General features: G+C 49.9%; 2 protein-coding genes, 1 long non-coding RNA gene and 1 other non-coding gene across 10 annotated transcripts; 3 read left to right on the forward strand and 1 right to left on the reverse strand.

Annotated features, from left to right (window-relative positions):
• Positions 1 to 4,462: 4,462 nt before the first annotated feature.
• KLHL36 (kelch like family member 36) lies at positions 4,463 to 17,111 on the reverse strand. Of its 6 annotated transcripts, none has more exons than XM_004280085.3 (5): positions 16,971 to 17,111; positions 14,421 to 14,499; positions 8,917 to 9,990; positions 7,215 to 7,372; positions 4,463 to 5,173 (listed from the first exon to the last, which is right to left on the reverse strand). In XM_004280085.3, the coding sequence occupies exons 2-5, from the start codon at positions 14,481 to 14,483 to the stop codon at positions 4,618 to 4,620; spliced, it is 1,851 nt and encodes a 616-aa protein (XP_004280133.1). In that variant the 5' UTR covers positions 14,484 to 14,499; positions 16,971 to 17,111; the 3' UTR covers positions 4,463 to 4,617. The 6 variants fall into 6 exon arrangements, with proteins under 6 accessions (XP_004280133.1, XP_033262244.1, XP_049560007.1 ...); XM_033406353.2 differs by having other exon boundaries at positions 14,421 to 14,564; positions 16,971 to 17,095; XM_049704050.1 differs by lacking the exon at positions 16,971 to 17,111 and adding an exon at positions 11,469 to 11,584 and having other exon boundaries at positions 14,421 to 16,492.
• Positions 17,112 to 17,216: 105 nt separating this feature from the next.
• Positions 17,217 to 47,252, forward strand: LOC117196709 (uncharacterized). Its single transcript, XR_004477026.2, has 4 exons — positions 17,217 to 17,490; positions 21,300 to 21,351; positions 21,718 to 21,850; positions 44,873 to 47,252. It is a non-coding gene; the product is annotated as an uncharacterized LOC117196709 (long non-coding RNA).
• LOC117196736 (U6 spliceosomal RNA) lies at positions 17,727 to 17,833 on the forward strand. Its single transcript, XR_004477067.1, has one exon. It is a non-coding gene; the product is annotated as a U6 spliceosomal RNA (small nuclear RNA).
• A 496-nt stretch (positions 47,253 to 47,748) lies between the features above and the next one.
• Positions 47,749 to 91,576, forward strand: COTL1 (coactosin like F-actin binding protein 1). Of its 2 annotated transcripts, XM_004280087.3 has the most exons (4): positions 47,749 to 47,995; positions 48,257 to 48,339; positions 75,294 to 75,451; positions 90,341 to 91,576. In XM_004280087.3, exons 1-4 carry the CDS (start codon positions 47,919 to 47,921, stop codon positions 90,449 to 90,451), a joined length of 429 nt encoding a protein of 142 aa, XP_004280135.1. In that variant the 5' UTR covers positions 47,749 to 47,918; the 3' UTR covers positions 90,452 to 91,576. The 2 variants fall into 2 exon arrangements, with proteins under 2 accessions (XP_004280135.1, XP_049560054.1); XM_049704097.1 differs by lacking the exon at positions 75,294 to 75,451 and having other exon boundaries at positions 47,753 to 47,995.
• Positions 91,577 to 109,259: the final 17,683 nt, after the last annotated feature.

Here is a 109,259-nt window from a genome sequence, read left to right on the forward strand (position 1 = left end):
TTTCGGTAACTTGAGTAGCCAGAACATACCCAGTGAATTATCAATACTTAATCATCAAAGATCTTACTCATTTTGCAAGGGGGCTGGTACTGATGATGGATTTCAGTTGGTCCAAAGGACTTTTCCTTCCGTCGCAAGCAAACCTGTAAGGACGGCTCAAGTAACTCTGAAAAGTGGAGTTCCTTTTCTCAAAGAAAACTGACACGGGAGGGTTCTTCTCCTCCGCCCCCCTCTACCACCAAAATTTGTACATTCATTCAACTCTTTTAACTAAGGCAACCAAAAGACAATTTCTTGAGACCCCCAAACACCCTGCGAAGCCACAAATTCTACCCATGTAAAAAGGGAAAAAAAAAAAAAGAAATGAACGACCTCCAAAACTAAGGGCAGTCACTCTGCAAAGTGCAGGATGGTTCACTGTTAACAGCTTTTGTGGATTTCATGTTAAAATGTCTCTTTAAAAGGAGGCGTGGACGGGAGTGAATCAAGACCCAGCCATGCCCTGGGTTGAGGAACGACCTGTACTGGACAGGTGATACATGGATCAGCCCTCAGGTATCTTTTCAACTCTGCGCACTGCTGAGGTAGGACCTTTGGAAGAAATGCACAACATCTCAGGGCGTGAAGAGTGTCCTCATCATAGAGCACTGCCCTTCTGCTCAGTTGGGGGGCCCAAGACAGTCACACTCCCGGGCCACGTGTGCCCTTACACAATTCAAGAGTTTGTACCAGATCGCAGCCACGGAGGAGAGTCACAGCCACAGGAGGTGGGCGAGACCCTGGCGCTGACCTGGGGACGCCTGCTGTCTAGCGCAAGCTCGAGGGGTGGGGGGAGGTGGAGAACCCCGGCAGGCAACTACAAAAGGTTATTAGCAAATGGTATCAAAAAGTATCAAAACATTTCAAAAAACTTTAAAAACTGCCAGGCTTGGCGGACACACAGGGCAGGCTCTCTAAGCACCCGGAGGGCTGCCCTACATTTCAGAGGTTTATCCTGGAGACGGGGACTCCGCCCCCTTTCCCGCTGAAGATGCTCAGAATCTCCAGAGAGACAGCAAGGATGTCCACGCCACACGGAACTGCCCCTCCAGGTCTGGGACCAGTGGTCTGAGATTCTGGCCAAAAGTTCCGAGAGCCAAAAGCTAAGTGGCTGGCAGAGCCACGTGCCACGGGGGACCAGGGTAAGAGGCGGAGGCTGCTACGTCTACAAGGGGGTTGGGGTGGCAGGGTGCCGTCCTTTCCCTTCCCCCACGGCTGCAAATCACCCAAAGGTCACTCCTGGCTTAGGGGCCAGGCACTTTGAGCCACAGGTGAACTCACCTGAACTCAGAGTGGGACCTGGGAGGGACTCCACCTCCCTTTGGCATTTGGGTTCCCATCCCAAATCGAACACCCTTTACGGTTGGCTTCTGGGGTTCCTATCATTCAGGTCGACTTATATCATTCAGGGTCAAGGGGAGGGGCGTTCAGAATATAAATACACACATGAGGTTTTCTGCTCAGATCAAGATCTAGAAGGAGTCCTACCTGGTACTCTAGATTTCTAAAGCAGCAGGATGTTGAAAATACGAATTGAGCCACACACGCAAGCAGGTGCTGAGCTAATCTCCGTGTATTTTAAACAGCAGAGAGACCACTGTAAGGAACGAGGATTCTTCAGCTTTTCTACTCTGCTTAAGCAAACAGGGTTCCAATTTGGGTGAGGATCAAACTCAAAAGCTACCACTAATATGAAGTTAAAACTCTAATTCTTTAAAAGAAAAAAATCAGAACCTCAATAAAAGCCCACCAGGCTCATTCTGAAAGATCAAAGTAAGATTATCCAAGCATCGTCAAAGTTCTAGCAGAACAGCTCGGAGCGCTGAGTCTGATAAAATCATGGCAAAAGTTGCGGTTTCTGTCTCAACGTGGCAGCCAGGAGAACCCAAGCCTGCATCACCATGGTTTGAAATCACACTATCGTGATTTTGCTGTTCTAATGCCCACCTGCATAAGTACGTCCCCAAGCTCTGCCCACCTGGGTTATAAACCATTTTCTTCCGATCTTAGCTGCACCGCACGGCACGGTGATGTCCATCTTAAAACCACAGACAGCAGAGACCTGCCACAGTCCCACCACTGTGCTCTCCCTCATCCAGGCAGGCGCAGCTCACGGGTCAGGACCCTCCGCTCCACGGACGCCAGTGAGCTCGAAAGCCTTTGTTAGCGCAGTGGAGCCACTGCCAATGATCTGAAGTTGGTCTCCAAAAGGAAACTTCCTCGTCAACCCTACCTTTCAAGGAACACTCACCGCCTCAATCGTATTAGATTCCAAGGCATGTAAATCACAAACATCCTTCACAGTGGCAAGGGAGACATCACAGAATAGTCGGTGCAGGACATGGTATGTTAACCTGCAAGGCACAAGAAAGTCAGAGTAGAGGCCAGCACTGCACCCTTATCCTGGGACACGTCCTGGAAGTCAAAAACACAATGGCTGGCTTAGGCTAAAAATTCGTGCCTGTCCGCTTCCTAAGGTCAAGGCCTTCCCCGCTCCCCAAAGCACGCACGGCCTTTCCATGTGCTCAGCCCGACCTGCCCCTGGATTCTGACTGAACGACCACCTCTCTGCTCATGACCTGGGCTGAAGTGGGGAGAACAGACCACAGGTTCTGTGCCTTCTAAAGGGTCTTCAAATAATGAAACCTTTCCTGGAACAGGAAGGGGGTAAGCTTATCCCAAAATTGGCAGTAGTTCTGCAAAACATGTTTCGAGGAGGGCTGGACTAGGTTTGAGGTAAAAGAAGGGTTTCGGGCTCAATGAAGTTTGGAAATGCTGGGTTGATGGAGGGTTAGCAGTTAATGCAGGACTCCTCAGAGCCTTTAATACACCTAAATGTTGTTTTAAAGAGCTCCAGGAAGATGGACAGTTTTTTGGTTTGACTGTTTGTATGCCTTGCAGAACCTCTCAAGAGTCTGGAAGCCTTTAGCGACTTCCATAGGCAGGGAACCAGCTAAATATGCAGACAGGTCGCCCGTCTCACGAGAGGGGGCAATCGTTCGGGTACCGAAGCTTTCAACTCCCAAGTGGCTCTCAGCTCTCCCGGTTACTAGAGAGAGAGGCCGATCAAAATCACAGTAAACCTTTGAGAGAAAGGAAAGGAAGTGTAGTGGAGACAAAAAAGGGAAAAAGAAGTTAACTGAGATTCTCATTCTAACAGCAGTGTTAACGATACATCTGGAAGTGTTCTCGTCTCTGCAGTCAGATCTGCGCCTCAGCATAGATCACTAAGGCCTCCTTTGTCTCGTGATTAAAACCCACCCCATGCCCGTCGTCCTGGTGTGGCACAGCGGCTTGGGCACGAGTCTCAAACTCTCCTTAAACGGCACACGCTACTGTTGTGAGTTCCGGTAACTGCAGGAACTGGGCCGGGCCGGTCACGCATCTCACGAGGAGGTGCGGAATCCACTTTCACAGCTTATATAGACTGAGAGAGCTGAACCCCTGGGAGGAGACCTGCCCATTGTCTCATCTGTCACTTAATGAAGGGGGAAACAGCTCAGGACTTGTTAAAGAAGTTGGCGCCCAGCACACAACTACTCGGCAGCGGACGGCCGCGACCAGGATCCGGCGCCGGCGTCGAGGGAGATGCTCGGACAAACTTCCCTCGTTGGGGATCCACGGGCCCTCACTCACTCGCGTGGAGCTTCCCGTGGCTTCTCAGAGCTGGAGTCACAGAAAACAATGGCACATTCTGCGGGCTCCCTTTTTCTTTCCTGAGTGATAAATGGAGATCTGTGGGGCTCAGTACATCGTAATGTGAGAAACAGCGGGTTCCAGAAAAAAGAAACGGTAAAAAGACGAGAGCACAAATCACAGAATAAGGCGCCCTTTTTACCGTTCTTCCTTGATTACCGATCCCCTTTTAGAATTCGGGAAGACCACCAACCAGGAGAAACAGGATTATTTAGAAGCAGCAGTCATCTGAGCAAGGAATCCCAGTGGGGAGGCCTCCCTGGTGAGAAGTCCCACGGCTCGCCTGACTGCCGGCAAGCTGGTGGCTCTCGGTCACGCAGGCACCCTCTATGGGTCTCTGTGCTCCACCTGGCATGTCGCCCTTGCCAATGATTTCCGAACATGGCCGACGCTCTGTAGTCCCAGGGACCGGCTAAAGGAGTTTCTAGGCTCCCCTACACCACTCCTGGTAGTTTCACACTCGATAATTCTGAGGCGGGACTCAGGAACCTGTTTTCTTCAAAGCTCAGCCAGGTTTGGGGAGGCGTGGACTAGGGAATCTGTAATGTCCCACCGCAGCCCTTCGTTTCGATAGGAAAATTTCTGCGTCACCCCTGCCCTGGCTGCTCTCTGGGGGACCGTCGGGGGGGTCACCCATGGGGGTTCGCAACGTGGGAAGCAGCCCTGCACAGACACAGGGGTCGCTCCTGCCTGGGCCCCGCTTTAATTATTCAAGCAAGATAATATGTCAAGTCATACAGAATATTTAATCGGTTACTGTGATATCATAGAAATACCAAGAATCATAAAAGTAAAAAAAGCTGCTAAGTCGTTGATAATGGTTCCGGGATTCTACCAAGTGGCTGCTGGTCTCCAGACGCGCCGTAGGCGGCGGCGGCGGCGTCACTGGCCGCGGTCCTGCGGCCTCTTGCCCTTGCCCTTCTTCTTCTTGTCCTCCAGCCGTGGCTTCAGGGCACACACGCAGGCGGACACGCCGGCGATGGCCTTGGGCAGGTCGGTGCCCTTGCTCCACTTGTCCTTCTCGCGGTCGTAGACCTGCACCGTCTTGGAGAAGGCCGTGTTCTCCCAGCTGTAGCCGCCCAGGATGTAGATGCGGCCCTCCCACACGGCCACCCCCGACTCGCTATTGGCGTGCAGCAGTGGTGCCACGCGGGTCCACTGGTTGCACTGCGGGCTGTAGGCCTCCACGCCCAGCACGTCGAAGCGCTCCATGGACTCGAGGCTGTCGTCGCTGCCGCCGATGGAGTAGATGCTGTCCCCCAGGCTGCACATGCTGTGCCAGCCACGCGCCGTGGTCATGGGCCGCCGTTCTTCCCACACGTCTGTCCGGTGGTCGTAGCACAGCAGGTTCTTGCGGTAGGGGCCGATCTGGTAGTCGTGGCCCCCTGAGATGTACACGAAGTCTTTGTAGATGGTGCCCGCGTGGCCATACGTGAACCTGTGGAGAGACAGATGGATGGACGGACCGACAGAGACAGAGCGGGAGCTCAGTGCTGCACAGGCTGGGCCTCTGTGAGCCGGGGACCCGGTCTTCTCCTCGGCAAAGTGGGGACAAGCTGCCCTCTGAGGGGTGGTGAGGATGGGAGGGGGTGACAGATGGAGCAGGGCAGGTGACACACGGGCAGCTCTGTCCTCTCTCTGCCCATCTGAGAAGTGGGCATCATCACAAGACCGCATCTGTCTCATTAGGGCTAGAAACGCTACGCCACTGAGGCACACGTGTGGCCCTTGTCCCATCACACATCAAGCAGGGCCTGAAACAAAGTGCAGCTCCAATTACACGACCGTCTGGAAAAGTCAGCCCTACAGGGACAGTAAGTATCAGTGGCTGCCAGCGGTTCAGGGGAAGCAGGGAGGGATTAAAAGATGGAGCTCGAGGGATTCTCCGGGCACTGGGACTATGCCGTACGACACTGTAATCACGGATACACATCATCATACACGTGTCAAAACCCGCGGAATGCACAACGCAGAGAGGGAGCCTGATGTAAACTAGAGAGCTTAGCTAATGTATCAACTTTGCTGCATTAGCTGGAAACAATGTACCAGTCACTGCAACGGGGGAAGCTGGGTGCGCTTGGCAACCTCTGTACTTTCTGCTCAATTTTCTCTACACCTAAAATCGCTCTAAAAAATGAGATCTATATAAAGGCAAAGAAGAAACTACCAACAGCAAAACAAAGTGCACACAAAGGTGGAACAAAAAGGGAATGGCGTCACGACATTCAGGACGGTGATTCCTTAGCCGGAGGCGGGAAGCAAGCGGATGGGAGAAGAGCACACGGGGCAAATGGGTCCCAGGCAGGTGGGCTACCGTTCAACGTCTTCGACTCTTGGGTTGGGCTGTGGGTTTGTGGAGGTCTCATTATACAAGTAAGTCAATGAATGAAAAAAGGTATGAGTAAACACACGGAACAAATGTGGGGCATGCATGCCCTAATGACAGCAGCATCATGGATTATGTTTATTCCAACTCTGGACATCGATGGTCCACTTAGAAAAAATAACGATAGGGTTGTTGTCGTACTTAAGGTACACAAACAACCCCGGCTGGCCTAGAGAAAGTGACAGAGGCAGATACTCTTATGTAATTAAGTCTCCCTTCTCCATCTGTAAAGTGGGGTGGTACACAAGACCTGAACCTGGGAGAACACAGGTCTTGGTTTGCCTAGGACAGGGTCAGGAGTTATACGGTTGAGCTCTCCGTTCACGGGCATTCGGGTTTGGGTAATCCATGACATGGGTTATTACCCACCCCACTGGATCACTGTGGATATCAAGGGACTCATCACATCAAGCACATGGCCCAGGCTGGCACGTGGTGATCATCAGCTACTATCATGATTGTCCAATCACCTTATCCACAGGTGTCCAGGTGTTACTTCATCGGCTTCTTGGAACCTTTACCTGAAGGTGGTAGTTACTGTGGGGTGGGGGGGAGGGGCGGGGACTGGAGGAGCCGTGCAGCTTCTACTGTAGGGAGCTGCTCAGATAAATGGCAGCACCTCTGCTAAGCCCGTGACAGTAACAAAGGCAGTGAGTGGACACCCTGACAGGGTGGTACTTACATCACATCCCCTTTACAGATGAGGAAAAAGAGAGAGTGTGGGGTGAAGACACTTGCTGGAGTCAGATGGACGGTAGAGAACCCTCACCCTCTGTACTCCTCCTGCCCAAAGTCAGAGGGATTTGCAGTAAATCTCTCACTCTCTGAACTCAGCACTCATTTCCCCGAAACTCAGGAAGTGAAGAGATTCAGAAACAGAGGGATGTTTGTCTCAGTGGCAGAGCTGACACTTGCACTCCGACGGCCCAGAACAGGCACCCTGACAACCATGCCCTCTGCTCCCCACGCTGTTTTTACAAGCCAGGAGATTCTTCCTGGAATTGGAAGGCCAAAGTATCCAGAAAGGGAGGTGGGCTCAACTGTAACCCCAAAGCCTCCACGTCTGTAGGGTCTGCCACAAAACCCCAATCACCTTGGCAAGCCGGCCACATAGGACCAGGAGTCGGTCTTGGGACTGTAGGTTTCTACCGACGAGAGAGCTCCATTCTCATTCCGGCCGCCGACGGCCACCAGCATGTCTTCGATGGAGGCCAAGTAGAAATCCACGCGGCGCTGGTTCATGGAGGCCACCTGCGGAGGCGAGACACCTGTACCTTCCCTTCCCCAAACTCGGGTCAGCGTCAACATCCAGCACCGCACCCCCAAACATGCTCCACGAAAGGCACAGCCCCGGAAGGCGAGGTGGTGGCCACGTGAGCCTGGGGAAGGGAGCCAAACCTGAAGAAAGGGGGGCTCTGTAGGCGGGATTTCTCAGGGCCCCCAGGACCCTCGAGACCTCGTGAATCCCCAAGAGAGGGACGGAGAATTCACTTTCCCAAACCTGTCTGGCCACGTGGCCGACCTTGTGGACTGGAATTCTGCAGCACACACAGGTCAGAACTGCTGATGTAGTGGTTTCCTGAAATAAAAGTTCATCTTTCCCCTCACCCCCCCACAATCAGATATTTTAAAACTTAATGCTGATTCTCATCTGTGTTGATGGGCATAAGGTGGTGCTCCACAGAAAATTAGCAATGGAAGACCCAAGTCTTTCTCTTTCTTTTCTTAATCATCCAAGCAGAACACACGAATGAACATGGTCCTGCAGGAGCCCATGTCAGGCTGCGACCGTGATGAAGGTTTGGAGGACGGGCTTCAAAGCTGCAAGCCTCCTTCAACTGCAAGTGCAAGACTTACACTTTGGTTTTAGAGTTTTGAGAATAAAATCAAAAGGTCACCCAAGTCCCTTCGGAGCCTTGAGCTCAGAAAAGCACCGAGTTAAGTAAGAAGACTGAGGTGTGAGTATAAAGATTGAGACAGACTTTCATGGGTGGCCATCTGGTTCTTGGGAGGAAAGGAGCACATGTGCCAATCAACGTGAGCTACAACCACCGACCCTGGAAGGTCAGCATCCCCCCTCCCGTTTCCAGAGGGAGAAGCTGAAATTTGGAGCGGGCAAGGAACCGGTCTGAAACCCCCAGCTACGATTTAGCCAAGTTGGGGCGTGAAGCTGGGTCTGACATCAAGACCCAGGCCTGTCCCGGAATCAGCTGGCACACCTGCCGAAGGGCCACGACTCCCAGCAGGTGTGAGCCTTCGTGGCCCCCTTGACCAGCTCCAAACCTGCCCCAAAGAGGAACTCAGCGGAGACTCTGAGACACGGGGAGGTTGTCAGAACTCTGGGTCAATCTTCCAGACCCGTGTCATCCAATATGGTAGCCACTGGCCTCCTGTGGCCATTTACACTCAGATGTAAATTAGTGATAATGAAATACAATGGAAAACTCAGTTCTTCAGTCCCACGGGCCACGTTTCAAGCGCTCAACTGCCACACGCAGCTGGTGGCTACCGTATCGGATGGCGCAGATGAAGAACGGTTCTGTCGGTGAAGAAAGTTCTACTGCACGGCAATGCTCTGGACACCGACCGTCCCTGCAGAAGGTGGCTGGTCAGCCCTCACCGCCCCCAACCGGGGGGTGGGGGGAATGATGTGGCTTGTCACTTTATCGTCACACCTCGTTCAGAAGCAGGGTGGTGGTCAAGGCCCGAGAGAAGGGGGTGGGGGGCAGTCAAGGCTAAGGTTAAGGAGATCAAAAGTCCTCAAGAGTAAAGAAATAATCTGGCTTTAATCTCACCTTGATCCACTGTTTACAGCGGGGGTCATACCTATAAAGAAGATTGGATGCCGCATCCCCTCCGTTGTCCCGCGAGAAGCTGCCGCCAGCGATGAAGATGAACCCCCCCAGCACGGCGACGCAGTGGTGGCTCCGCCGGGCCGGCAGGGGCGTCTCCTTGACCCACTGCTCGCTCTGGGCGTCCAGGTAGCAGGTGTCGTCGCTGAGCTCCAGACACCGCTCGGAGACCTCGCCGCCCACAAACAGCAGGCACTCCTGGGTGGTGCGGAGGGCCGTGCGCTTGGTCTGCATGACCGGCTGGGCCGCCAGGCTGTTGTGGTAGCGCACGGCCTCCTCGATGAAGCCCTCGCAGTTGGCCTCGCGGGGCAGCAGTGAGCACACGGCCGGCTTGACGCGGTGCAGCAGGTCGTTCTTGGGGATGAGCGGGAAGTGGATGTTCTCCAGCACCTGGTAGGCGTGGGCCTCGCGCTCGGGCCGCTGCGTCAGCCACTGCAGGGCCGCCTGCAGCAGGTCGTGCTCGCACTCCCGCTGCACCTGGCTGCTGCCCAGGTAGGCGCACAGCTTCTGCACGGAGACGTTCTGCAGGAAGTCGGGCGTGAAGGACAGCGTGCCGAAGCGGCTGAGGATGAAGCCGTCAAGGAAGGCGTCCAGCCGCCTGAGGCTGTAGATGGAGGCCAGCTTCTGCAGGTACAGGTAATTGTCCTCGCTCACCTCCTGCTCCAGGTACTCGCAGCAGAAGTCCACCACCGTCCAGATCTGCAGCAGGTGGGCTGTCTCCAGGACGTAGTCGATGTTGCCACCGTCCAGCACCAGCTCCCCGCCGTACAGGAAGTCCACCACGGCCTTGAGCCCGACGTAGGAGGCGCCGATCAGCTCCACCTCCTTCTGGAAGGCCTCGCGCATGCCGAGGGTGAACATGGAGTTGAAGTAGTCGCTGCACACTGCCAGCAGGTTGCGGTGGGCTGGCACGCGCTGCTCGTCGGCCACCAGGACCACGTCGCAGAAGAGGCCGCGCAGGCGCTGCTCGTTCAGCCGCTGCAGCACCGTGCTTGAGTGGTCGGCCCAGCGGTACGCCTGCGGTGGCGGTGGAGAGCGCGCGTCAGGAGGGGAGGGGGCCGTCAACCCGCCCCCACACCGCAGCGGCCCAGCTAGCGCTACGCGACCAGCACTGACATACAGTGGAATGAGAGAACAGGCAACAAGGTGTCAGAGCACCTCGCAGAAAGTCAGGGTGTTTCCCTGTACGTGTGCATATGTGTTTGTATATTTCCTCCCTTCTTTACAAATAAAAATTTTAACTCAATCTTTCTTTTTCCCTTTGTTTCGTTTTCCCTCTCTCCTTCTTTGTAAACAGGATTCCCCAAAGCTTCCTTCCTTCCCTGTCTCTCTTTCCTCCTTAGTGTGTGTGGGTCACGGCACACGGGGTCGGAAACGCTGTCCTATCGGGAGGTGCAGCTGCCTGGGGCGTGCCCTCTCAAGGCGGACAGGAGCCGGTGGAACCCCAGTGCCACTGCTCTGCAGCTGTGTGGCCCGGGGGAGTCCCGAGCAGCCTCTGAGCCTCGGCTCCTGCTCTCCCCAGGTTTGGTGCGGGGGAGGGGTCATGAGCCAGAACATAGCGCAGAGCTGGCCCGGGGACAGCGGGAGCAAAGTCAGCAGCTGTGACCGTCAGTTCCCACGGAGTCGCGGTGCCGACAGCTATGCTACAGAGACCAGTGCAGGGAGCTAGAGGGTCCCAGAGACTGCAATATATCCAGACTAACGTGCTCTGGGGAATCTTACTTTCAGAGACACGGCTTCAACAGTCATTGCCAGAAAATGTATGTAAACTGCAGGAACGCTGTCTTTTCCCAGGAGCTGTATGTGCCGCAGACCGCACTGTGCACTCGCCTGCACACTCTCATTTGAGCATCCCAGGAACCCTCCAACGGAACGTCAGTTGTAACCCCCTTATTCCAGAGGAGGAAAAGTGAGCTTCAGAGAGACTAAGGAACTTGCCCAAAGTCCCACAGGGACTGAGGGGCGGGGCTGGGATTTGAACCTAGGTCTGATCCCAGAGCCCAAACCTTTAATCACCACGCTACACTGGAATTAACGAATCTATTAATATGAATAGTTAATAGGAATTAATTCAATAAATTCAGGTAGGTGGACATTGCTTGACTGTTATCTGCCTGCCCTGGGCTTTTGAAGATGCAAAGAAAAATCAGACCCGGACAACGGTTTCTATGCCCTGGAAGGACTAATTAGGGTATTTCACACCGCTTTATTTATTCCCTATAAAAACAACAAAAAAATTCAACATATGGGAAACAGACCATTCAGAAATACCAACTAGGTAGCAGGGCGATTCAGGGAGGACTGCGGAAAGGGGCGGGGCAGGCGTTAAGCCCGAGGGGAAGTGGTGGTGGAAAGGAAGACAGGTGGGTGAGGGTGAGGGCTCAGCAGGTGTGAGCAGCTGGGTGACTGGTGCACTGGTCCTTCTGGGTTACTTCTCAACATGTGTCCTACGGCAGGGGGGTGGTTTTTTCTTCCCTTCCAAATCTGCTCCTTACCGCCTCCGATGCATTAGTAATCGGGGCACTTTATTTCCCGTGGTTCTTCCCCGTCCGGCCAATTCCCACATCAATCGCTCTGTCTGTGCAACAGGCTCGGGCAATGTCCTCACATTCTGAGGGTACCAAACAGACGTTCCCTAAAGCTTCCTTCCCTTCCCAGTTTACAGAGCCAAGCTCTCCTACCTTACATTACAGGATGGTTTCCTGAAGGTCCACATACACAGGTATCTCCCTCTATCCTGGTTATTCAGAGAGAGCCAGGCTGGCCTGGTCTGGGCTTCAACACATATTGGCTTGGGGCCCCTCTTGGGTGCGGACTGAAGGAAGGCAATGAAAAAGGCACTACAGCGGCAAGCTACCGAGTAACAGTGAAGGCTAGTGTCCTAGAGAAGCAAGTGAGGGGCATCAGGTGGGCTGTCAGCCCACCCCGGGCTCCTGGTTGTTTCCAAGCTGGTGAGGGTGCTGGAATTACCCCGCTTAAAAAGGGGCACACACGCCCCCAGGCTACCGCGTGAAAAGGGAAACAGCCCTGGGGAGGGGCGGGGACTGGGGAGAGCCCCAGATGACAGCTACCAGGGGAGCCACCTGCTGCAGCGAGCCAGGGCAGGGGAGACGGCAGCCACTGTTTCCACAGCTGGGTCTCCAGGCTAAATGGGCACGTTTAATTCTTTACCTGGGTCTTGACTACAGCCCATTTCTGGTTATTTAGTACAGCAGCAGAGACCAGAACTAAAAACAGACAAACGTGACTTCCCAACGTTAAACTGGCATCAGTAACTGAGTTGCAACATTTCATGTAATTTAGAAACTCCGACCTGCAACATTCTCCAGTGGTATTAACCCTGTTCATTCCTTTGTTTCCTACTTTAGCACCTTAATCAGGTGAAGAAACTCAGGATCTAACACTGGGCGGAAAGCAGGTATGGGGTATCTTATATTAGAAAAGAGCTCAGGGACTTCCCTGGCGGTCCAGTGGTTAGGACTCCGTGATTCTACCACAGGGGGCACGGGTTCGATCCCCGGTCGGGGAACTAAGATCCTGCAAGCTGCGCGGCATGGCCAAATAAATAAACAAACTAAATAAATAATTAAAAAATAAAAAAGAATTCAGCATCAAAGTGGATCAACACATTTTAGAGCAGATAAATGAACAGCGGCCGCCACACAATGGAAGACTCCACCGCTCCGAGAAGGGCACGATCTACCCGCACGTGCAGCAACCAGGCTGAACCTCAGAGGCAGGGTGACAAGAGTAACGAGCCAGGCACCCAGGGGACCCACCCCGACTCCATGTATATAAGTTCAAGGGCAGGCAAAACTGCAGGGCTGGAAGCTGGGCGAGTGGCTGTCTTGATTGTAGGGGCTGGAAGGGTTTGATAATGTTCTTTAACTGGGTGTGTTCAATGTCTAGAAAATCAAGGGTACATTATGATTTGGGCACTTTTTAAATATAAAGAGTTAGGAACATAAATACAATGAACCAAGGGACAGAGAAGCCTATTCCTAAAAGCTTCAATTCAGAGAGAGACAAGCTCAGAATCTGGCTTGGAGGCACAAAGATTTCTAGTGCTGCCGAGCTTAGAAAGCTACGCTGTCTCTGCAGCCAAGCTCCCAGACAAAGCCCCTTTGAGTCAGCAGCAAGACCCTTCTGGGGTTTCGCAGTAGATAAAGCCGGGCTTTGGCAAGAGTCTTCTCGGTCAACTCAAATGGAAACACGAGAGCATTTCTCAGGAGGACCAACCTCCCCTGAAAATTACACCCCGTTTTTCTTTTTTACATACCTGTCGAACCTCATTCCCCCTTCTTCTCCTCTTATCTATAGGCTGCTCCCAACTCCCTTTATCTAAAATGGTATTTCTTCATCTTTTTTTCAGTCTGCTTTTAAGATATTTTTTTCCTATATAGCTTGCCATGTCATTTAAACACATAATATATAGTCTATATATCTGTGTGTGTATTATATGTATAGCTTTATACTTTAAAAGAGCAAAATTCTTTCCAGACCCCCAAGAACCCATGTCGTCTCCTTGTAAGCAATGTCAGCCCCATGGAGAATGCATGATCTACGGTAAACATGACATTTAATCTTCAAAAAAGGACACTTTAAAAAAATTCCCTGGCGGTCCCGCGGTTAGGACTCTGCACTTTCACTGCCGAGGGCCAGGGTTCAATGCGTGGTCGGGGAACTAAGATCCCACAAGCTGCGGTGCGGCCGAAAAAATAAAGAAAAGGGTGTTATTAATATTCATAAAGAGACAGGTGTAAATTGGGACTGTCTCACCAACTGGTCCCCCAAACCTTATCTACAGCAGCTGTGGGGAAAGGGACCGCTCCAAGTCACCTGAAGAGTTTGCTGAAGGTACAGATTTGCAGGTCCTGCTCTGAGATTTTAATTTAGCACGTCTGGGGCGGGGCCGGGCATATGCACTTCTCATGAGACACCTGTCCCCTCCCCGTCTCCCAGGGTGAGTCTGATGTAGTCCATGTGCCACAGGTAGGTAGCCTCGCCGTGGAGAACCCACCCTCACTGGCTCCTAGGGTCTCAGAAGGTCACGACCGGGGAAGACTCTGGGCCCTTAACATCCAGGTATATAAAGTGTTGCCCCCACTATAAGGTTGTGGACTGGCTTCTCCACGGACACAGTCTTGGATTTTTTGAGCCCCAAGTGGAAACACAAATCCCACGGCGTCCACCCTGTCCTGTAGATGCCAGGTGTTGGATAAACGAGTCAAGTTGTGTTTCTAACATCCCTCGCACCCCCCAACCCCTGCTCTCTCTGATTTTATGATTTTTCCACTCCTTGCCTGTGCCACCTCTAGTCATTGTTAAGGAGATTAACACCAACACCAAGAACAGAAAATCAGTCTGCGCAATAAGAATGAGCTCATCAGAAAAATCTCATGCTTCCTTGGCAATGTGCACAGGCGGTGAGCGACCCATTCACAGACCTTTGAGGATTCGCTGATCTTGGACGGCCGAGACACTCGCGTCTGCCGGCTTCCCTCCATCATAAACAAGATCGCAGCCCTGCGACAAGAACAGGACTTCTGAGCGTGTAGTAATAACTCGAGGTCATTCATGAATTGCAGGCTCTGCTGGCAGGTATCAGTGACAGCAAGAGCGAAACAGTCACATGGAGGAAAGAGGGAGAAAAAACTGTACTACAAAGAACTCCCTTACTCCGAGAGCTGGAAAAATCAGAGGGTTAGAATCAGATAGAACATTTAATAAGTGTTCCTTTTTCACCTCATCACGTCTTTTAGCCCACCTCCTACAAGTACCTACCTTTGGATGCTTGAGCTGAATTAGGCCTTTTCGAGAGATCAAGATTATAATGACAACAGTTATCATTTCAGAACCCAGACTGTGACCCTGGAACCAAGCTGACATGTGCTATCTCATTAAACTCCCACAACTATCTGGCTGGGCTGATGTCACTTAACCCATTTTATCGATGAGGATATTGAGCTCAAGGTCACAAAGCTAGTGAATGGCTGGGAATCAAACCTGAGTCTGTCCGGCTTCAAAACTGGACAGACATGGGCCCTTCACTGGGATGCCTGGTTGAATGTGGCCTAATCTTTAAGAATCTCATACTTTTAAAATTTCATGAAGTTAAGGATATGATGCAGTGATGACTACCAAGTATAAAAGACATTCTAGACACAGGCACTGTCTTACGTGTTTTCTGTGTCTCACTGATTTAACCCCACAACAAGCCCACCAGGACAGCACTATTATTATCCTCAGTTTATAAAGGAAGAAGCTGATGGCAGTGAGGGGAAGTAACTTGCCCAGCGTCACACACAGGAAGAAGGAGACCTAAGGAGGCTTTCCTGCTCTCAATCCCTGGGCTATTTCACTTGACCATTAAAAAAATGCCCACAGGCAGGAAACCTCTGCAGGGGGAGCCCATGCCCCGGCTGGAACATGCAGGATAAACTTGACCAAGCAACTTAACCTCTGTAGACTTCACAGTTTAATCTACGGACTGGGCTGGTGCATCAGGGGATGTTAAGGTTTCTTCCAGCTTTGAAAAGTCAAGCAACCCACTAACAGCACAGAGCCAGGCTTTGGGGGACCTTGGAGGATGGGGGGCACACAGAGGAAGGATTAAGCTAGCAATATGGGCACAAGTCGCATACTGGGACTGAGGGTTTAAGGAGGAATTCTTCCCGCTGCTAGGGGAGTTGAAAAGAGTCAATCTGTTACCTACTGAACACACAGCCTTTGCTAAAAAGGAACAACGTGACAAGGAGTCAGCTCTGTGTCAAGATAATCAGGGACACACAGAGGGGGCTCCAGCGCTCCCACGGAGGATGGGGGGACAAATCCAGGCACAGTGCACCCTGCCAGCTCCCTGGGGGGAAGGAAGGGACAACGAGATTTCTCTCGACAAACTAGCAACTTTGTGACAAAGACCAGCTGTCCCCACCCCTGTCCTTTCTGTCTGCTCCTAGGATGCTGGGGGGCTCAGAGAGGGAAGAGAAGGACACCAGCATCCAACCTGCTGCTCACCCCTGACTTCCTTGTTTCACCTTCACCCTCTGAGACAGGTGCCACCATCGTTTCTGACACCCAGGCTCAGGTGGCCGTGCGGCCCCGCCCAAGGTCACACAGCAGACAGTCTGCACCACCGCAGGCAGCCAGCCAGGGCTCAGGTCTGCCTTTAGTGCTAAGAGCTTTCTTTTCTAGGCCAAGATTTCTAAAGAGAGTATCCCCTTGTGGAGGCTCCCTTTCGTCTGCGGGAAAGTGGTCTGGGGCTCACTGCTACAGGAGTGTGGATATTAGCTGCCTCCTGCGCTTTCTGCAAGCAGGTGAGGGGTCAAGGCCACACGCAGGGACGGTGGCGATCCCCAGTGAGGCGTAAAAGGTCTTTTAGTAAACACGGGAACCGAGGCCGCGTCCGGACGGGAGGGTCCCCACGGAGCCTCCTCTCCCGGCTCCTTCCCCGGGTTTCGACCCTGAACGTGCCCGACCGCAGCGCTCCGGGAAGCAGCGTCGTGGAGGTGGACGCGGACGCCCGCCGGCACCCACCCATCCCGGGTCTCGCCCGCAGGGTCTCCGGGGACGCCTCTGTCGCTCGCTCGGACCCAGCACCCCCTGGCGGAACCGCCGGCACAACGGCCGCCCGGGCGGGCTCGAGCCGGCTGCGAGGAGGCGGAGCTGGGTTGCGCCCGGGGCTGGCGCCCGCGGCGGGACGCGAGGACAGTCACTCACCTGGGCCGCGCGGGCCGGCCGCACAGGCCGCACCTGTCTCACCTGAGGGGGCGGCGGCCCCCTGTCCACCCCCCCCCGGCCCCGCGGCGGCCCCTCCGCTCGCCCCCGGCCCCGCGATCCACCCCCCGAGCACAAAGAGATCCCGGGGGCGGAACTGGGTCGCAGCTCGCGGGGCCGGGGACCCTCCCGAGGCAGGCCCGCCCCCCGCCCCGGCCCCAGCCCCCGGACGGCGCGCGGCTCTCAGCCCGGGCAGGAGCGGGGTGCGCGCGGAGGCCCACCTGGGAGGGCGCGCTACGGGCGCGGCGCGGGGATTCCGAGCGGCGGGGCCGGGCGGGCGGGGCGGCGGGGCCCGGGCGTCGGAGCCCGTGGGCCGGCCGGGTGCGCAGCCATGGCTCCGCCAGGAAGTGCGAGGCCGAGGGCGGAGGCGCGCGCGGCCAATGGCGGCGGCCGGGAGGGGGTGGGCTCTGGCGGCGCGGGGGCGGGGCCTGCCCCAGGCGGGCGGGGCCTGCGCGGGGGGCGCGGGGGGCGCGGGGGGCGCGGCGTCCTCGCCCAGCCTCGCCCAGCTGTCCACCCGGCCGCAGGACTCGCTTCTGGCCCAGACGGGCCACTCACAGTCACGCACCGCGAAATGCCTACTGGGTGTCGCCCGCCGTCTTAGGCGCGGGGACACGGCGTGGAGGGACAGGCATGGTCCCGGGCCTGGGGGACCGGAGTGCTGGGAGGGGCCATCGCGGTGGCACCTTCTCACCCTCACCTCCTTCCAGCCTTAGCTCGGTCGGCCTCTGCGTTCACCCTACGGTGAGTCCTTCGCTGACCCCGTGATTAAAGTCACCATCCCTCTCTCCTAACCCCGTTTCCAGCTTTCCGCTTCACTTAGCTTTTACCACCGTCTAATCTTCTGAATCATTTCCTTGTTCATTTGACTTATTTGTCTCTCTCCCCCACTAGAAACCCTCCAGGGCAGGGTTTACTGTCGGTTTTATTCCAGAACCAGAAAAAATATATGGTATGAGCTGTATCTCAGTAAAGCTGTAGTGCTCGCTTCGGCAGCACATATACTAAAATTGGAACAATACAGAAAATATTAGCATGGCCCCTGCACGAGGATGACACACAAATTCGTGAAGCGTACCATATTTTTGTATGGCTGATTCACTTTGTTATAAAGCAGAAACTAACACACCGTTGTAGAGCAATTATACTCCAATAAAGATGTTAAAAAAATAAAGCTGTTACAAAAGCAAAACCAAACAAAAAAACTTCTCTCTGTCTTCGCTTTTCTATTCCCTGCCTTCTCTGGGAAGGATTGAGAGCGTCTTTTTTTTTTTTTTTTTTTTTTTTAATAAAGAATGCTCTCTTCGTGGTACAGGGAGGTACCTTTTTCTTTAAAAAAAAAAAATTATTTATTTTTGGCTGCATTGGATCTTTGTTGCTGCGCGTGGGCTTTCTCCAGTTGCGGCAAGCGGGGGCTACTCTTCGTTGCGGGGCGTGGGCTTCTCACTCTGGTGGCTTCTCTTGTTGCTGAGCACGGGCTCTAGGCGCATAGGCTTCAGTAGCTGGGGCACACGGGTTCAGTAGTTGTGGCTCGCGGGCTCCAGAGCGCAGGCTCAGTAATTGCGGCGCACGGGCTTAGTTGCTCCGCGGCATGTGGGATCTGCCCAGACCAGGGTTCGAACCCGTGTCCCCTGCATTGAAAGGCGGATTCTTAACCACTGCGCCACCACGGAAGCCCTCAGGTAACTCTTTAAAGCCTTACTTGCCCATCTTTGACCCCTCCTTGAGCAACAAAGCTAATCTCACACCCCAACAAAGCTAATCTCACATCTTGTTCTATGTCTGTATCTTGACGTGCAAATCTCCACTATTACATGAATTCATGTACTTCTTCATTCATTAATTCACTCAGCAGACTTTTAGGGAATTCCTACTATGTGCCAGGCACTGTGGTAGTTGCCAGGGTTAGAAAGAAGATAGTTTCAAGGATTTTAGGGAGGGAGACAAACAAATAAATGAGCAATTACTGTATCCGGGTGTTAGGGATATATTCAGAGTGCTATGGGTGGGATGTATTCTTTTTTATAGCTATACTTAAAGATTCTATATAGAAAGATATGGATAAGGACAGGTAGGTATAAAGGTATATATGGATCTCTCTATGCATACATGGATCTATCTATCTAGAGAGATTTAGCTATAGATTTTTTATTGTATGTATTTATTTATTTTGGCCGTGCCACATGGCATGCAGGATCTTAGTTCCCTGACCAGGGATCTCAGAACCCATGCACCCTGCAGTGGAAGCACGGAGTCCTAACCACTAGACCTTGAGGGAAGTCCCTAGATATTTTAGCAGCCTATAACTTGGCATGGATGTCTGTCTTCCTGGTGATGGGTTCTATATGAATGAGAAGATGTACAAACTGAAGGGACTGCCTGTAGTAAGGGCCTGGGACAGGCTCAGGAATCCCCACGTGACACTGACCTGAAACACGTGCAGGCTTGGCTAAGCTGACTTTGTGCTGTTTTCCTTATTACTACCTGGTGAACCATCCTTTCACTTTTTTTTCCTTTACGTCTCATTTTCTCTCAAATTAGAAAAGTCACGCATGTTTAAGTTAATTTGGAAAATACGGAAAAGTCTGAAAGGAAAAATAAACCACTCACTCCTGCACTGTCCAAACATAATTATTAATACTCTTGTCTCTCCATATTTTCCCCTTATGTAGTTTTTCACAATAATATCACCACTACCACCACAACCCCTGTACAGCTCACATGTGCTACACATTGCTCTGAGCTCCCTGTACATATTCACTCATCTCATCTCCTGGACTCTTTGAGGGAGGTACTGTTTACTTTCTCTGTTTACAGAAGGGGAAACTGAGGCCTGGAAAAGTTAACTCTGTGCCCAAGGTCACAGAACTAGTAAGGAGCAGAGCTGGGCTTGGAACCTCGGCAGTCCTGTGTGTATTTGTTCCCATGCCAGAGACAACCTGGCTTACAAAAGACGAGTTTTTCCCAATATTCAAATTTCAACGATCAGACTTGTTTGGGTTCTGAATTTGGTCAGAAGTGAGCACCGCAGTCTGCAGGCCTAACCTTGTCTTCTGCACCATCCTGCCTTTGTGTCATGATAAAAGTGAGGCACGCTCCATGCAGAGAACTTGGAATACACAGACAAGCACAAATGGGAAAACATTACCCACCGGAGGAGAACAGCTGTCAGTACTTAAGTGTAGATCGGCCCAGTGTTCCCCACGCATCCATGCATGTGACTCCATGTGGCGCAGGCCCTTTGGAAACTGCCCCCCCACACACACTTTTGCAAATATCACGAGCTTTTCACATGTCAATAAGTTCTCTTCTATTGGATTGTGGACTTGACCCTCCCTCATTTTGGGGCACCCAGCTGGCTTCAATATTATAATAACACAGGTGAACATTCTTGCACCCACGCCTGATGGTAAAATGAAGTTGCTGGGTCAGGGGAGCGCCTGTTTGTAAGGCTCTGACCTGCCCGCAAAGGCTGTCTTGGGAAGTACCCCTAGTCAGTGGCTCAGCACCCCATCATTTCTGAGATTCAGCCCCATCAAGTGGAACTGGGGCCAGGTGGTTCCCTGGTTGTTCATAAAGCAATAAAACAGCTTTTTCCTTTCTTCTGCAGTCTCTCCCGCGACCCGTTGTGCAGCTTTTTATTTGCTGTTTCACCCCTTTCTCCTTTGGACACAGGGGTACTTGTGGGACTTGTGCAGACAGACACTCACAGGCACCTAGGGCCATGTGAGCTGGTGGGCAGGGCAGAGGCTGCCCCAAGCCTTCTTGCGGTACCCAGGCCCCTGATGGGTGACAATGATTGCCGGGCAGGGGCAAAGATGCCTGGTGAAGAACTGTCCTGGACTATGTATGAAACAGATAACCAACAAGGACCACAACTACTGAGCCCGCGTGCCACAACTACTGAAGCCTGCATGCCTAGAGCCCGTGCTCTGCAACAAGAGAAGCCACCGCAATGAGAAGCCCGCGCACCGCAATGAAGAGTAGCCCCCGCTCCCTGCAACTAGAGAAAGCCCGTGTGCAGCAACAAAGACCCAACACAGCCAAAAATAAGTAAACAAAATTATATTAAAAAAATAAAAAAGAAACAAATGGTCCTGGGGGGCAGGGTGAGGGGAGATGGAGCCTGTGAACGAGGTTCCAAGTCCCGCAGAACATGCTCCATTGTCCCATTTGGCTTTGCTTACAAAATACAACATCAAAAGATAAAATTATTAAGAATTTCAAGACAACAATCGTAGAGCATTAAACCTCCAGTGCGGGGCCTTTCTGAGTGCGGGGCCCTGTGTGTCTGCTGGCCCTAGATGGAACAGTTGGGACTGTCACCAAAGAACCCTTGAGGCTAATGTTATGTTCATTCTCCAAGCCTCAGCGGAACACCCTAGTACAGACGTGCATCACGTGGACACACAGAATAACAAAAGGAGGGAGGGGGAGGGGGCCGAGGCTGATTGTGGGTAACGCACAGGCCCCATGCTAAACACTCTCTCCACCACCCGTGGAATCCTCTTGGTACCTTGCGGGTCCATGCCACTGTTATTCCCACTTTACAGATGAGGAAACCGAGGCTCTGAACGATTGGCTGGCGCTAGTATCACACAGTTGGTAAGTGCGGGAACCGGGATGAGGAACCCAGGCCATCGTATGCCAGCGCCCAGTTACCCTGTTACCCAGCCTGGAAGGGCTGCAAGCTGCTTTTCTTTCAAATTACCTTCTTGGCTCTGACCTTCCTGTTGCTCAGGAGGTTGTAGCTGGTCCTAAGGGGAGGCAGGGAGAAGTGTCAGCGAGCTGTCAGCTGGGTCCCCGGAACAGCTGGGCCTGGTTGGGGGGGGGCGCTGGAGGGGGGAGGCTGGGGGGGAGGCCCCGTGAGCCCTGCTATTTGCAGCTGCAGCCCTCGCCCTCCAGGGAGGGGAGGGGGAGGGGAGAAGGAGGAGGCGGGGCCAGCTCTCTAAAAACTGTTCTTCTCACCAGAGGTTTGTCCGTGGCCCAGCTTCCCTCCCAAAGCCTGAGTAATGTAGAAAAATCGCAGCCCAGCATAAACGAGTCAGCCTAGGGGCCACCCGGGATCACGCTGGCAAGCGGAATTCTTGGCTCAATCACTCCGGTAGGTTTGTAACTGTTTAGACTGGAGGCTAAGAAGCAACAGACCAGCAAATGGGTAGAGCCACAGTGGGAATGTGGGCCCAGGCCTTGGTCGTCCCTAAAATCTCAGATTAAAAGAGAAAAGACCTCCCCTGAGTTGGTACTTGCTGTTTCCTCCTTCCGTCTCCCCAAGGCTTTTCTCCCCAGCTCTCCCTGGATTTGAGCCCCGGCCTGGCTACTCCCCGGCTGTGTGAACTGGACCGGCTACACCATGCCTCAGTTTCCCATCTCCAAATGGGGAAGCCTTTGTCCCTGTCGTGGTGTTGACGAATGAATACATGATGGATGAGTGAGTGAATGAATGAATGAATAATAATAAACGATTACTACATGCTGGCCACTTCCAACAGTACCCCATGCATAAAGATCCAGAAATTTGAGCTTTTGCTGACGATGCCTGACTGTCTACCAATTAGAGGACTCTTCTTTGGCTGAAGACTTTGTTTCCTGTTAACATAGAAATCATTTGAAAATTGACTCGTTTTTTTCTTTTTTAATGGCCACTCTGCACAGCATGTGGGATCTTAGTTCCCCGACCAGGGATCACCCCCTGGATTGGAAGGGTAGAGTCTTAACCACTGGACCGCCAGGGAAGTCCCCAGAACGGGCTCTTTTCTATTAGCCATTGACACCTTAGCATTCATTCGTCAGCTTCAGGCACGTTCTCAAGATCACGTTATTGTGTTGTGACCAGAGGGAAAGGAAGATACCAGCCCTCAAGAAAGGAAGAGAGGGCTTCCCTGGTGGCGCAGTGGTTGAGAGTCCGCCTGCCGATGCAGGGGACACGGGTTCGTGCCCCGGTCTGGGAGGATCCCACATGCTGTGGAGCTGCTGGGTCCGTGAGCTTCTGCTCTGCAGCGGGAGCTTCTGCTCTATCCGGAGCTTCTGCTCTGCAGTGGGGGAGGCCACAACGGTGAGAGGCCCGCGTACCACAAAAAAAAAAAAAAAAGGAAGAGAGAAGGCAGGACGGGAGGCAGGTACCAGGCACAGAATATACAGGAAGCTCCCTGTATGTCACGGCTTCTCTGGGAGCTGGCTCCGTCTTGGGGCCCGTCTGGTCAGAACTGCTTGTCACTTATCGCTGAGGTCCCTAACTAAGCTGACATTGCCCACAGCCTGACTCTGCCATGGTTCACCAGACCAGGCACATGCTTCCCTGTTTGCCAACTGTGAAAATGAAGCGCTTGGCATTTCAGGGTTGCAAACCTGGCTGAGGTCCAAGGTCAGCAGGTAACCCTGACCGAGCCATGTCTCCTCTGGAATCTTCAAACCTCTCATGTGTAAAACTAGGCACATGGATAAAAGCCTTCCCAGAATTGTGTGGCCAGAGGAGCACAAATGCAATTCCTTGGAGATTCCTTCACTGATTACACCCCTCGCCCTCCCCGATGGAATTACTATTGGAAAAGTCTCGGTGTTATCCTGTTTGACTTGGAGAACCTGGGCCGGGTGTCTAGGGTGGTCAAGCCTTCAAGCTCTAGAGCTGTGCTAGGCAAAATGGTCACCATCAGCCGCATGTGGCCATTTCCATTTCAGTTAGTTAAAATTGCACAGAATTTAAAATTCGCTTTCTCAGTTGCCTGAGCCCCAAGTCACATCCTCACCAGCCACCTGCAGCTAGTGGCGCCCATATGAGACAGCACAGACTATAGAACAATTCCATTGTCTCACAATATTCCAGAGACACTGCCCTAGAGCAGTTCTTGCTAACTGCATGACTTTGAGCAAGTTATCTCTCTGGGCCTCGGTTTCTTTATCTGCAAAATGGGAATTCATCTACTCAACAGCAAATACTTATTGAGTGCTGGCCATGGGTCAGGTACTCTTTTAGGTGCTGGGGATATAGTGCTAAACACAGATAAATAAAATCATGACTCTCATGGAGCTGACATAGAGGAGGGACCAGAGTACTCTTCTCCAAGAGTTGGTATGAAGATTAAATGAAATAGAGCAGGAAAAGCATTTAACATGGTGCCTGGCACATTCTAAGTGCTTAAGAAATGTTAGTCACGATTATTACTAGTAATCTGCCCAGCTCCCTTCTCCCACAGCCCTGCTACTACCTGGGTGGTAAACACATAACAAGTACGCCTCCACTCCCCATCCAGTACCCATGGCAGACATCACTAATCCATCACAGCACTTTCCCCCTGAGCCCAGAGGTACCAATGGGATTCTAGGAACAGCATGGAGCAACACTCTCAGGCACATCCTCTCCAACATCACCTCCAAGTTCTATGAGCTGCATGGCCCCCACAATCCTTAGGTTCTGTCTGTAAAGTTCAAGCTCAGACTCCAGGCACAGGCCTGACCCTTCGTAGGGGAAAGAGCAAGTGCCTGGTCGGTACCTTGTCAGCCAAGCAGCTGGTCCTGCTTTGACCAATTTTCAGTAACTGGCTTCTTGCTTTGCTGTCTCTTGGAGTGGGGTCTGGCCGTGTTCTCACTAGGGCTCCTGGAGTCTTGAGTACCGTTCCTCTCCTTTATTCAAGAAAAATGGATTGTCTCCAGGCCGGACAAATGGTCCTGGCCAAAAAGGGCTGCGTGAAACCCGGCCCCATATCCAAAGTGGGAGAGAGACACGTGAACTTGCAATTGTAATATAGTGAGATAAGGGGGAGGGTGGAGGTTGGCCCTCGGCCATGGGGACCCAGGGCAGGAAGAACACTGGGTCCCTGGGAGTCTGCTCCACAGGAAGGGTTGCATCCTTCTCCATCCTTTGAACTGCCTGTCCTAGCTCCCGCTCTCCCCCACTGCAAGGAGTGACCTGAACAGCCCGACCTGACTCAGCAGCGCTGTCTTCTCTCTGGATCGCCCATCATTTTGGTTCTGCTCGTTGCCTTCACTCAATCATTCAGTATGACATGTGGTAACGACATGTGGTGTGAAGATGTCTCAGTTCAACTCTTGCTTCTACCACTTACCAGCTGTGTGACCTTGGGCAAATTACCCAGCCTCTCTGTGCCCTGCTTTCCTCCTCTGTGAAATGAAGTTTCCAGCAGAGCCTTTCCACCTCCCCCTCCATGGCTTAGCATGATGCCTGCGGTGCGATACTGGCTCACTGCTGCTGTCATTCACATGCACATCTCCAGGTCCCCAGAGATTTTTCTCTTTTACTCTGTTGGCCTGGTCCATTCCAGGAATGAAAATTGTTTTCAAATGCTAAACTTTCCTGGCACCTCTGGGATAAAGCTTTTCTGCTCATGACATATAACTGTGGGGAATGACATTTGAGCTATGTTTGGAAGGGTAAGTTGGACCTCCCAAGCAGATGAGAGAGCAGAGGGCATCCCAGGCAGAGGGAATGGCATGTGCAAAGGCCCAGAGGCATGAAGCAGTGGACAGTCGAGGAAGAACCCGGGCTGGCTGGAACATGGGGTGCTTGCAGGGAAACAGCAGGAAATGGGGTCGACAGGAGGAGACTGGACACCACGAGGACAGATACCCTTTGGCAATGAGCTGGGTGCCTGGCAAGGGTGGATGAAGTAGCTTTATTTTAATTTATTTTTGAAGTACAGTTGATTTACAATGTTGTGTTAATTTCTGCTGTACAGCAAAGTGATTCAGTTATATGTATGTATACATTCTTTTTTATATTCTTTTCCATTACGGTTTGTCACAGGATATTGAATATAGTTCCCTGTGCTCTACAGTAGGACCTTGTTGTTTATCCATTCTATATATAATAGTTTGCATCTGGAAGTAGTGTTATTTTAAATTCCACCAGCACACCATGAACTTCGGGAAGGCGAAGCTCTCGTATCCTAATTCTTTGTTACACTCAGCATATATTGTCTGTGTCAAAAGTTTCAGCAGCCTTGAGGCTCCTATTCCCTGTAACCAGTAATAATACACAAGCAGAGGATGCTGCTGAAGCCTTGCGCAGATCTCACCTGCCCTGGACAGCCTGGAAGTTTTCAGCGCCCCCCCCACCCCGCCCCCGCCCAAGGGCAGCCTGCAGCCAGTGGCTGATCAATAATAGCAAGGTGTCAAGGTCTGGCTCTTGCCTCAAGGTAGAGAGGACAGTTCTGTGGTTCTGTTCATGCTCCAGGGCTCCTCTGGGATCACGCTAAGGCTAGTTTCCCCCCCGAGACCCCCCCTTCGTTGGGCTTTCTCGCTGCGCTGTGCTGCTTCCTTAGCTGCTTCTCCGGCAAACTCTCACTCAATAAACCACTGCATGAGAATCCAGGTCACAGGTTCTGCATCTTAGAAAGCTGACCTAAGGTGCCACAGATGAACAAGTGCACGAAGGGGCAGGGCTATTGGTGACAGCTGCCCTTTTTTTCTTCTCCTCCTCCTGAAACAATAGCCCTTGTCCCCTCCCAATCCTTTTCTCCTTTGTCTGGGTTCCCCCAAAAGCAGACCCTGAGGCTAGAATGCAGGTTCAAGTAGCTAATCTGGAAAGTGCAAGAAACAGTCATGGGGGCGGGGGTAGGGAGACAGGGAAGGGAAGAGGTCCTAACAGTGCAGGTCAAGCTGGAACTTTAGAGGTAACTCTTGGAAATAACAGAAAACACACACCTTAGAGCTTTTCTACACAAGAGGTGGGGCAGATGGGGTATTTGCACATCATTCCTGCTGCATATTGGCTGACAGCTCTTTGTGGGCGTTAATCAGCCTGCGTTCCCAACCTGCTGGGCCAGTGGGCAGAACATTTTCTATGAATCGGGGGCAAAGCCCTCAGACCCAGAGCTGCAAATACTGGTATACCAATGGGGAAGTAAGGCCTGAGGAATATGGATGGAACGCCAGCAGCATCTGCCGTACCTTCCTTTACGGAACTATTCCTCCCCAAAGTTCTTTCCAAAAGCTTCTGTTGAAGATGCCGATCTGAGAACCCCACACAGCCCCACCCACTAGTGTGGGCACGTGATCCATGTCTAGCCAATCATGGTAGCCGATTCCTCGGCTACAGTGATTGGCTCAAGGAGTGGACAGGTCATCCAAGCAGGGCCAATCAGAATCTTTCTCTGGGATTTTTATACAGTTGCTGGGTGAGAGAAGTTCTACTTTCTGTCACTAACTGGGGGGGGTGGGGGTTGTAAACTCAAAGTCCGCATGGAAGTAGCTCATTTGCAATAGAAGCGAATGTGGCCGACACGCAGGGGAACAGAACTGAGAGATGGGAGAGAGAGAGTGAGAGAGAGGATGAAGATGATGACGTTGAATTCCTGGTCCCATTGTACTTATAGATGGTTACTTGTTCCAGTAAATTCCCCATCTTTTTTCCCCCAAAACTATTGGCTTAAGCTGGTGTGGTTTCTGTTTTTCTCACTCACAACATCTGAGTCCTTACTAATGCAGAGTCTTCATGCTTTAATCCCTCAGTCTCAAAAGTGGCAGCATTTCAGGGATGAAGACATATCTGTTGACTGAGAATCTTCGATTATGCGTCTCTGTCCTCGAGGCCAGGCCATTCCCGTGCTGTTAGTTCCGGGAAGGCTGAGCTCAACTGGAAAGTTTCATATTTTTCTTTTCCAAGTTATGTAATACATGTGAATCCAGGAAGCAGGAATTCAGGATGGGGGTTTGGAACAGGGGATCAGAGGTTGTTGGTCCAAGGATGTACCCTCAATTTGCCCAATGCTGGGGTGACTGTGTAGTCAATCCCATGGGACTTCTTGGGGAAATGCACTTCAGAATCGTCCACCCAGGTGATGGAAGGGCACCCATTTGTTTATTGGTTCCTGCACCGCCACTGTCAAGGGTAGCCCATGGGAGTTAACCCCACCGCCAACTTCTGGGTCGTGCAGTGTGAGTCCCTAGAGGGCTTTGTGGTATTTCATGCCATGGTGTCTGTGAAGTCTGGGGATTGAAGACGTAACTTGGTCCTGTGTGTGTCGGGGGGGGGGTCCCCGTCATTTTGCTTTTGCACAAAATCGGCAAGGCTTGGGCAGAACTGCTGGCTGTAGTGAGATGAGTTAGAAGTGGGGAGAGAGGATCTGAAGAGTGAGCGCTTCACCAGTGACAATTTCTCATCTAGCAGATTGAAGACCATAGTCCACACTTACCCCTTACTCTCTTAAATCAGGATGGGGACTGCATAATTGTCTCTGCCACAACCTTGTCTGCCTGTTGACCTTCAATCTCTTGCAAAGTCCCCTTTCTGGTCTAAGTGTCACCGTCTGAGCATCCAGAGATTTGGCAGGCCTGGGTCTGCATATTGGTTCCCTGCCCCTACCCACTCCCTCTGACCACCTTGGTGGGCTGGCACCAATACTGCTCTGGCTGGCATGTCCTCCCCTGCCCCTTCCTCTCGGGTCAGTCTCGGAGAGTTCTTAACATTGTAATGGGAGAAAGAATTCTGATAATGTCAGTTATGTCACCCATTGGCAAACGAGGTGGGCTGGTTATTCTCTATTTGCTTGCTCCCCAGACTCATTCATTCTTTCTTTCATTCATACTTTCTCTCTATCCTGGAAGTCTGACCTTAATGAAGGGCATCACCTAGGCTCCCACCCCTATGACTTCCTGTTGGGGTCAGCCAGTGGGAGGCACCAGCTGGAGACTGGAGTGCAGGAGCAGAGAGATGGGGGCATTTCTTTCCCTGCCCACCCCCTGCTTTGGGCTGAGGCTCTGTCCGTGGCTTCAGTGACCACAGCTCCTGCCCGGCAATCCTGTTAAAGAGAAACTGTTCTGACACTAGCTAAAGACGCAAGATAGACTTTATTCAGGACTACCGCAACAGGGGAGAGAATCCAAGCTCACCTCTGAATATAACAGAGACAGCTAAGGGTTTATAGCAGAGTCAGGGGTCAGTGGATGGAAAATTACTAAGGGGAGCTAGCAAGGGTTGGGAGATTCTTGCTAAACTGACTTAATAGGATTCTTGTTAAAGGCAGGCCAAGGGCTTAGATATCAAAGGTGGGGGACGAGGAATTTGATCAGATATCAAGGGTGAGGGGATTCTCCCTAAACTGACTTATCAGGATACTTTGCTAAAACTGGGCTAGTCAAGCCAAAGATGGGATGGGGCCGTGGTCAGGGCCTTGTTGGGAAGAGGGATCAGAAGAGCATGACTAAAGTTTGGCCAAGGAGGCATCTTTTCAATCCCTCTTCCAGGCTCTAGCCTCCCAGGCCCTAGTAATGCTCTTTCCTGCATTTGTGTCTTCAGGCCCAGGGTGGTGACAGCTCCTTTCTTGCTGGCCCTGGGTACTTCAGTAGGTTCTTCTAACTCGATTCTCTAAATGGTCCCTTATTTATTTTTTAATTTAATTTTAATTTTAATTTTTGTTTGTGCCACGTGGCTTGCGGGATCTTAGTTCCCTGACCAGGGATTGAACTCATGCCATGGGAGTGAAAGCACCGAGTCCTAACTATTGGACTGCCAGGGAACTCTCTATGGTCCTTTATTTAAATTCTCTTCAGAATCCCATCTGATGTGCCTTCTGTTTGCTGTCAGCCCTCTGACTCCAAACACTGGGAACATTTGGCTTTCAATCTATTTATTTGTCATTTTCCAAAATGGCTTGTAGAGTTGTCTGCCTTCTCCCTCATACTGTCATAAGAACCTGAATTTCTGGCCTAAGGGGAAGGGAAATATGAACCCACAGCATTACATGGTAGGGAGCACATGAGGATGTACAACTAGGAGACCCAGCACTTGTACTTACATGTGTGTGGCAATGGACAGATGGCCGAGCCTCAGTCATCCCATCAATAAAATGGTCAGGGGCTTCCCTGGTGGCGCAGTGGTTAAGAATCCGCCCGCCAATGCAGGGGACACGGGTTTGAGCCCTGGTCCAGGAAGATCCCACATGCCGCGGAGCACCTAAGCCCGTGTGCCGCAACTACTGAGCCCACGTGCCACAACTACTGAAGCCCATGCGCCTAGAGCCCGCGCTCCGCAACCAGAGAAGCCACCACAATGGGAAGCCTGTGCACTGCAACAAAGAGTAGCCCCCGCTCACCACAGCTAGAGAAAGCCCGTGCACAGCAATGAAGACCCAACGCAGCCAAAAATAAATAAATAAATAAATTAAAAAGAATAAAATAAAATGGGCACAATAAAGCGACCCTGCCAATCAGCCTGTAGCCAGCAATATGTCTAGTATTGTGAGGTCACGGAAGGAATATTTATTGAATGAAAGAATGAGTGGATGATCGATTAAAATGACCTAATGCAAAACAGGCACCTCTGGGGACTTCCTTGGTGGTCCAGTGGTTGGGAGGCTGGGACTCTGCGCTTCCACTACAGGGGGGCATGGGTTTGATCCCTGGTCGGGGAATTAGGATCCTGCATGCCACACAACACGGCCAAAAAAAAAAAAAAGGCACCTCTAGCTTCTAATGTCTAAGCGAATTTTAATTTTTATACACTTATTTGTTTAAGATGCTCTCTTAACCAACTTCCACTTTATTGACTCACTAGATTAATGTACCTGTCCCATTTCTTCTGTGAAACACACAGGCACATTGAACCCTCCACCTATGTACTTCTCCCCCTACCTTTGGCCTCTGTGCTTAGGTAGAGTCAGTTGTGTTTGCTCCCAAATTTGTGTATAGCAGTTGTGTTTATTATTGTCACTAATTGATTCAATTAAGTGTTACAGAAATTGTGGAAACGTGAGGGTAAACAGAAAGAATATTGTCTCTATGAAAACTGGTAAGAAACTTGGGAAAACTTGAAGCGAGTGACTGAGGAAATTGACATCAAATGAGTTGTAGAAACTGGGACAGAGAAAATGGAAGGAAATTGTGAGCCCCAGGTGGGGGGCGTCGTTGTACACATGGATGGATTTGAAAGCATCTTTAGGTTCTCCAGCTGCCATAAAGAACAGGAAATGGGAAATTGTAGCAGAAGAGTTATAGATGTGGTCCATGTGAGAAGAAAGACCCAGGCTTATAAAAAAGAATGAAATAATGCCATTTGCAGCAACACGGATGGGCCTGGAGATTATCATACTAAATTAAGTCAGACAGAGAAAGACGAATACCATATGATATCACTTATATGTGCCATGTAAAAAAATGAAACAAATGAACTTATTTACAAAACAGAAATAGACCCACAGACATAACAAACTTATGATTCCCAAAGAGGAAAGGGAGAGGAGGGATAAATCAGGGATTTGGGATTAACAGATATACACGACTATATTTAAAATAGGTAAACAACACGGACCTACTATCTGGCACAGGGAACTATATTCAATACCTTATAATAACCTATAATGGAAAATAATCTGAAAAAGAATTAATATAAATGTAACCGGATCACTTTGCTGTATACCGGAAACTAACACAACATTGTAAATCAGCTATACTTCAATTAAAAAAAAAAAAGAAAGAAAGAAATACACAGGCCTGTTTCAGCCAGCCCATGCTCAAAGAAGAATGTGTACGCATGTGTTAGGTCCAATTAAATACTCACGGTATGGATGAATTTAAGGTGATTCCCTGAGACAACTGACTTCTTAGATTCACTGTTAGCTGATTGACCAAAATCCTGATTTTATAGCATAAGAAAGCTCCCTTGTCTTTCTGAAGTTCTCTGCTTTTTTTCCTTTTCTTCCAATTTCTCATTTTCTGTTTTCTCTGCTATTTTTCCTTCCTTTTTCGCTACTAAATGTCCAAGTATGAAACTGGTTTTTAAATTTATTTAATTTTAAAATTAATTTTAAATTTATTATATCTATTGAATTCAATGGCGTATTCTCTGTTAATAAACAATATTTCTTTACCTACTGCAGGCTGCTGTTATGGGCTGCTAAAAGCCAAAGGGATGCTTACTTTAACACATACTGCAGACAACTGTGGCTTTTTATTTGCATATTGTTCACATTAATTTCTTCCTCTCTGTAGGCTTCCTCTGTATAATAGTTTCCCTTTGCCAGCATGAAATAAACACTTCAGAAAAAAACCTTATTGGACCCTGGTAGTATATTTTAAACGCTCTAGGGAAAATTATTGTTGAAAGGAATTCAGTGGTGGATTTTGTTTTGTTTTGGTTTGTTTTAGTGGAACCAAGAACCAAGGTTTTCATATATTATATTTGCTTAAAATCAGGCAGAACTATAAACATGTTCCTGTCTGAGAGGAATTTATAGCCTGTTAAGGAGAAACAAAACAGAGGGTTTTTACAAAGCAAGTTTAAAAGTTTAACTGATGGGACTTCCCTGGTGGCACAGTGGTTAAGAATCCACCCGCTAATGCAGGGGACATGGGTTCGAGCCCTGGTACGGGAAGATCCCACATGCCGCCAAGCAACTAAGACCATATGCTACAACTACGACCATGCGCCACAACTACTGAGCCTGCGCTTTAGAGCCCACGAGCCACAACTACTGAGCCCGCGTGACACAACTACTGAAGCCTGCGTGCCTAGAGCCTGAGCTCCGCAACAAGAGAAGCCACCACAATGAGAAGCCCGTGCACTGCAACAAAGAGTAGACCCCGCTCACTGCAACTAGAGAAAGCCCGCGTGCAGCAACGGAGATCCAACGCAGCCCAAAATAAATACTAAATAAATAAATAAATAAATAAATTCATTAAAAGGAAGAAAAAAAAGACCGTGGATTCAAGTCCCAATCTGGGTTTCACAGTTAAAAAAAAAAAAAAAAAAAAGTTTAACTGATGATGCAAGATCTTCTGTGTTACTGAAACTTCTTTGTCATGTTAAAAGTAGAATCTGGGCTTCCCTGGTGGTGCAGTGGTTGAGAGTCCACCTGCCGATGCAGGGACACCAGTTCGTGCCCCGGTCCGGGAAGATCTCACATGCCGCAGAGCGGCAAGGCCTGTGAACCATGGCTGCTGAACCAAAAAAAAAAAAAAGTAGAATCTAGTTCAGAAAAGCAACAGTCACTAGATCAAGAATTAATGCTCACGGATCTTTTGCTGTGACGGGGGACTCACTACCTCTCAGAGGGCTCCACTGGAAGGAGCTTCTTCTTTTTCCTTTAATCTATATATATATATATATATATATATATTTTTTATATATATGTATATACATATATATTTTTAACGTCTTTATTGGAGTATAGTTGCTCTACAATGTTGTGTTAGTTTCTGCTGTATAACAAAGTGAATCAACTATACATATACATATACATATATCCCCATATCTCCTCCCTCTTGCGTCTCCCACCCTCCCTATCCCACCCCTCTAGGTGGTCACAGAGCACCGAGCTGATCTCTCTGTGCTATGCAGCTGCTTCCCACTAGCTATTTTACATTTGGTAGTGTATATATGTCAGGGCTACTCTCTCACTTCGTCCCAGCTTACCCTTCCCCCTCCCCGTGTCCTCAAGTCCATTCTCTATGCCTGAGTCTTTATTTGTGTCCTGCCTCTAGGTTCATCAGAACCATTTTTTTTTTAAGATTCCACATATATGTGTTAACATATGGTATTTGTTTTTCTCTTTCTGACTTACTTCACTCTGTATGACAGTCTCTAGGTCCATCCACCTCACTACAAATAACTCAATTGCATTTCTTTTTATGGCTGAGTAATATTCCATTGTATATATGTGCCACATCTTCTTTTTTTTAAAATTAATTAATTTATTTTGGGCTGCATTGGTTCTTTGTTGCTATGCACGGGCTTTTCTCTAGTTGTGGCGAGCAGGGGCTACTCTCCATTGTGGTGTGCGGGCTTCTCATTGCGGTGGCTTCTCTTGTTGCGGAGCACAGGTTCTAGGTGCACGGGCTTCAGTTCTGGCACGTGGGCTCAGTAGTTGTGGCTCGCGGGGTCTAGAGCGCAGGCTCAGTAATTGTGTTGCACGGGCTTAGTTGCTCCGCGGCATGTGGAATCTTCCCGGACCAGGGCTTCAACCCGTGTCCCCTGCATTGGCAGGCGGATTCTTAACGAGTGCACCACCAGAAAGCCCATGCCACATCTTCTGTATCCATTCATGTGTGGATGTACACTTAGGTTGCTTTCATGTCCTGGCTATATTAAATAGAGCTGCAATGAACATTGTGGTACATGACTCTTTCTGAATTATGGTTTTCTCAGGGTATATGCCCAATAGTGGCATCTGTTTCTAGGTATTTTTTGATTTCCTCTTTGATTTATTCAGTGATATCTTGGTTATTTAGTAGCGTATTGTTTAGCCTCTATGTATTTGTATTTTCTTACAGTTTTTTTCCTGTAATTGATATCTAGTCTCATAGCATTGTGGTAGGAAAAGATACTTGATACGATTTCAATTTTCTTAAATTTACCAAGGCTTGATTTGTGACCCAAGATATGATCTATCCTGGAGAATATTCCATGAGCACTTGAGAAGAAAGTGTATTCTGTTGTTTTTGGATGGAATGTCCTATAAATATCAATCAAGTCCATCTTGTTTAATATGTCATTTAAAGCTTGTGTTTCCTTATTTATTTTCATTTTGGATGATCTGTAAGTGAGGTGTTAAAGTCCCCTAGTATTATTGTGTTACTGTTGATTTCCCCTTTTATGGCTGTTAGCATTTGCCTTATGTATTGAGGTGCTCCTATGTTGGGTGCATAAATATTTGTAATTGTTACATCTTCTTCTTGGGTTGATCCCTTGATCATTATGTAGTATCCTTCTTTGTCTCTTGTAATAATCTTTATTTTAAAGTCTATTTTGTCCGATATGAGAATTGCTACTCCAGCCTTCTTTTTTTATTATTTATTCATTTATTTTTGGCTGCATTGGGTCTTCATTGCTGGGCGCAGGCTTTCTCTAGTTGCAGTGAGTGGGGGCTACTCTTCGTTGCAGTGCACAGGCTTCTCGTTACGGTGGCTTCTCTTTGTTGCAGAGCACGGGCTCTAGCTGTGCAGGCTTCAGTAGTTGTGTTGCGCAGGCTCAGTAGTTGTGGTGTGCAGGCTTTAGTAGTTGTGGGTCGTGGGCCCTAGAATGCAGGCTCAGTAGTTGTGGTGCTTAGCTGCTCTGTGGCACGTGGGATTTTCCTGGACCAGGGCTCGAACCCGTATCTCCTGCATTGGCAGGTAGATTCTTAACCACTGTGCTACCAGGGAAGTCCCTCCAGCTTTCTTTTGATTTCCATTTGCATGGAATATCTTTTTCCATCCCCTCACTTTCAGTCTGTGTGTGTCTCTAGGTCTGAAGTGGGTCTCTTATAGACAGCATATGTATGGGTCTTGTTTTTATATCCATTCAGCCAGGCTATGTCTTTTGGTTGGAGCATTTAATCCATTTACATGTAAGGTAATTATCGATATGTATGTTCCTCTTACCATTTTATTAATTGTTTTGGGTTTGTTTTTGTAGGCCTTTTCCATCTCTTGTGTTTCCTACCTAGAGAAGTTCCTTTAGCATTTGTTGTAAAGCTGGTTTGGTGGTGCTGAATTCTCTCTCTGTTTTTTTTTTAAATGTTTATTTATTTATTTTTAATTGTACTTTTCTGACCAGGGATGTGGTTTTTCTTAAATTAATTAATTTATTTATTTTTGGCTACGTTGTGTCTATTGTTGCTGTGTGTGGGCTTTCTTTAGTTGCAGCGAGCGGGGTTACTCTTCGTTGTGGTACGCGGGCTTCTCACTGCAGTGGCTTCTCTTGTTGCGAGCACGGGCTCTAGGCACACAGGCTTCAGTAGTTGTGGTACGTGGGCTCAGTTGATGTGGCTCGTGGGCTCTAGAGCTGAGGCTCAGTAGCTGTGGTGGACGGGCTTAGCTGCTCCGTGGCATGTGGGATCTTCCCAGACCAGGGCTTGAACATGTGTCCCCTGCCTTAGCAGGTGGATTCTTAACCCCTGCACCACCAGGGAAGCCCAGTGCTGAATACTCTTAACTTTTGCTTATCTGTAAAAGTTTAATTTCTCCATCGAATCTGAATGAGATCCTTGTTGGGTAGAGTAATCTTGGTTGTAGGTTTTTCCCTTTCATCACTTTAAATATGTCCATCCACTCCCTTCTGGCTTGCAGAGTTTCTGCTGAGAAATCAGCTGTTAACCTTATAGTGATTCCCTTGTATGTTATTTGTTGCTTTTCCCTTGCTGCTTTTAATTTTTTTTTTTTTTTGCAGTACGCGGGCCTCTCACTGTAGTGGCCTCTCCCGTTGTGGAACCCAGGCTCTGGACATGCAGGCTCAGTGGCCATGGCTCACGGGTCCAGCCGCTCTGCGGCATGTGGGATCTTCCTGAACCGGGGCACGAACCCGTATCCCCTGCATCGGCAGGCGAACTCTCAACCACTGCGCCACCAGGGAAGCCCTTAATATTTTTTCTTTGAATTTAATTTTTTGTTAGTTTGATTAATATGTGTCTTGTTGTGCTTTTCATAGGGTTTATCCTGTATGGGACTCTCTGTGCTTCCTAGACTTGGGTGACTATTTCCTTTCCCATGTCAGGGAAGTTTTTGACTATAATCTCTTCAAATATTTTCTCAGACCCTTTCTTTTTTTCTTCTTTTTCTGGGACCCCTATAATTCAAATGTTGGTGCATTTAATGTTGTCCCAGAGGTCTCTGAGACTGTCCTCAATTCTTTTCATTGTTTTTTCTTTTTTAAAAAAAAATTAATTAATTAGTTTATTTTTGGCTGCGTTGGGTCTTTGTTGCTGTGCGCGGGCTTTTTCTAGTGGTGGCGAGTGGGGGCTACTCTTTGTTGCGGTGTGTGGGCTTCTCATTGCAGTGGCTTCTCTCTGTTGCAGAGCATGTGCCCTAGAGCACATGGGCTTCAGTAGTTGTGGCACGCAGGCTCAGTAGTTGTGGCTCATGGGCTCTAGAGCACAGACTCAGCAGTTGTGGCGCACGGGCTTAGTTGCTCCGCGGCACGTAGGATCTTCCCAGATCAGGGCTCGAACTCGTGTCCCCTGCATTGGCAGGCGGATTCTTAACCACTGCGCCACCAGGGAAGCCCCATTTTTTTTTCTTAATTCTACTCCCTGGCTGTTATTTCCACCATTTTATCTTCCAGCTCACTTATCCGTTCTTCTGCCTCAGTTATTCTGTTATTGATTCCTTGTAGAGTATTTTTTTTTTTTTTTTTTTTTTTTGCGGTACGCGGGCCTCTCACCGCTGTGGCCTCTCCCATTGTGGAGCACAGGCTCCGGACGCGCAGGCTCAGCGGCCATGGCCCACGGGACCAGCCGCTCCGCGGCATGTGGGATCCTCCCCAACCGGGGCACAAACCCGTGTCCCCTGCATCGGCAGGCGGACTCTCAACCACTGCGCCACCAGGGAAGCCCCCTTCTAGAGTATTTTTAATTTCAGTAATTGTGTTGTTCATCACTGTTGGTTTGCTCTTTAGTTCTTCAAGGTCCTTGTTAAATGTTTCTTGTATGTTCTCCATTCTGTTTCCGAGATTTTGGATCATCTTTACTACTATTCCTCTGAATTCTTTTTCAGGTACGTTGCCTATTTCGTCTTCATTTATCTGGTCTTGTAGGTGTTTACCTTGCTCCTTCGTCTGTAACATTTTTTATTTTTTTTGATGGGTGGTGCTGTATTCTTGTCTTACTGGTTGTTTGGCCTGAGACGTCCAGCCAGCACTGGAGTTTGCAGGCAGTTGGATAGAGCTGGGTCTTAGTGCTGAGATGAGGACCTCTGGGAGTCCTCACTCTGATTCATATTCCCTGGGGTCTGAGGTTCTCTGTTAGTGCAGCAGTTTGGACTTGGAGCTCCCACCACAGAAGCTCGGGACCGACCTTCAGCCTGGGAACCAAGATCCCACAAGCTTCTTGTGTGGTAAAAAAAAAATAATAATAAATAATAAATAAAAAAAGGAAGAAGGAAAGAAAAAAAGGAGTATTACAATATCAAAGAATAAAAAACAAAATAAAATTAGAAAGATAAAAAATATATTAGGAAAAATAAAACTATAATTGAAAGAACTGGTTGCTGGGGGTTCCTGCCATGCACTTAGGTGTCCATGGTTCCCCACCAGTGCCTGGTAGGTGCCCTAGTTATGAGGAGACGCTAATTCCGTGTCCTCCTAGTACGTCATCTTGACTCCGCCCCCAATCAATATATTTTTAAAAACTGAAGTATAATTGATTTACAATGTTGTGTTAATTGCTATGAAACGGAAAAACAACTTCTTTATATTGACTCCAACTCTTTCTTCCTGTAACTGGTGTCGACTTGCTCCTGGGAGGGTTGTATAAGAAGACTACCATCCGCTGCAAGAGAGACCCCCTCCCAAATGGAGGGGCAGTTCCCCTGCCCTCCATGAAACTGCTCTCCTGCAGGGTAAATTGCATCTGTGGCTTCTCATCCCCACCCTGTGTCAGCTGGGGTCCTCCTTTAAGCATGATTTCCACATCGGAACACAATTCTCAGGGTGTGGTCAGACCAATGAAACAACATGTTCTCCTTCCCTGGTTCTGGGCGTTAGAGCTGCTCCTCCCACCTGCCCTCCTTGGCCCTGAATGGTCGGGTGGATGGTGGTGGCGTGGGGGAAGGGTGTCCCCACTGCAGGCTGGATTTCCCAGCTCCCTGGTCAAAGGCTTCCTGCTGAGTCTGGCAGTGGGAGACCCTCGTGAGAGAGTGGAGGGCAGGAGGGAAGAAAAGGCAAGGGTATTTCTGTCCCTCTCTGGAGCAAATCTGCAGCAGCCATACCTCCTCTGAGCTGCAGCAAACCCTGGGTGACCCCAGCCCCTACTCTAGTGTCCCCTCCTCCCCTCTCTGTCTCTCTGACCCAGAGCTGGTCACCAGTCTCTAGCCTGTGGCTGATTTCTGGGAGTGTGTCACCAACCTGCTCAGCTTCTCAGCTCTCCTGTACCTGCTGCAGCCAATACCCTGCCTTCAATTCTTCCTGCTTACATACTTCCCTCTCTCATTTGCTTGATTATTTATATATATACAGTTTCTGTTTTCCAGTGGACTCTAGTGCTGTGTGTTACTTCTAGTAAGGCAGTTTAAGGTTACATACCACTTGGAAGGGGCAGGGGGCTGGCACTCAAAGTATTAGCTGCTTTTATATCATTTGATATGCATTTTCCACATGTGATCCTCAAATAACTCCTCTGTGGGAGGTACCCACTTAATGGAAGAGGAGACTGAGGCTCAGGAAGGGTAGGCAGAGCCAGGCTTTGGGTGAGCAGTTGCCTGAACCCTTAGCCATTAGACCACACTGCCCCATTCAGAGACTTGGACCCACCCTGCCCTTACTCACGGTAGATAAAATCCCAGGTCATGTTGCCCCTTCCTGTGTCTTCTTGCTGGATTTCTGGAACCCAAGCGGAGTTCTCTCAGTGACTCATGGTTCCTGAGAAAGACCATTCAGGACATAGGGATTACGTTTCCTCAGTCAGTTGCTCAGCATCTTCATTTCCCAAAAGTTCCTGGGGGCCTCTTTTCAGAGATTTGACAGTGAGTGAGCTCAGTGCTGATTTTATAAATATCATTTTCTATAAATATCCATTCCATGTAAGGCACCTGTTTCAGAATGATGACCACCTTGCTGAGAACAGCAAGTTTCAGGGTTATGTTTTATTCCCATCTCTAATTACAGCTGAGGTGGGATTTCTTTCTTTCTGTAGCCCCAAGGAAAGTGTGGAAACCAGGACACTGACCTCAACAATTCTGTAAGGTTTTTTTGCAATGAAAGAAATAAAGCTCATGCAAAAATTATGGTCTTAAAAAGTCAGCACAGGACTTCCCTGGTGGCACAGTGATTAAGAATCCATTTGCTAATGCAGGGAACACGGGTTCAAGCCCTGGTCTGGGAAGATCCCACATGTCGTGGAACAGCTAAGCCCGTGTACCACAGCTACTGAGCCTGTGCTCTAGAGCCCACAAGCCACAACAAATGAAGCCCAGGCACCTACAGTCCGTGCTGTGCAGCAAGAGAAGCCACCACAATGAGAAGCACGCACACCGCAACAAAGAGTCGCCCCTGCTCGCCGCAACTAGAGAAAGCCCGTGCATAGCAACAAAAACCCAATGCAGCCAAAACTAAATAAATAAAATAAATAAATTTATTAAAAAAAAAAAGATCAGCACAGATGTTTCTAGTCTCAGAGCACACATAGCTGAGATACCCCGGGTCAATGTGAGAGTCTCCAAACTTTCTTGCTGGGGAGACTCAGATCCCTGAGGTCACACTGCCTGGGTTCAAACAGTATCTGCAGTGCTCTTGCCCTGTGACCATGGGGAGATGGCGCCACCTCTCGGTGCCTCAGTTCTCTCTCTTATGTTGGGGGGTTAGGGACACGGTCTCCTTGGGCTTATATGAAAATTACCTGAGAAAACAGTCGTAAAGCACTTAACATGGTGCTTGGTACAGAGAACACAACCCACAGAAAGACATTACTATTGATCATACTGCATACTATAGTTACTGTATCATGTATAGGATATATAATTACTATTATTAATAATATATCAATATAGATTATATAACTTGCCCATCTGGCATAGCAGTGGGGCTCAAAAGAGGCAATACCTATGCATGGCTGGGGATCCCACCCACACTTGTCTCTAACCATAATCCATTTTATGGACCAATGACAGATTAAAAAATTTACTGGGCACTGTCTCATGCCCCCTCCCCACTTGCTGCCCCCTTCTGCTCCCCTGCCTAATATCACAGGGATGGGTTCTAGCTTGTCCCATGCTGGTCGCTCCCCCTTTCCTGAAAACCACCTCTTCTGGGCTTCCTCTTCCCTTTCTGGAAAGTTCTTCTCAGTCTACTTCCTGGGCTTCCTTTCCTGTCCATGCTGATGACACTTGGGGCTCCACCATAGACCTTCTACCTAAGCATCCTCCCTGGACCTTCTCAAACACCCCTGGCCTGAGCACCGCCTGTAGACCCATGGTTTCCAGATCTGTAGCCCCACCCAGGCTCTGTCCTGAGTCTCTGTCTTGCAACTCTGCCGGCCGTCTCTACTTTGATGTCCCATGAGCAGTTCAAACGCCACCTGTCCCAAACTGGACTCATCTCCTCCACCCACCCAGATGCTCAGGCCCCAAACCCAGGTGGCTTCCTTCACTCTTTTAAAAAATTCCATTAGGACTTCCCTGGTGGCGCAGTGGTTAAGAATCCACCTGCCAATGCAGGGGACACGGGTTCGAGCCCTGGTCCGGGAAGATCCCCCATACCGCGGAGCAACGAAGCCCGTGCGCCAGAACAACTGAGCCTGCACTCTAGAGCCGGCGAGCCCCAACTACTGAGCCCGTGTGCCACAACTACTGAAGCCCACGCACCTAGAGCCCATGCTCTGCGACAAGAGAAGACACTGCAATGAGAAGCCCGTGCACCGCAACGAAGAGTAGCCCCCGCTCGCCGCAACTAGCGAAAGCCCACGCACAGCAAAGAAGACCCAACACAGCCAAAAATAAATAAATAAAATTTTTAAATTTCATTAAACATTTTAACATTGAGGTATAGTTGCTGTACAATATTGTGTAAGTTTCAGGTGTACAACACAGTGATTCATATCATTAAACATCTTTTTTTTTTTTTTTAATTTTTTTAAAATTTTTTTTAAGTCTTCATTGACTTTTTTTTTTTTTTTTTTTTTTTTTTTGGCGGTACGCGGGCCTCTCACTGCTGTGGCCTCTCCCGCTGCGGAGCACAGGCTCCGGACGCGCAGGCTCAGCGGCCATGGCTCACGCGCCCAGCCGCTCCGCGGCACGTGGGATCTTCCCTAAACATCTTTAAAGTGTGCAGTTCAGTGATTTTTCATATTCACAAAGTTGTGTGACCATTATCACTAATTCCAGAACATTTTCTTCAGCCTCCCAAAGAGACCCCATACTCGTTAGCAGTCACTCCCCATTCTCCCCCTCCCTCCAGCCCCTGACAGCCACTAATCTACTTTCTGTCTCCATAAATGGACTATTCTGGACTTTTCATATCAATGGAATCATATATTTTATGGTCTTTTGTGACTGGCTTCTTTCACTCAGCATAATGGGTTTTTTTTTCATTTTTAATGAAGGTTTTTAATTATTTTAAAAAATTTTCATTGAAATATAGTTGATTTACAATGTTGTGTTAGTTTCAGGTGCACAGCAAAGTGTTTCAGTTATACCTACATCTTTTTTTCCATTCTCCTCTGTTATAGTTATTACAAGATATTGAGTAGAGGTCCCTGTGCTATACAGTAGGTCCTAGTTGGTCAATATACATCCTACTGTATGTGTTTTATCTATAGTAGTGTGTATATTTTAATTCCAAACTCCCAATTTATCCTTCCCTTCCCCCTTCCCTTTTGGTAACCATAAGTTTGTTTGCTATGTCTGTGAGTCTGTTTCTGTTTTGTAAATAAGTTCATTTGTATCATTTTTTTTTAGATTCCACCTATAAGTGATATCATATGGTATTGATATTTGTCTTTCTCTGTCTGACTTACTTCCCTTAGTAATTTCTAGGTCCATCCATGTTGCTGCAAATGGCATTATTTCATTCTTTTTTATGGCTGAGTAATATTCCAGCATACTGTTTTCAAGGTCTGTCTATGTTATAAGAATGAATCAGTACTTCATTCCACTGTATGGATAGACCATGTTTTTGTTTGTCCAATCATCAGTTGAAGGACACTTAGGTTTTCACTTTTGGGCTACTGTGAATAATACTGCTGTGAACATTCACATACAAGTTTTTATGTATACATATCTTTCCATTTTTGTTGGGTATATTCCTATACATGGAATTTCTGGGTCCTATATAATTACATGTTCAACATTTTGAGGACCTGCCAAACTGTCCTCCAAAGCACATACACCATTTTACATTCCCGTCAACAGTATATGAGGGTTGCAATTTCTCCACCTCCTCACTGATACTTGTTATTGTCTTTTTAAATAATTATTTTATTTTATTTTTATTTTTGCCTCGTTGGGTCTTTGTTACTTCATGTGGGCTTCCTCTAGTTGTGGCGAGCGGGGGCTACTCTTTGTTGCCGTGCACGGGCTTCTCACTGTGGTGACTTCTCTTGTTGCGGAGCATGGGCTCTAGGCACGTGGGCTTCAGTAGTTGTGGTATGCAGGCTCAGTAGTTGTGGCTCGTGGGCTCTAGAGCACAGGCTCAGTAGTTGTGGCACACGGGCTTAGTTGCTCCGCGGCATGTGGCATCTTCCCAGGCCAGGGCTTGAACCTGTGTCCTCTGCATTGGCAGGCGGATTCTTCACCACTGCACCACCAGGGAAGCCCCCAACTTCATTCTTTTGTATGTGCTATTCAGTGGTTCCAGCACCATTTGATAAAGGACTACTCTTTCCCCATGAAATTATCTTGGCACCCTTTGCAAAAATCAGTTGGCCATAAATGTATGAACTTACCTCTGGACTCTCAGAAGTGTTCCATTGGTCTACATGTCCACTCTTCTGCAAGTATCACCTTCCTTGACTCTTCTCTCGCCCTCACCCCACATGCACCCATTCAACAACTGTAAATTACCTGCCCACCTGGGACCAGTGCCGTGCTTGGACCTGAGCATACGATGGTGAGTGAGATGGACACCATCCCTGGCCTCACGGACCTGACATTCTTCTGGGAGTGGATAGACAACATAGTTATAAAGAGATGCAGGAGAAAGGTGATTTCAGATAGCTATGGCTGCTAAGGAAAACAAAAGGCTATGTGGTAGAGAGTGGCCAGGGGAGGTCCCAGAGGGGGCTGCTTTATACTGGGATGCTGGGGAATCCTCTCTGAGGAGCAACCTGTGAGGTCTGAATGAGAAGTCAGCCATGCAGAATTTGGGGTAGGTTGTGCCTCCAGAGGGGCAGAATTTGCCTGGAGATGAAACTGATACAAAAAGGACAGCAAGGACTTCCCTGGTAGCACAGTGGTTAAGAATCTGCCTGCCAATGCAGGGGACACCGGTTTGAGCCCTGGTCGCAGAAGATCCCACATGCCGTGGAGCAGCTAAGCCCGAGTGCCACAACTACTGAGCCTGCGCTCTAGAGCCCACAAGCCACAACTACTGAAGCCTGTACGCCTAGAGCCTGTGCTCCGCAACAAACACAAGCCACCGCAATGAGAAGCCCGCGCACCACAACGAAGAGTAGCCCCCACTCGCCGCAACTAGAGAAAGCTTGCACGCAGCAACAAAGACCCAACGCAGCCAAAAATAAATAAATAGATTTATTAAAAGGAGAAAAAGGAGGGCAAAGTAGAAACATGAAGAAAGACAGAGGCCAAGCCCTGATGAAAACATGCCTGATGCGTGAATTCCACTAAGTTTGGGCCTTCCCATCATGGAGTCATTGCTTTCTCTCCACTGTGTAGGCCTATTTGAACTGTAATCCCCTAGCCCTCCTAGACCGTACTCCCCATAAGGGCAGGGAGTGTATTTGTCTAGTTCAAATTTGCATCCAGGCAGCTCTTACATGTGACATTGTTATTATCCAAGTTTAAGAATCGAGAGAATTCACAAAAAGATTCTGATTTTTTTGCTTTTCTTAGACAATTGGAAGGCTTGGTATGGTCATGCTAGGATTCTTACCTGGCAACTGGGGTGGGTCTGAGAACCAGTGGCCCCCTTTAGATGGCAGTTCAGAAGAAGAAACTGACACCCAGAAGACGATGACCTGCAGAAGAAATTTTTTACGGGCTGTATGCTTGGCTCATTTATGTTATGTGCCTTCCCCCTACAGGCAAGTGGGTTTGTGACCCCCCCCTTGGACACATAATAGGTCCACTGTCAGGAATGAATGAATGAATGAATGAGTGAATGAATGAATGAATGTATACACTCCCCCCGTTCTTGACATAGTAGCTAGCATATAATAAGTGCCCAATATTTTGATTTGATTTCTCTTCTAAAGAAACGTGAGTTGAATTAGATTGCTTTTTTTATTGTACGCATCCTGATTTAAAGAAATATTCACACACCGCATTTAGTTCTGGTGTACAGTGTATTTTTGTGCCTTAGCTGGGCACGTGGACCTCAGGGTGCTCAAAATTAGGGTTCGCCTCAAAACCAACCCTGTACACTTTCAGTCCAGTAGAGGGCAATAGCAACTAGGAATAGGAGAGACGCCGGTAAGGCATTTCCCCCCCCCCCAGGATCCCTGAACCATAGAATCAAATCCAGGATGGAAGTCACCTTGTTGTTGTTATTTAATATTCTTAATCAGTAATGTACTCATGTGTTTAAAAATAGAAGAGAAGAGAAGAGAAGAAAACGGTATATGATGAAGTCTCCTTCCCTCCCCTTTTCCCCTCGTGTCTGGCTTCCTACCTCACCTCCATCTCAGGTACAATTGTTGTTTTTCTCGTGTATGCTCTTCCAGAGGTGTTTATGCACATGTAAACAGGTACAAATATCTCTGTAAACCCTCCCCCCACTTTACCCAAAGGTAGCAACACAAAAGTGTGTTTTGAGCATACTGTTCTATACCTTGTTTTGTTTGATCATGCAGTAGATTGTAGAACTATGCATAGCAGTACACAGAGAGAAGGCCCCCCTCCTCTCTCTGTCTTTCCAGCTGCAGACTTCTCCACGGCACATCTTTATCATCATCTATTCAATGGGGGGGCTTCTGCTGCCACAAATAAAGCTCAGTGAATAACCTTGAATATATTTTGCACACACTTGAGTATGTCTATAGCAGTGGCCATTGGCTCCAGCTGCACATGAGAATGACGAAGGGGGCTTTTAAAAATCCCGCCCCCCAAGCCATACCTCAGATCAACTACATCAGAATCCCCGAGCATGGGACCAGGGCACACAGGGAGCCCTGTGTGCTGTTGACATCTAGAGGAAACTGGTTGAGAGCACATAGATTTCTAAATTTGCTAGATATTGACAAATGGCTTCCATGGATGGTTCTACCAACTTGCCCTCTCACTGGCTTGTATGAGAGGGCCTGGGTGTTCACAGCCTCACTAACAAAACATGCTTGTCAAACTTTGCTTTTTGCTAACCTGCTAGTTTTTTTTTTTTTTTTAAGATATCACAGTTTTGCTTTAATTTGCATTTTTCTTATTAGGGCTTGAGATTGAACATCTTCTCATGTGTTTAAGAGCCTTCTGATCTGTCTGGTCATATCCTGTGCCCACTTTCCTTTTCTCTCTCTCTTTTTTTTTTTTGGCCGTGCCACATGCCTTGCAGGATCTTAGTTGCCTGACCAGGGATTGAACCCCAGGCCCCACGCAGTGGAAACAGAGAGTCCTAACCACTGGACGGCCAGGGAATTCCCTCTTTTCTCTTTTTTAGGTTGGTTTCTCTACAGGTCAGCAAGACAAATTCTTTGTGATTTGAGTTGCAAATACTTTCTACTGCCTTGCCTTTTGTTTTGTTTTGTTTTTTCCCATCGAAGAAGACTTTTTACATATTTGAATGTATCCATCTTTTGTTATGGCTTCTGTGGTTTTTTGTTTTGTTTTGTTTTTTCCGTACCACGGGCCCAGCCGCTCCGCAGCATGTGGGATCTTCCCGAACCGGGGCACGACCCGTGTCCCCTGCATCGGCAGGCGGACTCTCAACCACTGCGCCACCAGGGAAGCCCCGCTTCTGTGTTTTGAGTCATAGTTAGAAAGACCTTTCTCATTCCAGTATTATAAAGGAAGCTTCCCACGTTTTCTTCTGGCACTTTGTGGTTTCCTTAATTTACAGGCAAATCTTGATCCTTTTGGTATTTACCCTGATCTGTGGTGTGAGGTATGGATTCATCTTTGTTCTTTCCAATGGCCGATTGTCCCATTACCTTTATCAAGAAGTAAGGTAGGAGCTGCATCAAACTGGAATTTCTTTGTTTTTGTCTTTGTATTTATAGCAACATCAGCTCCCACTTTCCTGTAAATGTGGTCCCATCCACCCCCTCCCCCCATTTACCTGTTCGATGCTTGATCGATTGATTTTTGTTTGTTTGCCATTGAGAATTTTATTACTAATCGGACATTGTTCTGACCTTTGGGGTTTCTATTTAGGATTTATTTTAGTTATTAACCAACAACGATGACCTTTTGTTGAAGGTCTAATATATCTGTTTATAAGTATCGGTTCCGTTAATCATAAAGCAAACCTATGGTGTCAGTACTATTATTATTCCATTGGAGGAAAGTAATCAGAGAGTTTTTCAGGCTTGTCCAAGGGCCCACAGTTAAAAAGAGGCAGGGCTAGATGCAATGCAAGAGCCAGGTCTCTGGGGTCTGGGCTTTTTACTTGCCTTGACCCTGTAACTCATCTTTGTGGAATGATTGCAGGAGGGAATGAATGAGCGAGTCAGTGAGGGCAAAAAGAAGACAGAATGAGTCAGCTCCTGCCCTCGGAGGAACCCAAAGGGGGAGATAAGCTGTGAATGCAAATAACCGGAACACAAAGTAAACAGTGATCCCACCAGCATTTTGGAAGCAGTCCACTTTCTAGTCCCTCCTATTCAAAAATGCTTAATTCTTTCCAATTCCTCCCTACCTAGAAACCAGGGAGCCATACACTGGGGCAGGGGCAGTCTCCTTGGGTTTGATGCATTAAGTCACCCACTTGGAGATCCCCTGTGGAGCCCAGCAGCCTGGTGGGGGGGCAAGGGGGGAGGGGGATAGAGGGAGGGGATAGAGGGGAGGTGAGTATAGGTAGGAGGGAGGGGGGTTACGGAAGTGGGAGGAGCAAGGAGGAGGAGGGGAGGCGAGGGAGAAAATGAGGAGACAGGCTCAAGGAGTGAGGACGGAGAAGGACAAGAGAAGAGAGGGAAAGGAGAAACAGGGCTTGGGGAGGAGGAAATGGGGGGAGGAGCTGGGGGAGTGGGAGAAGGAGGAAAGGGCTGGGGGATAGAGGAGAAGAGGGGGTAGGGAGAAGAGGAGGAGGAGGAAGGAGGAGGCGGGGGGAAAGAAGTCCCCTCCTCCAGCCCCCAGCGCAGAGTTGCGCAACTCACTCGGGCTGGGATTGGTCGCTGTCACGTAAAGACGCCCCGCCCTCGACGCCCTACGACCAATAGCGAGAGGAGGCGGGGCGGGATGCGTCCTGGGAGGCCAATGGCTGGAGGGGGGCGGGGCGGCGCGGCCTAGGTCTGGCGCGCGCTCACGGCGCTTTCGGAGCCAGAGCAGCGCTCGGAGCTCAGAGCTCGCTTTCCCCGGCCGCTGTCGCCGCCGCTGCCCGCCCGCCCGCCCTTGGAGCGTCCCCGCCCCGCTCTGCTCTGGTCCCTGCAGCCGTCCCGGAGCGCGCTTATCTGTCGCTGCGAGCACAGTATCCACGTTGCGGCATCGCGGCGATGGCCACCAAGATCGACAAAGAGGCTTGCCGGACGGCGTACAACCTGGTGCGCGACGACGGCTCGGCCGTCATCTGGTGAGGAACTTTCCTTTGCTCTCCAAGCCCCGCTCCCGAGCTCGCAAGGGGCCTGGTGCACTGAGCCGTCTTCCAGACCGGACGGATGAAGGGTCATCCCGTGCTGTCTTCCCGCAGCCTTAACCCAGGACGGCGTGGAAAGCCAGCGCTGGCTTCTCCCTAGCCAGAGCATCTTTTAGATTGTCCTGCTGGAAGCTCGGCACTGTGCAGCTACCAACGCTGATATGTGTGTGTGTGTTTTTCTCTTCTCCCAATCCAAAGGGTGACTTTTAAATATGACGGCTCCACCATCGTCCCCGGCGAGCAGGGAGAGGAATATCAGGACTTCATCCAACAGTGCACAGGTAGGGAGACGCGCCATCTGGGGGATACTGTCTTCTGGGATACTGTCAGTGCCGGGGAGGGGCGGCAGAGGCCAAACTGGGCGGAGCCTGTGGCCACCCTGGGCGCCTCTGGCACTGTAGGAACCAGATTTGAGCGTTCTGAAGCCTCACAAAGGCTTCTCCCCTCTGGGCATCCAGAGCGATCAGAGGCGACCGCCTGGCTTCCTCTCTCCCAAGGTAGCCTTTTCAGGCACGGCAGCTCCTTTGCCTCCTGCGGGTCGCTAGTTTTCCACCGTCAACTGCCGCTGTTCCAAACTCCTGGCTCCAGCCCTCCCCGCTTTCCCCTTCCACCGGTCAGTGAGCCCCAATAAAAACAATCCTAGCGTTTATTGCAGGAGCTAGAAACGGTCCGCTTCACCACCCCCCTTCTCCCACAATCATTGTCCGTGTGCTGGTGAAATGTTTTTATTTGTAGACTATAGAACCAGATATGAAAGTGTACCCACCGTAGGATCCCATGTATATGAAATGATAGAAAAGGCAAAGCCAATCTGTGGTGTGAGAAGTCAGAAGAATGGGCATATTTGCGGGTAGATAGGCACTGGTGGGGGGCGGGAGGGGCACCCGGAAGGTGGTGTGGGGTCGGGTGGGGTTGAAAATGTATTTTGATCTGTGAGGCGGTTGAACAGGTTTCTACATATGTAAGAAATCTTTCAAGCAGGATCCTTAGGGTTTGTAAACTTTCTGCCCTTCCCTGCGGTGTGTTGAACCATTAGGAGGAAAGAACGCACGCAGGTAGAACCACAACCCCCCATCCCCACCCCATAGAAGCAAAAGGCCCAGCATCGTTGGTAATAGGGCCTTTTAAAGCTGAGATTGGAGAATGGGCTCTTTTCCAGGCTCTGGTCTCTAGCTTGGAAACACATAGATTCAGACACAGGCAGTGCAGCCTGGAGGTTAGGGTGGGGACTCAGTCAGCAAGGTGGGTTGGAATCCCCGCGTGGCCACCCTCTAGCTGTGTGGTTTGGGGCAAGTTACTTTAACTCTCGGGGCCTTGGTTTCCTCTCCTGTAATCTTAGAGGGCTGTTGTGAGAATTGGTGAGTCAGTGCCTGTGCAAACGACATGGTCATTTGTGAAATAAATAAAAAGTACTCATCGTGCCCAGGATCATGCGACGGCCCCCTTCCTTTATTCAAATGGTATTTTGCATTTACTCTAATTAAAAGAATGTTTATGAAGTGTCTGCTATGGGCTGGGTGGTACTGAGCTTTGTTTATTTTTTAAATCTTCTTTCAACTAGAACGTCTTCCTGAGTGCTGCCTCTAGACGTTCACTCACTGCTTTTGGAAAGGATTGTTTAAAATATCAGATGTGTGAAGTACTTTCACAACTCACATCTAATGAGGTGCACGGGGCCTCTTGTGGAGAGCGGGGTGGGGGTGGGGGCTGGGTTCCAATCCTGGCGGAGGAGCCCAGTCTCTGAACCACCTCTATCCTTCCGCCACCACGATGACTGCTTTTACTAGTGGAGTAAGTGCAGACTCCTGGCTTTCACCCCATCTGGTATATTACTGGGAGTTTCAGCAGTATTTTTTGCCTTGCTGTCTCTGAGGCTTTGTCGTAGGCCGGCTTCTTTCCTCCCTTGACAGTAAGGTAGCAGTTTCCTCCTGCCGGCCATCCATCACCCCACCCCCCCATCAGAATGGGGTCTTCCCCTGCCCCCGCCCCCTGCCTCTGAAGCTATTGTTCTCTCCATGGAGTAGGAGAAGGTGACCCCGGGAAGAAAGGGCATCCTGTGAGTAGGTTCCGAACAGATGCTCCTGGCCATGGGGCGAGGCTGTGGTCAGAGAACACTTCCTCCCTCCCTGGAGCTTTGCGGTTTGCTAGTCGGACCCTTCCCCCAATGACAGGAATGGGAGTGGGGAGGGCCTGGTGGGAGAACTAAAAATGCTCTCCCTGCTGCTTGTTGATCTTATGAATGGGCTGTGGGATCTGAAGGCTCCGTCTGCTTTGGCTGGAAGTCCACCTTCCTTCCCCAGCCATCTGTTGGACAAATGTATAGGCGCGTTATGGTTGCCGTGTCTGCTCTTGTTTGTGTTAGAAAAGCTGGTTGCATCCCACTGCCGTGTCCTCATAACCCAGTGACCAAGGATTCAGAACGCTGAGTAGTAACTTTCTATATGCAAGTCACTACGCTGGACGTGCCTTGTCTCTGTTACTTCCATAGATGAGGAAACCAAGACCCAGAGAGGTTAAGTGACTTGCCAGAGATCACACAGCAAGGTCGTGGCAGAGCTGGGACTTGAACCCGGGCAGGCTGGCTCCGAGGTCTGTGCTCTTGGCCCCTTCTTGCTGAGGAAGTGGTTTAGGCTCTCATTTCTAAGCCATGAGGATTCTTCAGTGACACAGCAGGTTCCGGTCAGGGCTTGTGGGGTTGTTTGCAGGTTACAAAAGACACATTTGCCTGTTCGCGTGACGCAGGGAGGCTTCTTGGTGGCCCTCATCCCCAGCCAGGTGTCCTGACAGGCCTGAGGCTCCCGTGCTCTGCAGACAGGCTCCCGCTCTGGTCCAGCCTTCCTATTTCCAAACCTCTCACAAGGTCACAGCGGACCTGGGAGCCTGAAAACGGCACCTGGTCTCCCCTCCGTCTGCACTGTGGGGATGAGGGGGTGGAGGGTCCCCGGGCTCTCTCTCCTCCCTGACAGCCCCTCCTTGGGCATCGTCTGTCTGCAACACCCTCCTTCACCTCTCCTGTGCTCTCTGGCTACTGTCTTCCTTCTCCTGTCCTTCCCCCAGGTTTTCCAGAATGGAATGTGCCCGTGCAGCCTCTCCCTGTCACCTCTCCTCAGCCCCCAGGCTGGCCTGTCCTTGTCTGCAGGAGGTGCTTCCCGAAGGTCGTGGATCTGGAAAGTCGCTGGGCCCTCGGCCTCCTGTTTCTTTCTGCCGGCAGGATTTGGAGTCCTCCGCGCCCCGCACTGGCTCGTCTGGCGCTGGGCTCACCTGGCCCCCTTCCTGCTGCACGAAGTGCTCCATCACCGCCTCTGCGCTTGCTCCTTGCCCCAAACTTCAGTCCGTGTGGAATGGTGGGAGATCTGTCAGGGGCGGTGAGAGATGCCCAGTGCAGTTAGCTTGAGCAAAAAAAAAAAAAAAAAAAAAAAGCAGTGTAGCTTCCACGGTTGGCAAGTCCAGGCCAAGTAGCAGCTGCAGGTAAGGCTGCCCAAACTCAACCTCCCCTCCTGCTGCTGCTAGCTCTGTCTTCCTCCTTTATTGCCCTTCTTGGGGGCAGGAGGGCAGGTTCTCCCTGAGCGGTGATGCAGATGCCCGCTAACCATCCCAGCTTCCGGGCTGCGGGCAAAGCCATCCTGATGGGGACAGACAGACTCTTTGCCACCGATTTCAATGGAAGTCTCCAGACTGACAGACACCGTTTGGCCTGGCTGGGTTCATGTGCCCACTGTGAACCAATCACCGCCATTCTGGCTGGCTAGAGCTGGATCGGTGCCCACCCCCGGAGAGGGGGAGGGGCAGGCCCACCCAAACCAGGAGCCAGGGTGGGGGAGGGTGGTTTCCTAAGGGAAAAGTGGATGGGAGGGCATATTGCTTCCAGAAGAGGGGCAAACCCAAAACAGGTCCATGGCCCGCGCTTACTGCAACAGTCCCTCAGCCCTTGTTCTTTCTTGTCCTACAACCATTCTACCCCACCCCAACCCCCCACTGGGAGTAACTCTTCCTAAAGAAGAGCTCTAATCAAGTTTCTCCTCTGCTCATTAGCCATCTATAGCTCCCATCTGCCCATTGCATTTACAGGCTGCCTGCTTGCCATTCCAGTCCGTTGGTCCCCACCCACCTCTCCTGCCCAATAGCTCCCCACACCCTTCTTTGTGCACCTGTGGCCTGACCCTGTGTAATACTCCCAGCCTGCAGGCCAGTGATTTTGGAGGTTCCCTCCGGGCAGAATTCCTCTCCCCTGTATCTGTCCATCTGGGATTGAGCCAGCAAACCAGTCTAGTGCAATCCCTTCTGTATTTCAACAGCCAGAACCCTTGGGAATCAGAAAAGCTCTAGATTCACATCCCAGCTCTGCCCCTTGCTGTGTGGCCTTGGGCAAGGACATCCCTTTCTCTGTGCCACAGTTTTCTGCTCGGTAAATGCGGGTCCTGATGGTGCCTGCCTCTGATGGTGACTGAGAGGGTTAACTGAAATATCATGTCTAAAAGGGGAGTCCAGCACCTCCCTGGTGTTACTGTTACTTTTTATGGTATTATTTTTATTCTCCTAGTACTTAGGATGACAGTGTGCTTTCTGCTCTGAAGCTATCAGTGCATGCCCCAGCTCAGCACACAGTAGGCACTCAACTCTGGGTTTGCCCATGAGAGGCGCTCAACCCCAGGCAGGCACGCAGTAGGCCCCATGTGGGCGTGCATGAGACCTTTAGCCTGGGCCTGCATGCAGTAGGTGCTCAGTACATGGTAACAGGTGGTTAGCACAGTGGTTAAAGGGCTGGGCTGCTTCAAACAGGCCTGGGTTCAAATACTTGCCAGTCGTGGGATCTGGAGCAGGTGAGTTCATCTGCTCTTTCTTTTGCTATAATGTGCTCAGTAGCAGGATTAAGGAAGCAGGTCCATGGTGCCAAAGATGCAGTAAGTGCTCCCTAAATGGTAATCACTGTGATTGTCACCTCATTGGTGGATTCAATTGTGGTGGAAGTAACGTATGTGGTCTGAGAGCACCAGAGACATGGGAGGGGAAGAGATGATGGGGAGGGAATGGGTACCGAGCTGTGCTGGAGGGTCTTTGGTTGCCCCAACAGAGCCCCGGGCAGTGGGGAGGGGCCAGGGCTCAGCTGGCAAAGGAGAAAGGAGCTGTTTCGCAGATTGACTGGTCACGTGATCTCTCTGATCTCAGCATAAGGGCTTACAGATCATGTGTGTGTGTTGGGGCAATGGCTCGAGTTGTCTATGAAATCATGTCTTCTTTCTGTACCTTACAAGTAATACACATCCTTTGCAGGATACTCGGAAAGCAAGACTAAGCAGAAACAAGAGAATAAAAACCAGATATAGTTCAGATATAGTTTAACGCTCAGAAATTTGTTCGTTCGTTCGTTCGTTCCCTCTTTCCTTCCTCCAGTGTATACGAGCGGCTACTCTGTAGGGTACTGTTCTAGGCACTGAGGATAAATATAGACGCAGAGAAAGCCCCTGTCCTCATGGAGCTGATGTTCTATTGTCATCGCCCAGCCTTTAGAGTAGCTCCAGGGGCTTCCCTGGCGGCGCAGTGGTTGAGAGTCCGCCTGCCGATGCAGGGGACACGGGTTCGTGCCCCGGTCCAGGAGGATCCCACGTGCCGCAGAGCGGCTGGGCCCGTGAGCCATGGCCGCTGGGCCTGCACGTCCGGAGCCTGTGCTCCGCAACGGGAGGGGCCACAGGGGTGAGAGGCCTGTACCGCAAAAAAAAAAAAGCAATGGAGTTTTGGGCTTCCCTGGTGGCGCAGTGGTTAAGAATCCGCCTGCCAATGCAGGGGACACGGGTTCGAGCCCTCGTCCAGGAAGATCCCCCATGCCGCGGAGCAACTAAGCCCGTGCACAACTACTGAGCCTGCATTCTAGAGCCCGCGAGCCACAACTACTGAGCCCACGTGCCACAACTACTGAAGCCCGTGTGCCTAGAGCCCATGCTCCGCAACAAGAGAAGCCACCGCAATGAGAAGCCCGTGCACCGCAAGAAAGAGTAGTCCGTGCTTGCCACAACTAGAGAAAGCCCGCGCACAGCAGCACAACACAGCCAAAAATAAATAAATAAATGTATAAAGCAGCTCCAGAATGTTCTCTCATATAAATGTAGCCTTGTTTAATACATCTTTTATTGATGGACCCCAAAATACTCTGTTGCAAGCAGTTCTATTTTAGAAAGAATCCAGCCGCCTGGGAAGGAATCCAGTTTTCTGTTGGTGCAGATTTTAGAGCCGATCAGTTACAGTTACGAGCATCGATGTTGGAGCCAAGGTGTCTCTCCTTGAGTTGTAGCCTTGCTGCGCTGTGTGACCTTGGTCAAGTCTCCCAGATTCTCTGTTTCCTCTTCTGTAACGTGGGGATAGTAATTGCACATGGTGTACAGGGTTGTTGTGAGGGTAAATTGACATGATACACATCAAGCTTGTAGGGCAATGCCTGGTATAGAGTGGCTGCTCAATAAATGTGGTTACTGTTAATGTAGCGCTTCGGAAGGTGGTCTGTCTGGGTGCAGATGATATTCCCATGATGCTCTGGTGGGTCTGGAGTGTTCAGCTCCAACATCACTCACAGAGAGACGTGGGGTTGCATGTTTTTGTCTGTCCAGCATGCCATCCTCTGGAGGAACTTCTCCCTGTCATTTTATAATAATCCTGCTCAGCCAGTGTAGTTCCAGTGAGGTTGACTCTGCCTCTCCCCACTGAGAGGGCACATGACCCAGATCTGGCCAGTCAGAGTAAGCCATTAACTGTTAACAAGTCTGTTAACTGATTGGTTCAGGGTTGGGCCCAGGTGACTCAAGTCAAACCAATCGGCTCCATCCCTTAGACTTTGGGTCCCTTTATCTTTCTCTGGGATTAAGACCTGTAAGCACGTTGAAGGCTTGGGGCTTGCAGCACCCATTAACCATTTGGAGAGGGAACCTGAAAACTCAGGTATAGAGCCAAAGATGGAGGATGGAGAACAGATGACATGGCTTAAGCTCCTGGATCCAGCCATGCCTGAAGCTCTCTCCTGGCTGTTTGCTTTCATGAGCCAATTAATTTTTTTTTTTTTCCTTAAGGCAGCTTGAGAGGGTTGTTTCTCATTTCCCTCTAAAAGAGTCCTGGTCATAGCACCCAGAGTAGATGGCTGGGACAGGCTAAGAGAGGAGAATCCAGGTTGGGCAAGGAATTCAAAACCTCTCATGTGAGAACTGACTGAGTAAATGGGGCATATTTCACTTGGAGAGACACCGCAGGGGGACAGGAGTGTTGTCTTCAGATGTTTGAGGAGCTGTCTTGTGGAAGGTGTGGACTTCTTCAGTGTTCCTACCCTCACCCCAACCCCATGTGGTAGAGCACCAAACAGTAGAAATTTCAGGGACAGATTTTGGGTTTGCCTGAGGAAGAACTGGCCTCAAGTTAGAATGGGCTGTCACTGGTGGTAGTAAGACCCCCATCATGGGAGATATGTTAGGAGAGGCTGCCTGACCCCTTGGCATAGATATTTAAGAAAGAGGCCCTTCTTGACCATGCATTCTCTTTCTCTCTCACAGCCCCCTTCTCTAGTCTGCTGTGCTCCCAAGAAGAGTGGCAAAATGCATTAGCTGAGGTATAGGTAATGCCACTCTGGGATGGGATCAGCCCCACCAGGGACTGAGTGTGGCAGTGGGATGGTTCCTAGGGAAACGGGGGTGTCTTTATTGTTAAAGAAAAAAACCATTCATTCTAACTCTTGTTAAAGAGCAGTAAGGCAGACTTTGTTCAGGGGACTGTTGGGGTAGGTGTAGGGACCACTACAGGGGAGAGAGATCAGGTCCAACTCTGAATACAACAAGGAAAAGTGGGAATTTATAGTGAAGGAGCAAGGTGGGGATCCGTGGATAGAAAGTTACCAAGAGGAAGGGTCAGGGGTGAGGGGGGATTCTTGCTGAACTGACCTAACGGGATCCTTGCTGAAGGCAGGCCAGTGATCAGACATCACCGGGGGAGGGTGGGGATGAGGAACCCAATTTAGATATCGAGGGTGATCGGATATGGAGGATGGGGGATTCTGGCTCAACTGACTTGGCAGGATCCTTGCTAAAGTCGGATAAGGCAGGGATGAACACAGAAGTCCAGAAGTTGAGACCTAGTTGAAAAAGAGCTCAGAAGAGCCTGGTTACAGTTTAGTCAAGGAGAGAATCTTTGCTGTTACTGCAAGAGGGATGGAACGGGAAAGAGCTGTCCATGGCCTCTGCCTGTGCAGCTGTACAACACACGTACAAGTGGCGGTCTATGTATTTTGCTCTTCTACATGTGGATCTTTTCCCCCTAGCTTCGCTCAAATTTAGAAATTGGTGTGAGAAGGGATGAAGAGAAATTGTCTAGTGAGTCTAAGGCAATATGAGGTCAAAAGGAAGCTGTAAATCTGTGACAGTGCTTTGGACATTGTAAAGTGCTAGATAGTCTGTTCCTCAGTATTCAACAAACATTGATTGAAACATCGCTTCTGTTGCTCCAGAAACAATGTTGGGTGCTGGGTCTTAAGTGGCACCTGAAGGGCTACTGAGACATTACCTCACAGTTTTCTGCAAAGTTCACTCTCCCACTGCCTTCTTGGCCCACACATCCGTTGCTGGGAGGTCCTGAGCTGCATTGTGTCTTCTTTGTGTCATGAGATGCGTGGGCTTTGTGACAGCTCTTCTGGGTGATATTTGTGCTTCCTTTGGAGTTTGTGGGCCCATCTCCCACGGAGAAGTTTGCTACATGTCCCTTTTCCTGGTAAGTAGGGTGTCTGTGGTTCAGCAAAAGTGTTCAATTAGTTGAAATGAATTGAGTTTCTGCTCCTTGAAAATCTTTAGACGTTAATGCAAACTTTTTGAAAGTATTGCTTGTGGATCATATAGATGTTATATCTACGTCCTCATCTCCCATCGTTTTTTCACCTCGTTACATCCTGGCATCCCCCCCATAACCAGAGCTTGGCACCCTGTGCACAGGTCCTCTGTCACCTTCTGGTGGCAAATGTAGTGGCCGTTTCTTTGTCTTTTTTAAAATAAATTTATTTATTTAATTTATTTATTTTTGGCTGGGTTGGGTCTTCGTTGCTGCACGTGGGCTTTCTCTACTTGTGGCGAGCGGGGGCTAACTCTTCGTTGCGGTGCACGGGCTTCTCATTGCAGTGGCTTCTCTTGTTGCGGAGCACGGGCTCTAGGTGTGCGGGCTTCAGTAGTTGTGGCACGTGGGCTCAGTAGCTGTGGCGCACGGGCATAGTTGCTCCGCGGCATGTGGGGTCTTCCTGGACCAGGGCTCGAACCCGTGTGCCCTGCGTTGGTAGGTGGATTCTTAACCACTGCACCACCACCAGGGAAACCCCGTTTCTTTGTCTTTATTCCACTTTCCCTCCTTCCAGCCTTCGTCAGCGACCACTACTCACTGAAAAGATAATTTTCCCATCCTTCTGCTTCTGCCCTGCAAAGCTTGTCTAGTTCTCCTTTTCTGTTTCTCATCTCTTGCTCTCACTTCCTTCTGCTTGTTCTCCTTCCCTTTCGTGCCCCATAAGTGTGGGTGTTTCCTGGGGTCCACCCTTGGCGCTGGCTTTTCCTTCTCCGGGATATTTATTGAGTGCCTGCTCTAGGGAAGCCCTTTGCTGAGTGCTGAGTTGACCCTTTCCTGACCCTGGCGAGCTTGCAGTCCAGGCGGGGGTGGGGATGGGAGGCGGACTTCTCTCTCCCTTTAACAACCTTTTGTAGTTTTTGCCCGTAAGGTCCAAATGCTTAGAGATGACATGGAATGTCCTTTAGGATGGGATGCTCGCCAGCTCACCCCACGCATATGCGCACTCCCAACACATGATTCTGTCCCCATGGAGGCCAAATGCCCCGCACTGTGTGGCGCTTTGCATGTGTTGGCTCATCTATTATAATTTTTCTTATCCATGAGGGGTGTGTATGTAATATGTACAATGGACCAGAGTAGGAGTCAGCCCCATTTTGCTGATAAGGAATCTGATGGTTTCCTTGGAGAGTCAAAAGTCACTTGCTTGGTAGACTCACAGATACAGAGAACAAACTAGTGGTTACCAGTGGGGGGGGGAGGGGCAAGTTAGGGGTAGGGGGAAAAAAGGGTTATTATGGGATTATAGGAAATCATGTGTGCGAAACTTTTGAAAATTGTAAAGCACTAGGGAACTTAAAGAATGTTTCACCCCATACACAAAAATTTTTTTAAAAAGTCACTTGCTTGCTGGAGATGGCACAGTAGGTAGAAAATTTGGACTTTGAACCCAGATCTGTGTCCAAGGCTCCCAGCCTTTCCCCTGCACTGTGCTGCCCTGCCTCCCCTTTCCTTGGGACTTGTGCACAGTCTTCCCTCTTCCGGCCCTGTCCTCGTCCGTTTTGCTTTCCTGGAGGACTTCTATACATCCATCAAGGCCCAGTGTAAATATCCCCTCCACTCAGATGCCCTCATTGCCTTTGTGATGCTCATCACATTCTGCGGTGGTTACATGTGCATCTGTTTCTTCAATTCCATGGCGAGATCCTGGAAAGGGAGACTTTGTCTCTGTGGCGGTGGTATCCTCAGTGGAGCATCTCCACCCCTCATGGTTACCTGGTTCCAATCTCTCTTTTTATTTATTTATTTTTTTAAACATCTTTATTGGAGTATAATTACTTTACAAGGGTGTATTAGTTTCTGCTTTATAACAAAGTGAATCAGTTATACATATACATATATCCCCACGTCTCTTCCCTCTTGCGTCTCCCTCCCTCCCACGCTCCCTATCCCACCCCTCTAGGTGGTCACAAAGCACTGAGCTGATCTCCCTGTGCTATGCGGCTTCTTCCCACTAGCTCTCTGTTTTACATTTGGTAGTGTATATATGTCCATACCACTCTCTCACTTTGTCCCAGCTTCCCCTTCCCCTTCCCTGTGTCCTCAAGTGCATTCTCTAGTAGGTCTGTGTCTTTATTCCAGTCTTGACCCTAGGTTCTTCATGACCTTTTTTTTTTTTTTTTTTTTTTTAGATTTCATATATATGTGTTAGCATATGGTATTTCTTTTTCTTTTTCTGACTTACTTCACTCTGTATGACAGACTCTAGGTCCATCCACCTCACTACAAATAACTCAATTTCGTTTCTTTTTATGGCTGAGTAATATTCCATTGTATATATGTGCCACATCCTCTTTATGCATTCATCAGTCAATGGACACTTACGTTGCTTCCGTGTCCTGACTATTACAAATAGAGCTGCAATGAACATTGTGGTACATGACTTTTTCTGAATTATGGTTTTCTTAGGGTATATGGCCAGTAGTGGGATCGCTGGGTCATATGGTAGTTCTATTTTCAGTTTTTTAAGGAACCTCCATACTGTTCTCCATGGTGGCTGTATCAATTTACATCCCCACCAACAGTGCAAGAGGGTTCCCTTTTCTCCACACCCTCTCCAGCATTTATTGTTTGTAGATTTTTTGATGATGGCCATTCTGACTGGTGTGAGATGATATCCCAATCTCTTTTTCACCAGTGGGTGTGTCACTCCCTTGTGTGGACCCAAGTCGCGGGCTGTAGCACTTCCTAACCCCCCAAGCTATATCCACATGACTGTTCATGTATCTGTTTGCTGTCTGACTCTCCTGCTAGAATCTGAGCTGGGGGGCAGAAGCCTGCTCTGCTTGGTTCTCTGCTGTACCATCAGCACCTGGCATTCTCCCCAGGTGGGTGTTGAATAGATGAATGAACATAGTCCCCTGAGATGTTTGAGAGCTGAGCTCAGCCCTGGACGGCCCGCTGTTCCCTCTGCCAATATAACAGCCCAGTGGCCTGTATGGAATGCCTGCAGGTGCCGAGGCTCTGAAACCCTCACCCGCACTGGCCTCTGGCCCAGCTCCCTGTCCCGGAGCCCGTGCGTGGCTGCATTCCTCACCGACTTAATTTGATGCTTTCGGCTTTTCAGATTCCACTCAGTGGCCTCTGCAGGGGCATGTCCCCAGAGGCCTGTATGTGAAGGCAGGGCTGTTAACCTCAGCATTTTGTGTTTTTTTTTTTTTTTTTCCGGTACACGGGCCTCTCACCGCTGTGGCCTCTCCCGTTGCAGAGCACAGGCTCCAGACATGCAGGCTCAGCGGCCATGGCTCACGGGCCCAGCCGCTCCGCGGCATGTGGAATCTTCCCGGACCGGGGCACGAACCCGTGTCCCCTGCATCGGCAGGCGAACTCTCAACCACTGTGCCACCGGGGAAGCCCAGCATTTTGTGTTTTATTTCATCAGTGTATTTGAAATTAACCTGCCTGACATCCTGTTTAATTCTGGACTTAGTTTCTGGTCATCTGTCTCATTTTTCCTCACGTACTTAATCTTTTTTTATCATCCGTGTATTTGTGTAAGCTTCCTTGCCAATAATAAGTAATAGTAATACTTCAAAAATAATGGTGAACACTGGGCTTTTATTGTGCCAGGAATTGTGCTGAGGTCATTGTATGAGTTTCCTGTGGCTGCTGTAACAGATGGCCACAAACTTAGTGGTTTAAAACAATGTACTTTTCTCATCTTAGAGTTCTGGAGGGCAGAAATCCAAAATCAGCCTCACTGGGCTAACATCAAGGTGTGGGCCGGCTGTGTACCTTCTGGAGGCTTGAAAGGAGAACTGATTTCCTGGCCTCTTCCAGCTTCTAGAGACGCCTGCATCCCTTGGCTCGTGGCCCCTTCCTCCACCTTCAAGGCCGGCAATGGCTGGTTGAGTCCTTCTCACGATGCCATCTCTCTGATTCTTCTGCCTCCCTCTCTTCCCTATTTGAGGACCCTTGTGATGACTTTGGGCCCACTTGGATCATCCGGGATAATCTCCCCATGCCGAGATCCTTAATTTAATCACACCCACCAAGTCCCCTTTGCCGTGTCAAGTCACAGAGTCACAGGTTCTGGAGATTAGGCTGTGGACTAGGGGCCATTGTTTTGCCAGCCAGAGTCATCCAATCGTGATTTCATTTCATCGACACCGTGACCCCATGTTGTAGGCCCTGTTGTCATTCCCATTTCATAGACAGGAAAACTGAGGCTCAGAGCCATAAAGTCATTGGCCCGGGGTTGCACAGAGGCGGAGCTGTGTTCCTCACCCAGTGCCTGTGCTCCTGGCCACCATTCCTGACACCCTGCAGCACTTGCAGCTGAAATTCTTTTGAGACAAGGAGGGAAGACCAAGGACGAGCTCTTTTCTTTTTTTTCCTCTTCCCCTCCCCCAGTTTTATTGAGAAATAATTGGCATGCGCCACTGTATAAGTTTAAGGGGTACGGCATGATGGTTTGCTTTACATATATCATGAAATGATGACCGTAATAGGTTAACATCCACCGTCTGATATAGATACAATAAAAAGAAAAGAAAAAAGATTTGTTTTTCTCCTGTAATAGGAACTCTTAGGAGCTATCCTCTTAACAATTTTCCACAAGCTTTTTTCTTGAATGCCAAGGGCAGACCCGAGGCCTGTGTCTCTGGCTGGTGGTACATTTCTAAGAACATGCAGCTCAGAGGTACTTTTTCTGCCTTTATTCAAGTGAAGAACCTGTGATGGTCTCTGGGGAGCAACACTCCGTAATTCAAACACCTCCATTCTTCCCAGGGAAGAATTGTCACTCTGCTACGTTTTTGTTTTTTTTTTTTTTTTCCAGTACGCGGGCCTCTCACTGTTGTGGCCTCTCCCGTTGCGGAGCACAGGCTCCGGACGCGCAGGCCCAGCGGCCATGGCTCATGGGCCCAGCCGCTCCGCGGCACGCGGGATCCTCCCGGACCGGGGCACGAACCTGTGTCCCCTGCATCGGCAGGCGGACTCTCAGCCACTGCGCCACCAGGGAAGCCCTCTGCTACTTTTGACCGAAGGGATGGCCCTTGGAGGTCATCTGATGTGACCCGGAAGTAGTGTTCTTCCTCTTTTTTGGCTATAATTCTACCCTGGCTCTAGAATGGAGTATACACTGTTCATGGTTTGCAAATAAAGGAAGCTGCTGCCTTGGGCAGGCCGCAGGCCCCCCTCTGGGTCAGAAGCTGGGGCTTCTGAGGAGGAGTGAGAAGAGCCAGGCTCTGTGCAGCCCCTGTGTGAGCTCCCTGCCCAACCAAGGAGGGATCCTGTGTTCACTCCAGCGAACTCTTGCAGCCCTGAGCTGGGATACCTTTTGCCCTGTTTTTTTGTGTTTGTGTTTGTTTTGTTTTGGTTTTAATTTTATTGAAGTATAGTTGATTTACATGACTTGCTCTGTTCTTTTTTTTTTTTTTGGCTGCGTTGGGTCTTTGTTGCTGAGCGCGGGCTTTCTCTAGTTGCGGCGAGCGGGGGCTACTCTTTGTTGCGGTGCGCGGGCTTATTGCAGCGGCTCCCCTTGTTGCGGAGCATGGGCTCTAGGTGCGCAGGCTTCAGTAGTTGTGGCATGAGGGCTCAGTAGTTGTGGCTTGCGGGCTCTAGAGCGCAGGCTTGGTAGTTGTGGCGCACGGGCTTAGTTGCTCCGCGGCATGTGGGATCTTCCCGGACCGGGGCTCGAACCCGCGTCCCGTGCATTGGCAGGCAGATTCTTAACCACTGTGCCACCAGGGAAGTCCCACTTGCTCTATTCTTGATTTGCCAAAACCTACTGCCGTGTGTTCGATTTGGGGAAAGTAACTTACTCTCTTCTTTGCCGCTTTGTAACTACTCATTATCCAACAAACGTACACTGCGGACCTACTATGTGCCAGGCACTCTTGGTACTGGGGGATTGGGGGATCCGGATCACAGAGCTTACATTCAATGGGAATGCAGGGGTAGCTAATAGATAAGCTAGCAAATCTGATCTTTTCAGAACGAGATGAGTGCTAAGAAAATGAAACGAAGCAATGGGCCAGAGACGGATTGTGGGGAGGCCACTGTTAGCCAGGGTGGTCAGGGGAGGCCTAAAGAGGAGGTGACGCTAAGGCAAGACCTGAATGAATGGGAGCCGGGCATGCGGGTATCTGGGTGAGGAATGAGCCCAGCAAAAGGGGAGGCCCTCAAACCATACGTCCAATAATGGTCTAGCTTCCAGAATATATAAAGAACTCTTACAACTCAACAATACCAAGACCAATAACCCAAGTAAAAAATGGGCAAGGGATTTAAAAAAATTTTTTTTTAATTTATTTATTTTTGGCTGCGTTGGGTCTTTGTTGCTGTGCGCGGGCTTTCTCTGGTTGTGGCGAGCGGGGGCTGCTCTTCATTGTGGTGCGCGAGCTTCTCATTGCGGTGGTTTCTCTTGTTGCAGAGCACCAGCTAGAGATGCGTGGGCTTCAGTAGTTGTGGCTTGCGGGCTCTAGAGCGCAGTGCCAGTAGTTGTGGCGCACGGGCTTAGTTGCTCCACGGCATGTGGGATCTTTCCGGACCAGGGCTTGAACCCCTGTCCCCTGCATTGGCAGGTGGATTCTTAACCACTCTGCCACCAGGGAAGCCCTAGGCAAGGGATTTGAAGCGACATTTCTCCAAAGGAGACATACACACGGCCAGTAAATACATGAAAAGGTGCTCAGCATCATTGTCATTAGGGAAATGCAAACCAACCCACAGTGCAGCATCACTTCACACGCACAAGGAGACTATGATAAAAGGTGCTGAGAGGACGTTGCGACTCAGGACCCTCATGCACTGCTGGTGGGAAGGGAAACGGGTGCAGCCCCCATGGGAAACAGTTTAGCAGTTCCTGAAAGGTTAAGCCTGGCTATTTCATGCCTTAGTACCTGCCCGACAGAGATGAAAACACACAAAAATTTGTACATGAATGTTCACAGCAGGATTATTCACAGTCCCCAAAGTGGAAACCACCCAAATGTCCATCAGCTGATGAACGGATAGACAAAAAGTGGTCCATCCATCAGTGGAATATCACTCGGTCATAAAAACAAACGAAGTACTAATTCATGCCATCACATGGGTGAACCTTGAAAACATGACGCTGAGTGACACATTATTGCTGAGAAGTCAGACTTGAGAAAGGCCACATGTTGTGTGATTCCATTTATTTCAAGTTTCCAGAAGAAGCAAATCCGTGGAGATAGAAAGCAGATTATTGGTTGCCAGGCGTGGCGACGGGGGACGACGAGTGACTATTCATGGGCACGGGGTCGCCTTTTGAGGTGATGAAAATGTTCTAAAATAGACAGTGGTGATGGTTGCACAACCTGTGGATGTACCCAAAACCAATTAATTGTACACTTGAAAGGGGTGAATTTTATGGTATGTAACTATCTCAGTTTTTAAAACGTAAAGAAGAAAGGAGGTGGGGCTTCCCTGGTGGTCCAGTGGGTCAGACTCTGCACTCCCGATGCAGGGGGCCCGTGTTCCATCCCTGATCGGGGAACTAGAGCCCGCATGCTTGCCGCAACTAAGAGTCCACATGCCGCAATGAAAGATCCCACGTGCCACAACTAAGACCCGGTGCAGAATAAATAGATAAATAATTTTTTGGGGGGAAAAAGAAAACAAGAAACGGGGTGAGGGGGATGACAGAAATCCAGCAGGGTGGTGGCCTTGCGTGTGCAGGACTGATTTTGCCTGAACAGCGTGCATTTTATTCCCATGTCTTTTGTCCTACGACTTTGCAGAATTTCGCCTTGGGTCTTCCTATCGTTCCTTCCCACGTCCACATTTGTGGTTCTGCCTGCCACTTTTCCCTCCATGTCAGACCTGCTTTTCCCCACGGCCCCTTTCCAAACCCACGCGCCCAGGACACACTCAGCCCCGCCCCTCGTGCTCACGTGAACTTGATCGTCTCCCGGCTCTCATTTCCCGCTGCCTCCGTGTGCTCTGAAATAGTTAGCCACATTCTTATCATCACCGCTGTCTGGCGTTTTTAGTGCCGCTGCCTCTGTGCCAGGTTCAGTTCTGAGCCCTTCCATAATTCTGATGAGGATTGACAGCCAGACACAGCACCGGACCCACGGCTGGGTTTTCATCTTCCAGTTCGGCGCCTGGCACCAAACTGGTGCCCAGAAGTTGTTTCATTGCCTGCAACTGTTGCATCAGACATGGGTACTTAAGGGAAAGCGGAAGGTCTGTCTTGGATGTTCACGTGCGTTAGTAGCTAAGAGAATCAATAAAAGAGTGAGTTGACACAGCTGTAAATGTGTGGGCAGACTCCAGGGCTGCGAGTGTCAACAGCTACGGGGATGAAAACCACCTGTGTGTCTGTCCCCACCACTCGGGGGCTCTGAGGCAGGGACAGAGAAACCCCCCACCCCCCCACCTAGCTCAGAACATTGGGGATCAGAGAGGGGATGCCAGGGAGCCCTGGTCACACAGCAGAGAGAGGCAGAGTGGGGACTTGAACCTGGGTTTCCTGGATCTCTGAGCTGCTGAGGGTTGGCGTTTGCTTTGCACCTCTGAGGCCCCATGCTTGGTGATGTGAGCAGGGAAGGGAGAGGAGAACCCCCACGTTATGCAGGCATTGCTAATCCTACCATCACCATGTTCTTGGGCTGCCCTTCCCATGTGCTTTTAATTACAAGGCACATTTGTCCAGACCAGGCAATTGCTACCTGTCTGTCCACATCTGATTATTTCTGCTAGTCTCTTCATTAGAATCTACACCTTTAAAATCCAGGGAGGGGATTGGTTTTATTCTTATAAGATAGCATCTCCCAGTGAAGTGACGCAGCTGAGGATTGGGGACCAACGTGCTTCTGAGCTGCTAAAAAATATGGGCAGAGGCTCCTCATTTACTCGAGAAATGTTTATTGAGCATGGACGGTGTGTCAGGCACCGTTGTGGGCACTGGAGATGTCACAGGGAACAGGATTCCTGTCCTCCTGGTGGAGGGATGAGCAGACTGCAGGAGCCCTCAGGGATGTCACTCTGAGCCTTTAAACTCTTGTTTTACACACAGTAATAATAAGCTAATTATATGCCCTTCTAGCCTGTGGCAAGTCAGAGATAGAGAGAGGGACTGGTAGAGGAAGGCATTTTGAACTTGCCCGCAGAAGCTGGTGCTTTTGTCTGTGGAGTTCTGTCAGAATCTATCCCTCAAGTTGTTAACATGGGCCCCCTTCTTCCTCATTACCCCCTTAGCTGGGTGAACTCTAGGTCATCCTTCAAGACCCAGTTCAAACGTCACCTCCTCTGTGAAGGCTGCCCTGATCACCACCCCACAGGAAGAGTTAATTTCTTTCTTTCTTTGATGTTCCCATATGCCCTGTGATGCCTCGTGGCTATGGTGCTAACTTCATTGTGTCCACACACTTAGTTTTTCTTATTTGCCCCGCTAGATTGTGTATTTTTTGAGGGTTCATATTGTGTCTTATTCAGCAAAGTCTTTGAACCAAAAATTGTCAACAAGTGTTTGTCAAATGACTAACAGCAATGGAAGAAACAGCAAAACTATAAAAAGTGGATACGAGAATGCAGAGCCGTGCACACCGGGGCCCGTAGTGCTCAGGCAATCAGACACCGAATCCTTCAGTGTCTTCGGAGTGTCTCATTGTCAACGCTGCAATTATGTACTCAGAGCCTCCAGGAACTGGTTACAGCCACTGTTCTCTAAGTCAGAAGGTGAAGCCAGATGTAACACACTGACTGCCATTTAAGGAAGTAAAAGTAGTCATTAAAAAAAAAGTTACGGTGCTCTGTCACCGAGGGAAAACCTTTAGCTGTCCTGATAATTTGGGTCTCCAGATCAGCCCGTTCCCTGAGGGTTCTACCAAAGTCATCATCTTTCTTTTCCCCTGGCTATATTCTGTACTCCATTTTCTTGTGTTCTCTGGCAAACTAGGAAAGCTGGATCATTCGCTTCACGAAAATGCAACGAGGAAGGAATCATTTGAGAAGTCTACTGCTTTGAGGAAGGGGTGGGACAAAGAATCAATGTGTACAGACAGTGTGATCTCACAGGCAAGGACTGTATACACATCCATGGAGCCCTTGTTCTCCGTGTCCAAGAGAGGGAGGACATTTAGCACTTCCAGGTCTTTGTCTGTCGCTGCCTGGGCTCCCACATCAGCAACTTGCTGGAAATGATGCAGCTGTGGCAACCGGCCAGCTGTCCCTCTGCCCCAGGCGGCAGGATGTTTGAATTCTTTCCTGTTTCCTTTCATGCCCGCTCTAGGGAGCTTGCTTGGTGGAAGCTGACAGCTCAGCTTTTTGGAGTGTGGGTTGTTTTTTCCCTTACTGAACCTTGTTTGCATAACTTCTTAGGGAGTCTATATAAGGTAAGGGCAGCTTCAGCCCAGCTCTGGGGCAATTTCCTGCTGTCTCCTTCCCCCTTTCTTTTGTCTTGCTCTGAAGTTCGGTGTTGGATGGAAATGATGAAATGATTACTTCTCTCTCTCTCTTTTTTTCTTTCTGTTGACCAGTAGATGTTTATTGAGCGCCTACTATGTGGCTGGTGCCGTGGTTTGTGCTGGGGATATGACAGGCATTGGACAGATATGAAAGCAGCTAAAGAGATCAGAGGACATGCACCCAAAGGTTTACTTAGGTGCCACTTAGGGAGTTTACTAGGGTTATTTAGGTGGTGAGGCTATTTTTTTTCTCTCGCTTGTTTGTGCTCCTAATTATTCTACCCCTAGTATGTGTTTTTGTGTGTAATGAAAAAAATTGTTCAGAGCATTTGCAAACGTGTGAGGAAACCTCACACTGCTTGACTCGTGGCAGATCCTCTGTCTCCTCTGGGTTTCATCCTCCAGCCAGTGCCGGCTTTGGGAAAAGGCAGAGGGGAAGACAAGGGTCTTTTTTGGGAGAAGGCGGGGCCCCTGGATCAATGTGGATCTGTGTCAGGGTCACCGTGGTGAGCATACTGGCTGTGACCAGTCAGAATCCGTCCCTCAGTGATTCTGAGCCTTAGGAGATTTCATGTGCGGGTGGGAGGGGTGGGAGAGGGCAGGGAGTCGTTAAGAGCTTGGTGGGGATTATGTGCCGTTTATAGTTTTTGGGAAATTTATTAGAGCAGCTCATCCTGGTGGCCTTGGTGATTCCAGATAAATCTGACCCCCCTCTTTTCTTCACCCCTCTTCCCATGCCCTCTGTGGTCATCTCTCCCTCTTTGCGTCATCCTATTTCCTTCATATCCCTCCGCCTCCTGCCTTACCTCTACTCTCTTTTCCTAAGTCCCTCCCTCCTTTCTAGCCCTAGACTGGAGCTGGTGGAGGGAAGAGATGGGAGAAGGGGAGGGGGTGGTAAAGGCAGTTGATAGGAGAGAGAGAGGGAAATGCAGGGTTGAGAGGAGGATACAGGAGGGCCGGGGGAGGAAGGGGCTACAAAGGAGAGAATGCCTAGCGACCACTGCCGGCGTTTCTTTTTTTTTCTTTTTGGCTGCGTTGGGTCTTCATTGCTGCACGTGGGCTTTCTCTAGTTGTGGTGAGCGGGGGCTACTCTTCGTTGTGGTGTGTGGGCTTCTTATTGCGGTGGCTTCTCTTGTTGTGGAACACAGGCTCTAGGCACGTGGGCTCAGTAGTTGTGGCTCACGGGCTCCAGAGCTCAGACCCAGTAGTTGTGGCTCGCGGGCTCAGTAGTTGTGGCACACGGGCTTAGTTGCTCCGCGGCATGTGGGATCTTCCCAGACCAGGGCTCGAACCCATGTCTCCTGAATTGGCAGGTGGATTCTTAACCACTGCGCCACCAGGGAAGTCCACTGCCGGTGTTTCTGAGCAGAGTTCTGCCAGGCAGTATCCCAAGAACTTTTCAGACAATGACTTTATGCTGCAAATTAACTTACACAGAGTCAGTGAAGGCAAGGAGCTTTGAAAAGAGGAATAGGACTTTGAACCAAGTGGGCCCTGCCTGGGGTCTCTAGGTCCTGAGGGGTCCTTAGGGCTGTGGGACTGACTGGTTCAGGAGCTGTTTCACACTGATAACCCATCCTTGGCCCGTGATGAGGCTTCACAGACCAACCAAAGGGTCAAGTTCTTTGAGAGTGGAGTTTTATGAACGCCCTCTGAGGACCGTCTCTTCATGAACAAGACTCTCACTGAGCGAGGGAGGGGAGGGTGGCCACAGTCCCGAATTGCGGCCACCTCAGCGAAGGTCAGAAGGCAGCGTGCGGTGGTGTCGATGGTCCTTGGGGTCGGGGCTCCTAACCTTGCTTTGTCATCGGTTGATGGCTCCCCTGAGATGGGGCTCTGTGTGGTTTTGTGATGCATTTGGAAATCGTTGTTAATGATGGCTTATGTCAGCAGACATATAGAGGTCACAGAAAAACTCCCTATTACCGGTACCGTAGCTCAGCAGCTTTTTCTCTAAATACTGCTCTTCTGTCTGGGGCTGTGGGATTCGGGGGAAGGGGGAGACTCTGCGGGGACAGTCCCGCTGGTCTTTGATGGGGAGATGCTCAGGGAACCACGCCTAGATGCCTCAAATTCTGTAAATTCTAGTGTTGAGAAGACACACCATACGGGAAGCTCCTTTACACGATCAATTCCTTAAAATAAAAGGTGCTGGTGGGGAGGAAGTGGGTGAGGCTGAACTCTGGGCACTTCAACTTTTCTGCCCATGAGACGTTTTTTCTCACTCCCTTTCCCGGCCACGGGATAGTGGGTCCTCTGAGCTGAAAACCCCATCTTCTCTTCTCACCTCTTCCTCTAGGTCAGTGGTTCTCGGGCTTTGGAGGCACCAGAATCCCCCAGGGGCTCGTTCAAACTCACTTCCCAAACCCTATTCCCAGAGTTTCTGAATTCACAGTCTAATGAGTACCTGGGCGATGCTGTTGCTGCTGGTCTGAGCACCACACTTTGAGAACTGCTGCTCTAGATGTAAGCAGAGAAAAGGAATGTCTGGCTTCTTATCACTTCACCTCTCTGAGCCTTAATTTCTCCATCTGTGAAATGGGATCAGAAGCAGTGCTGACCGGACAGAGAGGTTGGGATAGAAAAACGTGCAGCTACGTGTAAGTGCTTAGGACGGCGCCTAGCACGTAGTAAGTGCTTAGTAAACAGCCTCTGTCATCTTCAGGACCCTTGTTGGTCTTATCTGTGGCCCCTAGTGCTTGACACTGTGCTTGACACACAGTAGGTCCTCAAGAAATACTCATGGGACGAGTGGCCACATGACTGTGTGCCTAGGAGGGCCCTACTTTGAAACCGAGCAGAGTGTGCGTAAGTTTGGCAGATACAGAAAGCCAGCAGAGAGGCTGGGAGGCAAGGAGCCTGTCCTGTTGGAGGGACTTTTTTTTTTTTTTTTTTGACCGCACCGCTCAGCTTGCGGGATCTTAGTTCCCTGACCAGGGATGGAATCTGGGCCCCCTGCATTTGGAGCATGGAGTCTTAACCACTGGAACGCCACGGAAGTCCTCGAGGCTGTCCCGTTGGGTTTGGCAGTTAGGAAGCCACTGTGGACCTCGGAGGGCATTTTCACCAGACAGATAGGGATAGAAAAATAGTCACCGTCCCCATCAGGCAAGCCTTTCACATCTCTTGCTTTTTTATTGAATCCTCACAACCAACTTGTGAGGTAGGTATTGGACCCATTTTGCAGATGAGGAAACTGAGGCTTAGAGGCATTCAGGAATCTGGTCTCATCACAGAGCTGGTATGAAGAGGGGATGAGTGTCTAATGGATTCCAGAACTTGGACTCAACCTGGATACTGTAGACCAGAAGGTTGAGGCTGAATGGTCAAGGGAGCAGCAGGTGTAGACGGCTGTGCTGGGACCCCTCACAGAGGGAGCTCAGAGTGTGTGTCCCCTGGTATGAGTCCTGGGCCCGGGTGCCCCCCACCAAGGTTGTCCAGGGCTGCACCTCAACTTTTCAACCTCAGACTGGAAAGGTGTGCCATTGGCCCACTGGGGACCAAGCGCCACCTCAGGGGTGACAGTGACCCCAAGTACCAAACTTCTTCCGGCCAATTTTGCCATCCTAGTGTGTATGTGCCCACACATGCATTCACACACACACACACACACGCACGAACGTGCACACACAGGCACACAGGCACACACACACACACACACACACACACACTCATATATGCATATGTGATGGGGTCAAGCTCTGCCTTCCAGGTGATGCGCCCGTGTGCACATCCGTGTTTGGCCTGCCCTGTTTGTTCAGAGGAAGGAAGTTAGCGACTAAATGAGAACTTCCTCCTGCATTGACTAGTTGGAGGTCACATGGGCTTAGGACCTCCTTCAGGCTGCGTGGGGGACAGAGGTCTGTGTGGGCAGCTGTGAAAATGTCACTCAGACCAACAGGTTTTTCACCTCAGACTTTCAGCTGGCTTTTCAGTGTCATGCCAAATCCCGAGTGGCAGACATTTGTAAGCAAAACGTGACTCTCAGATTTTCAGAACCGTCAGCAGTCTTCTTGGCCAGAGCATTGTCAGATAAGCACCAAACAGGCACCCAGGAAAGCAGTCTCTCCGGCCTTGATAATTTAAATGACATTGGCCTGCAGTTCTGGAAGGGCTTAAAAGCCAGGTTCCCTGTGTCTTTGGAGGTGGGCGTGAGACTGACTTATCGGATATCTGTCTTGTGCCAGGTCCTGGGCTGGTACTTGGGACACATGGTTTGAAACTTTCCCACTGAGTTTGGCCAGTGATGGGGCTGTTGGGATCCAAGTGTGGTCATGGGATCCCAAACGTCCAGGCTGACCAATGAGGAAAAGGGAAATAGAGTGGTTGCCATGGAAACAGACTGCGAGTTCTTTTTGCTGGTGTTGTCTTAGCCTTAACAAGGCGCGAGGCATCTGAGGTGTGGCCCGCCTCCCCCTCAAGTCAAGACTGCAATTTAATTAAACACTTTGGAGCTGGTTCTCCTGTTCCTCCAATAACACTAGGAACAGTGTGCTGGCTTCCCAAAAGCGGCCTCGATGCTCGGAAAGGCTCGGGAACGAAAGTCCTGCACCAGCCGTGCGTGGCTGCGTGAATTTCAGTTCCTCAACCCGGACAGCCTCATTTCCTGTTCTCACTCTCCACCCGCAGCTCTGCCTGGTAGCTCAGGCTCCAGGGAGAAGGTTCTACCATGTCGGGCCAGCATCCTATTGAATCCTCATGGCCAAGGAAGGAGGGAGGTATAAAATGACCCCGATCTGGAAACATCCCGAGTGTCCATCAGTGCATGCATGGAGGAACAGAACACAATGCGGTCCATCCGTACAATGGAATATTATTCAGCCATAAAAGGAGTGAAGATCATGCTACCACGTGGATGAATCTTGCCAACATGCTGAGTGAGAGAAGCCAGACACAAAAGACCGCATAGTGTAGGTTTCATCTGTGAGAAATGTCCAGAACGGGCAAATCCAGAGACAGAAGGCAGATTAGTGGTTGCTTAGGGCTGGGGGAAGGGGGGTGAGGACTGATGGCTGGTGGGCAGGGGGTTCTTGTGGGGATGATGCAGATGTTCTGGAATAAGGTAGTGGTCATGATTGCACAGCAGTTTTCATGTACTAAATGCTGCTGACTTCTCTGCTTTAAAATAGTTAAAATGGTGAAGTTTTGTTTTTTTTTTTTTGGCGGTACGCGGGCCTCTCACTGCTGTGGCCTCTCCCGTTGCGGAGCACAGCCTCCGGACGCGCAGGCTCAGCGGCCATGGCTCACGGGCCCAGCCGCTCCGCGGCATGTGGGATCTTCCCGGACCGGGGCACGAACCCGTGTCCCCTGCATCGGCAGGCGGACTCTCAACCACTGCGCCACCAGGGAAGCCCAAAATGGTGACTTTTGTGGTGTGATTTTTACCTCAATAAAGAAAAAAAATGGGGGGGACCAAAACAATCACCCCATTTTACAGGTGAGGCAGCGAGGCTCCGATGTTTGGGGATTAAGTCAGATTCCTCCAGGACTGAGAGACAGAGCTCACATGGCCTCCTGCCCTTGGACTTTTCTCATTTCCCACGGCCAGTTGGTCACCAAGCCATGTCAGTTTGGCCTGTGAAGTGTCCCTTACACCGGTCTGTCCTCACTGCCTGACCCCCATGGTCAGGTCCCAGGATGGGCACCCACCAGGCTCCCATGGCTGGGTGGGGCGGTCCCCTAAAGCAGGGCGGCTGGGCAGACACACCCGAGATGTCCTAGCCCTTGGCTTCAGGCTGGCTCTGTCCTTGGCATGTTACCTGGGGCACGTCACACAACCTCCCAGCCTCATCTACCAAACGGTTGTCTGGATGTTGATGAGGGCGACAACGATGCCCCCCGACCCCACGGCCCACCTCCCAGAATCCTCATAAAGACCCAATGAATACTGACCCGTGAACCGAAAGGTGCTGTGCCAGCGTGAATGGCGATTATGATCCGTTTCCTTTAAGAAATGCCCACATGTGGCGTTCGATCAGGAGTCCGTGGCCTGCCAGGGCTGTGTCTCAGCTCCCCGGTCAGATGGTTCCCCCTTAGACAGCATAGCTTGTTGTCAGGATGAGCTCATGCTTTGAGGTACTAACCAGCCAGTGTAGACTGTGTCTCAGTTACACTGAGAGGGCTGGTGGCCTTGGATCTTGGTGAGAACATTTACTTTGGTGGGATTCGGCAGGGAGACACCGGGAATGATGCTAGGAAGAAAGACTCCTTGATTTAAAAAAAAAAAGCCATAAAACCTCAAAGTGTGAACCTTTGACCAGCAGCATCAGTATCACCCGGGAGCTAGTTAGGAATGCAGACCCTGGGGCCCTATCCCCAACCTGCCGAATCAGAATCTGCATTTTAGCGAGATCCCAGGTGATTCAGACAATGCTTGGGAAACGCAGCTCGATGGGTCATTGGGTCGCTGAGAAATCCTAAAGCCAGCGACGAAAAGCCATTTGAGAATATGAGCTGAATGAAGCGGCAGGTACAAGATGCATGTCCCCAAACCAGCAGCATCCCGCGTACCAGCCATCACGGGGTGGGGGGGGGGGTTGGGGGAGGGTGGAATGAGATTTCACCGATAACTTTAATTGACATGTGAACTATTTAGGCATTAATCTGAGTAAGGATATGTGATGCCCTCAACAAAACGTGCAGGATTTTGGTGGAAAACACAAAGGGGTCCTGATTAAATGGGGACACAAAGTATGTCTAGAATTTGTTCTCACCTGCGGGCGGTTCTGCGCCCCTGGGGACGTTGGGCAATGGCTGGAGGCGTTGTTGATTGTCCTAGTTGGCAGGGCGGCGGGTGTGTGTGTGTGTGTGAAGGCCAGGATGCCGCTCAGCACGAAGAATGACCCAGCCCCTAATGACTAGAGTACCTAGGTGGACACACACACACACACACACACACACACACACACACACACACGTCACTTTAAGAACTCAAGAATACCAGCTGATATCTGGGGGATGCAGAGCAGCGGAGGATGGGGGAACTTAGCACAATGTCCTATGAAAGAGATTCTGAAGTGATGGTGATGAGATTACTGGTGTGGCAATGACACAGACTTAAATGTGGATCCATCAGCCAGGATAGCCCCCAGAGTCATTTTAATAAAAACAAACATATACCATATAACAAGCATCACATACCCAGTGGAAAAATACTCAGAATTCTTTTTTTTTAAATTAATTTATTTTTATTTATTTATTTTTGGCTGCATTGGGTCTTCATTGCTGCCCGCGGGTTTTTTCTAATTGCGGCGAGCGGGGGCTACTCTTCATTTTGGAGCACGAGCTCTAAGCGCACAGGCTTCAGTAGTTGTGGCATGCGGGCTCAGTAGTTGTGGCTTGTGGTCTCTAGAGCGTAGGCTCAGTAGTTGTGGCGCACGGGCTTAGTTGCTCCACAGCATGTGGGATCTTCCCGGACCAGGGATCGAACCCGTGTTCCCTGCATTGGCAGGCAGATTCTTAACCACTGCGCCACCAGGGAAGCCCCAGAATTCTTTATTGGCCTAATTGTCTGGCCATAAGCTAGCCATGCCCAGTGGGCCCAGAGCTATATCCCAGACCAGAACAAGGGCCACCGTCTTTGTTTCCTCCTCTCCTCCCCACCCCAGCCCAGTTCCCATCTCTCCACCGTGTGGCTTTGCTGTTCCAAATAGGGCCTCAAAGATTTGGGATTAAAAAGAGTCGACGAACTTCTGTTCCCTAAATCAGATTCAGAATTTGAGCCTTGACTGTATGGGGGAGGGGAGGGTCGCAGGCATGGCAGCCAGAGAGGCCTGGCCTCCATCTGCCTGTGCAGCCTTGGGAGTGTCACATGGCCCTTCTGTGCCTCCACTTTCCATCTGTGAAATGGGCATCCCAGCCTGTGGCACTGTTGTCGAGACTGAGTGAGGGAATGTTGGCTCTTGCCATGTGGCTCTGGGCACCCTTGTGGCTCAGAGCCCCTGCTGGGGATGTGGATTTGGGGTGTTTTAACCGAGCACCGTGCCCTCCCTTTGCCGTTGGTGCAGATGACGTCCGATTGTTTGCCTTCGTGCGCTTCACCACCGGGGACGCGATGAGCAAGAGATCCAAGTTTGCCCTCATCACGTGGATCGGCGAGAATGTCAGCGGGCTGCAGCGCGCCAAGACCGGCACGGACAAGACCCTGGTGAAGGAGGTGGTGCAGGTAACTGTCCTTGTGTTCTTGTAGGGTCTCTGGGCGGGGAAGGGTGCTGGTCACATCCCACAAAGGGTCACCATCCAGCAGGGACACGAGGGGCTGGGCTGGGCTCCTTGGTCTGTGACTTTGAACGTGTCGTGCTACATTTCTGGACCACTAGCACCACTGGTGAGATGTACCCTAAATTGCTTTCTGGGGTGGTAGCCGCATTTGTGATCCTGACCATCAAATACTAGAAACGTGGTGGCTGGTGTCTGCCTCTGCGGGGGCGGGGGGGCGGGGCGGGGCAGGTGGCTCACGGAGAAGGGGTGGCTGGTGTCTACCTCTGGCGGGGGGGGCGGGGCAGGTGGCTCACGGAGAAGGGGTGGCTGGTGTCTACCTCTGCAGGGGGGGGGGCAGGTGGCTCACGGAGAAGGGGTTGGAGGGATGACCAAGTGGCACCGCTTCCTGATTGGGTGATGGATGACTTCCAACTGTGGCCATGAGGACCCAATGGGAGAATTCACGAGTGCTCTCTGAATGGTGTCTAGCACACAGTAGGTGCTCAATAGCACTTGGTGAATGAATAAATGTCAACCTTATGGGCACCAGCAGGGGTTTTATGATGACTTTGATGGCCATAGGATAACAAAGGCTATATCAACAGTGGCAGAGATGCCTAGTCTGGGCACTGGGCGTTGGTCATGACTGACTTACTCCTGTGTCCCTATGAGACGGAGAGGAGGAGGAAAAGGTGGGTGTACCCTTGGTTTTGTCTCTGAGCTTCTAAACAGTTCTACCTGTAGAGCTCCCCATTTTAAAGTTTTTTTTTTCCATTCTGGACATAACAAAAATTGACACTAAGTGATTCATCTGGGGCTGGGACACTGGGTCATGCTGAGAAAAATAAAATCCAGATTCCAGAAAGATAAACGGGGAAGAGAGGTGAAGGGGAGATAGTTTTCTCCTTACCAAAGGATTCTCCAGTTTGCAAAACAATTTCCTAAAACCCATGAAGGGGAGGTGGTATAGCTACCGCCCACCGCGGGTATGGGGCTTCTTTTTGACGTGATGAAATATTCTAAAATCTGTGGTGATGGTTGCACGTATCTGTGAATATACAAAAGGAAGCAGTTGCATTGTAAAAAAACCAAAACCAAAACACACACGCAGAAATCGGCTGTGTGCAATGTGGTGTCCTGGATTGGATCCCGGAACAGAAAAACTGGTGAAATCGGAATGAAGCCTGGGCTTTAGTTTAGTAGTCACGTACCAGTGTTGGCTTCTTAGCTGTGAGAGATGTGGCACCGTAACATAAGATGTTAACAATTGTCAAAATGACCGGTGGGGTACATGGGAACTCTTGGTATTGTCTCTTGCCACTTTTCTGTAAATCCTCAACTATCCCCAAATAAAACTTTTATTTAAAAAATAATAATAGGAAAAAATTTTCCTATCATTCCATTTTTACGGTTTATTTTTCCATCTTCGCTACGAGTTCTGCGGGGAAGCTCACCTACCTCTTGGCATTGCTTGGTCACAGCCTGTGAATCACGCCCTAATCAGCTTCTTCTTCTTCTTCTTTTTTTTTTTTTCTAACATAACATAATTACATAAATTATGTGGCCTCAGAGTCTTTGTAATGAAGGTTTTTCTGGCGGCTGAGCGTCCCATTTCCACCGTGAGGTACTGAAAATCCCCCTGCTGTTGACCTCTTGAGTTGCTTCCACTTTTTTTTTTTTTTTTTTGCGGTACGCGGGCCTCTCACTGTTGTGGCCTCTCCCGTTGCGGAGCACAGGCTCCGGACGCGCAGGCTCAGCGGCCATGGCTCACGCGCCCAGCCGCTCCGCGGCACGTGGGATCCTCCCAGACCGGGGCACGGAGCCGTGTCCCCTGCATCGGCAGGCGGACTCTCAACCACTGCGCCACCAGGGAAGCCCAGTTGGGGGTTTTAATGCTTAACCAGCTTTCAAGGATCTCCTTTATGGCAACAGAATGGAAAATGCAAAAGAATGCATGTCCAAGTCCGAAGGTCTCCTGCTGGACTCCGCCCTCCACACTTAGCCCTCTTGTTGGCCAGCCAGGGGAACAGGGCACACAGGGAGAAGATGGTTGCTGACATGCGTCCAGTGGGGGCAGTCTTCTGAATCTTGCAATGCTCCTGTTTTCTTTCCATTTTTAAGATTGTGGTGAAATACAGTAACATGAAGTGTTAGCCCTTTTGGTGTACGGTTCAGTGGCGTGAAGTACATTTGCAGTGTTGGGCGATCATCACCATCGTCCGAAAGTTCCAGAACTTTTTTTTAATCACCCCCCAAAGGAAACCCTGAACCTATTAGCAGTCTGCAGAGTTCTTTATATATCTAGAACTCTTCTCAATTTGGCTCAGTGGGTTAAGAGGGTGATTTGGGGAAATATGATTCTTTGGTAACCTCAATTGGGAGTATTGGTTATAATTCATTTGTTTGCAAACTCAAATACATTGCAGCAAAAAGGGGAATTGCTTGGCTCTCTGAACTGGGAAGCGCAGGGGTTGCCAGCTTTAGTGGTGGCTGGATCCAGGGCTGAAGCAGTATCTTCCTTTCGTTTCTCTTTTCTCTTTCCCCTGGATTTGTCCTCAGGTGGCCTCTGTGCAGCGGGAGAAATGGTCCAGGCATGGTGGTTCTTCCCGGTCTTGATCCCAGGGGAAGAGAGAGCCCCCCTCCCTCAGTGTCAATCATTCCCTTAAAATGATCCAGTTGGCACATCCTGTGGACCAGGCAGGTGGGGTCCCATGATTGGCAGCTCCGATTGTTAAAAGAAAGGGATGCTGGTAGATGAAAAGCACAAACGTCCCCTCCAGTGGCGGTGGGGGTAGGGGGGGAACGGACGACAACGACGATGACGACTGTATCTTGAACTGCAGGTGCAATGTGATATTTTGACCATTACCTTTCGCATTTTTCACCTCTGCATTTAAAAAGGTTTATTACCCGAAGCTATTACAAGACCTCACATTTACACTACAGTTGCAAATACAGCCATTAATGTTACAAAGGGGTCGATATTACTGGCATAATGGTATTTTCTGACAGTCACCGAAATCATGCTGATCTGGTGTGTCAGTTGTCCTCTCTGCTTAATGGAGACTCAGAACAGATGTTCTCTAAGGGTCTCCAGATGGACCTTTCTGGATTCCGTGTCTTGGGGACAGGATCACATCCCTAGATGCCTTTTACCACCGTTTCCATGTGAAGAATAAATGGATTGACTTTTAGCATAAGATTACTCATAACCCTTGGTTTTTGTAATAATAAAACTAATATACCCACATCCTTAGGCTTTGTATGAGATGTAGACCATGTAAATTAATGTAGAGACATTGAAATCCAGAGGAGTGGGTCTTTACGCCACCTGCCTGCCTGTGGGCAAGTCTCTCTCCCTTCCTGGGCCTCAGTTTCCCCACTTAAAAATGAGTTGGATGACTTGACCTGCTGTGTCGTATTCTGTTTTGATTTATTCTGAAATTGTTTCATTTTTTATGGGGTAGTTCGTTTACGACAGCATATTACATTTAAATGAACCATACTTCACTTTGTCGGACAAAGAGAGTTTGTAGTGCAGTGGTCTGGGGTATAGCCGTTTGAGCCAGATGGGGTGAGTTCAGATTTCAGCCCGGCCATTTACTGTATGGCGTTGGGCAAGTTGCTCTCCTCTGGGCTTCACTCCCCTGATGGCTAAAACTGGGCTGGTATAGTGTCTGCCTCTTGCGGTTGTTGTGAGGATTAAATGAGCAGCTATACAGAAAGCGCTTAGAACTATCTCTGGTAGAGGCCTGGAAGTGCGGCTCTTATGACTCCCAGCTGTCCTGTTTAGACAGCACCACGATGCACAGCTTTCTAGGTTGTGGAGTGTTTCCCTGGGAGCCGATAGGTCCGCGTGCTGAGCCCGGGACACAAGGCATGAATCTTACTGTTGAGCCATCCTGCCTGACTGTCTTGCAGATGGCTTGGATCAAAGTCACATCCATCAGCAACACAGGAAGGTCCTGACCCTCACCCACCCTTGCTGACTTCAAACAATCCAGACTCCTTCAGCTTCCAGCCTGGGGCCTGCGCATAGGTGCATCAGCAAGGGGAGCCCTAACCTTCATCCTAACCTTAACCCTAACCCTAACCCAGAGCAGTGATAGGATTTGCCCCGAACCCATGGCTACCAAGCAGCAGGCCTGGGGCTGGAGCCCAGAGGAGTGAAAAATCAGGAGGTTTCATTCTGGGTCTCTTTAGTCTGTGTTCAGAGCCGGGCTGAGATGCTGAGCTGCATCTGTGGCTGGTGGAAAACAAGACAAGACCAGCAAGGCCACGGGCACTGACGGGTGCTGGGCTGGGCCATGGTGACAGCCGGACTCGAGCCCTGGGAATGTGCTGAGTGGACAGGGTGCGCGGCTGCGTCGTCACAGCCGTCATCAACACAACACCCGTCCCATTGTTCCGGCGCCTCTGTGGGATGACCCGGGCGATGCAGTCACGCCCCGTTAGAGACCTGCCCGCGCTGGGCCAGGCTGTCTTGCTTCAGAGCAGACTCGGTCGATGAAGCATTGTGCTGGCCTTGCGGAATCCCTTTGTTCACGCGGTCCTTTTATCTGTTTTGTATTTTTTTTGTTTGTTTGTTTTTGTTTTGTATTTTTTAACGTCATACGAATGCTCACGGAGCCAAGTAACCAGAGGTAGATCTCAGCTTTCAGCACTGGGAAAAGAACGGCGGGGAGTGTTTCCCCCAAGGAGAAGTAGAGGCGGGAAGGATGGGCATGTCAGTGACTGCATGGAATCATCAGTGTAGTGTATCCTCATGGCCTCTAAACCCCGGGATCAGGGCTCGCTTACATTCCGGAGCCCCTCCACCCCCAGAGCCAGGACCAGCTGTCCTAACTCTCCTCCAGGAGGGTCGTATTTGTGTACCAATATGGTAGTAATATTAATAACAAGAGTTTTACTGTGCCGCTACCACATGCCTGGCACTTTCAAGGACTTTCCACACATTCAAATGATTTCTTCTTCACAACAAGGACAGTTCTGTCATTATCCCCACTTTATAGATGAGGAGACTGGGACCCGGGGAAGTTGGGGAAGTTGCCCAATGTCCCCTGTGCTTGTAGACTGGCCCCTGGGGCCCTGACTCTGTCACTTCACCCCACTGAATGTTTCCCAAAGTCCTCTAGCACTCTGAGAAGGCTCTGAGAAGTTCTGCAGGAAACAAACCTCTTACATTTATTTTTTAAATTTACTGATCTGCTTCTCAAGCTCCTTGATGGTAGAACCTTTTTTTTTTTTTAAACTGGAAACTGAACATCATTGCACAGTGTTTCTTTTTTTAAAAAATGCTGTGTCAAATGGTAGAGATCATGGGCTTAAGGGGAGTGAGACCCAAGTTGATATTCCAGCTCTAGCAACTTTTCATCCTAGGACCTCGGGCAAGTAACTTTATCTCTAGACTCTGTTCTCACTTAGGAAAAAGAGACTGTAAAATTTCATAGAGCTGTTGGAAGGATTAAAGGAAAGTAAAGGATGTGAAAGGTTTCTCCTTTTAGTGACCGGTGAACTCCTATTCATCCTTCAAAACCCTTCTTCTTTACACCATTCTCCTACCAGCCTCAATCAGAATTAATTGCCCCTTTATCTGTTTGTATGATACTATGACCCAAATTCCATGAATTATAATTAAGTGACCCTAGAAACTAATCTCAAGGGCAGGGACCATGGCCGCTTAATTTGTATTTCTCAAACCTAGAAAAGTACTAAACAGGTGCTAAAAAGTGAAGAAACAGATCTGTTCACCTAGGCTGTAGTCTGTGTCTTATTCTTGGTGTATTCCTAGGACAGAAGCTAGTAAATGTTCAGTAACTGCTCTTTGGGCTGAATTAAATCATGGAAGCCATTTACACTCAGGGAGGGATTTGGGGGTGGATTGGAATTTCCAAAGGCTCTGCTTTGTGTCAGTGAAAAGCAGAGGTGAGAGCTGGTTGGGTCAGCCGGGAGAACCCACACACTTCTGTGTCATCAGATTTACGGGGCTGCTGCTCCCCCTTGCAAAGCATTAGTTGCTGCCTGGCCCTCGGGTGACCAGCTTTGGGCTTCATCCATCTTTAAAGGGTTTCAGCTGTTTGTTTTTACAGGGAGTTTTATGCTTCTTCAAGCCCTTGGTTTGTGGAAAGGCCCTTTATTCTTTTCAGAACCAGAAAGGGCCTCTTGTGCTGATGCGTTTCACCTGGGCCTGGGCTCAGGCAAGGGGACTTTCCCATGCTTGTGTCCTTTATGTAACACAAATACAAAGCTCCCAAGCGGCCTGTGAATGGTGGAGCCAGGGATCATGTGTGGAGGGGCAGGTGCCATTATACACCCAATATACAGATGAGGAAACTGAGGCTGGGAGGGGTGAGTCCTCAAGCCAAGGTGAGTGTCAAGACAGAAGCCAGCTGGTGGGGCTCAGAGACCGCTTTAGTAGTGGGAAGGGCAGTGGGGAACCTGGTTCTATGCTCCTGCTACCAGGAGGTTAAAAGCCCTTGGGAGAGGAAGACGCCCAAGCCCTGAGCCCAGCACGTAAATGGAAGCCGCTTGCACAAGCCTACTCTGCCAGGGAGCTGTGGCCGGGTGCCCATCACTGAACCCCAGATGGGTCCCAGACCTCGGCCAGCTGGCCTTGGTGTGGTGCCTGCCTGGTTGCCCCCCGCCAGCTGGCCTCCTGATGTCCACACAGTGATTCCCAACACTGTCAACAGCAGACAGTTTCCATGCTCTGGGGATGCCAGTTTAGAGTGTGTGCAGGTCTTTACTGAAGGAGCCCAAACGCTGAGTCCAGACAGGTCTCCATGTGTGGCATGCACACCCCATGGAGCTTGTCGGGGCTGAAGGCTGCCTACACTCTCTACGTTTGTCTTTCAGATTTTCCCTCCCTCGTTCTCTTCCCTTGCATGGACCAACCCCACGTTCGTCCTTGTCATAGTTTGTCCCTCGACATCCTGCCTTTTGAAAGACCTTCCCAGAACAAGCTCCAGCCTCTCTGTTTTCTCCCCCTTGGTGGTTTCTCCCAGGGTGGTGTGGTTTTGAAAAATGGTTCAGACAAAATTAAGGACCTAAATGATGATCAGGCACTCAGCGATTTCTGCTAATTCCCCTGGAGCCCTGGCCACGTGGTACATGTTATTACAAACGGGATTAATCATAGCCGTGGTACAGTGTGTCCTTTCATGTAACATTTCATAAATGTTTTCAGTTTTCATAATTTTAATGGCTGAGTACTATTCTGTTAGTGAATATGCGATTACATGTACGTGTGTGTGTGTGTGTGTGTGTGTGTGTGTTCACTCTCCTGGTAAAGACCTCAGCGTGCAGTTAAACACGGGTTTCGGTCCCAGTCCCACCACTCACCATGTGTGCGAAATTTTGCCGGCTACTTTACTTCCTTGAGTTTCAGCATCCTCTGAAAATTGGGGATGATAATATCTAAACTCATGGAATTGTAAAAATTAAGTAAAATACTGGGTATCATAAGTGTCTGCTATGTATGAAGCGTTCAGTGTAAATACTACTTATTTACCCAACTTCTGTTGAAAAGTGGAAGCAGTCTGGTATTTACTGACAATAAACATCTGTGAGTATGTGTGTTGTAATTTTTAAAAAATTCTGTTGAATTATTCCTTTGGGGAAAAGTTCCCAAAGTGGGTGTCACTGAGGAACAAGAAATGCTAAGCACAATTTCAACCAGGCAGAAATTGAAGCCCTAAACATGGATTTAATATCGTTTGTCGAGTGATCCATAGCAGGGGCTGTTTGGAGGTCTGGGTTAAGGATTTTGAGGTTAAGTCTGGACTCAGTGGGGAAAGTGCCAGGATTGATTAGTGATGTCTGCCACGGATACTGGAGAAGAGAGCAGAGTTTGTTTCCCGCATTCTTACCGTCCCTGGTCTAGATGGAGCCGTAGTCAGAAATCAGGCGGAATGGAGTCAGGGCTTCTGGAAATGTCCGTGGTCAGGAAAGCAGGGGGTGTCAGAACCCCGGCAGCCACTCACACGCTAAAGAGGTGGGTGGCCCTGCGGGGGTCAGGATTCAAGGCATATGGATGGCTGCTCCTTTCTGGTTTGGACCCAAACCTACCCCAGCTTGCTATAAGACATCATGCTTTCCCCCATCCATCTGTGTTGGGCAATTACCTTGTGTCCACTCGAGATGCCACCACATTTCTCTCTCTTGTCCTTTGTCCTCTCCTTAGTGAAATAGGGTCATGTTGTTTCTGCCCCGTGGTGGTGACGCAGGTGCCTGTGTTCCCGAATCTGTCAAACACTGGACCATACCATTTTGATCTATTTGTTTTTCCCTTGTCTGTGGTGACTCACGCCAGTTACGAGAACCTGTTCTTTTTGAGTGAATTACACCTTGCTGGAAGGATTTTTAAAACCTTGATCTCTGAGGCTCTGTAGAATAGTTGTAGGAGGGAAGGTGTAGGGGACCCAGGAGGGGTTGGCAGGTTTGATACTGTGCATTTTCATCAGGCCCGTGTTCCTTGGAGGGTGCCTTTTCTCCTAGCAAGATGCAGGCTGCTGGGGACCAACTGCTTTTCTTCAGCAGACCAAGGTCTTTGGTTTATAATTAATCTTTGCCTACTTGGGGGAGAAGATACAATATTGTGGCCAGCATGTGTCTCATCCACCCCCTGTCCCATTAAACACATGTGGGAGGGGAGGTTCCATCCCCCGTTTTTTGGCAAGAGTTTACGAGCACGAGGCCTCCTTTTCGAAAGCCACGCTCTAATCCCCAAGTTGACAGCTCTGTGCCAGTTTCCCCCGTTGCTCCTTGGATTTTTGTGTCCAAGGTGGAACGTTGTCCCACGTGCTCTGGAGGCTCAGGTGCAAATCCACAGATGGCTGGTGGGGAAAGGGCTGGCCGAACCTGCCTTCTAGAACCCATGAGAGAAGAAAGCCCTCTTCTTTCACAGAGGTGGAAACCAGGGCCCAGAGCCATTCGTGGCTTCCTTCGGGACATTTTAGAGCCCCCTGGTTCTCTTTCTCTGCTCTTAGACTCTCAGAGGGACCTGTAAGTACCAGATTTTGACTTCCCATGGCCTAGGGGAGTGTCTGGCGTATAATAGGTGTTCAGTAAACACGTGTTTATTGGAAGAACGAATTGCATTAGCTCTCATTGTCTTTGGATACAACGAAGGCCACCTTTCCTCCCCGGCCCTGCCTTGTAGAAATGTGCATTGCTGGCATCACAAACTTAACTGTCAAAGACTCCCACTCATTTTTTCTTCCCAGACCTTCCCAGCACCCATATTCTCTGCATAGGGTAGCAACCCACCATGGTCCTAATGTTCTAGGTAGAAGACCAGACACACTCCTACCCCAACAGGCTTCTTCTCTGTCCTCCTGTGGCTGATCCCACGCACAGCTTTTGGACGAGCAGCTGGGTTTGCCGTCTTCTCTCTGCAAGGGCCGGGAGAGCCAATGTCACTACCTTGCTTATTCCGAGGAATTCTCCAGACTTCCCTTCATTAAAAAGTAAATAGTGGGGAATGGAGAAATCAGTGTGGGTGAGAGAAGAGGAACTAGCCACTCCCTGTGCTCTGAGTGTTTCAGAAAACTTCTTTATAGCTCAGACTCCTCTAACAATCTTGAGAACAAAGGTAACTCAGGGTCATTTAAAATATTACCTAATCATTCTGGAGCACTTCTACTTCACAGTCATCCGATCATCACAGCCAGCCCTGGGATGTAGGTCCTCTTATTGTCCCGGCTTGGAGATGAGGAGACTGAAGCTCGGGGCAGGTAAGTTTCTGGGGAGGGTCAGGCTGCCGGAGATGCGTATGGACAGCTGTCCCTATTTGTATTTGGCACAAACTACTCCTAGCACGTTTTAGGACTGAAGCTGGGCTTTAAACCCAGGCAATTGGGAGCCATTTAAAAATGAAGTGATTTAAAACCAAGGATAGGAAAATACTTATACACTTTTAAAACCAGCCTTGCAAATAGATTGTTGACTATGTACAGAGCCCCAATTCCTAACCCCAGTCCTTGCCTAGAATTGCCCTCCTTGGAAGCAGACCAATGTCCATCTTATATCTTTGAAGCATGAACTTAAATGCACTTGAGAAAAGTCACAGGGACAGAATGTATCCTGAACTTGACTGGTGTGTTTCCAAACCATCTTGGGGTCCTTTTTAGCTGGATGAGGCCTCTTCCTTTGAAAAGTCCTGCACTGGCAGAAAAGGGAGAGACCCTGTCTGGAGGCTCTCAGCCAGGGACCCCAAGTTCCCAGACATGAAGATCTTTCTAGAACCACAGGTGACAGTGCCCCCAGACTGGCATATTTTGCTTTGAAGTCTCTGGCATGTGGCTTTGGTAGCCTTGAGGGTATGACGGATGCTTACGTGGGTGGGACAGACAGGCTGGAGCAGCCTCCCGGGGAGCATGCGGAGGAGTGAGGACCTGCCCCCAGGGCCCCGAGGGGAGGCTGCTGTGCGCCCCGGGATGAATTGTTTCCCCTCTCTGGGTCTCCTACTTCTTCTCTATCAAATAAGGGGGTGAATGTCAGGGTTTCAAAGGCCCTTTCAGCTCAATGTCCCCTGCCCCCCCCACCTGTTTTTGTTAACCAAGGTATAATGTACATAGGGGAAAATGCACGAATCTTAGATGTACAGCTTGATAATTTTTTTCTTTTTTTTTGCGGTACGCGGGCCTCTCACTGTTGTGGCCTCTCCCGCTGCGGAGCACAGGCTCCGGACGCGCAGGCTCAGCGGCCATGGCTCACGGCCCAGCCGCTCCGCGGCATGTGGGATCTTCCCGGACCAGGGCACGAACCCGCGTCCCCTGCATCGGCAGGCGGACTCTCAACCACTGCGCCACCAGGGAAGCCCCCAGCTTGATAAATTTTTGAATTTAAAAATTTTGAATTTTTGTACGTACCCATGAAACTACTACCCAGATCAAGTCGGAACATTTCACACTCTCCCTGTGCCGTCCCCAAAGGCTCCCCCTTCCCACTCAGATCGGCTCCAATATCTTATGGTTAATGATTCTCCTTGACGGAGCACATTGTTCTCTCAGGTTCTTTCCTGTTCTATCTAGACCTGGGCTGCCACCAGCCACGTGTGGCTGCAGAGCACGTGAAGTCTGGCTTGTCACACTGCTGTGTGCCGTGCCTATGAGCAAAGTACACACTGGCTTTCCAAGATTTAATCTGGAGCACAAACTGTAGACATTTCACTGATGGTTTTATATATTGATTACCTGTTACGATGGCAATATTTTGGGTATAGAGTTAGATCAAATACTATTACAATGAATGTCACCTGTTACTTTTTTTCAATGTGGCTACTAGAAAATTTAAAATTCCCTACGTATTAGCATTGCTCTGGGCCCTGCCGGTCTCCTTTCTGGAGAAAGGACTTGCCCCCCCTCATCTTGCAGCCCTCGTGTGGCCTGCCTCTGCCCCAGGAGGTGTTGCCTGGAGGATGCCAGGGACAGTGGCTGAGAGCAGAGGTGTGAGCGTGGCGGGGAGGTGGCCCAGCTTTGTGCATATGTGTTCTTTGTGGTTTTCAGCGCGGGCAAGTCCATGCAGGCCCCTCAGCTCCCAGGTGTTGCTCCCACATCAAAGTCTGGCTGTGCACAGAGCTGTTTTCGCTCTGTTTCTGCCTCTTTTGGAAAACTCACACTTAAGCCCACTCCACAGAGGTGGTGGCATCTCCCTTGCCACGTCGAAGGCCTGCTCTGTGAGAACCCTGGCAGGAACAGAGGTGGAGGCGTGTACAGTCATTTTGAGTTGTGTTGAGGCTGACTCAGACCTTTGCGGGACTTTCTGCAGAGTCCACACCCTGAGGGGAAGCATCGGCTCCCCTTTGAAGCCTCTGACCCCCCAGCATCCTGTGGTGGAGGTGGCCCACCAGGCCTGCTGGGACCACATCCACGTGGCCGGCCACCTCCTGCCTGCCCTCTGGAGGGCAGGGGCTGGTTCCTATAGTGGGGATGGGTGACGTTGCTTTTCTCTGTACTTTTGTTTGAAAGAATTATTTTTTGGCAAATCTTTTGGTTTTAAACGTCTCAGATTCTCAGGTATATAGGGTTTGGGGCTGCTTTTCTTTGCACTTTGAGACATAGCTATTTTTTTAAGGTAATTTTGTTCATTTACATTTATTGTTATGTTTCACTGGGTTCTGCTATCCTGGTTTGCTCCTGCTGGCTATGATTCGATTTCCCATATACCTGTGGGTTGCAGGTGAATTGTGCTCTATGTGCACTTTCATTGTGGATTTCTGAGATCTTATCAAACTTCTTTTAATCTAGGTTGTCTAATGGCTAACAGACACAAGCGTGAGTGTTCTTGTTTCTCTAGATTGCCATATATAGCTACCACAGGGCAGAGGAACTTTGGACTTCCTTCTATAGGCGTCTTGAGCTGTGGGCTTCCTCCTTCTGGTCTGCTCTTCGCCCCTCCCCCTGCCGCTGGGGCTCAGCTTGAGAAACACATTACTTCTGGGTTCCCCTTTCTGGCTCTGCCATTCTGCTGTGTTCAGTGGTGTGCTGATGACTTATACAGACGCTTAGCAGCACAGCATGGCAGGCTGGGGGTAGAAAGGGTTGAAAGGATGTTTGGTCATCTGGGCTAGTTACACAATCTCTCCAAGCCCGGCCTGCGGATCTTATCTTTAAAAAAAAAGCTAATATAGTGAGGGAGGATTAAGTGAGCAAATGTGTGAGCCCGCACCTGGTACATAATAGGTACGTGATAAATATTAACCTCCCATTTCCTCCTTCCTGTTAGTATTCTTGGTGGTTTGGCATGGTGAATGTTTCGTCTTAATATTGTAAAACTTGATCTTGGGAGTGCTCCTGGTTTAGTCATTCTCCTTTTTTTCCTTTCTCTTGTTTTTTAAAAAATTGAGGTGAAAAAAAAATTGAGGTGAAATTCACATAACATAAAATTAGCCACCATTTAAAAATACACAACTCAGTGGCATTTAGTACCTCACAAATGTTGTGCAGACACCACCTCTATCTAACTCCAAAATATTTTCATCACTCCTAAAGGGGATGGTGACACTTTTAAGAAGTCCAGCTTTAGAGTCGGCTGTACCTACTAGCTGTGTGACTTTGGGCAGGTGTCATAATCTCCGGGCTTTGTTTTCTTATCTTCACAATGGAAATAATATTGATCGTTTTATAGGATTTTTAAAAAAACAGCTTTATTGAGGTATAATTTACATACCACAAAATTAACTCATCCTAAGTCTACAATTCAATGATTTTTTAAAAGTGAATTTACAGAGTTGTGCAGCTATCACCGCAATCCACTTTCAGCGCGTTTCCATTATTTTCTGTCGCAATCTCTAGCTCCTAGAAACCATGAATCTACTTTCTGTCTCTCTGGATTTGCCTTTTCTGGACACTTCATATAAATGGAATCATACAATATGTGGTCTTTCATGTCCGGTTTCTCTCACTGAGCATAATGGTTTTGAGGTTCATCCCTGTTGTAACCTGTGTCAGTACCTCATTCCTTTTTATGACTGAATAATATTCCATTGTATGGATAGACCATGTTTTGTTTACCCATTCATGTCTCTGGGCATTTGGGTTGCTTCTACTTTTTGGTTGTTACGAATAATGTTGCCATGAATGTTTGTGTTTACAAGTGTTTGTGTGGACATATGCTTTCATTTCTCTTGGGTACATATCTAGGAATCCCATACTAAAGGTTTTAAGAATTAAGTTTGCTAATGTGTGGCAGTGTCCGGTACCCACAGGTGCTTTGTAAATAGTGGTAATTGTTTACATTATTTCCTTGTGGACTCTTTTTGAATGGGGATGATTTCTGACCTTCAGACTTGTTATTCATATTTTGGTAAATTTCTCTGTATTTTTACCTGTCACCATCCTGAAATTTTCCTTGTTTGTGGAAGTCTTATGACACGTGTATTAAAATAACTCTAGATTCTTCATGCTTCAGGAGTACCTGATAAGCCAGATCACGTGTGTCACTCATTCATGCCACAGGCATTTATAAGAGCCTCACGTGTGCCAGGCCTGTGGGGTTTTATGGTTGAAATGTGTACCCTAAGAGGGCACAGTGACTGCCTCCATTTGCTCTCATTGTAGCCCCATCACACGGCATGGTTTTTCTTGAATGTATGGAGACAGACTCCCTGCCTTCCAGTAGCTGAGTGTGGCCGAAGAGCCCCGTACATCCTTTAGTGCCTTCAGCGTCTGGGCTGATCACTCAGGCCTGGGACCAGAGGCCCTGCATCACTGTGACAGGGGAGCTTGAAGCTGCCTTGTACCAGCCTGTGACATCCAGTCATGTATCTCTTCCCAGCCCCACGTACTGGTCCCCTGTTGATAGCTTGTAATCAGATATCACGTGAATATATACACCCTGGAAACGCGTAAAAGCTACAAATCACCCCGCCACCACCCCTCTTTTGAGAGAGCCTGGTATTAAACATTTACTAGCTGACCTGCCTACCTTTCCAATCTCCTCTTCTATTGAGAAGATGGGTTTTCACAGATGAGGAAACTGAGGCACAGGGAGTTGAAAGAACTTGCCCAAGGCCACACAGCCGGAGAACGACAGAGCCAGAATCCGAACCCAGACCTGACCTTGGCCCATCCCCTTGGTCTTGGAACTGCACAGTATCTCGACTTTACCCATTTCCTGATCTCTGGTCACGTTATTTTTGGGTTTGTTTTTTCTTCCCCTGCCAAACCATTCTGCCACCAGATTTTCATTTTGATCACTTCTTAGCGTTTTAGGTGCCAAGACTTCCTGGTGTGTTGCCTGAGCCATGCTCAGATCCCGTCCCCTCTTTTTTTTATATATTTTTATTTTTATTTATTTTTTTCCTGTCCCCTCCTTTTTAACGGGAACTCTGTGTTCTATTTTGTTCCGGCAGAATTTCGCCAAAGAGTTTGTGATCAGCGACCGGAGGGAGCTGGAGGACGATTTCATCAGGAACGAGCTCAAGAAGGCGGGCGGAGCCAACTACGACGCCCAGACGGAGTAGCCCCCGCGCCCCGCCCCTTGCCAAAGTCATCTGCCTGCTCCCTGGGCGAGGGGCCCACGGCCTCAGCTACCAGCCCGCCAGGGAGAGGAGACGCCATGAGAGGCAGCGCCCAGCACCCCGTCCGAAACCCAGCTCCCCTCCCCGCTTCCCTTGTGCACCTGCCGCGTCCTAGCCCACGAAGCTCATGGAACATCTTTCTTTTCTCTTTTTTTCTTTCTTTCCCCCCTTTCTTGTTCTAAAGAAAAATCATGTTGATGCCGAGGACACACACATCATCAGATCGGAGGTGCCTCCCCTGGTGACCCTCTCCTGGTATTTCACTGACGGCACAGGTAGCCTGCCCGGCCTCACCCACCAACCTCGTGTTGCTTGTGGCGCCCGGGCCATGGCTGCTCTCCTGGTTTTCCTCGGCGCCTGCCTGCTTCCCGCTGAGGAGGCAGCTGTGCCCTCGACGGCGGCCTCCACAAGCACACACGTGTCCCGCTGGCCAGGCTCACACGCCCCGAGAGTCGCTCCAGAGTCCCCATCCCCCCATCCCAAGTTGCCTAAGCTCCAGGCTCCATCAGAGATGTGCAGGGCTGACTCAGACCGAAAGAGAAGAGAGAAATTTTGCCTTAAAAGTTGCCTGGCTTTGCCACCGGTCTGAAGTGGCCCCTTTCCCACCCTCTTGATCAAAATCTCACGATGGTGTGGAGTGGGGACAAAGGTCTAAGTCCAGATGCAACAGGAGGAGCCCTTCAGGGTTCACTTCCCAGGCTCCCCAAGTGGTGAGGGCATTAGGGAGAGAGGCCCGGGGTGCGGGATGGGAATTGAGGTCCAGTCGGTCCTCTGCCCGACGGCAAGGACAGCGGGGGACAGAGCATGTACAGCAGGAGCCCCGGCCTCTCGGGACCAGAAAGTAGGTGGTTTTAATCCTTGGTAGCACCACACCGGCAAAAGGGTTTCTTTTTTTCCGAGAAAGATGAGATTGGCTTGGTTCTCCGTGAGCACGTTTGGTAGCATTCTTTTTCTCTTTTCCTTGTTCATTTCGTTGGGGGAAGTCTGTGCTGTGTTGGGGTCGTGAAGAGCATCTGCACTCAAAACGGTTTACAGAAATAAATGGGTTTTTTGTTTTTCAAAAAACAAGGCTGTCTGATTGGTCTTATAAAGCTTCTCACTTTACTGGAAAAACAAAGGCGGTTGTCGTATTCAGATGGAATCGGCATTCACGGAGCTATTAGGGGCAGGCGTATTCTCTTTCCGTAGCTTGTTTAAGCTTTAGCAATAACCGTCAGAAATAGGTGCTGTTTGGGACTTCCCTGGCAGTCCAGTGGTTAAGACTCCGAGCTCCCAATGCAGGGGGCAAGGTTCGATCGCTGGTCAGGGAACTAAGATCCCACAAGCCTCACAGTGTGGCAAAAAAAAAAAAAAAAAGAAAAAGAAAAAAAGAAATAGGTGCTGTTGGCATCCCCATTTTATGGAAACTGAGGCTCAGAGAGTCTCAGTGATTCACCTGAGGCCATCCAGCTGGAAGGTGGCAGAGCTGGGATTCGAACCTGGGTTTCCCAGTGGCCCTGGTGCTGTAGCTCGTGAGGGGAGTAGAGAGGCCCTGGATTGGAGATAGAGAGGAGATGGCAGGATTGTGATGTGTCTTGTGTGGTCAGAAGCCTCCTCTCTGTGTGTTCAGGAAAAGCTGGGAGAAAGCGTCCTCCTCAGCTGGGCTGTGACTTCCTTTATGAGGTTGTCCTAGAGCTTCAGCACGGGATTTCCAGCATGCTAGCCCCAGTGGGAGTGTAGAATGAGGCCAGAGGAGTTTCAGATGCACAACCGGCTTTGGAGGAGCTGACAGTGGGGAGGGGAGGGTGCGGGGAGAGGGCAGAAACGGAAATCAGAGCAGGAAGGAATCCTGCAAGATGTGGGCAAGATTGGAGGTCGCCCAAGGCCCATCCCCAGCCATGCCCCTCTGCTCACGGCTGTGTGGCTTTGGGCAAGTTGGCTAACCTCCCTGGGCCTCAGTTCTCTCATCCGCGAAATCCTTAAGGAACAGCGAGGATTTTGAGGGTATCCAGCAGGGCTCAGTCCTCATCCCATCCGGCCTGCTGCTAGGTCTTGATAGCTCGGGGTGCCCCAGTTTTTCCCTAAACCTAGAGCAGAGAGAGTCAAAGTAGGTCTCCGGCTTCCTGGCCTACGGGCTTTTAGCTCTGGTCAGAGAACTTGGGATAATTACACATGTAGATAAACCCCTTTGGGAAGAAAAGCCAGGTTCTGTGAGAGTAAATCACAAAGGGACTGGGCCTGGTTGGGGGCCAGGGAGGGCTTCCCTGAGGAGGTGACACCCGAGGACTAAAGGAGAGGAGGGAAGCAGGCAAAAGCTCCGTGGGGATGTTTGCCCAGGGGAAGAGCAAAGAGGGTGGAGCTGGGTTTGTGTGTCAAGGAGCTTGGTTTTAATTGAAAGCTGAAGTTCAGGCCTTCAGCTGGGATTTCAGAGGGTGCCTGTTGGGATCTCGAGGTCTTCAGGGGCAGAGAGACTTTGCCTTTAGCTCATTATCCCCTGTAAGTAGCATCCAGCAGGTGTCTGGTCACGTTGCCTGGAGCTGCCTCCACCTGCTCCCGACACTGCCCAGGGCCTGGACGCCCTGGATTGACCTCCATCAGGGCCTGGCAGGGGTTGGGGTGGAGCTCTGGGTACTCAAACCTCCTTGCTCACAGATGCTCTGAATTACCTGATGCACTGGGCATTCAGCAGCCGTTCCAGGTTATCCCAAACTGAAGGGTGTAAAACAACCACCATGTTTTGCCCTTGATTTTGTGGGACCAGAGTTTAGGAAGGGCTCAGCTGGGCGATTCTTACTAGCAGGGTCTCTCCTTTGGCTGCGGTCAGATTGACTGGGCTGGATGCCCAGGCTGAACGTGGCTGGCCGCTGATGCTGGGCTGTGAATCAGAGCGCTCAGCTTGTCCTGCCACCGTGCTATCAGCCTGTGGCCTTTTTTTTTTTTTTATGTATTTGATTGACGTATAGTAGATTTACAATGTTGTGTTAATTTCTACTGTACAGCAAAGTGATTCGGTCATACGTATACATACATTCTTTTTCATATTCTTTTCCATTATGGTTTATCACAGGATATTGAATATAGTTCCCTGTGCTCTACAATAGGACCTTGTTGTGTGTCCATTCTCTATATAATAGTTTGCATCTGCTAACCCCAAACTCCCACTCCATCCCTACCCCCCACCCCCTCCCCCTCCCCTTGACAACCACTGGTCTGTTCTGTCTGTGTGCGACTGTTTCTGTTTCATAGATAAGTTCATTTGTGTCATATATTAGATTCCACACATAAGTGATATCATATGGTATTTGTCTTTCTTTGTCTGACTTACTTCACTTAGTATGATAATCTCTAGATCCATCCACGTTGCTGCAAATGGCATTATTTCATGCTTTTTATGGCTGAGGAGTATTCCATTGTACATATGGACCACATCTTCTTTAAGGGCTGTGGGCTTACACGGTGGCCGGCCTCCCCCAGAATGAGCATCCCAGAAGACCAGGACGAGACTGCATGGCCTTTTCTGACCAACTCTCCAGAGTTACATGGCAGCATTTCCCCTGGACTCTCCTGGGGGAAGCAGTCATGAGCCCCTCCACATTCAAGGGGAGGGGACACTGACCCCGCCTCTCAGTAGGAGGAGTGCCAAGACCTGTGACTTTTTTAAAGCACCACGCCTGGGGACTTTCCTGGTGGTCCAGTGGTTAAGATTCTGCGCTTCCACTGCAGGGGGCCTGGGATGGATCCCTAGTCAGGGAACTAAGATCCCGCATGCCCTGCGGCCAAAAATAATAACAATAAAGAAATATATATATATATAATCAAGTACCACACCTGTGACCAGGCACTGTTTGGGGCATGGGGTGCCCCAGGCTCAGGGGACTTGCCCAGGGGTCCGTGTGGGGCAGAGGAGATCTACATGGAAACCAGCCAATAACTGCGGGGCGGGGCTGGGGTGGAGGGGCTGAGGGGGGCCCAGCCTCCCCATGGACGTTTACTCTCCGGGGGGCCATCTGAGGCTGGGAAGGGGGGCTCAGCCCCAGCTGCTGTCCTGGTGAGGGTGGGTTGTCCTCACCTCCCTGCTGCTTCCTGTTCCCCGCATCTTAGTGACTCACAGAAGAGAGGTGAAAACGAGAACCTAAAAAGGTCGGCTGTGAGGAGGTGACTCTAACAGACCGGAGGCAGCTCTGCACTCAGGTCGAGTCAGGTCGGAGGTGGCCGGCCAGGTGGGCTGCACCTCAGTTTCCTTCTCCTAATGGCTTTTCTTGCCGGTCAGAAAAGCTCTTCCTGAAATGAGCAGAGAATTTTGCTCCCCACCTGCAGCTCCATCCCGGCCCTAGGCTAACCGCCCCCCACCCCCAGGAGCACCTCACTGCCCTGTGATCAAGTTTAAACTTCCCAATGGGATGGCGGCGGGCAGGGGCCCTGTTTGTCTCTCTGCTCAGGACTCTGTCCACTTCCTCCTTGGACCCCCGATCCGGCATCCTTCCTTCCTTCACTTTCCTGAAGGCTACGTTCCCTCCCTCTAGAGAGAGACTGGTTTCTGCTCTGACCTGCTTCTTCAAGAAGGTTCCCCACGCCCTGTGTGGTCGGTTGGATGGTGGTCCCACAAAGATACACCTGTGCCCCGGAACCTGTGCCTGGACCTTATTTGGAACTAGGGTCGTTGTAGAAGCAATTAGTTAAGGATCTTCAGGTGAGACCATCCTGGATTTAGGGCGGGCCTTGAATCCAATGACAGGTGTCCCTTATAAGAGAAAGCCGAGGGAAACTTGAGACAGACATAGGCGAGGAGGCTGTTTGAAGACAGAGGCAGAGACTGGAGCAAGGCGGCCACAAGCCAACGGCGCCCGGAGCCCCCAGGAGCCGGAAGAGGCAGGAGGGACCCCCTGACCCCGCAGAGCTTCTAACATCTGGAGGGAGCCTGGGTCTACCCACACCTTGATTTCAGACTTCCGGCCTCCAGAACGGTGAGAGGATAAATTTCTACTGTTTTAAGCCCTCAGTTGTGGTCCTTCGTTACAGGAGAGTCAGGAAACTTCCCTCTTTTATTTACTAACTGTGAACCTCTCAAGGGCAGGGACCATGTCTCCAGGGCCTTACGCGTAGTAGGTGCTCAGTAAACAGTCCATGAGTGGGGCTCCCCTGGAGCAGGTGTGGCCTGAACGGGGGCACGTGGGGCTCTGCACCCCTCTCCGAGCTCCACACAGAACCCAAACCTGCCTAGATCGGGGTCAGACTTGGTCGGTGCTCAGCCAGGCCGAGGCTCCAAGGGCTTCCCGGCTTCCTTCCCCCGGGAGCTGGCTCTGCCCGAGGGCCGGTACGTACCTCACGTACCTGTCTACCTGTCCACTTATCTCATGCACCTGTCCGGCTTCTCCACCTCTGGGGGCTCAAAGCCATTATCCTGATTGCTTCTCCCTTATCATTGTCTCTGGAAGATCCTTAAGATACCTTTAGGGAGGTTGCTGCAGAGGCTGGAGTGTGCCCCAGGGCTGGGGTGACTGGGGTACCTTGGTTTCCTCTGGGTGGGGCAGGAGGGGGCAGATTGGCCCCGAGGCCACGAGCCACGCCATTGAGTCTGGGGCTCTGGGGAGGACTCGGCCTGCGGAGACTTGCAGATCCCCTCGGGATCCACCCTGTTCTGTCTGCCTGTGCCTGGGATCTGGAGCGGGGAGCCCATCACCATCCCTGGTTTGGGGAATAAGGGAGAAAAGAAGCCCCTTTGAACTGAGGGCCAACAGACTGCCACGGGTTATTTCTGGTAAAGCCAAGAGAAGTAGTGCAGACATCAACATGCCCTGGCCACATCCCCAGCAGGGCTGTGTCTGATGTCACTAGCAAGGAGGACATGCAGAGCCATGGATGGTGTGCACGGGCAAGACAAACTAGTTCTTCTGATAAGTCCCAAAGCATAAAGGTGGGTGTAAAAAAGTTGTAAAGGGCAACTTGCAAAACGATGAGGGTAGAGGATGGTAACACCAGAGCTAAATTTTCAGACAAAATAACGTGACCTATTGGTTGTGCGTATATATGCGCATGAGCAAAAATACATCACATGCCCTGAGGGGTGAGTCGTGGGGAGGGAGAGCAGGAGGCAAAGGGAGGGTCAGAGTGAGACTCCAGCTGTGTCTGCTTGGTTCATTTATTTGTAACAGAGCTGAAGAAAATCTATAAAATGGAAGCATCTGTGTCATGGGTAGGTGGGAATTTGTCAGATGATTTTCTGTTTTCCTGTCTGTTTGGGTTATGGAAGTTTCAAGAATTTTTAAAAACAGAAGAATTTGCGTAGCGTACCCAGCAACGGCAGGGAGGAATGACAGAAGGCTCACCTAGACAGGTGACTTAGTTTGAACTAGAATGGATGGAGGAGGCCAGGGAAGCAAAGGGAACAGCGGTGAGTGTTCTCACAGAGGCCCCGCCCAGAACAGACAGCCTGGCTGCTGCCCAACAGCGTGATTTTTTTTTTTTTAATTGAAGTATAGCTGGTGTACAATGTTGTGTTAATTTCTGCTGTACAGCAAAGTGACTCAGTTTTACATATATATATTGATACATTCTTTTTCATCTTCTTTTCCATTATGGTTTCTCACAGGATATTGAATACAGTTCCCGGTGCTATACAGTGGGACCTTGTTGTTTATCCATTGTCTATATAATAGTTTGCATCTGCTAACGCCAAACTCCCAATCATCCCTCCCTGATCCTTCTCCCTCTTGGCAACCACAAGTCTGTTCTGAATGTCTGTGAGTCTGTTTCTGTTTCGTAGATAAGTTCATTGGTGTCATTTTAGATTCCACATATAAGTGATATCATATGATACTTGTCTTTCTGACTGAGTTAGTATGATAATCTCTAGGTCCATCCATGTTGCCACAAATGGCATTATTTTCTTTTTTATGGCTGAGTAATATTCCACTGTATATATGTACCATATCTTTATTTATTTACCTGTGGACAGACATTTAAGTTGTTTCCATGTCTTGGCTATTGTGAACAGTGCTGCTATGAACATAGGGGTGCATGACTCTTTTTGAATTATAGTTTTGTCTGGGTATATGCCCAGGAGTGGGATTGCTGGATCATATAGTAATTCTACTTTGTTTTTTGAGGAACCTCCCTACTGTTCTCCATCGTGGCTGCACCAAGTTAAATTCCCACCAACAGTGCGGGAGGGTTCCCTTCTCTCCACACCCTCTCCAGCATTTATTTGTAGATTTTTGATGATGGCCATTCTGACCGGTGTGAGGTGGTACCTCGTTGTAGTGCTGATTTGCATTTCTCTGATAATTAGTGATGTTGAGCATCTTTTCATGTGCCCCAACAGCACATGTTTTGAGTTAAAAGATTCAAACTCCAACAGAAGTGCGGCTGGTTGCTGTTAAGAACAAATTGTTAGTCTGAAAGATCACGAGGAAGAAAGTCCCCAGATGCTCCCAGCGCCCTCCTCCAGGCTGCCTCCCTCAAGACCCGGGGCACAACTGCCCAGGCCCCCACGTCCTGTATCCCTGCACCCCGTCTCGTCAGCCTCGGCAGAAGCCTTCCACCGGGTGTTTGCTCCTTCTGGTTCTGCCTCCAGGGTCACACCTGGAGGGCAGGGGTATGGCTTATGCATCTGTCCAGTTCCTGGCACAGTGCCTGGCATACAGTAGGAACCCACTTAATACTCAGTACATGGATACCACCTAAATGAGCTGGCACTACAAAGAGGTGCCCGTGCTTCTCAAAGCATGTCCCCAGGCACCCACAGCAAAATCACCTGGCATATTCGCTAAGACGCAGATTCCTGGGCCCCAACCCAGACCCAGTGAGTCACTGTCTTTGGGGACCATCCCAGAATCTGCATTTTTAGCAAGTTTACCGAGTGATTCTTAGCTACCCTGAGAAGAAGGTCTTTTCAGGGGGTAGAGCCTAGTAACTCATTTTCCCTCTGGTTCTTGGTGTTTGTGGTCCAGGCACTGCATTAGCGTCACCTGGGAACGGGTGAAAGGCGGACTCTTCGAGCCCAGTCCCTGGCCTATTGAATCACAGACTCTGGGGGCAGGCTGGGGGGTTGTGCATTTAAAGACGCCCTCAGGCCGATGGTGGTGCACGTTTGAGTTTGGGAACCCCTGTTTCTGACCACAGCCCTACTTTCCACCCTTTTGCTACGTTTTTCATTGTATAAGTATTACTTGCCATCATAAAAGTATTTACAAAGCAGAGATAAAGAAGATAAAGATAGGGAATTCCCTGCTGGTCCAGTGGTTGGGACGCCGTGCCTCCAGTGCAGGAGGTGCAGGTTCGATCCCTGGTTGGGGAACTAAGATCCCACGTGATGCAAGGCACAGCCAAAAAAAAAGATAAAGATAAAAATGATCTGATACTCTACCTCTCAGATAGAAGTCTCGTCCCAACTGGGGGTATATCTTTCCAGATTTTCTAAAGCAGCATATACATTTTTATTTTCAAAAATGGAGATCGTAGTCTGTTCATGTTTTTGTAACTTGCTGTTTCTACTCATCAATATGTGGTGAACACTCTTTCAGGTCGGTGAATACTACTATAGTCATCACTTTTTATGACTTATACTGGATAGTTGGACAGTCATTAAATTAGCCCTACCTCTATGACTGGATGTTTAGAGAGTTGCACTTGGCAAGCTGGATAAGCCAGATTTGGCTCCTTGATGTGATGGGATTGCACATATATAGCTGCACAGTTTGCCCCGAACTTACATGAGACTAGTGACTCCAGAGTTGTGCAGTGTACGACCTGCACAACGGTACTCAGAAGCCCCACCTCAAATCTTGAATTGGCTGCCACTGTTTAAAAATGGAAAGATTTCACATAAAAACCCAGCTCTCAACTTCTGACAAATCCAAAGATCTAGTAACACTGGGATTACATTCCAGCAGAGCCAGGAGAGCCTGGGACTGAGACAGCTGCTCTTACAGATGCGGGTGTGTGTGCACTCTCCAGGGCCCTGCAGTCTTCACCTCTCTGGTTAAACCCCTGGCCATCCTTTTACACGAACTCCTTTATGTCAGCGGTCTGATCCTACAAGCATTTGAATTTGCCACTCCTGGATGACACTTTCAAATATTTATTGAATGAATGAATGAATCACTTTTCAAAGCCACAATAGCCTAGAGACAGAAGATGCTTCTGTTATTTCATTTAAATAACCCAGATGGGGAGTTGCTATAGCAACTCGGGGACCGAATTGTAGATTGCTTCAGGGATGATCACAGCATCCTTCAAGAAACAGTATCCCTCCCTCCCCCAGACCCCGACCCGGTGGGAGTTACTTCCAGCATGGCTATAGATACAGTGGCTGTTTAATGGGGAGAAGTAGGTGTGCTTTTAGAACAGAATGTTAGCTCTGAAAGGAGCAGAGGTACCATTTAGTCCTGTAGATTCCAGCTCCTCCCCCACAAAGGATTCCTTTCATTATTTACCTCCCCCTGCATCCCATATTTTAGAACAGTTGTCTTCCAAACAAACTGCATTTAGGAAGCACAGACTTGTTTTCTTATTTAAAAAGAAAATCAAAGATGAATTGTGGTAGCCCATGTTATATTGTGGTTAAGAAAACGGGTTCTAATCCTGACTCTGCCATTCACTTGCTGTGTGACCTTGGGCAAGTAATAAAACCCCTCTGAGCCTCAGTTTCGTTAGCTTTTTTTTTGTGTGTGTGTGGTACGCGGGCCTCTCACTGTTGTGGCCTCTCCCGTTGCGGAGCACAGGCTCCAGATGCGCAGGCTCAGCGGCCATGGCTCACGGGCCCAGCCGCTCCGCGGCACGTGCGATCTTCCCGGACCGGGGCACGAACCTGTGTCCCCTGCATCGGCAGGCGGGCTCTCAACCACTGCACCACTAGGGAAGCCCTCATTACCTTTTTAATAATAACAACAGTCCCCATCTTATAAGGTTGTGGCAAAATATCTGATACGTGGTAAGGCATGGAACACTCAGCGCAGTGCTTGGCTAATAATGACAACCACTTGATACAGAATGGCCATTAAAATTTTGATATCAACGATAATCACGGGGGCCACCCAAGGCTCTCCATGCCACCTTGTGAGTGTGTTGTTGGGCCTTGGAGTTGGACTCTGCCCTATCTCCCAGGCCTCCGTCAGGGTCCTCGAACTCGTGTCATGTATTGTGTCTCTTGGGTAATGACCCTGGGTACTCAGTGTTCATTCTAACTCCTTTGAAAAGTTAAAAACCAATTCCCCAAATTCTCTTGGAGCTCAGGTTCTGGGGATGAGTTTGGTTGTGCCAATCAAATGCGTTCACAGGAGGTTTGGAAGGTGGGAAGGAGATGAAGCTGTGTCTCTGTGGTCAGTTTTTTTCTTGGCCATCAAGGTCGTGGGGATGCTGGTGTCCAGTCTCCAGCTTTGGGGGTGTCTAGAGGCAGGGCAGCAGTGGGGGCTCTCACCCCTGGACTGCAGCTCTGAAGATGTGTTCCTCACTCAACAGTCCCCTTGTCAGCTTTCTGATTCTCATTCCTCCTGATTGTGGCAGCTCCCCCGGTGGGTCAGTTCTGCAGCGTCTGGAGGTCATTACTGCAGCTGGGCCTGGGGCGGCTCCTTCAGCCAGCCCTCAGTTTTGTAAGCGCCTAGTGCTTTGTACTAAACTGTTTTCTGCCGGAAATACTTAGAATTGTTTCTGCTTTCTGCATGGAGCCTGACTCAGGCCACCACCCCCCACCCCGTACCCCATCCCTGCTGGCCTCCTGGTGTATGTGCCTGCCCTGCCCTTCCATCAGCAGCTGGGTCTGACTCTAAGCCTGACTCAGGTCTCAGGGGTTGCTGCTTACCTCCAGTGTAGACAACCTACTTCAAACTGCAGCCTGCCTGCCCGGAGGCACTTGGACCCCTCTCGAGTACATTGTACAGGGGTGTGGTGGTTCTATGTTCTCACTACTCTGATTGCTGGGAGCTCTCGCTTAGCAATGAGTAAGTTCGAAAGTCACTAAGGAATATTTCAAAACTAAAAATAATGAGTCTGGCTTGAAAATTACTCCCAGCATCATCACATCATAAAAGCCCGCGGGGGTGGGGTGAGAGCCAGACCAGTTTTCCTTCATGTGCCTTAAAATGTAATGATTCAACTAGTGACTAAGTCATAGCTTTTTCTTTCTTTCTTTTTTAAAAAATAAATTTATTTTTCTTTCTTTATTTTTGGCTGTGTTGGTTACTTTTGGCTGTGTTGGTTACTTTTGGCTGTGTTGGTTCTTTGTTGCTGCACGCAGGCTTTCTCTAGTTGTGGGGAGCGGGGGTTACTCTTCAGTGCAGTGCGCGGGCTTCTCATTGCGGTGGCTTCTCTTGTTGCGGAGCAAGGGCTCTAGGTGCATGGGCTTCAGTTGTGGCTTGCGGGCTCTGGGGCACAGGCTCGGTAGTTGTGGCACACGGGCTTACTCGCTCTGCGGCATGTGGGATCTTCCTGGACCAGGGCTCGAACCTGTGTCCCCTGCATTTGCGGGTGGATTCTTAACCACTGCACCACCAGGGAAGTCCCGATGAGCTTTTTCTTATTAATGTTTTAATCTTTCTAAACGACAAAAGTAATAGATACTCAGTGTAACTAATTCTAAATAATACAGAAGTATATAAAATAAAAAGTCTGGAAGAATACAGACCAAAGTTTAAATGGCGAGCCCCTCAATCATCTGTCTTCTTCCAGACTTTTCTTTGTACATGTACAAACACACACACATGTACAGGCATGCATAGATAGAATTTTTTGATAAAATGAACTTATATATGTAAAATTGCACATATATGAGAAATTTTACATACGTGTGGAGAGAGAGTATATATAGTTTTGCAATGTGCTGCTTTCACTTAACAGTGCATCAGGGAAGATGTTCCCCACCAGTGCATATAGATATCTTTCATTTTATTTAAATTCTCTTCAGTTTTTGAGGTCACAGAGGTACAACGGTTGACTGAGCTAGTCCCCTATTGATGGACACTGTGGCTGGCAGAATTCTATGATGACCCCCAGTGACCTCCCTTAAATATCCGCCTCCCCCTTGAGTGTGGGAGGAACTTACAAATATGATGGGGTGTCACTCCTGTGACTAGGGTGTGTTCACAGCACTGCAGATTTTAAGAAAGGGAGGTTAAAAAAAAAAAGGGAGGTTATCCTCGGTGGGCCTGACCTAATCAGGCGAGCTCTTAAAAGGGATGTGTTCTTTCTGGTGGGGGGATTCTCCACTGTTGAGGGGTGGGGGTCACGTGGAAGGGCCTGAGAGAGGTCCCCAGGAGTGGAGAGCCGCTCCTGGCTGACAGTGAGCCAGAAAAGGGGCCCTCAGTTATAAAGCCACGGGGAAATGAATTCTGCCACCAACCCGAATATGCTTATAAGAGGACCGTGATGTGCCGGTGAGACCACAGCTTGCTGACATCTTTATTTCAGCCTTGATACCTTGAGCAGAGAACCCAGCCCAGTTGTGCCAGGACTTAAAACCTACAGAATCGGGAAATCCTAGGTGGGCAGGGGGTTAGAGGGGTCTCATTTTCAGTTGCCAAGTTGGGGGTAATGTGTTAACACAACAGAAAACGAATGTGGTGTTTAGGCTGTTTCCAGCTAAATGTGTGTGTTTGTTTTTAATTAACACCTCTGTCTCGAACCTCTTGCACATGCATATTTATGTCACAGAGTTTCTAAAAGATTTTTGGGTGAAGCATGTAGATTATGCCATGAACCAGCAAACTGCTCTCCTGAAGCCCTGTGTCGATGGACACCCTGCCCCGTGTCCCCACACCCTCACCATCACTGGCTATTAGCCATCTTTTTTGTTATGGTAAAATGCACACAACATCTACCATTTTAACCATTTAATTTTTTTAAGCATTTTGTGAGAATTTATTTAGTTTTAATTTATGTATTTGGTTGCACCAGGTCTCAGTTGAGGCTTGTGGGCTCTTTAGTTGTGGCTCGCAGCTCCTTAGTTGCAGCATGTGGGCTCCATAGTTGCGGCAGCCAGGCTCCTTAGTTGCAGCATGCATGTGGGATCTAGTTGCCTGACCAGGGATCGAACCCGGGCCCCTTGCATTGGGAGTGTGGAGTCTCAACCACTGCGCCACCAGGGAAGTCCCATTTTAACCATTTTATTTTAAAATTTATTTATCTATTTTTAATTTTTGGCTGCGTTGGGTCTTCGTTGCTGTGCGCGGGCTTCTCATTGCGGTGGCTTCTCTTGCTGAGGAGCACGGGCTCTAGGCGCACGGGTTTCAGTAGTTGTGGCATGTGGGCTCTAGAGCACAGGCTCAGTAGTTGTGGCTCACAGGCCTAGCTGCCCGCGGCATGCGGGATCTTCCCAGACTGGGGCTCGAACCCGTGTCCCCTGCATTGGCAGGCAGATTCTTAGCCACTGGGCCACCAGGGAAGCCCCCATTTTAACCATTTTAAAATGAATGATCCATTGGCATTATATTCACAACACTGCAACCGTCACCACTACGTAGTTTCAGAACTTTCCATCACCCCGTAAGGGCACCTCATACCCCTTAAACAGTCGCTCCCTATCTCCATCCCCATGCCCTGGCAGCCACTAATCTTTTCTCTATTTTTTTTTTTTAAGATTTTTTGAGTTTTTTAAGTCTTTATTGAGTTTGGTACAATATTGCTTCTGTTTTTTTTATGTTTTAGTTTTTTGGCCATGAGTCATGTGGGGTCTTAGCTCCCCTACCAGGGATCCAACCCAAGCCCCCTGCATTGGAAGGCGATGTCTTAACCACTGGACCATCAGGGAAGTCCCTTCTTTCTGTCTTATTATTAACCTTTCTCCTTTTTTGCCAACTGGATATGCAAATAGGGGTGTTTTTTTTTCAAACTGCTTTGACAGGAGGATAATGCACTGTCCTCCTTGAGCTCAGGCTTGTGTGTTTCAGTTGGGGCTCAACAAACACCAAATGGACACATCCTCGCCTCCGGTTCCTCCCTGCGTTCCGCATCTCTGTCGACCTCCATCTCGGCATCGACCACCTCCCAGATGGAGACCCTCGTGTCCCTCCTCCCTTACTTGTCCGAGGTCTGTTGATTCCAACTGGGAAAGCCTCCTGCCTCCCATCCTGCTCCCCGCCCCCTTCAGGCCCTCCTCTGGCCGGCAGGGGACAGGGGGCAGGGAAGGAGGCTGAGTGCCAGGGAGACAGCAGGGAGGGGTGGGGACTGCGGCCACGGGGCGAGGCCATGCCCTGGTAAAGAGAGCACCCTCACCCACACTACGGTGGCTGCGTGTTCCCAGATCTTCTGGTTTTCAAAAGAAGCCCCAGATCTGGATACTGAAATAAAAGGGATTGGCATGTTAGTCAGAGAGCAAGTTCTCGGTGTTCCGGACAGCCCAGGGGGAAGCGGGGGCGGCGGAGGGAGGCCTGGAGCCACGTTTCCCCACAGGCGGCTCTCTTGCCAGAAGAAGGTGTGGGGACAGCAGGTCCCAGGTTGCCAGAGGCCTGAAAAGCCCCAGGCAGACGCCCCCGGCTAGTCTCCAGGCCCTGCTCCCTCCTGTTAGGCCCTTTAAAGATTCTGGAACGTTCTCTCCAGCTGCCCGTGTGACTGTGGCCGTTTCCATAGCGCTGCCTAGCGTCTGCAGAGCAGCAGACCCGTGTGTGTCGCTTTCCGGGGCCAGGGCCGAGCACCCCACCCCGTGTGACAGGGAGATGTCCGGCGGGGGTGTGCGGTGGGTTTCTGAGCAGAGGCGGGGGGGCGGCTCTGACCTGCCCAGGCTGGTGAATTGTGCTGAGAAAGTGTTAGGAGCTGCGGCTGTTACTGGGCCGAAAGAAAGAAAACCTCAGCCCCAGGCCAGGCTTTGGGAGCTGCCCGGGGCCACAGCAGCCGTCAGGGAGCGGGACGGGGTGCTGGGCGTGAGGGCAGGGAAGGCTGCCTTTGACAAGCTCCAGGGACCTTAGGACCTGCCTCCTGCTTGCAAGTTTCTCTGCAAGGCTCTTCTTGGGAGCTTCCTGCTGGTCTAGTGGTTAGGATTCGGCACCTTCATGGCCGGGCCCGGGTTCAATTCCTGGTCAGGGAACTGAGATCCCACAAGTCGTGCTGTGTGGCAAAAAAAAAAAAAAAAAAGGCTGCTCTTGACAATAGCCATTAGGCCCCAAGGTCTGCTGTCACTTAAGATCTCAGGTTTCATTTCCACGTGGGAAGGCATTAGCTCTGGGCTTCCTGCGGAGCTCACCACTAAAACCTCTGTGCTCAGAGGAGAAATAGGCAGTGTAGGTGGGGGGAGGGGAGCAAGAACCCCTCCCTTGAAGAAAGACCCTGTTAATTGAGGGCCTACTATGTGACAAGCCTACCTCATTCTCATCTAGGTGGAATGCAGTACTATTAAGCCATTTTACAGATGTGGAACCTGAGGCTCAGAGAGGTCAAGCTACTTGCCCAAGGTCACAAAGCTAGAAAGCGGTGGAGCTGGCATTTCAACCCAAGTCTGCTGGCTCAAGAGTGCACCCTGATATCCTTCTCTGCCTCCCTTGCTCCCCCTCTACCTCCTTCCTTCCCTCTCTCTTTTTCCTTTCGTCCCTCCTTCCCCCTCTCCTTCCCCATCACCTACAGAACCATCCATCCTATGGTCTTTTATACTCCAGGTTGGATATTCCACCAGTCTCTCAAGCCTAACAGACGGGGGTGGTCCAAGCTGCCACAATCCTTCGCGTGGACCATGGCCGCAGTCTCCTGACTCCCCTTTTTGCCTGGTTTTCAAGATCTAAGTCAGATCACGTCCCTCCTCTGCTCAGATCCGGTATAGGTCCCCGTTCACACAGAGTGGTTACAACAGCACCAAGGCCAGATGTGACTGGGACCCCGATGTCTCACCAACCTCACTATCTGCCCCTGCATCACCGCCTAGTGTCCAGGCACACGAGCCTTCTCACTGAGCTTCATGCTCATGTGGCACAGTCAGCCTCAGGGCCTTTGCACGACTCCCTCCCCTCCCTGTGCCTGAAGCTTGCTTACGCTGACATTCCTGTGCTGCATCCCTCATTCACACAGCTCTCTACCCATGGTCACCTATCAGAGAGGCCCGCCTTGACCCCTGTTCTAAAACAGCACCCTGCATCCTTCTCTAGGCCCTGGGCCTTACTTACTTTTCTTCAGAGTGCTAATCACCCCCTCGAGCAGAACAAATCTATCTCTGCATCTGTGTCTGCATCCACATGTCCATCTGCATCTATAGCTGTTTCCGTATCTGTATTTCTACTTTTTCTGTATCTGTGTCTATATGCATGTCTATCTGGTACCCTAGCTATATGGATAAATAGCTTAGGGGGTTTAAAAAGCTGCGTACGGTTCTGTGACCCTGTTTCACATTGTTCCACCTTATTTCACCTTGTTTAGTGCCCTTGACTTGAGGTCAGACCGGTGATTCTCGACCACAAGTGACTTTGCCCCGAGGAGATGCTGGGCAATGTCTGGAGACATTTTTGGGAATCTTGACTGGAAGGGTGGCGGGTGCTACGTGGCATCCAGTGGGTCCAGGCTTGGACCATCTGCTCCTTCACTTCTCCCTTCCCAGCACCTAGGAGGGCACCTGGGCCACAGTGGACGCTCGGTAAACAGGGTTACTGTCTTCGCCCTAAAATGTCAGCAGTGTGACAAGGACTGGGGAGGGAATGTGGGAAACTTTCCTAAACCTTGTGTTGAGGAGGCTTTTGTGACATAAAAACCGGGGATGATTGAGATGGTCTGTGTATCGATTTCTCCAAAGGCCAGACTTGTTACTTCACTAGTTATTTGTACTGAAGTCAGAAGAATTTTTTTTTTTTTTTTTTTTTTTTGCGGTACGCGGGCCTCTCACTGTTGTGGCCTCTCCCATTGCAGAGCACAGGCTCCGGACGCGCAGGCCCAGCGACCATGGCTCACGGGCCCAGCCGTTCCGCGGCATGTGGGATCTTCCCGGACCGGGGCACGAACCCGTGTCCCCTGCATTGGCAGGCGAACTCTCAACCGCTGGGCCACCAGGGAAGCCCAGAAGAATCTTTAATAAACCTGAAAAGGACTTCCCTGGTGGTATAACGCAGGGGACACGAGTCTGAGCCCTGGTCTGGGAAGATCCCACGTGCCACAGAGCAGCTAAGCCCGTGCACCACAGCTACTGGGCCTGCGCTCTAGAGCCCGCGAGCCACAACGACTGAAGCCCACGCGCCACAACGACTGAAGCCCGCGTGCCTAGAGCCCATGCTCCGCAACAAAGAGTAGCCCCCGCTCGCCACAACTAGAGAAAGCCCACGCGCATCAACGAAGACCCAACGCAGCCAAAAAAAAAAAAAAAAAGCCTGAAAGGAGAGGGTCCGGGACGCAGCGGTGAGGGCTCCAGATCAGGAGAGAGACAACACACATCACCAAATACTCTGGGAACCCCTGGGGCTGTATCCTAAGGATGGGGCAAGACGGCTATTTAATTATTCATGATTCGCACTTTATTTCAGTTAAAAAAAAAAAAAGAAAGTTAATGCCTGAGGCCTCGGTCATGGAGTCCTCAGGTTCCCCCTGACACGCTGCTTCTGAGCTCTGGTTTCAGTGTTGATTTCAACGCTGGGATGACGCTGGGCCCCTTGGCCTTCGGGTGCCAGGTGTTGGCCCAGTGACCCCATCTGCTGTGCTGGGAATGGGATCCTGCCCGCCCAGGGTCATGGAGCCGGCACTTGAAAGGCTGTCTCTCTGACCCCCAAACCTGCACTTTCTCACATGAAATCGTGTTCCCTTCACCCAGCGGAATTTTGAGCATCAACACGTCCACCAAAACAAGAGAAGTTGAAAGGCCAAAGGCATCCGCTCAACCCCATGTGTCACTGAGAGGGGCCCTGGGCAGAGAAGGGAGGGTTGGCGGTGTGGGGTCCTGGCTCTGACTCTGGTTGTGCTGGGGACAAGCTGTGTGGCCCTGGGACAGTCCCTTTGTTTCCATGGCTCTCAGTGTCCCTGGGATTAGGTCGGTATCCCACAGAGCTGCCAGATATGAGACTGGCCATTTGCGTGGTGATTTCAGGGCACACAGAGGAACAGTCATTATGTTAATTGCCATGTAATAATCGGAATGTATTAAAACACGCAACAAAGGGAGCTAACATTTCCCCCAGCGGTTCTGACACTTGGGCATGCACAGAACCCCCTGGAGGGTGTGTTAATATCCCCAGGACCACCCCTAGCATTTCTGACTCAGTGGGTCTGGGTAGTGCCCAATAATCTGTGTTTCTGACCCCCAAGTGTTGCTGATGATGTGGGTCGGGGGACCCCAGTTTGAGAACCACTGACCAGCAGCATACTTCCCGGGTGCAATGTGCTCAGCGATGTGCTGGAGCCGGCTTGACCTGGGGCTCATTCCTCCCAACACCACGGTTGGTGACCTCACATCTGTAACTTGAAATTGACTGTGATGGAAATATTTACACCAGGGAAATTGGAAATTCGTAAATGCTGCAAGTCAGGGCTCCCCTCAGAGCCAGTTGTTAAAGTTCCCAGCATACCACTGCCTGCCCAGAGCTGTTCTAACCACCGCACTTGTATTAACTCATTGAATCCTTTCAACCACCCGAGGCAGTACATGTTATTGTTATTCCCACTCTACAGATGTGGAAACAGAGGCCCAGGAAGTTTAAGTAACTTGCCAAAGATTACATAGCTCACGCGGGCTTTTCAGCCTAAACATTCTGGATTCACAGTCTGTGTTTTTTTGGTTTTTAAAAATTTTTATTTATTTATTTTTGGCTGCGTTGGGTCTTCGTTGCCGCGCACAGGCTTTCTCTAGTTGTGGCGAGCGGGGGCTACCCCTCTTTGCGGTGCG

The sequence above is a fragment of the Orcinus orca genome, chromosome 20 (genome assembly GCF_937001465.1).
Source record: "Orcinus orca chromosome 20, mOrcOrc1.1, whole genome shotgun sequence".
In the NCBI taxonomy this organism is placed as follows: Eukaryota; Metazoa; Chordata; class Mammalia; order Artiodactyla; family Delphinidae; genus Orcinus; species Orcinus orca.

Excerpts from the sequence above, each read along its gene's own strand:
- KLHL36 (XM_033406353.2), bottom strand. The coding sequence starts at position 14,552 with ATGAATGACCTCGAGTTATTACTACACGCTCAGAAGTCCTGTTCTTGT. Across the intron at positions 9,991-14,420 it reads AGATCAGCGAATCCTCAAAG|GCGTACCGCTGGGCCGACCA; the intron begins GTCTGTGAATGG and ends CCGCCACCGCAG. Across the intron at positions 5,174-7,214 it reads TATGTGGCCGGCTTGCCAAG|GTTCACGTATGGCCACGCGG; the intron begins GTGATTGGGGTT and ends GTCTCTCCACAG.
- COTL1 (XM_049704097.1), top strand. The coding sequence starts at position 47,919 with ATGGCCACCAAGATCGACAAAGAGGCTTGCCGGACGGCGTACAACCTG. Across the intron at positions 47,996-48,256 it reads GACGGCTCGGCCGTCATCTG|GGTGACTTTTAAATATGACG; the intron begins GTGAGGAACTTT and ends CCCAATCCAAAG. Across the intron at positions 48,340-90,340 it reads CTTCATCCAACAGTGCACAG|AATTTCGCCAAAGAGTTTGT; the intron begins GTAGGGAGACGC and ends TTGTTCCGGCAG.